Raw genomic sequence first — 144179 nt, forward strand, 5'->3', positions numbered from 1 at the left:
GGCCCCATTGAGGCCCCACAACGCGGGCCCCACAACGTGGGCCCCACAACGTGGGCCCCACAACGTGGGCCCCATAATGTGGGCCCCCGGTTGATTCAATTTTAAACAAATGTTCAATGCGGGCCCACCAAACGGGTACAAATTCTCCCTTGCTCGGATTCTCACGAATAACCCTTCTCCGCACTTTAGCGGAAAAAAACAGAACATTGCAGAAATGACCAGAAAGATTTGAGAAAGCGTAGGGGACGAACACCGGAATACAAAACACTGAAAAATTGACAGCGAAACCCTAATTTCTTTTTTAATCAAAGCAGAGCAAAATGGGGTGTCTACACATGTCTCCTCAAGAAGATCTAGAACATATTTCATCTGTGAGAGAGAGAGACCTCTAGTAGAATATGCCACCTCAATGCCAAGAAAGTATCTAAGGCGACCCAAATCTTTGGTTGAAAACTCTTTCTGCAAGAAGGTTTTTAGCCTGTGTATCCCCTCTGAATCACTACCTGTGATAATGATGTCATCGACATATACTATCAATAGCACACAACCAGCAGTGGAATGAGAATTGAAGACGGAGTGATCAACTGCACATTGCTTCATGCCATATCGCATGATAGCATCACTGAATTGTCCAAACCAAGCTCTAGGAGACTGTTTGAGGCCGTATATAGACCTCCACAACCAACATACTGAGGAGGACATCTCCCCCTGAGCAACATACCCAGGAGGTTGCTCCATATACACCTCCTCAGTAAGCTCATGATGTAAGAAGGCGTTCTTCACATCTAGCTGATGCAGAGGCCAATCATGTGTAACGGCAAGAGATAGAAGTACTCGAACAGACGGAATCTTGGCGACGGATGAAAAAGTCTCTAAATAATCAACACCAAAGGTCTGAGTATATCCTTTGGCCACCAACCGTGCTTTAAAGCGTTCAATAGTAACGTCAGGTAGGTGTTTGACGGCATAAACCTAGCGGCAACCAACTGGGCGAGCCCCACGAGGGAGGGGAACTAACTCCCATGTTTGATTGGCCTGGAGGGCCTCCATCTCAAGATCCATGGCCGCACACCATCCCGAATGATCAAATGCAGCTGGTAAAGACTGTGGCAAAGAAACAGAGGACAAAGAGGAAATAAAACTCCGAAACATAGGGGTGAGAGAATCATATGAAACAACAGATGAAATAGGGTGAGCAGTACTGTGAGAACGAGTACGAGAAGCAATGGGAGAATCTGAAGTAGGAGTAGGGAGAATAGTTACCTGAGATGTGGATGGTGGGATCTCCGGCTGCAAGGGCGATGGCTCGGGCAGAGGACGATGAGCTGCAGACCTTGGCTAGCGATTCCCCCAAGAAATATGAGGAGCAAGAGGAGAAGGAGCCTCTATAATCTCAGGGGCCAGTAGAGAAGAGGAGGGGTCACAGACAGGAGTAATCTTAGGAACCGATACAGAGGAGAGAGGGGAGGCGCCGGAAGGGCTGGAAGAGGAAGAGAGATGGTGGAGTCATGCATCGGGGAAGGGGCCTCATCAGAAGAGACAAAGTAGGACTCGGACTCGAAGAATGTAACATCGGCAGACACAAATGACCAACGTAGACGAGGACTATAACTGTGATAACTTTTCTGGGTACGAGAGTACCCAAGAAAGATGCAGTGTTCAGCCCGAGGGTCCAGCTTATCAAAGCTAGGCCCAAGGTGGTGAACAATGCACACACACCAAAAAACCCGAGGGTGATAGGAAAGGGGTCAGAATCAGGGTATAACACAGCAAAGGGGGAAGAGCCACCAAAAATCGAGGACGGAAGCTGGTTGGAAAGGTGGCATGTAGTAAGAACGACATCACCCCAATAGCTCTTGGGAACATGCATCTGAATAAGAAAAGAGCGAGCCCCATCGAGTAAAGATCGCATCTTCCTTTTAGCCACACCATTCTGCTAAGAGGTGTGAGCACAGGAAGATTGGTGGAGAATACCCCGACTGGAAAGAAAGTCCTGAAACCCATGGGTGGTGGAGAAGTACTCTATAGCTTATCGGTGAGCAAACATTTGAGGGTACAAGCAAACTAGTTTGTAATCTCGGAATGAAAAGTAGAAAAAGCAGAGAAAACTTCAGATCGATCTTTAAGTAAATACAGCCAAGTCATGCGAGAATAGTCATCAATGAAAACAACAAAATATCTATATCCAAAAATAGAAGGAGTTCTCATGGGACCCCATACATCAGAGTGCACTAAAGCAAAAGGGTGCGATGCCCGACTAACAAGCCTAGAAGGAAAGGACACACTGAAAAGACTGAATAGGAACAGAAATAATAGAAGTGAGTCGTAAGCGCTCAATACATGGATGACCAAGACGGCAGTGCCACTGGTAGGCGTCAGCAGAGCTGTGTAAAATGGTACGGGGGGGACCTCCATCCAAATGATACAAGCCATCTACAGCACGTCCTCTACCAATCGTCCTCTCCGTCGCAAGATCTTGAAATAAGCAGTAAGATGGATAAAATGAGACATAACAGTTAAGAGATTTAGTGAGCTGACTGACTGAAAGTAAGTTAAAGGGAGACTAGGGAACACAACGCACAGAGGAAAGAGTAAGACCAGGATAGGGAGAGGTACTCCCAGTACCAGAAATGGGAGTAGTACGGCCATCAGTAAGAGTCATAGACTGAGATGAAAGAGGGCAAAAAGAACTGAGTGATGATAAAGTACCTGTCACATGGTTCGAGGCTCCTGAATTAATGATCCAAGAGCTCGAGCTACTGAGAAGAGAGGCAGGAGTGCTACCTGGCTATACAAAGCCATCACTGGGAGGGTGGGCGGCCAAGCGTAGGCGTTGTAGCTCATCATAGTCGGCCTGAGTGAAAGATGGGACAGCCGGACTGGATCCATAGGAAGATGCTCGAGGGTCAGAGTCGTCTAGAGTAGAAAGGTACGCTGATTGCCCAACATGAGATGGCTGTGTGGGACGACGCTCAGGATGTAGCACATAACAGGTCTCATCACGGTGGCCCTCGCGCCGGCAATGTGTACAATATGGACGAGGTCGACTACTATATCCTCAGCCACCAGAGAAATCCATACATATGGTACGTCCGCCACGGCGAGAGTCACGGCCACAGCCTCTGCCAAATGTCCCACCACCACGGGCAGACCAATCTCCTATGGCATACGCCGCGGTAGCAGGGCCATCAAAGACAATAGGGGTAAGAGAGACTCCTCATAGACACTGTTGAGCCCGCTGATAGACCTCCTCGAGGGAAGGCATAGTGCCAGAGCCATAAATCTGCTGGCGAAAAGATATAAAATCGGGGCCTAAGGTCTCGAGAAACTAAACAACTCAGAGCTGATCCCGCTGCCGAGCTGCGACGGCCAAGTCTGTCGTCAAGGGCATGAAAACGTCAAGCTGCTGACAGTGAGAGATGAACTGGCCATAGTATGTAGAAAGAAGGGTGTCACCACGCTGCAGATGCATCCACTCAGAATATGTGGCACAAATACGGGAGAGGTTACCCACTCCTGAAAACATAACCGCAGTATGATCCCAAATCCTCTTTGCAGTCGGAAGCTGCATCATAGTCTCGGAAAGCTGGGGGATCATACTCTGCCTGAGTAAACTACGGATATGAGCATCATCCATTTCCCACTGCTCATAGGTGGGATCCAAAGCCTCAGGAGGGTCACGATGAATGGTGTAGACCTTTCTTTTGGCAATAAGATAAACTTCTACCGCCACTTTCCAATGCATGTAATTGGAACCATCAAGCTTGACCGTGGTCAGCGAGAGAAAGGATGCATCACCCGATGAAGAGGAAATAGAGGGAGAAGAAGAAGAAGAGGCCGTACATGTGAGAGGGACACCCGTCAAAGGGGATTGCCCGAGAAAGGGATCTTCGATAGTAGGGGGTCCATAGAAGGAAGGAAGGCGAAATAGACACAACACACAACGTCAAAGCAAGAGAGAGGGGAAATGACAATGTGGCGAGAGAGTGTGTCGCGGCTCCGACGAGCTTGAAGAGAAGAGAAAAAAAGACATAGTAGAACCTCTAGTGCATAAACGGATAAGATGAAAAATCGGAGCCGCGAACGAAGAAGAAAGAGAGGGAGGAAGAAATTTAGACCATAGAGAGAAAGAGGGGTAGAAACTTAGGGTTGGTAGGTTAGATTGGTAGTTTATGAAGGGGAAACTTAGGATGGGAGATTAGTTGGGAAAGAAATGGAGGGGAAAGGGTGGTGGAGTGTGGCGGAGGGTTTCGCGGCAAGAGGGACGAGAGAGGGGCGAGGGACAGGTTGGGTTGGGTTGGGTGGGGCGTGAGGGAGAGAGGGGCGAGGGATAAGTTGGGTTGGGAGTGGGAGAGGGACGAGGGTTTGAGGGAGAGGGGCAGGTGGTAGAGAGTGGTTGGGGTGAGGAAGAAGGAGAATTGAGATGAAATTCCAAGGGTGGTCCTGAATTGGCAACAAATGAGGAGGGAAGAATTAGGTTTCTAACAAGTTTTAATTCTTTTGAAAACTCAAACCCAATTTTGGAAATTAAGAGATCAACAATAAAATTCAAGCACACAAGTTAAATCGAGCAAGAGTAAGAGAGATTGCACCCGAATTTAAAGTGGTTCGGTCCTCCAACCGCGAGGCCTACTCCACTCCACCAACCAAATCCGTTGATGGCTTCACTATGTGATCTTCTTAACTTCGGCGAAGATCGGTGCCGATTACAAATTCCGATTACCTTTAACCTTGGTGGCAATCTTCACCACGGAGAGTGGGCTACGCTTCTCCGAACACTCGCCCAATACAAGTTCTTTGAGTAAGAAAGAAAGAACAAAAAATCCCTCACAAGGGTTTACAAAATATAGAAGATGTACAAATTTAGCCTATGATCCAAATCCTAATCTTTAGAGGATAAGAGGCATAATCAAGTTTGATTCACTCTTTGGATGTTCAAATGAAGTTTAAGAGTGTTAGGATTGATTCTCTTGAAGTTTAGAATGCCCATATATATAGGAAAACCAAAATATGACCGTTCAGTGGCATTGTGGTAATTCGTGGAAAATTCCCAACGGCTAAAAATCCGACCGTTATAGTGTTCTCGGAGTTCCGAGAATATTTCTCGGAGTTCCGAGAATTTCTCTCGGAGTTCCGAGAATATTTCTCGGAGTTCCGAGAATTTCTCTCGGAGTTCCGAGAATTTCTCTCGGAGTTCCGGGAATACACACAGAAGATGAAAACTGTCTACTGGACCATTTCTCGGAGCTCAGAGGAATCTCTCGGAGTTCCGAGCTCGGAGCTCCGAGAATTCTCTCGGAGTTCCGAGAAGCCTATGTTGAGCAGATTTTCACTTCTTGTTTTTAGGCTTCCAACTTTACACCAAGATGGGATTGCTATGAGGGTTCCAAGGTGTTGGAACACCACAAGGACAATCTTTTATATATTTAGGGTGTGTGTTTATTTACTTAATTATGCCTTTCAAAATCCTAAATTAGGATTGGATCTTAATACAATCTAATATAACTTTGATCTTCCATGGATTCTTCAAGTCTTCATTTGCCTTGGACTTCGATGTCTTTGGCCTTCATGATGTGATCCAATGAGATTTTCTTGGCCTCAATCCAAGCAATGTTGTCTTAGCACCAATGTGATCTACAACTTAGACAATCAAACACATTAGTGATCATAAATCACTTGTGTATTGGAATCATCAAAATAAGATGGGAATGCCAAGGTGGAAACCATTGGGCTTACAGGAGAAGATGGGCTTCTCCAATGGTCCCTAAGGCACAAAACCCCTAGGGATGAGATTGTTTGGGAATTCCCTTACAAGTACAGCCTTTAATTAAAATGTGTCCTTACCACCAAACTCCATTCAGGATTGGTCTTAACTAGAGCTAATGTTTCACGCTCAATTTTATAGGACTAAACCTGAGGTTACTATGGCTGATTTGGCCAGAATTAAACAAATGCCTCAAGAGAGAGCAGAGGATTTTATCGCCCGATTCAAAAGGGGCAAGGAGTAAATGCTTTGTCCAACTCCCTGAAAGGGAATTTGTTAGCATGGCTAGAAGTGACCTAGCTTTCGAACTTAGAAAAAAGTTCGAGGATGGAGATTTCACTGATCTCTTCCAGTTATTATCTTGTGTGTCAAACTATGAGAAGCTGCTTAAAGAGGAAGGAACAGAGGAGGAGTTCTTCCATGGGAACGTATTATAGAGACCCAAATGTGGAAGTACACATGGGAGAATTAGAACAGACCGAGTCTGATTCTGATGTCGAAGATTACGACATAAATATGGCCGAATTAATAGTAGGCAGACCTTACATTTGTAGGGCATTGGCAAGACCTGACCCTAATAATAGACCGAATACCACTAACAATAATGTGATGAGATTCAAAAATACGGTCAGAAGAAATCAACCTGAAAAACAGTATGCCTTCGATATTACGAAGGCCGATCAAATATTTGATCAACTGTTAAAAGATAAGCAACTTAAATTACCTGAAGGCCATAAGTTACCTTTGGCCAACGAGTTGTAAGGAAAGAGATACTGCAAGTGGCACAAGCATGGTCACATAACACTAATAATTGTGTTGTATTTTGTAATGTCTTGCAGGATGCCATAGAAAAGGAACGGCTAAAATTCCAAGAAAAGAAAAAGGCTGTAATGCCTGTAGATCAAGATCCTTTCCCAAAAATGACCAATATCAATATCGTCAATCCTGACATGTCAAAGCTGTCAAAGAGGTTCAAGTTGGTGCTGGACGATGCCCCAGAAAGGAGGCCAAGTGTTCACGACCGAATTGAGGCACCACGAGTCAGAGACCGATTGCAGCCTCCAAGGAACTTCTCCCATTTATTCCCAAGACCCAAGGGAAAGGCTAAAGTTGAATCTGACCAGTTATGTGTCAGATGTAAAGGAGAATTGGGACTGACTGAGTTAAAGCATACCAGGATCATACCTAAAGCTTTTTATCCTAGGAGTTTTCCTTACAGGGAGAAGCATCGAATGAGGACGTTTGGTACGATTTTATGGCCAGACCGACGTCAGGAGGAAGCATCATCATCAAACTCCAGGCCAAAAACATTCAAAGTACCCAAAACACCTGTTGAACAGTGGTTTGAGCACTCTTATCAACCTCCTGAATTCTATGACTTGCCACCATATTTGATGACCAAGACACAGAGGAGGAAGTGGCAAAGGTTCAACCAATTCAAGAGGAAGACTGCCAATGAAGACCATTTTCCAGTCTCATCTCATCCTAATCAATGGATAAGGAGGGTTGAACGACCTATAGAAGCAGGAGAGAAAGGGAAAGTTGTGGAACACGTGAAATCGACTTCAGAAAAGTTCAAGTTGCAGTTGAAGTCAGAGATCAAATTCTCAGCTCTTAAGAATTGTAAAAGTGCAGAATAGAAAGCAGCTGATTCAGTCAGCCAAGAGTATCAGAGCACGGTCAAGAGTAAGGCCGAGTCTGTTCCAGTGAAGCCTAAATCTGAGGTTAGTGTGGTTAAGTAGCAAACGGTCCAAAATGTAATAAAGACCGATTGTAAGACAGAAGCTGCAAAGCCTACAGCCAGAAGAGATGATGATGATTTAGACTATGAGGATAGTGAAGGTGATTACGAAATGGAGGAAGTTGAATTCTTCAAGTTTGGATCATTGCCTTCAAAGGTCTCCACAAATTATCTCTTACCGTTAATTTTCGGTCCTAGAGATGATCAGCCTGCTGGTATGGAAGATGATATTGAAGAACAAAGTCTTCCAGTTGTTGAGATAGTAGCCCAAGTCCATCAGACAGAGGCCGAATCATCAAGTAATCAGGTCCAAGTGGAGTTGTTTCAAGAGATTGTTGACAGCGGTCCAAGTTCAGAGATGACATGGAGTCTTGTGGACCGAATCACTTTTAAGAAGCCACCTCTGGAGATGACTCAGCACCTTCAACCCCTTTATATCAAAGCTATTTTGGATGGAGTTCCAGTAACGAGAGTCCTAATAGATAATGGGGTTGCGGTCAACATTTTGCCAACCAGGATGCTAAAGAAGTTGGCAAAATCTGAGAAGGAATTAATTCCTTCTGATATTCTAGTGACCATTTTTGATGGGGCTGTTACCTATGCAAAAGGGGTCATACCTGTAGATCTGACCATAGGGAATAAGAAATATGTCATGGCTTTCTTTGTGGTGGACGGCCGCACAACATACAATGCTCTACTTGGACGTGATTGGATCCATTCAAATAGGGTCTTACCTTCATCTCTCCATCAGTTCTTAGTCATGTGGAATGATAAGAACGGAGTTGAAATGGTAGTTGCTGATAACAGGCCGTTTACAGTGAATGCTAATGCGGCCGAGGCTCAGTTGTATGATGAACAATATGGGCCAGTCAGATTCATCGGTACAGATGAAGAAGGTAGGCCAACAGAAATATCGGCCTTACTACAAGACGGTGGGTCAGTACAGAGAAGCCTGGAAGCAATAGTTGAGGCCTTGAGACCATTAGTAGTTCATATTGATGGTCGTTGACTGATTCCTCCAAAGAGGAAAGAATGACCGCAATTACGGTCTTAATGAGAAAGTTGTTCATCTACTCACAGAAAAAAAGGCATTACTTAAAAATCGTCTGAACATTAATGCGGCTAATTGTATCTTTGAGGATGATGAAGATCGACCTCCAGTCGTAGCAAGGGAGTTCAAAGTATTACCTCCCATTTCATCTAATATTGACCGAATGACCGATGTCCAGGATCCACTGTTGGAAATCAACCTTGGCAGCGAAGAAGATAAACGGCCTACGTTTATCAGTGAGCTCTTGGACGCTGAAATGCAAGCAAATCTTGTTGCAATGTTACGTGAGTACAAAAACTGTTTTGTATGGGATTATGAGGAGATGCCCGGTCTAGCGAGGGAGTTAGTCGAACATAGGTTGCCGATTAAAGGAGAATTTCGGCCCTATAAACAAGCACCAAGGAGGATGGCAGATGACATCATGCCTAAGATCAAAGAGGAGATAGAGCGATTGCTTCAAGCTAAGTTCATCAGAATAGCCAGGTATGTAGAATGGCTCTCAAATATAGTTCCTGTAGTTAAAAAGAAAGGTAAATTACGTATATGCATAGACTTTAGGAATTTGAACTTAGCAACTCCCAAGGATGAATACCCTATGCCAGTGGCCGATATGTTAGTTGATGCGGCCTCGGGTCATCAAATATTATCTTTTATGGATGGATATTCCGGTTATAATCAGATATATATATATATATATATATATATAGAGAGAGAGAGAGAGAGAGAGAGAAAGAGAGAGAGACGTATTAAATCCCAAGGCTTTACAAGCAAAAAACTACCTTTTTTACAAGTATTTTGGTGGGGGGCAAAAGTTATGACACATGGGAAGACAAAGGAGACACAATGGAGAGACAATGCACTTAGTCTCACAGAAGTTTTGGCTTTGAATCAAAACATGCAACCATACACCACAAGTAGATGATGTGGCACTTCAAAACAGGTCAAAACACATACTAAACCCCAGAAATTGTGCAACCAAACAGATACTTAGGGAGTTGGTTTCTTTAGGTTTTAGAGGCATTTTTAGAAGTTACTAAGACTATTCTACCAAGTTTTAGACAGATACTGTACTCTTGTTCCTATTACAAATTGGGTTGTTTAATTTAACAATTAGGATTGTTTTTGAGATTAATTAGGCCAAGGTGAAGGGTTGAGATTGCATACAAATAATCCTAAGGTATTTTTTACTGTTCTACGTTGTACGTGGAGAGTTTGATAATAGTTCATGTTCCATTTCTTCTTTATTGTGCTGTTACCACATCACAAAATGTGATCGTTGGGATCTGATCTTCAATTTTTAATTACCTATAGTTTGTCTATGAAATTTATGTGGGTGTAAAGCTGCCAATCAATTCCATTCTACCTCATTTTTTATAGTTCAGAGGTAGATTCCTACCAGCAACATAAAATTCAAACAAGTGGGTTTCTTGAGTGCATTACTAAGGACTGATTTGCATAAGCAATTTAGCATCCATCTAAATCATAAGAAAGGAAACAGCTTCAAAGAGAAATCAGTCTTTTATTTTGGAAATCCCATCTTATTGAGATGTTTAAAGAAAATAAAATTGGTGAATGACGCCTTGTTCAAAAGATGATACAACATTAAGTCTTCTTCCCAAAATTAGAAAAAATATTTTAATTTTTTCTCAAATGATGCAAGGTCATTTCAGAAAATCAAGGAATAATGAAGGCAACCTGAGACTTACATTTTGTCAAAATAAACCCAAATATAATTAGCACAATTATCTTTTGTGCATGTTCCATCTCTTCCACCAATAAGTGGACCGTGTTGCTCAAAATGGAAACTACTGAGAAAATCATCTTTACAAATACATTGATAACAGATATAACTCGTAGTCATTTTCTGATTTGCAAGTGCATGAGTAGAGAGAAGACAGGAGCACCTTTATGGTATAACACAATAAGAAATGCAAAATAAAAAGAAGTAATAATATATATATATGCGTACATATATATATAGAATCATTGTATATCATACATCAGTAAGGTCTGCATATCGGGTTCTAGAATCATTGTATTTGACACCTGGGTCTGGGTCTATCAGATTACAGGTATTCATAGCCAAGTTGAGTAGGGTGCAAAAAAAAATCAGGAAGCATTCTCTCAAGAGATAATTTTCAATATGGGTCATTTTCGAGGAATATGCAGAGCGAATAAGAGCTCTTGTTCTATTCAAATCAGTTATGAAAGTTTGACAAACTAATAAGGTTGATATCTAAGTGCATCTAAGATACATACCAAATCTACCAAATATACTAGTTCAATGTTTTCATGGAAGATTTTTTCTTGTGTTATGGATCAATCATGGGGTCGATCATTTCAAGTTATCAACCTGGAGAAGAAATTTCTTGTTGTCCAAATCATTCTTTATAAAAACTACTTAAAAAGTTAGATCTCAGTCGTTCAAGATTGAAACAAACTCATCCAGACTGAGTTTTCTTATTTGAAAATGTGCAGAATTTTTCTGATCTATATTTCAAGCAAAAATGAGAAGTTACTAAGGAAATCATACCCTTCGATCAACTCCATTAGTTGTGGCTGGAGCTCTGTGTCCCTTAATACCTCAATTCTTTTTGATATGGAGTCAATTCTGTGAATTGAAACTTTAATTCTTGAGTGAAGATCCTTGACAACAGCACGAGTTTTGTCAATCTTGTAACTATGTTCTCCCTTCGAATCTTGGTGCCTTAGTAGTTTACACTTCATGTCATATTCCCTTCTGATTATCCCACTTGCCTGAAATTCAAAGATGGAGAGTCGCAAACAGTGTTAAAATTTCGAAGCAAACGGCTACATAATGATTCTCAACCAATAAGAACTTCACGAGAAACAGAAATTTTATGGTACTCAGTCCAAATTGCAATTTTATACTCTTAGAAAACAGTGATACTTTCACCAACTTGGCTAAAAGAAGATACTTTATTGAGCTTAATTGAGTGTATTAGCATATTGGATATTATAATCCCTTGATCAAGAAGACACTTTATCAGATGCACAATGGTTTTCTTTTTATTTATTTTTCTTTGTCACGTGACATTAATATGTAAAACTTGTATCAGAAACAATTATCTGGTACAATATGAGCAGATACTAGACTGAGTAACTCTCCAAACATAATAATGAAATGAATATCTGCTAAATAAGTCAACAGAAACTGGATGTAACCTTTTTTTTCTGAAGAAAGCCAACAAAAAATAATGATAATTACCTTAACTTCATCGTAAAGCTTTCTTTCCCATGCATAGAGTCGATCTAAAGTTGAGGCAAGACTGCCTGAATTCATGCAGAAACTGTCGAAAAGGTTATCGCTGCTGTCGGCAACGCCATCTTTCGTAGTCGAACCAAGAGGATTTCGGGATGATGAAGAACGTGATGACGCTGACCTATGCCAGGTTAAGTACCTTATCGCATTTGTAGTAGGCTCTGTGCAGACATTAAAATAATTAGATGTTTAACGGGAAGACCAAATCCTTGAAATACAGAAAAATCTAGGGAGATTGGACAAAAACATGTGCCAATATCAGATACACATGCAGCCATGATTTTAAAGTTTGGCAAAAATACCGAAATTTAAAACCGAAACCGAAATTTTCACCCAAACTGAAATTGCAATTCATGCATGAAGCAACCCCAGAAAATCCAATATGCAAAAATGCATGTATAGTTAATTCATAATCTTGAACGATGCATTACAAACATGTTAAATTCATTTTCATTAAGAATAAAATTTATATCCAGATAAATAGATAAACATTAAACAAACTGTACATAACAAAATGAACACGAAGCACACATTAAAATTTTGTCCCAAGTGTGTTGCCGTGTGTTTGACACATATTTCTGACACACATAGGTAACCTTACGTGATGTATATGTGTACAGCTTATTTAATTGCTGAGATATGACATTTTAAAACAATCAATGAACTCATGCAAATATTTCTGAGTATGTGGAGGGAATTGGACCAGCTTTGAAATGGTAAACACCATGCGGGAGGTGATTTCAATGTCATGTGGCTCGTGCATGAGAAGAATGTTTTAGTGAAGATCACCCCAATTATGGTGTATTTCTCTGATTTGTTGATTGGAATCTCTTGGTGGATCAGCTGCTCAGTTCACTTGGTCCAATCACCACGTCCCCTCTACCTCGACTAGGCTATAAAGGGTATCGGTGTGCAACAACTGGTTAGCAATGTTGCCAAGGTATGATGCGGTGCGCCTTACCCATGGTTTTAAATTTCGGCCAAAACGAAACGAAATGGCTGAAATATTTCGATTTCGGCTACCACCGAAAAGAAATCTACTTGATTCGGAAAATTACAAGATTTCGCCCGCACGAAATTTCGAGTTTTAGTCCTAAATTTCAGGATTTCGCCTGAAGATTCAATATTTTGTTAATCTTTAGGTCAAAATATGCCAAACATGCAACTTTTCATACAAAAAAAGCGAACAATCAAAATGTCGACATTTCGATAGAAACCCTGACAAAAATCAACTCCATGCACAGAAAGGAGGAGAACAACGAGATTCCTTTAAAATATTTCTAAAAATGACAAAAATAAAAAGAAAAACCCGGGTAAAGAATCTTACCTGGATTTTGGCCATGATTTCATACCGAAATGTTTCCATAATTTTATAATATTTCGGTCGAAATTTCGTACCGAAATCGAAATATTTCCATTTCACTGGTGATCGAAACCAAAATCCAAACCGAAATTTAAAGCCTTGGCCTTAGCTATGCTTATCTTTGATCACGGCGCTATTATGCTCGAGCCTGTGATGGGGTCATGGGGCTCTATTCCTTTCAAATTTGAGCCGTAATGGCTGAATGAGCCAAACATAGTTGAGAAGATCAAAGAATTGTGATCCACTGCTCCTTCCTCTTGGAGAGGAGACAAGCACATTTCTCAAAAGCTGCTTTTTCTTCTTGAAGACAAAGAAGCCATAGTAGTAGGAAAAGTTGAAGAGGATACAGGAGAGGATGGCAGAGATACTTGTGGTGATTGCTAGCCTAGACAAGAAGAGTCTCAATCTCTATAAGAGGAGAGGGGGTCCAGTCTAAAGAGGAGTTTAAAAGTTCTACTACAAAGAGAAAAATACATGTCATTAGTGAGCTAGAACCAAGAGACTCAAGGAAAATGACAAGGCAACCGCCTTCTTCCATGGGATCACTAATGCTAGAAGGGCAAAACCACATCAAGAACCTCATGGTGGAAGGGCTATTCTTATTTTTTCCTTATGTTCTCATCTTTTTCTTTTTTCTTTTGTTCTGAATTTAAGATTTTAACTTGTTAAAAATTTTGTAATCTTTTCCAACGGAATAACAAAATGGGTGTAACACCAAAATGTTCTACTCGAAGTAAAATAGAATGCCCATTGGAACAGATTTTTTTTTATTTTTATAGATGTTATGCCCATTGGAACAGAATTGACAAATATGATGCAAGCGTGTAGAGGAGACTACCTATATCACTCTTATGATGAGAGTTAAATCACTCCATCCAAGATTTGCATGGTGTCATGGCAAGAGCCTTAGTTGTAATCTTGTAAAGCTATCGACTCTGTTCATTGGTATGAAATCTCTCACGGAGTCATCCTATCATTTTTTGGGATGATCATCATAAAGGATGCTTTGTTGCTTCTATCAAATGCCATGCCGCTATTGAACTTGGAGAAGACAGCGACCACATCCTCACAGATGAAATTCCAACACTCTTGGTAGAATGCCATGAAAAAAAAACCATCAGGACCGGGCCCTATCTCTTCTGGTACAGAAAACAGCCCTTCCCACCCCCTCCACAGAAAAATGCAGCACCAAACTGTTGGCACTCTCCTCGCCAATAGAATTCAAAGGAAGACAATCCAGCTTTGGCGTAAAATCACCATCCACTGAGTAAATGCTATGAAGTGGTCTCTAGGCAATGGATCAATCTGGTGGAAGTACAAACCATTGACTAAATGCTAGAAGGACAAACCACATCAAGAACCTCATGCTGCGTTCCCTCAAAGATTTAGATGCGTAACATCAAGCTTGATCTTAAATGCTATGAAGTGGTCTATGGGCAATGGATGAATCTTTCTAATGAGCGGTGATGTGTGTTCAGGTTGAGTCATCGATTGTTAAGGTTGTCTGGGTTTTTTATTATAGGGTTTCATATCTTCCACCTCTCTTGGCCTTCCACTTTGTGTGGGGAGACTTTTAAAGCTATAAAGGGATTAGTAAAGCTCTGTGGGGCTCAGTTATTGAGAGGTTCAAGTGTATGCTATTTGGCTTGGAAAAAGGTATATTATGCCCTGGTAGGATTGCCTTGATTAAATCGACATTGGCAAATATGTTGATTTACTTTATGCATTTGTTTATAAGTATTGATAGATTGTAAAGACTCTGAAGGGACGTAATGTGGAAGAACAATAGGGAAGATGGAGAAGATTACATTTGGTTGAATGGGTGCCTAGGAGATATGGACAAAGCCCTGCTTATTAAATGGCTACGGCGATGTGATGCAAATGTTGACATTTTGTGCAAAGATGTTATTGCTAGAAAATATGGAGTGAAATGGGGGAGAGGGATACTGATTTACTCGGCTAGCTTTAGTACTTGTGGCCATGGTTTTAAATTTCGGTTTCGGGGAAACGAAAGTTACATGAAGTCGTTTCTTTACAAGATTTCGGCCGAAATTTTGTTTTTAGCCTTGTTTACAAAATTTCCACCTAAATTTTAAATAGATCCACCGAAATTTAAAAAATGTCCACCGAAATGTTATAATTCCCATCGAAATTTATGAAATATTCACCGAAATAGCCAAAATTTCCACAGAAATCGCCGAAATTTATAACGAAAGTTTAGACATTTCGGTAGAAATTTAAAAAAAAAACGAAATCATAATCATATTTTTACATGATTTCGGCTGAAATTTCAGCCCGAAACCGAAACGTTTCGGTTTCGGTGGTGACCGAAACGTTTCGGTTTCGGTGGTGACCGAAACGTTTCGGTTTCGGTGGTGACCGAAACCGAAATTTAAAACCTTGCATGTGGCTTGAGTTCTGGAAAGACATCTTCCGCATGGTTGATGAGTTTTCGAAAGGTATCTATTGTTGGCGAGCGGCGGTCTTCCAACCACTTTGGTCGACTGTATGCATGCGCAGGCGTGCAAGAACCATAAGCGATTCAATGAGTTCAGCCAATTTCGACCCAAAGTACCAAGCCAACAGTGTGATCACTCACATCCAAGGTTCTTCGGCCATTGGTTTGATCACTTGTCCAAATCAATTGATTACGTAGGTCCAATTATCCCCCCTATGGGCCTCCTCTAGAGTACGGCTGCCGAAACAACCGTTTTAACAAAAGGATTGGATAGGAGGAGCACAACGAGTGTACGGTCACCTGCTACGAGCCTATTAGGTGGAGCTAAAAACTATAGCATTGCATTAAATGATAAAGTGATGAACAAGATACGGCCACCTTGGAAGTCGAAAAGTAAATGACAAGCACGGAAAGTAAATGACCGGAAAATAAAATCCCCGGGCTGTCGAAGGGTACAGTTAAAAAAGATAAAAGTAAAACAATAGTTTGTATGACGAGGAGCTTGGAACCCATAGAAGGTTCTGTTATTTATAGGCATTTCTTGGGGAGTCTTAATGTCTTTCGTTCCTGTCCTTTTGTACTTCGTGCATAGACTCTTGAGGATGGTTCCGTGCAACATGCGACGCTACCCGCTCCCGATGGCTTACATGGTGGGCCCCCATTCAGAAGCTTCTCCTACTTTGTCCTTTTGGTTTACTTGCCCACATCTCGCCATGGCGTACTTCCCTTAATCTTCGGATCGTCCCTACACGTGGCACGACCAAGTCCTTCAAATCGTCATTGATCATTGCCATCTCTTTGGTACCTCACAATTCCAATTTTTCATCATCTTCTTCTCCGGCAGTATCAGCCGTATTTTCCTATTTCCATCTTCTTTTTAATCGCCCGATGACCATGATACACAAATGCATCAACAATACCAGAAACTGTGAAGACACCAGAAAACATCACACCAAATATTACAGTGGAAAAAATTATCATTAACGGTTGCCATTTTTTCCATTTATTTTTCTTTTTTTAGGTGTTCTCTAGCACAGTAGACTAAATTTAATTTACTGAGGGCAAGTTCCTAGTCCAACGGACCACTAGCCGTTCATTTCCATCTCTCTCACAAATATCTCCGATAGTTTCAAAATATACCGTCTTTATCGCGACATTTAGATAAAACGATAAAATCCAGAAATAATCCTGAGAATTTAAAAAAATAACCCCAAAATAATTCCGAGAATTTAAAAATATAACGATATTTTCTTTTTCATCATAAAATATCATGATAATATCAGGATAAATCCTAATATTTTTACAATACTTTTTATTTTTTCTTAAATTTTATATAGTTATATATTTTTTAAATAATTTTATTTTTATCATTTTCCCGATATAAACCCTAAAAAATAAAAAAAATTAATATATCCTGAGATTTCGCATACCGAGAAAATCCCGAGAATGATATTTGTGACATAGATTCCCACTATGGTCCTTCATTTCATAGGGCCAGTCACAAATGTCTTAGGATTTTCTCAGCAAGGGTGTATCATCTCGGGATATTTTAATTTAATTTAATTTTATTTTCTGTTTGGGTTTAGATCGGGAAAATTCGAAGAATAAATATTTCAAATATATAAAAAAAATTGGGAAAAACAGTTTGTGAGCTCGAGCTCATATAGCTTATATGAGCTCGAGTGCCACAAACACATGGGTCCCACATTTTTTGGGGTGATCCAAAGCATTCATTTTGAAGGCCTTTAAATAGATAGGGTGTGTACCAAAAATCAGGTCCATATGATCATCCTAACCCATCCTTTAGGGTGTGTACCAAAAATCAGGTCCATAGGATCATCCTAACCCATCCAAAAGTTGAGGGAAAAATGGACATTGTTTGTCAATAAATCTGACCATTTTTTCCCTCCACTTTTGGAGGGGTTAGGATCATCCATAGGATCTGATTTTTTGTGGACACCCTATCTAGGTAAGGGCCTTTCAAATGAATGGTTTGGATCACCACAAAAATGTGGGCCCACCCTGTTTTGGCACTCGCACGCACAAACAATGTTCCCAGAAATTTTAAGAACAAAATTAGGATAAAATCGTGAATTTATCATGACATTTTTGCGATAAAAATAATATAATATGAAGATATCTTGCTGAATTTTCAAAATCTCAGGAAAAATTTGAGATTGTTCTTTTATCAAAAAATTGCAAAATATTGCGATATTTTCGAACATGCTGGAGATACTTGTGACTCTGTGAATATCACCTGCAAAATTGAATTTTAAGAACAGCCAATTCACCTAAAGACCATCAAAGTAACCAGAAAAATTATATTGTTCTAACTGACTTTGGGTGTGCAATTTTAGACAAAAGAAAGAATGAGATTAAATGTGAACTTGAAATGTACTTAAGAACACACTCCAAATCCAAGCACGCTAACCAGTTTCATGGCCATAGTAAATAAAATGGTTTATATTGTTAAAAACGGGAGAACAGATCTTTAAAATGGATCATCTCAAAAATGGAAGAACAAGAAGAAAGGTCACAAAAATGGCCATTTATAAAAATATAATCAACGCTCTAATTTGTTATTATATGTCTCATAAAAAAGAAAAAGGGTGCATGAAAGGAATTTTTAAATGGGCCCTCGTAAGAAAAGTGATGAAAAGGCATGTTCATACAAATTGACATGAAAACACATCTATAGAAGTACACCAAGGTTATGTTTTTGTGTAACTTCTAAATATTTTATCAGCATTTTAAACTTGCATATCATATAACAATATATTTTATGTTTTGCAAGGGTATTATCTTGGATACCTTAAGTGTGCATCTCCATTGAACACAATTGTAAGTAGGGCAAGAGGAAATGCATTGTAATGCACATTGACAGTTAGAAACCAAAGTAACAAAGAATCTTTTAACAGAGATCTTCCTATATAATTCTTATTTTCTAATCCTGGCAATCTTTTCTCAGAATATGGATTTAATAAATTATGGTAATATTGAACAGAGCGATCAAATGAGCCAGCCTGTAGACTTTTGAAAGGCAATTCTCACCCTTGATCACATATAAAAAAATTCTAGATTGCAAAGTCCCTTGCTCCAGCAAGGTGCGATTCTGTTGCTCCCTCCCTAGGTCGATGGAAACCCTAGGGAGGGAGGCTCTCTCTCTCTCTCTCTCTCTCTCTCTCTCTCTCTCTCTCTCTCTCTCTCTCTCTCTCTCTCTCTCTCCTTTTTATCATTTTTTTCTCCCCTCTCTCGCGATGGTCTCTCTCTCTCTCCTTTCCTGATCTCTCTCTCTCCCCCTATCTCCTTTTCTTTCATTTTTCTGATCTCTCCCTGATCTCCCTCTTTCTGCTCTTTCTGATCTCCCCCATTTCTATCTCTCTGGTCTCTCTTTCTCTTAGATCTATCTCTCCTACTTTCTGATCTCTCCCTCTCTCTGCCTTGATGGGCAAGGGAGGTGTTGGTGACGGGATGATGCCCGGAGTTGGGCAGATCTCGCAGTAGATGCAGCAATGGTGGCTGGAGGTGCGGAATGGCCGGATCTGGTTCCAAGTGGGCCGGATTTAATGGGGAAAGGATCGAAACTGGGAAGGTTGGATGGAGATGGTGGGTTGATGAGTCGTCGGAAGTGGTGGACATGGCAAGAGTATGAAAAAGGGTGGACGGATTAGGGGGGGGGGGAGGAGGTTGGATGTGGAGGTGATGGTGGTGGCGGTGGAGAAAAAGTATGATGAAGGATGCAAACGGCGGTATTGAGTGACGACCGGTTATTCCAAACCCTTCTCTCCCTTGTGAAACGCGGAAGGCACGTGGGATGTAGGAAATGGTGCGGCGGATGACAGGGAAAGGGCTTTTGGAAGCCGTGGGTCCACGTATCTGGGGGCCGTGTTGAGTGGCGGAGGCGATGGGTAGCCGGAGATAGCATTGGGGTTGCCGTCTGGAGATTGGGGGTAAAGATGGGTTTGATCGAGATGCAAGGTTGGGGCTAGAAGGGCTAGGGTGTTAGGTTAGGATAGGTGTTTAGAGTTGCAGGTAGTCAGCTAGAGTGGTGGGCGGTGGCTGGAGAGGCTGGAGAGGTAGTAGTTGAGGAAGGAGGTAAGACTAGGGATAGGTGGAAGGTAGGGTAGGGTTAGGGATTTAGAGTTTAGTGGAAGTGAAGAGGAAGATTGTTAGGGTGAACAATGGTGGTCTTTAGGGTTAGGTGGAAGGAAGGGTAGGGTTAGGGATTTAGGTTCTGGTGGAGGTGAAGAGGAAGGAGTTAGAGTGAACAATGATGGTCTTTAGGGTTAGACTAGGGGTTTTGGCTTGGTGGTTTAATGGGGATCCCCCGGGACGAGTGGTGGCGCAAGGTGGAGGCCGCCGAAGATCGGATTCGATGGGTTGGCTATTGTGCATGGTTAGGGGCTCACAATAGCTTCAGGCCTTTGGGCGGGATTTTTGAAAATCGAATTCGGCAGCTAGAAAGTGGTGAAGAAGTCTGTGTGACGTGGTAGGTCACAACTATGACTTGATGGGGCCCACAAATATGGCACTTTTTGTTGGATTCGATTCAATTGAGGCCATTGGGCAATGTAAAGGAAAGGAAGGGGGAATGCTGAAAGCACCCTCGGCTGCGGTAGTAGATGAAGAATTCGAAAGGGAAGTGAAATAGCTATTCAACATGGTGGCAACGCATGGAAGTGTAGACCTCACTCTAGCGGTTGACCCAGAAGATCACTTCTTTTGGTATTTACTGGCCTAGGAGTATGCTCCTAGCCACCCTTAATTGATTCTATGTAATGCAAGTAGGGACCCTTGGTCCCCAATGTAATATTCTTAGTATCAATGAAATTGTCAATTTTCAAAAAAAATTCCCACCCTTGATCCACACAGACCCTAAGAAATGGTTTGAAGAAATATAAGTAAGCTAAAGCTAAGCTGTTCTAACAGTTAATATGATATTTGAATTTACAAGTCGTTTAATTCACTCACCTTAATTGGAGAGAAATCATAAAATAAGAAAATTCCAGGAAGGGGGCGAGGATACCCATCCGCAACTCTGAAGTGCTCAGTCACTGAAAACTGCATGATGAATGTCTTTGGAGTTATGTTCAGATATATCGTCTAAAAGGTGACAGAGGCTTTAGAAGCATAGTTCTTTACCTGGTTTGACTAGATCTTGCGCCCTATGATGTCAGTGTAGATCGTAGGGACAACCTGAACAAATGCAAAGCAGTCCCAGTTACAATACCATACGTGGCGGAGCGTAAACTGAGAGAGAGAGAGAGAGAGAGAGAGAGAGAGAGAGAGGATGGTAGATATGTGAGATTTCTCAAATCAATTATAATAAAAATGGCAATGCACTTAGTTTAGGTCTTTAGCCACATTGATATATTCCAAGTGTTCGATACACGTGCAAATGCCAACATGGATGGAATGGCTCAAAGAATATATAGACACTCACACGAAGAGAGAGAGAGAGAGAGAGAGAGAGAGAGCCTTGCTAATTTTTACATTTCCTTGTTTTGGATTTTTTAACTCAAATATGATAGTTTAGCATTTTAAGATGCTTATATGGATGTTCAAATATTGGGCACCTTGAAGTGACCCTGCCTACCACCACATATCAGTACCTGACACTGACATATGCTTCCATGTCCACATTACACATGTTATCACTGGAACCTATTTTTAATGAGAATTACTTGAGGCAGGAATTGATATCACATGTCTGTATCACACTAGCAGATGCATCCACATTCATGTTACAAAAGTTGTTTGCGGTATGAACTTAAATGTATGAAACACTTGGTTTGGTTGTGGACCAGTAACTGGTGGACAAAGCTCATTTGAGTATGTATCAAAGTGATCCATGCCTTACAGTATTTCTCTTTAGCGGAGCGGATTAAATTGCAAAATACTCACCTTGATAAAGTACTGGTACATTCCAGATAATGTTTGCTGTGTCCATTGCACACTGCCATTTTTTTTTTCAAAGCCAAAGCAAATATTAGCATAATAAACTTATTAAGTCAAAATCTATCAGCACAACTTAACTGTTCAGCTGAATTGAGTATGCTCTGACGATCTTACCCGTCAAGTGGGTTGACAACACCTGGGAACTCTTCTCCAAAGGATACTTTGTTTATTTTGTGGCTTATCTGGTTTTATGAGAAGAAATAGAAGATTAGATAGATCCTGTAGTGTGCCATATAAAGTTGCGTACACATTTGGAAGCATTTGCCAAATATTTCACCAAGTTTACAAAGAGAAATTTAAAGAACATGTTTCTCCATTTAGAGCTACCAAATGGGTCAGTTATAGAGGACTACTGCCATGTTAAAACTTTCTGGTTGAAATGCAAATAAAACAGCGATAGAGAACCAGTACAGTACTCACATTACTTTCTGTTTGAAATGCTAGTAAATCGTTCAAATGAATGTTCCCAGGAGCAAAACGAACACTGCCAGCCACTTTATTGACTTCCAAGAATCCGTGGATGTTGCATCCCTCACCTTCTTCATCTTTTATCTTTTGAATAAAGCCCTCTCTCTTGCACTGAAACAGAAATGGTCATCAATACCAAATCCCAAAATCGTCGATGCCCAAACTCCCAGTGTATAAAGCTTCAAAAAATGAATTAGAGTGAGGAAACACACTTTTATTCATTTTTTTCTGGGATGAGAAAGAAACAGTATACCCATCATAAAAAGAGAAAGAAACAGTAAATTTAATGGTTAGCATAGTGAAAACTTCCTTCAAATTTTAGGCCGGTGCTTCAGCAGTTCTACATGAAGAATGCCTTTCTACATGTAGATTTATAAGAAGTGTAAATGAATGTTCCTTCGCAGTTCCCTCTTCAGTTTGCTTGTGAAAGGGTGTGTAGGCTAAAAAAGGCATCATATTGGTTGAAACAGTCTCTCAAGGCATTATTTCAGAGATTCACTATGGTCATGCTTAAATGTGGACGAAATTGCTGTGATGGGTGATGATACGTACGAAATGGGAAAATTAAAGCTTACATGCCAAGTGAGTTAAAAAAAAATACTATGTGCCCTCAAGTATTTTCTGGGCATCGAGATTGCTAGGTCTAAACAAGGCATCTTCATCTCACAAAGTATGTTTTGGACATAATCAAGGAGACAAGAATGCTAGGGTGTGAACCCATTGACACTCCTATTGAAGTAAATCACAAGCTGGGGAAAGATAAAGATGGCACTACACTTTATGTGGGACAATATTAGTGGCTTGTTGGGAGGGTAATCTACTTGTCTCACACGCAGCCAGACATTGCATATGTACATGCATGCCCCTCACCTCCCACATGGAAGCTGTTTATAGGATCCTCTGGCCATATGAAAATAGAATCATATATATAGATTTTGATTGGGCTGGCTCCATTAATGATAGAAGGTCAACATCAAGTTACAACACTCTTGTATGAGGTAACCTTGTAACATAAAGAAGCAAAAAACAGTCAGTAGTTGCTCAGTTAAATGCAGAGGCGATATTTAAGGCTAGGACAAATGGTGTATATGAGCTATTATGGATAAAGATTATCATCCAGGAGCTAGGGCTCGACCATCAAGGTCTGATGAAATTTTATCGTGACAACAAGGCATCCATCAACATTGCACATTCTCTAACCAACATGACAGGCCGAAGCATATTGAGAAACCAAGCTCGAGCCTTATTTGCACCTCTTTTGAGGACATGAGATCGACTTGCAGACATCTTGACAAAGGGTGTCACTAGTTAGGTTTTTTCCTCTATTCCATGCAAGATGGACATGCGTGATATCTTCACACTAGCTTGAGGGGGAGTGTTGCGCATTATTTTATATCTAGCTGATGTTGTGTTTACCTGACCCTAATAGGGGTATTAAAATATTTTTTCTCTCTTCATATTAATTTAAGTGGGATTTGGAAGTTAGGCTCTCTAACTCTTATCATTCTTTCCCTATTTTCTCTTCTCCACCTTTGTTATTCTCTCTTTTCCATTTTCTTGCATCAAATCCTTCTATCACAAATCAACTCGTTGGACGACAAGGGAGATACAAGGATACCAACACGGCATTGGGGAAGCAACCAGATGTTCTTGGAATAGGTGTCAATGGAAAAATACCCCCATTCCCATCAATTAACCTGACTAGGGAGGGGCTTGATTGGAGAATATTTGTAAATAAAACATGGCTCTCATGAAAATATTTCAATAACCAAATTCATTCCTAGTTTCTAGTTATTTCATGAGACTCTCTTATAGTAGTATTAAAAGGGGCTTGATTGACTATAGAACGTAGTGGTGCAGCTTGTGTCCCATATATTTTGTCCTGCACATTGATTGACACTGCTTAAAGTGCACATACATTGTGTATGTGGAAGAGTGCACCAATACGAAAAAAAGTAGCCCTTGGACTAATCGCATGTGGATGCAAGTTGGTGTTTAGCTGTATGTTCCTTCATTTGAGATTGGAAGATTACTGATTAAATACAAATTATACAATGAACCAATTGTTTAAAGTGTCAGCATATTTTTCCTCACCTCTTGACCGTTCCTTCATCAGAATTTCTAATAATTATTTTCTTCACAGTAGTGATACCTTGTGCTATACTTTTGGCACAATCATAATTATGTTGAGTTTTTTGTGCTTTAGATCTCTAATCACTAATAAAACACTGGGTTAAATCTTGAAACCTAGAATGTGTATTCAGTATTAGGTTATTGGTTTTTCATTCCCCATTTTGAAAAGCCGCAATTCAATCCCAAGTATGATAAGAAAATCCTATCATGGTTAAATACAGTCACAGAATGTATTCTCTTAGAAATAGAAACACATGCTTCGTCATTCAATACATGAGGCTGCACCCTGTAATTTTAGCTATTGTAAGTATGATGCGGGTGTCCATGATCAAGTTCAGTAATAATAAGGCAAAAAAGAAAACAGATGCCGGAACTACAATATACCAACACAATAAATGTATCAGTTACCTACAACCTCTTCACATAAAAAAATTCTAAAAGAATGGTTTTTGTAGACCTGGTCAATCAAATCAGGATTTGTCATCCCCCATCCCTTTTCTCGATAAGCTTCGCTCACTTCTTTACATGAATTACAACACTCATCATCTGACTGTAATGGAAAAACAATCCATCATTAATATGGCTTGGATAAGTGGCAGAGGCATTGGTTGCTGATATCTTGAAAGAGGGAGCAATAATTGAAAGAGAGTAATACGATGCACAATACAAGGCCAATAACCAAAACTCTTGAAAACCTTGAAAGGAATGTCTTTTCATGAAATCAGTTTGAAGTCAGATAATAATCAAATTAGTTCACTGCCGTATCTAGTTTTTTTTTTCTCTTTAAGTTTTGTTAGTTAGATTTTTGAGATCACAAACTGCAGATGAATGTCTCACAATATGCAAAAGAAATATACCATGAAGTCAATATCAAATTTCCAGAAAAGATGAGACGAGGAAACAATGTATGTATATCCATGGTTTTAAATTTCAGCTGAAATTTTAGATTTCCGCCGGGACCGAAATTTAAAACCGAAACCGAAATTGTCTTATGTAACCATAATTCTATATACATACATATAATATATATGTCTATACATATAATATATATGTCTATACATATATATATATATATATATATATATATATATATATATATATAGAGAGAGAGAGAGAGAGAGAGAGAGAACTGAGAGAACATTTCCTACACACTTGTGTAGGTAAGTTACCTACACACTAGCTTAAAATACAGTGGGGGCCCACATTGTTTGGGTGATCCAAACAATTCATTTGAATGGTCCTCACATAGATAGGGTGTCCACAAAAAATCAGATCCATAGGATCATCCCAACCCTACGATTTGTGGAGGTAAAATGGACGTGTATAAACCTTCACAAATTAGTCCATTTTTTGCCTCCATAGTTTGAATGGTTTACCTCCACAAATCGTAGGGTTGGGATGATCCTATGGATCTGATTTTTTGTGGACACCCTATCTATGTGAGGACCATTCAAATGAATTGTTTGGATCACCCAAACAATGTGGGCCCCCACTGTATTTTAAGCTAGTGTGTAGGTAACTTACCTACACAAGTGTGTAGGAAATGTTCTCTCATATATATATATATATATATATATATATATGCACTCCATCTCTCTCTCTCCCTATCTCAACTTTTCTCCTTCTTCATCGTCAACTAGTTAGGAGACTAAAGAAAAGGTCCTTACATTCTCATCCACTTTTTCTTTCCTCCGACTTTCTCTTTCTTTCCTTAGAGACTTCAAAAATAAATAAAGGTTATTGTTCACGTGAACAGCACTGAAGGAACAGTACCGCGTGAATAGGAAGCACCGCATGAACTGTACTACTGCACTGCTCACGTGAACAATAACCTTTTTTTCCTGGGGTTGTTGGAGGGCACTAAATAGTGTCTATTGTCGCTAGTAGTCGTCGTCTTGATGTCGTAAGCCTCCACTGCCACTGTTTTGATGCTGTAATTCTTCGATTTGTCTGGATGCTCTTCGTTTGGTCCTAGAAATTTGCATATAGGGATGGTATGGTGCGTTGATCACTTTTAAATGATGTTTTGTTAGAGTTTATATGATTCGGAGACTCTAGCCTATCATCATCTCTTTTTCTTTGGATTAGTTCTATGAAGTGACTCTAGTGATTATTTTCTTGTGTTGGTTACCCGTAGTTGTGATTGGTAACTCGCGATTATTTGAGAAAAGTGAGTTTATGGCTGCTCAGTTGGTTCGAGTGATTCAGAGGTCTATGAGAGTTGAGGGTTCGAGTGAGCCTTCCGTTAAGCGCTCAGCCCTAGATGCTCAGTCAGGTAGTGATCGTAGTGGTTGTGACGGTCGATCTACCCATGGTAGAGGTCTTCGCGGTCGTGGAGGTGGCCGTGATTCAAGGAGAGGTCATAGTACTGGTGGTCTTGGAACCCACTTTTGCACTCACTGTTGTATGGAGTGCTAGAGGGCGAGCCTTGGCGCAATGATAAGGTTGCTCCATTGTGACCTGGTTGTCAAGGGTTCGAGTCACGGAAACAGCCTCTCTGCAAAGCAAGGGTAAGGCTACGCACATCTAGCCCTCCGCAGACCCTGCAATGGCGGGAGCCTCGTGCGCTGGGCCACCCTTTTTGTGGTATGGAGGGTCACTCAGTTGATTATTGCTATGATTTGCATCCGAAGTTACGGCCTCCTAGATATGCTAGTCATGGTTCAATTGCTGCACTGAGAGCTTCATACTTACATCATCCGGACTGAGCAAGGTGATTGCTTAGTAGTTTTTTGGGCTGAGTATGGTGAGTGTTTGAGATCTAAGGATAACAACAAGCAACCAATTGCCACCTTAGCACAACATGATAGCAATTCCTCTTGTTTTCTTTCTGCTACAGGATCATGGCTCATTGATTCGGGAGCATCACCATATGACCGATAAATCTGATATATTTTCTTCTTTTCAATCATCTTCTTTACCGAGTCATAGCGTTACCTTGGCTGATAGGACTACTTCTGTCTCGGGAGTAGGTGTAACTTCTCCTTACTCAGGCCTTTCATTATCCTCTTTTCTTTGCGTTTCTAAATTTCCCTTTAATTTACTTCCCGTTAGTCAGTTAACTAAACATTTGAATTGTTCTGTTTCTATCTTCCCTTATTGTGTTTTCTAAGATCTAAAGAACTGCAGGAAGACGGGTTCGGGTCCTGAGGTGGATGGCCTTCATTAACTCGATCAGACGAGGGAGAGTGCAGCTTTTCAGAGCTCGGTTGATTCTTTTCAGTGGCACTACCGTTTGAGCTACCCTTCAGCTAACAAGCTTCGGAAGTCAGTCTTAGTGTCAAGTCCAGTTAGTTCTTTTCAGTGTGTCTTGAGAATTGAGAAAACATCATAGGGTGTCCTTAGACCATAATAAAGGACTAGCTTTGGTTTCTTTAGGCCATAATAAAGGACTAGCTTCGGTGTCCTTAGATCATAGGGTGTCCTTAGACCTTTAACAGAGAGCAGGAATGAGACTTATAGCTTTGGTTGCCGAGGAGTCATAGTTTCTACTGTTAGATAGTTAAGTAGCCTAAATGACCAAAATTCAGCTGACTTACACTTTAAATGAACATGTTAACTTACCAACTTCTCCAAAAGCTTAAGCTGATGGAGAAAGGCGTTATTTATCTTTTATAATTTAACACTCCCCCGCACGTGTGGCTCACTTGGCAAACACGTGGCACATGTGGTCCCACTTTGGGCTGACCATCGCATGTGTATTTTTGCTATCCGGGAGGTTTGAACTTTAGACATGTGGCTCTAATACCATGTTAACTAACCAACTTCTCCGATGGTAGGCCCAAAGTGGGACCACATGTGCCACGTGTTTGCCAAGTGGGCCACACGTGCGGGGGAGTGTTAAAGTATAAAAGATAAATACTGCCTTTCTCCAACAGCTTAAGCTTTTGGAGAAGTTGGTAAGTTAACGGAACAAAATTCAGCTGTAGGATGTTTGCCAAATTCTCATGGAAAACTACCCCAAAAACAGAGCTCCATAGGAGCCTGTGATTGCTCGATCAAAATTGAACTTGAGCTAAAATAAATATAATATATAAATCTAGGCTCCTAATTTTGCAGCATAATGTCAAAATTAGATAACTCAAAAAGAGGTTTGAGGAGAACAAACAAGCATCCTAACAAGATTTGTGACCATGAATATCCTCCGAGGGTGGATTAACTGATACAACTATCCTCCGAGTGTGACCATGAATATCCTCTGAGTGCGGATGACCTGATACACTACACACGATATCTAAGGACTATGATGCAAATCTTTTCATTTAGGTAACGCAGAGTACAAAGTAATGCAAATCTTCAAGTCCAATGATAACCAAAGCATTGTCCACCATTTATCTATTTCTTTTTTATATTTTGCTAAAGTCGTACATAAAGGAAATGTCAGAAGGAAAATGAATAATCTTGTAGAGTACACATATTGTGATGTCAAGAAAGGGATATCCTTCATTGAAGGTAATGTGCATACCACTTCTGCACCATAGCAAGAACCACAGTAAGTCTCATTGTGATCAAGCCTTCCACCATGCCTCTGTAAAGGTCTTTCAATCTGAAAAAACAACATAGACAAGCACAATTAAGCAAATCTAAAAACATAACCAGTTCTACTGTCAGATGTGGGAAGTTAAATACAATCTGAAGTAGAATATTCATCAGCCAATAGCATTTAACTTCTACTCATTTGATGATTGATTACCGTCTCAGTAGAAAATTCAAGAGGATGTGCAGAAATAGAAAAATACTACAACAGGACTTGAGTCTAGACAACGAAGCTGTTCTTGAGACAGTTTCCTTGGAAAGACAATATAGCTCTGAGTCTAGACAACGAAGCTGTTCTTGAGACAGTTTCCTAGGAAAGACAAAGCAGCTCCTCATTTTCCTCTCAATAAATTTAGTGGAAAGACCTCAAAATCTTGCGTAAGTCCAAGATCTCGTCTAACTTATCTGTATATATCCCAGGGAAGGATTGTCAATACTAGCCAATTTAATGGCATGCACGGGGCCTTCCTTCTTCCAGAACGATCGAAACTGAGAAAGAATCTATGAAGCGAATAAGCCTTTGCAAGAAGCACACTCTTTGGTTATTCAAATTTTGCATGCCAAATGAAACAAAAAAGCTATTATCAGCCTGCCCAAACTATCCCCCTTTACTCTGAAAGACATTAAAGAACTTATAAAATCTGTTTTACACCCGTTTTACACAGAAACAGAACGTTAATGTATCGACGCTCTCTTTCTCTGTTTTTTAATGTATCAAGGGAATGACATATTTTGAGAGGCCTTCTCTTTGGAGACACTCAAGCTACAATGAAGGTACGTTTCTTTTTTGTTTTGCCTTTTCTTCTTCCTTATCTACCTTTTCTAAAGTGCTATAAAAAGAAAATGCTTGTGCCTCTGGTAGGTAATCTTTGCCTTCCACTCTTTTCATCTTCTACATACTGCCTTTTTTTTTACAGATATCAATGCTGAGATTCTACTTAAAACTTTAAAAGTAGAAAAAAAATTTTGTGCCTATTTTACGTCCAAAGAAACAGAGCAAAAGTCAAAGAAAACACAAGAGAGAGAACCAGATGGGATAAAAACAAGCAAAGAACAAAAAGGAAAAGGAAGAAAAAGCCTCTAGATTCCATCAGTTACAAAAGAGGAAATATTGTGTAAATAGTCAAAGCAGCCCTATCAACAGGTTACCTAGCTTAAGAATCTGCCAGATGATTAATTCTTCTTTGTGATATCAATGAAATGCAGATTAAGTTCCAACTCTCATTAAGAACCTGTTAGATGAAAGCAACTAGTATCCCAGGGCTGATGTAGCAATATGTCTTGCACTTGTTATACATAGTTTCCAAGTCCAAGTTTTAAAGCATTGCAATGAACAATGTCTACACCATAAAATACTAATGATTGGTCAAGGTGTAGGTTTATATTCAAGAAGGGGGTTCGCTCACTTAAATCCAGTTAAGAGACATCAATCGGCTTCCAAATTAATAGAAAATGAAGTTTTTGAGAACGTAAAGGTCTATGACCTAATGAAGGTGCAGGTTTTTATTCAAAAAGTTTTCATTCACTTGTTGATTTTGAAGGGGTCTTGCTTGAGTATGTCGGAGGCCCAGGGCAGTGTATTAGACTCTATCCGCACCTCCATGGGGGCATTTTGATGATGAGTAAACACTCTTACACACTAGGTAATCCTACTTAAGTTATGTTTAAAGTTGGGTGCTAAGTAACTAGACATAGTTTATCTTGCTAAGAAAGAAAGATTAAGAAAGTGAAGAGAAGAAGAGGAGAAGAGGAGCAGAAAAACTAGAATAGGCAAAATTCGTAAGCATAAAAGCAGGAGTCAATCGCATCTCGCAACCTTTTTCTTGTATTTTATTCGATAATGAACAATAAATATTACACAACTGCCAACATTGTTTTGAAAATCTTACAATTTATTATTCAAATCAAATCTTATGGATTACGATTTGAATCTCATGATTGAATCTTAATTTGTAATAGGGAAAATTACATTTACACCCCCTCTAGCTTCTGACCCATCCACTTCTACCCCTATAGTTTAAAATGTGACAACTACACCACCTGTAGTTTCAATTTGTGTAAGGTAGACCCCCTCAATTGACGGTTCGTCCACAGATTGAAGGGTTAGGATGATCCGATGGAGCTGATTTTTTGGGCACACCCTATCTATGTCAGGGCCCATCAAATGAACGCTTTGGATCATCCAAACAATGTGGGCCCATACCCGAATCCAAACACTACCAAAAACACAGTGGGCCCACATTGTTTGGATGATCCAAAGCGTTCATTTGATGGGCCCTGACATAGATAGGGTGTGCCCAAAAAATCAGCTCCATCGGATCATCCTAACCCTTCAATCTGTGGACGAACCGTCAACTGAGGGGTTCTACCTTACACAAATTGAAACTATAGGGGGTGTAGTTGTCACAAGTGTTACCGAATAGCCACAAGTGTTACCGAATATATGCAACTGCCAAAAATAGTTCGCCACTCATCTAAAAACTCCCAATGTATATTTCATAGTTTTCAGCAACTATTTCATCTTTGAAATTATTTTAAATTAGCTGGATATCCTTTATTGCCAATTTGGCTGAATTGTCTCTGAAAGATACGTTGCCAAAAGAAACGTATCTTTTGGGCTCGTTATTAGCTCAAAATCAATGCTTAAATCCCAAGTGGGTCCCACGGTATTAGCTCAAAATACATCCCTCCTTTTGGTAGCCCCTATTTCCATGTTGACCTTCTCATCTTAATAACAGCACTCCTTACCTTTTTCTATTAGATGGATGATGCAAAGCATCCCATGGTATTCTCATTCGTGTACACCTTTTTTGCCCAAGTTTTTCAACGGTTCAGATCATGGTGGCTGGTTTTTTTATTGCCACTTGTAGCATAGGCATGTGCATGTCATCCAACCCATCCAAACATAGCAGGTCCTTTTTCTTGCCTTGTATGTTCGGTCATTGTCTTTTGCTACTATTTCCATGCATGTTGACGTCATCAAATCCATGCAGACCTTGTGATTTCTATGTTAGTGCATGGATTGAGTGCTCGTAAAAAGTGACTCGCACCCATGATGGGCCCCAATGTAACTTGGTCCAAATTTATATGGTATAAGCCTTTATGTATTTCTAGAGAGTGCTATACTAGTCACGCCACATGATGATCTAAACCGTCCAAGTGATGGCACAACATAAATGGGTTGCCCTACAAAACATCATTCTCATGGGCTGATCTTAACCGCTCATTTGAATGCCATAATATAAATCAATTGTACTCCTCCATAGGGTGATCCAAAATGTCCACTTGGTGCGCCACACTGTTAATTGATCGAATTGCCATCTTAGAGTTTCATCTCTTAGAACTAAATTTTCCATAAGGAAAATTCCTTGAAAAACGATGGAAAGTTCTTCCCTTTTTGGTCTTCTTAGCTCCATTTTACGTGGAATTCATGAATAACCCTGAAACACCAAAAGACACCCAAAATACCTTAGTAGCACCGCTTTAATTATGAAAAATGCATGATTCCTACCACTATAATTCACATATAAATGTGTTCATCAGATTCCCCCATACGTAGGCTTTGCTTGTCCTCGAGCAAATAAAAAGAAAAATAGGACAAGCAAATAAAAAGAAAAATAAAGAGAAATAAAAAGAAAATACAATCCTAACTCACTTTCGTCGGAATCACGATTGCACTTAGCACGTGCAACAAGCCTTTGAACCCCTAGGTTACCCTAGTGGACGAGTTGTGTCTCGTGAGCGTTTGCAATGAATGAACACACAAAATTCTAAAAACAAACTTTTCTTTCCAAATCACACTATAGAATAAAGCCAAAATTTTCTAATCATTTTGCTTTGATAAATTGCTCAAAATAGAAGAACAAGAATACCCCCATACTTAAACTTTGCATCCTATCCCAAGTTGGAAAAATTAGAAAAATATTAATCAAGGAATCCTCTTTTGAATTTGTCCTACTCTTCTCCCTTAGATTTGATTCTAATGTAATCATACCATAAAAGAAATTTGAATTCGAAACTTCGTAGAAAATTTGCAAATTTATATGGCCCACCATACTTTCCACTTTTTCCATACTTTCTAAGAATAGAACTCACTTTTGTAATCCTCTACTGCTTTTGGCGTGAATGACATGCAGGGCATGCACCAGACACCCAGGCTACTAAGCAGTGTCCGACTAATCTTTGATTTGCATATGTCATAGACATTGATGCATATGAGATCAAGCTTTACCTTTGATTATGTGCAATGCTTTGATTTATTAAGCTTTCTAATTGACTCATGTATGGAGTTTTCAGTCAGCTGCTCTCAAGCCAGTTGGCTTTAAGGAACTAGGCATAAAAACCCTTCAGACTTAATAGCTCAAGTCAAAAAGGCTACAAATCAAAACTATAATCAAGAAGCAAACTTTCTAAAAATAATTCTTTCTTTCTTTTGTTTCAACATTTCTTTCCGTTTTAACCATACCATATAAAAAGCAAGTTTCTATTTCTTTTTCTTATTCAAATCATTTTAAAAGAAAGATTCCAAAAGAAAACAAAACTAAGAAAGGAAAGTATTCTTTCTAATTTTCGGATTCCAAAATTAAAATATCAACTAAATTTCTTTCGTAAAATAGGAAAACAACTTTCTTTTTAAGAATACCAAGTTCTTTCTAATTTGAAAAATTACCAAAAACAAAACGACAAGAAAATTTCTAACTTTAACTTATAGAAAAGACTAGAAAAGAAAGTTTCAAAAGCTACCAATTTATATGGTCCACCACACTTTCCAGATCCGGGAGAAATATGAAAAGACCTTTCTCTTCCGCGATCCAACATAAAGATAAAATGAGTGTTCAAAGAACTCTCTTGCAAAAGAGTAAATAAAGGTTTCTCTCTTCCGGGAGAATCATTTACAAAAGAGTATAAAACCAAAAATCACCAGAGTCAAAAGACATCCAAAATACCTTAGTAGCACCGCTTTAATTATGAAAAATGCTTGATTCCTACCACTATAATTCACACATAAATGTGTTCATGAGATTCCCCCATACTTAGGCTTTGCTTCTCCTCGAGCAAATAAAAAGAAAAATAAAGAAAAATAAAAACAAAATAAAATCCTAACTCACTTCGTAGGAATCACGATTGCACTTAGCACGTGCAACAAGCCTTTGAACCCCTAGGTTACCCTAATGAACGAGTTGTGTCTCGTGAGCATTTGCAGTGAATAAACACACAAAATTCTAAAAACAAACTTTTCTTTCCAAATCACACTATAGAATAAAGCCAAAAATTTCTAATCATTTTGCTTTGATAAATTGCTCAAAGTAGAAGAACAAGAATACCCCCATACTTAAACTTTGCATCCTATCCCAAGTTGGAAAAATTAGAAAAATATTAATCAAGGAATCCTCTTTTGAATTTGTCCTACTCTTCTCCCTTAGATTTGATTCTAATGTAATCATACCATAAAAGAAATTTGAATTCGAAACTTCGTAGAAAATTTGCAAATTTATATGGCCCACCATACTTTTCACTTTCTCCATACTTTCTAAGAATAGAACTCACTTTTGTAATCCTCTACTGCTTTTGGCGTGAATGACATGCAGGGCATGCACCAGACACCCAGGCTATTAAGCAGTGTCCGACTAATCTTTGATTTGCATATGTCATAGACATTGATGCATATGAGTTCAAGCTTTACCTTTGATTATGTGCAATGCTTTGATTTATTAAGCTTTCTAATTGACTCATGTATGGAGTTTTCAGTCAGCTACTCTCAAGCCAGTTGGCTTTAAGGAACTAGGCATAAAAACCCTTCAGACTTAATAGCTCAAGTCAAAAAGGCTACAAATCAAAACTATAATCAAGAAGCAAACATTCTAAAAATAATTCTTTCTTTCTTTTGTTTCAACCTTTCTTTCCTTTTTAACCATACCATATAAAAAGTAAGTTTCTATTTCTTTTTCTTATTCAAATCCTTTTAAAAGAAAGATTCCAAAAGAAAACAAAACTAAGAAAGGAAAGTATTCTTTCTAATTTTCGAATTCCAAAATTAAATATCAACTAAATTTCTTTCGTAAAATAGGAAAACAACTTTCTTTTTAAGAATACCAAGTTCTTTCTAATTTGAAAAATTATCAAAAACAAAACGACAAGAAAATTTCTAACTTTAACTTATCGAAAAGACTAGAAAAGAAAGTTTCCAAAAGCTACCAATTTATATGGTCCACCACACTTTCCAGATCCGGGAAAAATATGAAAAGACCTTTCTCTTCCGCGATCCAAGATAAAGATGAAATGAGTCTTGTGGACCCCGATCCGGAGAGGACGAGTGCGGCGAGGGACGCGAGGTCCCCACAGCAATCCTCTAAGATCTCCACAATGTGAAGGAGAGCTCTGCCAAGGAACTCTCGAAACGGATGCCACCCTCACAGCATAGCACGAGTGGCGATACAAAACGAATGAGATACATCCTGATCAGGAGCCAGGGCTCGAAACCGAGATGTACCTAAAAAGAACTCAGAGTCGCCATCCATGGATAGGCCATGGAACCCTAAAATCAAATCCTCTGTGCAATGGATAACCAGAAATATATATGGGTTCGTGCCTGGTTACGAATGGGGAAGGTCTGAGAGCACCCCCAATTCGCCCGAGTGCAAGCACTTGGTCTCTTATGCCATTTTCATTAATTCCAAAGAAGTTTGAGTAAAAATCATGTGAAATGGGAACAATCCTCAGGAATCGTCTACCTAAGCATGCATTTCCTGAGAATGGAGAAATAAACACGTAAAATGAAATGAAAAATGTGTCACCTAAGCAAAGCTAGGTTATGAGTGACATGCCTAATGGGTGTCTAAGTTTCTGGTGGACACGCACATGCAAGCTACAACCAAAGGTATAGTATCAGTACAAGAAAGTAAGAAAACATATCAAAACATGAGACACAAATCTATGCTATGTATGACGGGACAAGACAAGTCCTAACTCTAATGCAGGACTGGACTCGGACCAGAATGGCCATCCATCCTAGCTGCGCTACGTATCCCGGCCTCGGGAAGAATCGGAGCCCACGTAGTTCGATGCCCTATTCAAAATTATGATGCCTAAGACACCTAGACCTCTATCCTAGACTCGATCTAAAAGACCGGACTAGTTATTAAAGCTTCTTGAACTATTATTTAAATTCCAATGAATGGTGGATTTTAGGACATCCTATATGCCCTAACTAAATGTAGATTGATTAGCCTTAAGCTAATGCAGGTGGTTCCTACAATCCTATGTGTAACTAGGCCGTGCAACCTAATGAAAACCACGGGATGACTATATGCCTAGTCTAGCCATCGGTTCGACTAAATGTCTAACCGATCGACTCGAGGCCTCCTAACTCTAGGGACACTCACACGACAGGACATACCATATCAATACAAATCAAGACAAACTCCTAACTCTAGAACACAACCTAAACAGCTAGGACATACTCCTAACTCTAGAGGAAGATCTTTTTGAAAATGGTTTGAATATTTTTGTAACTTTGAAAGATTTAAAATTTTTATTTTTAGAGGTTTGGCTGGACTTGGGATGTGGATCCCAAGCTGCACTACGTACCTCGTGGAAGAGGATCAAGCCAACGTAGTTCGAAACGAACTCTCAAACTACGCTTATAAAAGAAAACACTCAACACTTTAGATTTTTTAAGGTTTTTGATGTTTTCAAATGTTTTTTGAGTTTTAAATTTCTAATTTTTTTTGGATTTTAAAGCTTTTCCAATGCTCAGGACCTTAAAATATTTTTAATCTTAAAGGGAACACGCTAGTAATACCACAAACTAGGGCAAAGCCCTAAAGCAAAAGGGGAAACCCCGAATAAGCAATTAGCGTCTCAAAGAGACAAACCACAACAAGAAAGATAGCGTCCCAAGAAGAGAGAAAACGATCCAAGATCCCAAGCAAGCAAAGCTCTAATAAGACTGAGTTAGCCTCTAATCAAAAGCGAAGTAATCAACAACTCTAAAGGAGAAACTCCGAACTAACAACACTAAAGAGGGGAACAAATGAGTCAGAGACTCTCTAATACTACAACTTAGAGGAGGAATGAGTCAAAGACTCCCAAATAACACCAACGGAAGAACCAACGAGTCAAAGACTCCCTGGTAATATCACAAAAGAACAAATGAGTCAAAGACTCTCTAATGATACCAACTAAGAAAACGAAGTGAGTCAAAGACTCTCGAAAAGAAATGGAAACACGAGTCAAAGACTCCAACAATACCAACTAAAAGATAAATGAGTCAAAGACTCTCTAAAAGAAAAGAAACATGAGTCAAAGACTCCACTAACACCAACTAAAGGATAAATGAGTCAAAGACTCTCTAAAAGAGATGAAAACACGAGTCAAAGACTCCACTAACACCAACTAAAGGATATATGAGTCAAAGATTCTCTAAAGGAAAAGAAAACACGAGTCAAAGACTCCACTGACAACAGCTAAAGACAGATGAGTCAAAAGACTCTCTAAAAGATATGGAAACGCGATCGAATCATATAATAGAAGATTGAAAATCTGTGATCAAGATGAGATGAGATAGCATAAGATTGCTTTCAACGGATGGATCATGAATGACTAATCCTATGAGATCTTTGGAAATGAATGGGATTTACATCCTAACCCCAAAGGAAAAGTTTTTTAATCTTCACACATTTTATCAGTGTTACCTGAAGGCATCAACCCTAACCCTAATCTAGCGGAGTGGAGAGAGGATCTCGACTCATGACTTTGTTTGTGTACCTAGGACCGATCGTAGCCATTGGAAGATTGACTACGGCCTAATCTAGACACAAATGGGTAGGATATCCTAAACTAGGCTCACACACGTGATGCACATGTGTTCGTATACTACATGCATGTGTGGGTTAATCTAGGGGTAAGGCCAAGAGTTCCCTTAGCGCGAATCCATGTTCGATATACTGTACCAGTGTCCGGCGTATCAGTACGTGAACAAGAGATCCGTTTACGTACCATAAAGGTACTAGGCTAAGGGTGGAATGCTTCTCTAGCACAGAGGCACCAGGTGATGAAATCCCAGTCAACCATGCTAGATAACACTCCGGGTTCCTAAAATAGGACGTGTGTGCATGTGAGATGCAGGGGTTTAGATGCAAGTGATGTAAGTGTGTGCAATAAGTTCGCGCAATCTATGATGCCTTCAGGTTTTGTTAGATTAAGTTTGAGTAAATGTGATTTTATCAATGGATTTTATCAATTTTAATTTCGAATTTCGAATGTTGAAAATCACTTGGTAGTAATTAATTTCGAATTTTCAATGGATTGTATCAATTTTAAGCATATGAATGATTTTACAAGTGAAATTATTGCAAACGAATTCGAAATGAGTTGAAATTTCTACAGCAGCAAGATGGGAATGTATGTAGCTTAATAGATGAGTTTTGCAGATTTTTACATTAAATTCATATTTAATCTTGATTTAACAATTAAATGACCAGATTGCCAAATTAACACAGAAACTACAAGAAATAGACATATAAATTCTATGAAATTTCTACAGAAATAAGATATCAATAAAATGAGCATGCGGTGAGAATTTCATAAATTATAAAGACTATTTACTACCGATTTCGGATTTTACAATTTTCAGACCAGATTAAGAATTAACACTACATCCCATATGAAAACAGATCCAAATCACTCGAAAATTTTACAGTAACAAGAAATATGGAAGATAAGACTACTGTAAAAATTTTAAGAATTTTAAGGGTGATTTGATGTCAGTAACAAGTCTCACAAAATCTGATAATTTTCAAAGAAAGAATTAAATAATATACCAAATAAACTCCAAAAATCCTTAAAAATTCATGGTAAAATGAATCAGTACCATATTAATTTCCCACGAAATTGCATTAAATTTGGAATCTGTTTGGTATATAATTTAATTTTTCTTCGTCAAAAGATGTTTTTTTGAAGAGTTTTCTATTTTTAAAACACAATTTGCGGAAAAAATCAGAAAAATTCGGAAAAATACAGAAATATTTTGAGAAAAATGCACCTACCTGTGGTGAAGATCTTGCCGCCGCCGATCCGATCCGCCGTCTTTCGCTTTCTCTTAGAGGGAAGGATTGGGAGGTGATTGGGAGAGATAATGGAAGAAGAATATAGGGAAAGGGATTTGAGGGAGTGATTGGAAGAGATAATGGAAGAGAAAGAGATAATGGAAGGTAAATCTCCTTTTTTTTCTCCTCCTTTTTTATGGATGGGAAGGAAGATATATATATATAGGGAGAGAAAGAGAGAGAGAGAGATGTGTTGGTGGAGAGCTCATCATGTTGTCCCTCTTAGTGGAGAATCCATCATCATTCTTCTTAGTGGAGGGCCCATCATGTTTCTTAGTGGAGAATCCATCATCATTCTTCTTAGTGGAGGGCCCATCATGTTTCTTAGTGGAGAATCCATCATCATTCTTCTTAGTGGAGGGCCCATCATGTTTCTTAGTGGAGAATCCATCATCATTCTTCTTAGTGGAGGGCCCATCATGTTTCTTAGTGGAGAATCCATCATCATTCTTCTTAGTGGAGGGCCCATCATGTTTCTTAGTGGAGAATCCATCATCATTCTTCTTAGTGGAGGGCCCATCATGTTTCTTAGTGGAGAATCCATCATCATTCTTCTTAGTGGAGGGCCCATCATGTTTCTTTAGTGGAGAATCCATCATTATTGTTCTTCATAAGAGGCCTCACAAGAGGCCCTACTGAGGCCCCACAATGTGGGCCCCACAACGCGGGCCCCACAACGTGGGCCCCACAATGTGGGCCCTCGGTTGATTCGAATTTTAAACAAATGTTCAATGCGGGCCCACCAAACGGGTCCAAATTCTCCCTCGCTTGGATTCTTATGAATAATCTCTCTCAACCTCTCACGGAAAAATGCGAAACATGGCGGAAATGATCGGATGGGGTTTCTCCCAAGCATAGCGAACTTGGGTCCGGTCAAAATGGGGTGTCTACAGATGCCCCTCTTTGGCAGAGCGTGTGTAACACGCGAATGGCAAAGCTGAACAGACGACACATTTTGACTGACCCGAAACCAAAACAAAGTAAATTTTTGGGTTTTCAGTTTTAAAACGATATTCACAAAGATAAAACTCTACTAACAATAGGGAGATAGTCTCTCACCGACTCTTAACTCGGCAACTAAGACATCTCAAAGAGATAGTCTCTCCCTAATACTCATGACTCGACTAATTAATAAAAAACGAACGAACGATTACAAAAACACAAACATTTTTTCTTTTTCTTTTTTTTTATATATCAGGCTAAGCCAAAGTACACATAACAATTGCTCAAAGAGCACAAACCAAACAAACAAACCAATCACTTCAATTACTCAAAGAGCTTTCATTTTTTTTTTTTTTTTAGAAACCACGTTGCAATTTGTCTAAGATAAGCACAAACTCAAACACTTAAAGAGTTTTTCCTTTTTAGAAACCTGCAAAAATAGGCCAAAGACCAATGTATTGAAACTCGTCCAAAACAAGTTCAAAACCAAACACTCAAAGAGTTTTTCCTTTTTAGAAACCTGCAAAAATAGGCCAAAGACCAATGTATTGAAACTCGTCCAAAACAAGTTCAAAACCAAACACTCAAAGAGTTTTTCCTTTTTAGAAACCTGCAAAAATAGGCCAAAGACCAATGTATTGAAACTCGTCCAAAACAAGTTCAAAACCAAACAGTCAAAGAGTTTTTTTTCTTTTTAGAAACCTACAAAAATAGGCCAAAGACCAATGTATTGAAACTCGTCCAAAACAAGTTCAAAACCAAACACTCAAAGAGTTTTTTTTTTTTTTTTTTTTTTTAAATCATGCCGATCAGTCAAAGACTCGACCAATTATTAGGGTAATCGAATATTCAAGCTAAACTCAAACTTCTAATACCCGAGGCGAGACTAAGTCTCAAGCCCAGCGATAGTTATACAGATCATTGCTGAAAATAAATCTGTGTAACTATCCGAGTAACTCTGACTCCTCTCTTTCAAGGTAGCGAATCACTCCGGATCATGCGGTTCTGCTAAACAGTTCCACGTAAATCCAAATTCGTAGGTCCTGCTAAACAGTCCCCTACAAACCTCTTCGCAGATACACATGACTCCTAACACGTTAGGAAGCTGCACATTGCGGGACGATGATTAGGCAAGTCACCACTTGACATTACACTACTAATCATCTGGGTACTAAGTACCAGAGGCGAGACTAAGTCTCAAGCCTAGCGATAGTTATACAGATCATTACTGAAAATAAATCTGTTTAACTATCCGAGTAACTCTGACTCCTCTCTTTCAAAGTAGCGAATCACTCTGGATCACGCGGTTCTGCTAAACAGTTCCACATAAACCCAAATTCGTAGGTCCTGCTAAACAGTCCCCTACAAACCTCTTCGCAGATACACATGACTCCTAACTCGTTAAGAAGCTGCACATTGCGGAACGATGATTAGGTAAGTCACTACTTGACATTACACTACTAATCATCGGGGTACTAAATACCCGGGAGAAGGAAGAAAAGACCAATCCGTGTAACACAGGATCGGAAATATTTTCCTTATTAAAACATTTCAAAAAGACCAAACCGTGTAACACAGGTTCGATAATTTCCATCTCTATTAAAATCTTTCAAAAGGACCAAACCGTGTAACACAGGTTCGGTAATTTCTATCTCTGTTAAAAACTTTCAAAACGACCAAACTGTGTAACACAGGTTCGGTAATTTCAAACTCTGTTAAAATCTTTTAAAAAGACCAAACCGCGTAACGCAAGTTCGGTAATTTCAAACTCTGTTAAAATCTTTCAAAAGGAATGAAGAATTTACCATCTTTGATCAATTTCACTAATGGGCCAGTCATCTCTTACCAAGAATAACTAGGAGCGCATGATCTTTGCTGAAAGCAAAACTCAAATAGATTGATGAGATTTTCAGGTGCTGACTCTCTTTAACAGGTGAGAAGCATTCTGATGAGGTTTGAAGGATGCAGGAGTAGATTTTATACTCCGCTGGGAATTAAAGTTTCTGAAACTGACTCCAAAAGAAACAATTGGATCAAGGAATTCAACTCAAAGAGTATGTTCAAGCTTCTCTGGTTTCTATTTGCTAAGAATAGATATCCCAGTTACCATTGTGTAATATCTTTTATGACGCAAGTCATAAAAGATGCCCCTAGTATGATGTGCTTCCATGACAAAGTCTTAAGAAGGCAGAACCAAGGTAAGTAGAAAAAATTTGAGTTTGCATGGATTCTTTCTTTGGTATAGTGGTAAAACCATCTCCACAAAGGCTGAATGTAAGAATTCTTCATTTTGCTCAGTGCTTGAGGCTTTGATGTTTCAGACAGGTCTGAATAAAAAATCTCTTGCCCTTTTTTGATTCTTAAACCAGGATCCACTCTAAATTTTCCTTTACATTTCAGAAGGTGTACACCCATTCGCTCTAGTGCCAAACACTTTTGATTCTAAAAGAAAACAATGATAAACAAGGAACAGACTCCTGAAGACTCTTTCAAAGAAGACTTACAATATTCAAATGATTTGACTAAATTTTGATTCACTCTTAAATCAAATGTATCATTTTTTAATGGTAAGGTCAGCCACTCTTAGAGCACTCTCAAAAACTATGTCAAGATGACCTAATTTCCTCCATCGGGATCTCCGTCATGGTTGTTACCACCTTCGGATTGTTCGGTTTCAATGCCCCTAGTTTAAAAAGGTGTCAAAATAAGTCTCGCTGACACTACTCGGATTCCAGGATTCTGCCCTGTGCAGAGGTGGCTTCTCCGTCTCCCTGATTTCTCTCTTCAAAAGAAGTCATAACTTTTGCTTTCCAAGCTTTCAGTCTGAAAGACCACTTATCTCAACTTTTGCTTGTACTCAAACTTGGGAATTCTACGTAACTGAGGAACTCCTTCTGCTTCTATTCAACTCAACTGTTCATGGGAAATCTTTGCCCTTGACTAGATTACCTCTTCAAGTTTTCAATCCAGCAGACCACTACCCTGACTTTTTGCATAAGCTAACTCTTTTGGCTGTTAACTTAGCAAATGTATATCTCTAGGCCGCCCTTTCGGGTTTTCAACCTAGTGGGTCTTCAGACTCTCATTCTTTTCTTTCTGTTTTTCTTTTCATTCGCCTCGAACCTTTGCTTGTTTCACCAGAAGGACTTTCTAGGTGGGCTTGGGTTCGAAAGGGTTGAATACCTAAGGTTCTAAAGATTTGAACCGAATCTGGTCTAGCCAGACTACCTACATACCCCAAAGATGGAGGATCAGATCCGCGTAGTTCGCTTTGGGATTTTTCAAAGAATGGTTTAGCATTTAGCTTCAAAATTTTCAAAGGGGATTTTATCCCAAGGTTTGACCGAACTTGAATTAATCAAGTTGCCTACGTACCCCTGAAGAGGTGGGGATCAGGTCCGACGTAGTTCGGGTGCATAAATGCCCCGGGTTTATAATGTGTTTGAAAATAAGTTGTTTTAATTTTGCTTTTGGCCCAAAGGGTTTACAAATGGATTTTAAAACATTAGGATTTTGGCTATAAAAGCTCAAACGATCAAGGATGGCCTCCTGATGTATTTGATGTACAAGCCCTTTTGTTTAAGGTTCAAAGCCTTTGAAATTTTTTTTTTTTTTTTTTGAGGAGTCTGGTGGTTTTCTGGCAAAACTTCAACCACTGTGCTCCACTCCCGTCTCAAAGATCTTGAATTTATGCTCAAGATTCCACAACTCTGTCTGAAAATCTTCTCTCAATATCTCATCAGCTCCACAGGATGCCTGACGCTTATCTCTTTAAAATTTTATTCCTCAACTGGATGTCTAAAGCAGATGAAGTCTTGCTTTGATCAACGACAGGGCATTCCCCTGGTTTATCCTTTATAGGATCAAGCAAAACTACCTCAAACCCCTCTAAACAGGTTTATCAATTCTTTGCGCTCCTTAGGAGATAAAGTTTTTCCAATCCATCCATCCCGAGTTTCGGATTTCGATACCACTATCAATGGATTTGATTTCTTCTTTAAGTGGCTATGCTCGACGCTCTTCCTCTCGTTCGACCATCTTTCAGATCTCGAGGTGAATTTCGTCTGCATTCTCATCCGAGAAGGGGGTCTTTAGTTGTTTAAACATTAGATCTAAGAGTGAATCATAGAGTATCAAAGATACGAAATCAACAATTTTATTGAATTGAAGACTGTAAGTACATTGATGATTTTTGACACACCTCGAAGGGCTCTTCATCAGTCCTGATAGAAAACAGAACATTGACTCTATATAAGAAAGACTGACAGACATGACACTCTCTCTTCTTCTTTTTTCTTTTAACATCTACATAACTGAACCTTTTCAACTTAGAGAGAAGAAAGCTGATGTACACTCAATGAAAGACAAATCTAAAGATACAGGACACTTCTTCAAAGGTAGTGAACTAACACTGAAAGCTTATAGGTGATACACCTTTCCTCATGATAATGATAACTATAAAGTTCAATCCCGGAGTAGAAATCCCAGAAAAAGCAACTCCACAAGGTCTAGGTTAAATGGGGCAACAAAAGGCTTATGTTGACAATGTGGGTAAAACAATAGACTGCCTGGATCAAGTATGATTAGAAATAGTCAGTCTTTAGAAAAAATGGTCTTTCGCTAAACATAGACTCTTGACTTGGAAGCACACACACTAGATCAATAGTCATGGGATAAAGATTCTGAACAAATAGAGAAAAGAGTAATCTTGAAATACACCAAAGGGTATTTTATTCTAAAAATCAAAGAAATACTGTCTATGAAGGTCAAAGCGAAATAGACAGTGATATTATGACCTACATCAACAGGGTTTCAATGAATTCTCAATCCACACCTTGAAGTCTCATTTGAGTATAACTGCTCTTCTTTTTGGGAATGAAAGAGTCAGGAACGATAAACATCCATAATCAAAATAAATTTCGATCTCAGCAATGATCATGCACTCAAAGAATACAGGTAAGATCAAACTTTCCCATTAATGATTTCGATATGATCCAAGGGTAAAAGATATATGATAGGTAAACATGGATCAATGAAAAATCAATGGCTCAGATAATAGACCATGGCCATAAGAATGACAAAAGTAGGGTCAAAGACCAGATCTAAAATCTGAATGATGGATATCAACAACTGTACGATCAATATGAGATGAAATGGTAGATCATGGTCATAAGGACAGCAAACGAGCTATCGGCCAGATCTCAAGACAAAACGGGTAAGGATCTAATCCTACTGAATGATGTATACATGAGAATCAAAACAAGGCAGACTGACTCCAAAGGATAGCAATCATGCTCAACATGTGTTGCGAAAAATTCGGCAGCACAACGGCTATACGAGGAGGTCAAGGTCCAGACTAAGTAAACTGACTCTAAAGAGTAGCCGTCATGCTCAAAATGTTCTGGATAAAATCCGGCAGCATAACGACTATACAAGGGATCACCCTAGCTCAATCGAAAGGTATGAATAACGGTTACAAGAGAAGCGTGATCAACAGATGGACTAACCAAAGGTGAGAATATACAACAATGGGTCAAACCCTATAATCAACAGATCAAGGGCTAAACTCGGCCAAGGTAATGACGGTCAAAATCCACTGACTAGATCTAGATCTAAATTCGGAATGGATATAACCGACTGAAAGGAATAAGGAATCTCTGACTAAGAGGAGAACCATAATATACATAATCAGTATATATAAGTAAATACACATACACACAAATCCTAACCAGGGGCACCAGCCCTAATTCTAATCTAACGGAGTCAAGGAAGTCTCGACTCAAGACAGACTGGTGAGTGTACTAGGACAGTGTTGTAGCAATGTAAAAATGAGCTACCCTAGTCTACAAATGGGGCAAAGCTCCTCTAGGCTCCACATGTGTAAGCAACAGATGTTCGACCCTATATGAATGCAATATACACACGGGTACTCCCTAGTTGGGCTTCACTAGGTCAGTAAGTATATATATAATATATATAAAACAAAGTAGGGCTCCGGACTCAATCTAATGGGTACTATGCGTATGAAACATACTTAATATGCTGCAGCGCTGGCGCATAGCTTGGAAATAGATTCAACAGTACCATCAGGATGTAATAACATCCCAGTCAGGCACGCATTGAATCTATCCCATGGAGCCAATAATGAAAAACAATGAAAAATAATAAAAAAAAAAAAAAAAAATAAAATAAAATATGACAATGCATGATGTGCAGTGTGTGAATCCTTTGTTTTAATTACGCACCTACCTGGTGCCCCTGGATTCTAACGATAGAGTTCCCATTTAAAATGATTTTAGCTCAAATTTCTCCAAAGTTAGCAAAAATGGCATTTTTATAGAGTTAGGCAATGTTTCAAGAACTCCCCAGCAGAGTCGCCAGCCTGTGGACCCCGATCCGGAGAGGACGAGTGCGGCGAGGGACGCGAGGTCCCCACAGCAATCCTCTAAGATCTCCACAATGTGAAGGAGAGCTCTGCCAAGGAACTCTCGAAACGGATGCCACCCTCACAGCATAGCACGAGTGGCGATACAAAACGAATGAGATACATCCTGATCAGGAGCCAGGGCTCGAAACCGAGATGTACCTAAAAAGAACTCAGAGTCGCCATCCATGGATAGGCCATGGAACCCTAAAATCAAATCCTCTGTGCAATGGATAACCAGAAATATATATGGGTTCGTGCCTGGTTACGAATGGGGAAGGTCTGAGAGCACCCCCAATTCGCCCGAGTGCAAGCACTTGGTCTCTTATGCCATTTTCATTAATTCCAAAGAAGTTTGAGTAAAAATCATGTGAAATGGGAACAATCCTCAGGAATCGTCTACCTAAGCATGCATTTCCTGAGAATGGAGAAATAAACACGTAAAATGAAATGAAAAATGTGTCACCTAAGCAAAGCTAGGTTATGAGTGACATGCCTAATGGGTGTCTAAGTTTCTGGTGGACACGCACATGCAAGCTACAACCAAAGGTATAGTATCAGTACAAGAAAGTAAGAAAACATATCAAAACATGAGACACAAATCTATGCTATGTATGACGGGACAAGACAAGTCCTAACTCTAATGCAGGACTGGACTCGGACCAGAATGGCCATCCATCCTAGCTGCGCTACGTATCCCGGCCTCGGGAAGAATCGGAGCCCACGTAGTTCGATGCCCTATTCAAAATTATGATGCCTAAGACACCTAGACCTCTATCCTAGACTCGATCTAAAAGACCGGACTAGTTATTAAAGCTTCTTGAACTATTATTTAAATTCCAATGAATGGTGGATTTTAGGACATCCTATATGCCCTAACTAAATGTAGATTGATTAGCCTTAAGCTAATGCAGGTGGTTCCTACAATCCTATGTGTAACTAGGCCGTGCAACCTAATGAAAACCACGGGATGACTATATGCCTAGTCTAGCCATCGGTTCGACTAAATGTCTAACCGATCGACTCGAGGCCTCCTAACTCTAGGGACACTCACACGACAGGACATACCATATCAATACAAATCAAGACAAACTCCTAACTCTAGAACACAACCTAAACAGCTAGGACATACTCCTAACTCTAGAGGAAGATCTTTTTGAAAATGGTTTGAATATTTTTGTAACTTTGAAAGATTTAAAATTTTTATTTTTAGAGGTTTGGCTGGACTTGGGATGTGGATCCCAAGCTGCACTACGTACCTCGTGGAAGAGGATCAAGCCAACGTAGTTCGAAACGAACTCTCAAACTACGCTTATAAAAGAAAACACTCAACACTTTAGATTTTTTAAGGTTTTTGATGTTTTCAAATGTTTTTTGAGTTTTAAATTTCTAATTTTTTTTGGATTTTAAAGCTTTTCCAATGCTCAGGACCTTAAAATATTTTTAATCTTAAAGGGAACACGCTAGTAATACCACAAACTAGGGCAAAGCCCTAAAGCAAAAGGGGAAACCCCGAATAAGCAATTAGCGTCTCAAAGAGACAAACCACAACAAGAAAGATAGCGTCCCAAGAAGAGAGAAAACGATCCAAGATCCCAAGCAAGCAAAGCTCTAATAAGACTGAGTTAGCCTCTAATCAAAAGCGAAGTAATCAACAACTCTAAAGGAGAAACTCCGAACTAACAACACTAAAGAGGGGAACAAATGAGTCAGAGACTCTCTAATACTACAACTTAGAGGAGGAATGAGTCAAAGACTCCCAAATAACACCAACGGAAGAACCAACGAGTCAAAGACTCCCTGGTAATATCACAAAAGAACAAATGAGTCAAAGACTCTCTAATGATACCAACTAAGAAAACGAAGTGAGTCAAAGACTCTCGAAAAGAAATGGAAACACGAGTCAAAGACTCCAACAATACCAACTAAAAGATAAATGAGTCAAAGACTCTCTAAAAGAAAAGAAACATGAGTCAAAGACTCCACTAACACCAACTAAAGGATAAATGAGTCAAAGACTCTCTAAAAGAGATGAAAACACGAGTCAAAGACTCCACTAACACCAACTAAAGGATATATGAGTCAAAGATTCTCTAAAGGAAAAGAAAACACGAGTCAAAGACTCCACTGACAACAGCTAAAGACAGATGAGTCAAAAGACTCTCTAAAAGATATGGAAACGCGATCGAATCATATAATAGAAGATTGAAAATCTGTGATCAAGATGAGATGAGATAGCATAAGATTGCTTTCAACGGATGGATCATGAATGACTAATCCTATGAGATCTTTGGAAATGAATGGGATTTACATCCTAACCCCAAAGGAAAAGTTTTTTAATCTTCACACATTTTATCAGTGTTACCTGAAGGCATCAACCCTAACCCTAATCTAGCGGAGTGGAGAGAGGATCTCGACTCATGACTTTGTTTGTGTACCTAGGACCGATCGTAGCCATTGGAAGATTGACTACGGCCTAATCTAGACACAAATGGGTAGGATATCCTAAACTAGGCTCACACACGTGATGCACATGTGTTCGTATACTACATGCATGTGTGGGTTAATCTAGGGGTAAGGCCAAGAGTTCCCTTAGCGCGAATCCATGTTCGATATACTGTACCAGTGTCCGGCGTATCAGTACGTGAACAAGAGATCCGTTTACGTACCATAAAGGTACTAGGCTAAGGGTGGAATGCTTCTCTAGCACAGAGGCACCAGGTGATGAAATCCCAGTCAACCATGCTAGATAACACTCCGGGTTCCTAAAATAGGACGTGTGTGCATGTGAGATGCAGGGGTTTAGATGCAAGTGATGTAAGTGTGTGCAATAAGTTCGCGCAATCTATGATGCCTTCAGGTTTTGTTAGATTAAGTTTGAGTAAATGTGATTTTATCAATGGATTTTATCAATTTTAATTTCGAATTTCGAATGTTGAAAATCACTTGGTAGTAATTAATTTCGAATTTTCAATGGATTGTATCAATTTTAAGCATATGAATGATTTTACAAGTGAAATTATTGCAAACGAATTCGAAATGAGTTGAAATTTCTACAGCAGCAAGATGGGAATGTATGTAGCTTAATAGATGAGTTTTGCAGATTTTTACATTAAATTCATATTTAATCTTGATTTAACAATTAAATGACCAGATTGCCAAATTAACACAGAAACTACAAGAAATAGACATATAAATTCTATGAAATTTCTACAGAAATAAGATATCAATAAAATGAGCATGCGGTGAGAATTTCATAAATTATAAAGACTATTTACTACCGATTTCGGATTTTACAATTTTCAGACCAGATTAAGAATTAACACTACATCCCATATGAAAACAGATCCAAATCACTCGAAAATTTTACAGTAACAAGAAATATGGAAGATAAGACTACTGTAAAAATTTTAAGAATTTTAAGGGTGATTTGATGTCAGTAACAAGTCTCACAAAATCTGATAATTTTCAAAGAAAGAATTAAATAATATACCAAATAAACTCCAAAAATCCTTAAAAATTCATGGTAAAATGAATCAGTACCATATTAATTTCCCACGAAATTGCATTAAATTTGGAATCTGTTTGGTATATAATTTAATTTTTCTTCGTCAAAAGATGTTTTTTTGAAGAGTTTTCTATTTTTAAAACACAATTTGCGGAAAAAATCAGAAAAATTCGGAAAAATACAGAAATATTTTGAGAAAAATGCACCTACCTGTGGTGAAGATCTTGCCGCCGCCGATCCGATCCGCCGTCTTTCGCTTTCTCTTAGAGGGAAGGATTGGGAGGTGATTGGGAGAGATAATGGAAGAAGAATATAGGGAAAGGGATTTGAGGGAGTGATTGGAAGAGATAATGGAAGAGAAAGAGATAATGGAAGGTAAATCTCCTTTTTTTTCTCCTCCTTTTTTATGGATGGGAAGGAAGATATATATATATAGGGAGAGAAAGAGAGAGAGAGAGATGTGTTGGTGGAGAGCTCATCATGTTGTCCCTCTTAGTGGAGAATCCATCATCATTCTTCTTAGTGGAGGGCCCATCATGTTTCTTAGTGGAGAATCCATCATCATTCTTCTTAGTGGAGGGCCCATCATGTTTCTTAGTGGAGAATCCATCATCATTCTTCTTAGTGGAGGGCCCATCATGTTTCTTAGTGGAGAATCCATCATCATTCTTCTTAGTGGAGGGCCCATCATGTTTCTTAGTGGAGAATCCATCATCATTCTTCTTAGTGGAGGGCCCATCATGTTTCTTAGTGGAGAATCCATCATCATTCTTCTTAGTGGAGGGCCCATCATGTTTCTTAGTGGAGAATCCATCATCATTCTTCTTAGTGGAGGGCCCATCATGTTTCTTTAGTGGAGAATCCATCATTATTGTTCTTCATAAGAGGCCTCACAAGAGGCCCTACTGAGGCCCCACAATGTGGGCCCCACAACGCGGGCCCCACAACGTGGGCCCCACAATGTGGGCCCTCGGTTGATTCGAATTTTAAACAAATGTTCAATGCGGGCCCACCAAACGGGTCCAAATTCTCCCTCGCTTGGATTCTTATGAATAATCTCTCTCAACCTCTCACGGAAAAATGCGAAACATGGCGGAAATGATCGGATGGGGTTTCTCCCAAGCATAGCGAACTTGGGTCCGGTCAAAATGGGGTGTCTACAAGTCTTCAAAGAACTCTCTTGCAAAAGAGTAAATAAAGGTTTCTCTCTTCCGGGAGAATCATTTACAAAAGAGTACAACACCAAAATCACCAGAGTCAAAAGACACCCAAAATACCTTAGTAGCACCGCTTTAATTATGAAAAATGCATGATTCCTACCACTATAATTCACACATAAATGTGTTCATGAGATTCCCCCATACTAAGGCTTTGCTTGTCCTCGAGCAAATAAAAAGAAAAATAAAGAAAAATAAAAACAAAATAAAATCATAACTCACTTTCGTAGGAATCACGATTGCAATTAGCACGTGCAAAAAGCCTTTGAACCCCTAGGTTACCCTAGTGGACGAGTTGTGTCTCGTGAACGTTTGCAGTGAATAAACACACAAAATTCTAAAAACAAACTTTTCTTTCCAAATCACACTATAGAATAAAGCCAAAATTTTCTAATCATTTTGCTTTGATAAATTGCTCAAAATAGAAGAACAAGAAAACCCCCATACTTAAACTTTGCATCCTATCCCAAGTTGGAAAAATTAGAAAAATATTTTAATCAAGGAATCCTCTTTTGAATTTGTCCTACTCTTCTCCCTTAGATTTGATTCTAATGTAATCATACCATAAAAGAAATTTGAATTCGAAACTTCGTAGAAAATTTGCAAATTTATTTGACCCACCAGACTTTCCACTTTTTCCATACTTTCTAAGAATAGAACTCACTTTTGTAACGCATTTCCCCAACAGCTTAAGCTTTTGGAGAAGTTGGTAAGTTAACAGACTCAAAAATACGTTTAATTTGAGTATAATAATCGGTTTGGCACTCACAATCGGTTGTCAAAATCTTAAACTAACAGGACCTAATAAGAAAATCAAGTTCCACCTTATTATATGCCTTTTAATTTTTATATCCGAAAGAGTAAGATGCTAATTGCTTTGAGTTAGAAAAATAAATTCCACCCACAAGTTAATCTGCCCTTTATCCATGGTTTTAAATTTCTACTAAAACCGACATGAAACGACCGAAATATTTATGTGTCCATTTCCTCACCGAAACGCATAATAAAACCAAAAGCGAAAGCATATTAGTGGTATAATATATTTGTATGTGTTACATAATTATATTTATATGAATTGCACATGAATATTATGCCTACATATTTATATGAATTACATGTGAAATGTGGCAAGTAAGGCTGCGTACATCTAGCCCTCCCCAGACCCTGCAATGGCAGGAGACTCGTGCACTGGGCCGCCCTTTACATGTGAAATGTGGCAAGTACTGAATTATCGGACATGCACCACAGTGCATGTCACCAGGTGTCGATTTTTTATTTTTATTTTTTGAATGGTACGATTTTGTTAAACCATTATGGATGGTTATCTTGCTCATGTGATGGTTTGTAAGTGTGTACCTGTGTATATTTCCATATGTTTCTGTGATTTTACAAGATCTCCACCGAAATTTAAACCGAAACTGAAATGCTTCAGTTTCTGTGGTGACTGAAACCAAGCTGAAACTGAAATTTAAAAACCTTGCTTTTATCAACCTCTTTTATTTGAGGGAAAAGAGGGAAAGCACAAAGAGGGAAAGGTATTAACTTCTTTTATCAACCTCTTTTATCAACCAAGCCGAAACAAAAAGGTATCCAGCAGAAGTTGAAAAGGGGGAAGCACAAAGTTGAGGTATAAGGAATGACAGCAACGAAAATAGCATTAGTCAAATAGGAACCATTACGGTATTCAGACCATCCTTCAACCCCCACAGGTATGTGGATAGGGGCATCATAGTCACCTTAAAGTACCCTGATGTACATGGCATACCATGTTAACAGATACATTGCTTGAATGGGTAAGTTAATAAAACTTGCCATCATGACGTGGGAACATTAATTTTTGAAAGAATGTAGAAACATTAATAATCCTCATGACAGTTACACATCAGATACGTCACAATGATTACACATTTTCCTCTTTAAAATGACTAACCACAGGACATCTAACAAGATATAATGCACAATATAAGCCCAACAGGAAAAATATTAGTCGCTGATGCTCCTGAGATCTGAGTAGACAACAATGCAATTAAATACAATTACACCTTGAAGAATTGAACAAAAATAACATTAATTATAAAAGAACAGAGCCTAGTCATAAATTGAATGGAAATTAATGAAAGTTAAAAAAGAAAAGGCCGTACTCATAAACTAACTCATCAATAAAATCTTAGCATATGCATATCAGAATATCAAAACTAGGGAAAGTTGTGAACCTTGGGAGAACCAATTCCATCCACTCTTGACTCGATTACAATACCAAGGTGATCTATTCTTTTCTTTATAATATCATGTCTCTGCAAGAAAACAGACAACATAGATGGATATGTTCAAAATCCTTAGAAGCTGTGAGTTCTGAATACCAGGAAAATTTTAAAAAGATTACAATTCGATTCTTCTGCCAGAAAAATTTTGAGTTGAATGTAAACAGTGACACACAAAAATGAAACCAACATCAGTAGTCGATCAAAGAAGTATTAAGTCGTACTATATTATAGTGCTGCTCCCCGCTGATATCCATTGCATCAACACTAAGAACTGAACATGGAAGCACTGGAAAAGTCACATCAAACTGCAAAGCCATCAAAAAGTAAATGTATAGAAGATGAGTTTCAGAATATCCAACGAAACAAAAGAAAAATGAATTGCCCTTATAAGATTTTAATGAGTAGTTCTTGATAGAGAGAATTTATTTTAAATTATCAAACCCAAGAGGAACAATAGGTATTAATCCCTTACAGAGACGGTGTAGAAAAGATTGAAGACGACAAGTAGAGAACGAATATTCCGAGGAACAGCAATAGGAAGGAGTCAAATTATGTCTTTAATTTTCTACAGAGGGTCAAGTGACCACATAAGGAATTTACATAAAAGAACAGAAGAAGCTCTAGTTTGTGTAATAAACACATTATAACATCCAGCTCAAGCTAATATGTTCTCATAAAACATAAAAATCTTGCTAACTAAATCTGACATCAATCTCTAGTAAAAAAAATTTTTAGTAGAGATTATATTAAAGGAAGAAAAAGGGGGAGTACTCCACACCCGAGATGGTCTATAAAAAGTGAAAACAACAACAAAAACTACAATTAACATCAAATAAAAAACAATCCTTACAGATGAAGAAAATAAAAACTCTCCAAAGATGCCCTCCCAACACCCGCCAGGACTAGTCTGTTTGCATCACTATTGGCTGATCCCTTGATCTTGTAGACATGAAATGTGAAACCTGCCACTCTATCCTGAATCTCGTCGATCATACGGGCAAATATCCATGGGAAAGGATGGCTGAAGTCCATCCACCTTATAACATTGTGCGAATCTCCCTATCCCATCAGCATAACTAGGACACTAGTGTCGGAGATCTTGAAGCCCTGTAAAACTGCTCTCAACTCTGCCTCATTAGAATCCATGATTCCAAGGGGCCAGAGAAGTGATGCGATTCGGCTCCTCTGCCCGCCACATAAAGAGGTTTTTCATTTATTTAACTTTTTATTTTATTTAGGACTTTATATTTCAGCATATTATTAATCTAAAGCCTAGATGTAGGGGATGTCTACATCATTTAGGGCTTACGCCACTCACACACCACCTCACCACTGCCGCTTACTTTGCCTTGACCATGATTTCCATCTTGACCTTTAGCCTACTTTTGAGGTATCAAATCTAGTCCATTTGTCTTGATTTTAGTGTCATTAGAAAAGTTTTTCTATTGACTATCTAACGAGCCCAAGATCACACAATTTGGACGTGATTTGAGAATTTTATGGACGATATACAAGCGTAGTACATGTTTATGACGGGACTTCTATTTTAGCGTAGTTTTATTATTAAGTAGGGGCAATTTGGACATTGTGCCATAACTTAAGTTATATCCAATTGGTCTATAAGGTGGGACCACTCACTTAAGATAACATAATCCATTAGCCTTTAGAAGAGGGCATACTTTTTCTCAATTATAACCTATTTAAAGAGGCCAAAGTGGACGAACATTCAATTTTTGAAGAACAATCGTGAGCCCTTCCTTCCCTTGTGTGTTTAACGCGAATGGAAAAAAAATCCTTCCCCAATCCACCTCTTCTACCTTTTAGTTTCCCCCTACTCTTTCTTCTTCCCTTCTTTGTTATCTCTATTCTCCCCATGTCCTTCTTTCCTTTTCCTCCTCTCATTTTCTCTCTTTCCCGTCATTCTTTCTTTCATTCTGACATTTCTGCCCTCTTTGCAGTCACGTGGACAGATCGCAGTCTTCGACTTCATCTAGCCCTTCGATTCACCTCTTCTTTACTCCCTTTCTTTTCACCCTGTTATCTTCTACATTGGAGAGAAAGGAGAGAAGAAGAGAAGAGATGGAAGAAAGGGGAAAGATTGTATAAGAGAGATAGTCCCCCTCTCACACCAAAATCATTTATATATAAGAGATATGTTACAATGGCAAGAATACCCTTAATGAGGGTAAACATGTCCAACACTCCCCCTCACGTTGGAATATATGCATATATTATACATTCCTAGCTTGTTACAAACATCCTTTAAATTAGCAGGCCCTAATGGTTTGGTGAACACATCTGGTATGCTGATCGAGTAAACACGGTGCATATTCCGTCTCTTTGAACTCTTTGACGAATGAAGTAACAGTCCACACTTCAGTATGTTTGATTCATTCATGGAAGACTGGATTTGTAGCGATATGAATTGCAATCACAATACAATTGTGTTGGACCTGAAGATGAAAGACCAATCAATGATAGGAAGGAATGTAACCAAATTAGTTCTCCACTCGTATAAGACATAGCTCGGTATTCTGCATCTGCACTGGATTTAGATACAATATATTGCTTCTTACTTCTCCAAGGCACCAAATTTCCTCTGACAAATGTACAGTATCCAGGCGTGGACCTCCTACCTACTGGAGACCCTGCCCAATCTGCATCAATAAACCCCTCTACCCACTCATGACCATTTTCTTGAAACACAAGCCTTTCCATGGTGTACCCTTCAAGTACTTGACGATCTGAATCATTGCTGCTCAATGAGAGATGTGAGGAGAACTCATAAATTGACTAACCATTCATAAGGCAAATGAGATACCAGGACAAGTGACTCTCAAATAAATCAACTTTCCAACCAACCTCCCGTATCGACTAGGATCATCCAATAGGCCTCCTCGATCTGGAAGGAGTTTTACATTCGGATCCATAAGCGTAGAAGATGGTTTTATCCCCATAGAACTTGTCTCCTCTAATATATCCAATGCATACTCTTTGTGACAAAGAAAGTCCATAACGAGAGTGCTCTACCTCGATTCCAAGGAAGTACCTGAGAAGACCCAAGTCTTTAATGGAAAACTCTCCCTGGAGGAAAGTCTTTAATCTCTGTATGCTGCCTTTGTCATTTTTCGTGATAACAATATCATCCATGTATACTATCAGAAAGATATATCCAGTAGTGGAGTGGTAGCTAAAAACAGAATGATCAATACATTGTTCATGCCGAACCGCGAGACTACATCACTGAACCTTCCAAACCATGCCCTCGGAGATTACTTCAGCCCATAAATTGCTTTCCGGACCCGTTTGGGTTTTTCAACCCTAGCCGAACGCTTTTGGGTTTTCAACCAGCAATACAAGAGATCAGTAATCCTCAAAAGAGAGACTCATGCGACACCGAATCTCTGAAAAATGTGACTCAAAACCTCTCTGGCTAGCGAGTAGGAAAATGTGATCCACCGACTCCCCATCCTCCATACAAAGGGCATAACGGCTGATAATGAGCTTATGATTTCACAGGTGATCAACTGTCAAGATCCTTTTCTTGGACGGCAGACCACCCAAACACGCAGAATCTAGGAGGGGCAATAATGCGCCAAACTCTAGCCGGGTGCAAAGGGCTAGAAACAATCTGATTGTAGAAAGACTAAACACCGGAAACCTCCAACAAACACAAGATCCAAACCCTTTTATCCTTGTGGATCTTCTTTCCATAGCAGGAATTCAAGAGGTCAAAAAAGCTAGCCACCAAATCAATCTCTCTGTCAAAGAAATTCACCTGAAATTGAGCTTCCACGAGATACGACCCTCCCTCTGCTCAAAGCAATATCTTTATCAGAGGCCACAACAAAGAGATCCGGAAACAACAACACCAACAACGAGCCATGACACCACTTATCATGCTAGAGTTTGATTTTGTCCCCTTTCCACAGTTTGTACATGATCCCTTCGTCGAGACCTATATTTTTGCCTCCAAATATCCCTCCACAGTGTCAAACCACTACTTCTGAAGCGGTTATCAGAAAACCAATTGTCAGGGCATGCTCCATACTTTCGATGACCTTGGTCCACAATTGGTGTCACTCTTTACCAAACCTCAAGTCATTTTCGAAAGAGAACTTTGTTAACCCATATTTCAACCTCCAAAAACCTAAACCGCCGGTCTTGATCAATTTGCACACCTCCCAACTGACAAGGTGGATCTTCCCAACCCGTCAAAGTTGCCCCAAAGGAAATTCCTCTGAACCTACTCCATACGATTGATCACACTCATCTTACATCTAAAAAAAGATAGATCATTGTGGACACGGACACGGACACAGCAAACCCCCGGAATTTAGAAACGGGGACACAGCTAAAATAGAAAGTATATATAATCATAATTTGTCGATATGGATACGTGTGTTGAGTTTCGACACGAATATGAATTGTCTGACATGGCAACATCTAAAAATCTTGAAATGGTGACACATAAATACACAAAATTATTGATTATTACACAAATATGTGTCCACACGTCCACATTAACTCTAACATTCCTAGCAATATATTTAAAAGTGTCCAAAGGAGTGTCGACACAGCTGGACACGCGTGTCCTGTTGGACACGACAGGACAAGTGTGTCAGAAATAAATTCAAAGTGTCGGCTAAATCATAGGATAGATGATTAGAATATTTGCAAGAACAGCCTTGATGAGAGTGATTACGCCCCCCAATGACATGAGATTCCTCTTCCAAGATGCAAGTCTTTCTCCGCCCTTTACACTATCGGGTCTCGCACACTTCCTCAGTCTTCTCTCAAATAGCACAAGACCAAGATGGGTTGTAGGAAATTGATCTACTGAGCAACCCAGTAACAAGACCAATCTCTCTCATCATCCGACATGTGAATACAAAGCATCCTTGATTTATGAAAGTTGGATCCTCGCCCTGTCAACACTTCGTAGCAACGGAGAATATCATTTAGCATCGTTGCTTTACCATCATCAGCCTCACTGAGAATAAGTGTGTCACCTGCAAACAAAAATGAGAAACAACCATCCCTTGATGCCAAATCTTAAAACCCTCAATGAGACTGGATCTTCTACCTTTATTGATCATTCTGCTAATGGCTTCCGCTAAAATCAAGAAAAAAAATGGCTAGAGAGAGTCTTCCTACCTCAGAACTCGGGTAGATTAGAATAAACAGTTGGGAGAATTGTTCCCCAATATAGAAAACCATGCTGAAGACACACACCTCCATCACCCAAGATCTGCATCTCTAGTAACAAAATTCATAAAATTATAGGGTACATGATCTTGAGTGAAAATATTGATCAACTAATTCACCATCCTCTACATTTTATCACACATAGTGATGATCAATCTCAATGTTTTCTGTATGAAATCTGACAAATTGGACCCCGCACATAATTTGATTGCACTTTGATTATCACAATGTAGAACACAAAACGTGATTGGAGTCGTAAGATACAATTCTGGCATTAGATGTCCAAGCCATGACAGTTCAATGGTTGCAAAACTCATTGACCTATATTCATCCTTAGGGCTTGACAAAATCAATTTTTTTGATTCTTGCAGCTCCAAGAAAGAAGGAATGATTCATCAGGACACAATAGCCTCGGACAGATCTACTATCAGGTGGACCTACCTAATCAACATCTAAGCAAGCAAAAACCTTTAAATGATCATCTCTTTGAATCTGATAACATAATCCACAAGGTTGGCAAGATGCATTTGGTAGAGGGTAGATGTTCTTCTCTAGGATCATGCCCAAAGTTATCGGAAATGCCCCCCTGAAGGTGGGAAGTGCGCTACCAAGGAAAACTATGTATATTAAGTTGCTAATTGTTCTGTGTATTACCTACCTCACAAAAACTTACATCATCTACTCCTTCATTTACAGTTGTTTCTTTTTCTCTGTCATAGTCTTTCCATTTTTTTCTTGACCAGTTGAACAAATAACAACACAATGATGCATACCAGAAACAACTCAGTAACTCCTTAAGAATAATTTTGATTTAATATCTGAAAGAATTTTTAACTTCTCTTGAGGATGTGAATAGTTCCCCTTTAGCAAGTTCAAGTGACCATTAAGTATTGGTTTTATTGGTTTTATTGTAATTTGGAATTGCCATCTTGCTAGGGTTATTCTTCACTTAAGAACCTGTTTGAACTGCATGAATTTTCTGGAAAGTTTGGAAAGGGCAATTTTGTTAAGCTAGCCCTTTCATTTATTAGAATTTTAGCTGGGGGCAACACTTTACTGGTAAGATTTGTTTAGCCCTCTCCATCACTTCCCTTTGCACTTGCCCGCCGCTTCCCCAACTCTTCATGCTTCCCGCCTTCCCAAAAGCATTTACTTACCGCTTTCGCTTCCCGCACTGACAACTATGATCGTGCCAAAATTTGCAGAATTGATTCACAACAAGTGGTGGGTCAGGTCGATTGTGTAGAGCTTCCGCTTACTTTTGTACTGGAGTTTTTGCCTTATAGACAGAAGATAGTATATTGGAAGAAAAAAAGTGCAATACAACCTAAGCCAAGACTCAACTAGGGCATGCCAAACAAACTGCTAGGAAGTAGAACCCAAAATTTTCAATGGCCGGCCTTCATTTCAAGTAAGCCTGTGATTAAAAAGGGCAAGCATATTGATTGGTTTATAATTATTCATGTTGAACTGTTTTATAAATCAGATGCGTATTGTTGGCAACTCGAAACCATTCCTTCTGATTTGACAAAATATGCAAGAGAACAATCATTCATTTCAAAGACACATTTCGAAATTCTCCTAAAAAATAGCTCATAATCATTGAACAAGCCTTTCTGCAATTTGCAAGATGTCTAGTCCTCATTAGACTGCTGAACAGACTAGAACACAAGTACACAACATGCATCTGCTAGCCTCGAGTGAATAAACAAGCAACAGTACACTCTTAGAAACATATCTGACTAGAAGCGGAGTAAAAGCATGGATGCTAACATTGATACGGAGGGTTTCTCCTCTTGAGCTATCAACTGTCAACTTAGTCTCAGTAACTGCATTAAGATATAGGCCTGCAATGATAAAAGAAATATCCAGTTAAACAGAATTCATTTTTTAAATCCTGCTGTAATTTAAATTTATGACTCATGGATTGAAATTTCGGCTTCGGTTTGGCCGAAAATGAAATTTGGGTGGCAATTTAGGTTTCGGTGAAAATCTAATTCGGTTTCGGTTTTAGATTTTGGTCCCGACCGAAATCCGAGATTTCAGACGAAATTTCGGTATTTCAGCCGAAATTTAAATCCATTTATGAGCAATTAAAAACTATAATTCAAAAAGTTTAGAAACAAAATAGCAGATAACTATCAAGATTGGATATTTGAAAACAAGAAAAGTGACAAAAAACACATTATAACTATCAAGATTGAATGTTTGAAAAGTGACAAACAACACGTTACAACTAGCGGTGAGAAACAAAACAACTCCAACTCTCCATAATCAATAAGAACCCCAAAGTCCTAAAATTTGGTTTGTACCCCATTCATGTACACAAGCACACATACCAACAGAAATGTTCTTACAATTAGATCGATCCAGGATGGTACATGGTAACTAGGTTGGTATAAATCTCATTTTTAAAAGTATTTAAATAAATAAAATCAGCACAAGGACAATAAAAATTTGAAAAGGGGTTGACTTCAAAACAGAAAAAGAAAAATGAGCCGAGGCATATGTGCATGTGAAAGGAACAGGAACTCCCCTGCTAACACAAGAATGTCTGACACATTAAGAACCCAAACTCCTCATCTTCCATGAGCAGGGTATAGAAGGCATAGTATAAATCTCATTTTTAAAAATATTTAAATAAATAAAATCAGTACAAGGACAGTAAAAATTTGAAAAGGGGTTGACTTTAAAAAAGAAAAAGAAAAATGAGCCGAGGCATATGTGCATGTGAAAGGAACACGAACTCCCCTGCTAACACAAGAATGTCTGACACATTAAGAACCCAAACTCTTCATCTTCCATGAGCAGGGTATAGAAGGAATAGAGATATAGTCAATCAGAATAAGGGAATCTGAAAGGCTGAAGCCACCCAGGTTGCAAAACAACTCCAACTTACATAAACATTACAGGTATACATCATCCATTCATAAGAAACAATATGCCGATATATTTTCTATCTCTTTTTCAATGTCCCGCCTCGGTTGCTAAACGCATCGAACAAATTCAGAGACGCTTCCTGTGGGGCGGATCAGGGTCTTCCAAGGGGGACTCCCTGATTAAATGGAGTATGGTCTGCTTGCCTACTAAAAATAGAGGTTTGGGTATCAGGAGGGTTCAGAGTTTTCACCAGGCCCTTATGGGCAAGTGGCTGTGGAGATTTGGCGAAGAACAATCCTCTTTGTGGGTCCGGGTCATTGGAAGTAAGTATGGTTCAGATCATGGGCATTGGGACTCTGTTGATAATTTTAAACTCAAAGGTCTCACGGTTTGGAGGGACATCTTGAAGTTGAAGTCGTTATTTGCTCCTGGCGTCCGATTCAGAGTATATAGGGGGGATCGGATTCGGTTCTGGCAGGATCCTTGGTATTCGGACGATCCTCTTCAAGTGATGTTTCCTAACTTATTCATCGTTTCATCTCAGAAAGAGGCCTGGGTATCGGAATGTTTTGCAAGGGAACATGGGAAGGTGGCTTGGTCTCCTAAGTTTCGCAGAGACTTCTTTGTTAGGGAGTTAAACTCTTACAGCGCCCTCCTCTCCTTATTGGATTCTTGCTTCATCAAGTCTTCGGGCGTAGATCGTCGGATTTGGATTTGGAATCCTTCGGGGATATTTTTCAGTCAAATCTTTTTATAACCATCTGATCCCTTCTTTAGTGGAGCATGTGTCCTCCTCGGTTTGGAGACAATCTTGCCCTCCGAGAGTTGCTTTCTTTGGGTGGTCGGTTAGCTGGGGCCGCATTCAAACTATGGATTTTTTGAGGAAACGAGGAATGTGGTTGGTAGATCACTGTCCTCTATGTTTATCCGCTGGGGAATCCATTGACCACCTTTTCATACACTGTAAGGTTGCTCGCCATATTTGGGGTCTTATTTTTTCTCGTTTTGGAATCAGTTGGGTCCCCTCCAACTCTATGGCTGAATTCATTCAGAGTTGGGCCTGGACTCCTTGGAAAAGGAAAGGCAGAACGCTGTGGAAGATGTGTCTCCTGGCCTCATGGTGGTTCTTGTGGAAAGAGAGGAATGCTCGTATCTTTGAAGGGAAGGCTAGATCTCCCTATTGGATTTATATTCAGTTGATAGCTGCGGTCATATCCTGGGCTCGAAGCCTTCCTCTGTTTCGTTTTGTTTCAGCTTTCGACCTCTGGGAAGGATGGTCAATCATATGCTTGGAATCGGCTACCAAAGTGAAAATCCTCCCCTCCTGGATTCCTCCTCCTCCGGGGTCCCTGAAACTTAACTTTGACGGATCGTCTATCGGCAATCCAGGAATGGCAGGAGTAGGGGGGTTATGTAGAAACCACAAAGGGGAAGTCCTCTGGGCCTACTCGGGGCCTATCGGAGTGGCAGACTCAAACGAGGCAGAGGTCCGAGCCGTTCATAGCGGGCTTCTCTCAATGCCTCGTCTAGAGTGCGACAAAATTATCGTCGAAGGGGATTCCTTAAATGTTATTCGCTGGCTTTCGGGTAACGCTTCTCCCCCTTGGCGATTTTTGCCTCTCTTAGAGGAAATAGAGGACAGAGCTAAGGGCTCCTCAATAGTTTTTCGCCATGTCAGGAGATCAGCCAATGCGGAAGCAGACACCCTTGCCAAGAAAGGAGTCTTTCGGGCCGCGTTTGAGTGCTTTGACTATCTACCTCCTTGAATTATTGTACTGCTATCTTTGTATTATCTTTGTTCCTTCAGGACCACCTCGGTTCTGTTTTTACACATATATATATATATATATATATATATATATATATATATATATATATATATATATATATATATATTCTGTTGCCCTTTTCAAAAAAAAGAAACAAGGTTGAGTATAACCAAAGTCCTGATCTTTTATTTTGTACCCAACTGAAACACGCAAGGATACTTACCAGCCAAGGCATATGTGCATGTCAAAGGAGCAGGAACTCCATGGCTAACAAAGTAAGTGACACATTAAAAACCTAAACTCTTCATCTTCTATGAGACGAGTACAGAAACGCATACAGTATTCTCGATTAGAACATGGGATCTGAAGTCACCAAGGTGGTAGCAAATCCACTTAATGCCCCGATAAAATCCACCTAATGCCCCAATAATTGAGCCCCGTAAATTTTTTCTCCTATGCAAATGGTTTTAGATAATTAAAATGAGTAACTATGAATTCTGCATTCGAGAGGAGCCTATCAAGATGATAGTCTCAAGGAAAAGGACAGTGTGCCTGTAAACCATTTGCTGATTTCCTCTCTAGCTGACAATGAACCCGCCACGAGGAAAATCTTGCCAAGGATACATAAATCAATATTTATAGGTATAACGAAAGGGAGCAGTGAACTCATTGATACAGAACATATTGCATATGGGAAGAGTTATAAATATGCCCATCACAAAACAAAAATAAACAAGACAGCATGCTGAGGTGCAAGAATCTAAGTGGGCTCTCTAGGGCTAAGAAATCCTGAATCACTTATTCATGTATCAACACTGGTTTGTCCCAAACAAAGAGCATGGACCTTCATCCAAAAAATGATTGATGATAATCCAAGGTCATGGCATGAGGTGTTGTCTGAAGCCTTATGGGCTTATAGAACATCCCAGAAGACGGCAACAGGTATGAGACCATTCAGTTTAACATACGGTCATGATGTTGTTTTACCAATGGAAGTAACAGTCAAGTCATTGAGGGTGGCCTATCAAAACAACCTAACTGGCTTTAGACCGTTTAGTTATGCATAAGAAAAAGGTAATGCGGTCTTACAATAAAAAGGTAAAGCCAAAGAATTTTGAGGAAGGTGAGTTAGTTTGGAAACTCATTTTACCTATTGGAGTGAACGATCCTAAATATGGTAAATGGTCTCCCAATTAGGGAGGATCGTTTGTTATACATAGGATTTTGAAAGGTGGTGCTTATCATTTGAAAGGAATGAACGGCCGATTACATCCAAGATCGATTAACGGTCGTTATCTTAAGCCCTACTATCCTACTATGTGGGATATGCGAGGAGAATGATAAGTGCATAATTAGACTGATATTATTACGGTCATACAATCATGGCATAAAGTCCTCAACTAAAGAGTCTGATGAGGTAACTGAAAGGACATACCAACAGGTTTGAAAAAATGGTTGATTTTGAGCAAGTGTCAGACCGTAACCTTAAGACCTTTTTTACCACTGGTCAAATCAGTCGATAAGGGCAATAAACACACCCCTCAGCATTAGCATCATGTAGAGCTGTGTGGGGGGGCATTGTTGATGCCCTGATTTTACCACGGACACTTCTAGTTCAAATGAAGATCGATTTGTTAGTGTCTGTTTATATCTCAAGACCGAATGATTTGCAGTTAAAAGAAGTTATTATATTTGAAATTTGAACCGAATGATCTGCAGTTAAAAGAAGTTATTATATTTGAAATTTGAATTTATAATGGTTGTAACCGACTTTGTAACTTCTTTGTTGTCTGTAATTATAAATACTCATTTGAGAGCATTAATAAAGGTCCTAGACCATTTGCAGAAAATGCAATACGCTTTTTAATTTCATCTATCAATTATTGTACTTCGTAGGAGTAGTTCTAATTGTTAATTTCACTTTCATCAATCAATTTCCACCATTTGACCAATCTGAACACTTAGTGTGAGGATTTAGAACCGGGAAGAGAATTTCTTCCTCCAATCGCCTGAGCAGATTGATTTGATTGGGGTCATTTGATCCCTGGCACGCTTGCACATTTTTTTGCCATAAACACATGGTATACGCTTTTCTGAATAATACTTGCTACGCAACAATTTTCTGTTTTGCGATTTTTTTTAAGTACCATCTTATTTTTGCAGGAAGCTATGTTGGAGATTGCAATGGATTGTTAAACACAATCATTGTGCTTTTGTTTTCTCAACTCCACTTAATTTTGCTTGGCTAAATGAAGCGACAGAAAACGCATTTTTGAAGATTTTCAAAACATAATTTGCCCTTGTTGATGTCTCATATCAAATTTAAGAATTGGGTTTCTTGGGTAAGATCTCTGTAGAATCTTGGCCTTTGTCTTGGCACGTACTTGAGAAGCAGCTGCAGCTTGCAGCAGATGAATCCTGTTGCTGCCCTATAGAAAGAGAATGCAATGCTTCTAAAGATTTTGCTATGAATGGCAAAGTACAGCACAACACAAGTCCTCCAAATTTTTAAGAGATCCCATTCAATTATGCTTCATTTTCAGGTAGGGAGAAAAGCTCTCAATGTTTTCTCATGGCTATTGATTTAATCTTTTCTCTAAGGTATTTGAATGGCAGAGTTGGTGGTAATCCCGAATTCATAACTTATTTAATTATGCTTCTCTTACTGATTGACATATATGTTTGATAGTTCATGGGTTTAAGGGAAATTTGAATATAAAATAGAGTTCCGAATGCAGATTTTAAAAAGTGGTCACTTGCATAAATGGGCTTTGATTGTTTTCTTTTCTTCGTTAACTTCATTACATTCTTTTTGCTATCACAGTAGTTACTCAACATTTTTTTTTTTTGCTATTTTTTGACACCATCATGTTTTTTTTCTGATATAAGGATTGCTAAATTTTCTTTTTGTCAGTTTTTGAATGTTGTCTAAATATATGCACACTTTTTAACATTTTAGCCAAATTCCTAATGCATATTGCAGTTATAGTATGTTCACCATGATTGAATTGGTCTGCACGTTTTGCAAAAGAACTGGGAAGGAAAATTTGACCCTAAATTAGTGGTATCTTTATCCCTTTCAAAGAAACTGACAAATGTTCAAAATTAGCAATATATTTCTAGAAGTTTTTTAGAAAAACAATCCAGAAATTAATGAAAATTTTGAAAAAAGAAATAGGTGGCAATTTATGTTGCTAGAAATTTTTTAGAAAAACAATCCAGAAAATTAATGAAAATTTGAAAAAGGAAGTTGGTGGCAATTTGTGTTGCTATTTTGGTGTCAGTGTTCAAGTGTTGTTAGTTGTTACCCTTTTCTTTTTCTTTTTCGATCCATCCCCTTTATTTATAGTTTTTTTTTTAAGTCAAACTATGCCAAAGGTGGCAATAACATTTTCCTTTTGGATTTTTGTCCTTTTTATGAAGATTGAATGGTACTCGTAGTTCTTTATGACTTTTAAATAGAAGATCAGTTTGCTAACAGATGAACCTCTATCTTCATATTGAACTTGGTCTCCTTCCTGGTTGTCCATTCCTAGTCTATCATAAGAGGGGGAGGAAGCATTAGAAAATAGGGGTCCAATGGAATCACATTCTTTTGGATATTCAATAGAAGTGTTATATCATGTTAGGGCCTCCCTTGATAGCACAAATGACCCCCAGTCTACGATACGCATGACTATGGTTTTAAATTTCTACCAATACTGACACAAAATGACCGGAATGTTTCCATTTCCATCCCCAATGAAACCTTACTGAAACCAGACTAACTTGCATTTCATATAATATATCATATCTGTTACATAATTATATTCTATGATTTGTGGACACGGACATAAGTGTCGATTGTCAACACAAACAAGGAGTGCCAGACACAACAAAATCCCAAATTTCAGAACTGAGAACAGTGCTAAAATAGAAAGCATATACAATCATGATTTGTGGACATAGATTCATGTGTCGAGTTTCGACACGAATACGACTTGTCTAACTTGGCATTCCAAAAATATCTCAATGGTATATGGTAATTGAACGAATCGAGCGAAAACTCGCTACATGGAAGAGGGAGTACCTATCCTTCGAAGGCCGTATCACACTAATCAAAGCTGCCTTATCCAATATACATGTATATTACATGTCCTTGTTCAAAATCCCTGCTTCTGTAGCACAGCGAATTGAGAAGCTTCAAAGGAACTTCTTATGGGATGGGAGGGAGGAATCCAAAAGGAGCAAACATTTATTGAAATGGGAGAAGGTCTGCAAAGCCAAACGTAATGGCGGTATCGTAATCGGAAATGTATGGATCCGTGACAAGGCTCTCTTGAGGAAATGGAGCTGGATGTTCGGGGTTGAGAAGGAAGCATTATGGCATAACCTAATAAGGGATAAATATGGGTGTGGATGGGGCGAATGGGAATGCAACATTCCCCTGTCGGGAAGGGGATCTGCGGTGTGGCGTTCTATATCCAGTGTCCAGACCCTTATGGCTCCAAATATTCGATTCAAAGTGGGCAGAGGTACCACTGTGCGATTTTGGAGGGATTTGTGGGCGGGTGACTCACGGCTACTGGACGCATTCCGTGCATTATATCGATTAGCTGTAGATCCTTGTGCAAAAATAGGGGACTACCTAGTCATAGGTGTCGGCCACGGAAATCTTTTATGGGATCTTCGTCTCCGAAGGGACCTAAAAGACAAAGAAATAGGACTATTTGCATCTCTGCTCCAACTGTTGTCAAAATACTACTTATCCCCAAACATGGAAGATAGCTGGATATGGGCCCCTGATCCTCTAGGAGGTTTTTTTGTCCGATCTTTCTTTCGGCACCTGACCGAAGACCAGAATCGTGTGTCCAGGTTGATGAATATTTGGGGCTCCAATGCTCCTCCAAGAATTTCCGCATTCGCTTGGACTATCGGACACAGGTGCATCAATACCTATGACCAATTGAAGCGAAAGGGTTTTTCTTTGCCAAATTGGTGCATCTTTTGCTACGCTGAGGAAGAGGCACTGGATCACCTATTTGTTCAGTGCCAATTTGCGCATGAGGTGTGGATGGCCATGTCCAAAGCCTTTGGAATATCTTGAGTACTACGCAACTTTATCTCTACCATAATACAAAATTGGGCAGGAGCTTTCAACGGATGCATTGGGGAAGAGATGTGGAAAGCCTTTCCGCTGGCGGTCATATGGCATCTTTGAGAGAGCGAAACTGTCAAATTTTTCGGAACAAAAGAAGGATGTGGCATGACAAGATTTTGGAGATCCGCATCTCTCCTCTCTTGGGCTCATTATAGAGATGGCCTCCCATACCCTGTCGGTACTGCTCTCCGCAATTGGAACATCGTCATATCGGAAAGACGGCGATCAAGTAGCATTACCCCGACCTGGATCCCACTTCCAAAAGGCTGGTACAAGCTAAACTTCGACGGAAGCTCCCTTAGGAATCCAGGTAGAGCCTGTATCGGGGGGACTAATCAGGGACTCCGAGAGTCGGACTATCATGTCGTTCTCTGGATCAGCTGGAGAGTGCGACGCCAATGAGGCCGAAGCAAAGGCTCTCCTATTTGGTCTTCAATGGTATGCTAAAAATAACCTGGGACCTCTCTTAGTTGAAGGGGACTCTTCCAATGTGATTAGCTGGGCCCAAAATAGATCATCGGGCCCGTGGAGACTATATCCTACTCTGGAGGCTATCCACAACCTTATTCGACTTATCTGTTAAAGTATAAGAGATAAATAACGCCTTTCTCCAACAGCTTAAGCCTTTGGAGAAGTTGGTAAGTTAACAAGGTATCAGAGCGAAGGTCTCGCGTTCAAACCTCCCGGATAGCAAAAATCCACATGTGATGGTTGGCCCAAAGTGGGACCACATGTGCCATGTATTTGCCAAGTGGGCCACACGTGTAGGGGAGTGTTAAAGTATACGAGATAAATAACGCCTTTCTCCAACAGCTTAAGCCTTTGGAGAAGTTGGTAAGTTAGCATTATCAATCCTCAGATTGGTCACAGAAGGACGGGGAACACTCGTGCTGATGTTTTGGCAAAGGAAGGGGTCGTCGCCTCTCCGACATGTATTTTAAGATCGGATATAGGCAGTTCTTAGCCTTTGGGCTCGAAATGTATTGTGGGATTTTGTAATACCAGTGGGACATCTTGTCCCCGTTTTTTTTTTTTTTTTGGAATAAAATTATCGTTACCATTCCAAAAAAAAAAAAAAAACGTTTCTAACTTGGCAACTCCTAAAAATCCATAAATGGTGACACACCTATATAAGTACATAACTGATTACTATCATAATTTGCAACAATATAAATGTGGTATTTATTTAACAAACTGATAAGTCTTAAGATTATTCAATTATAATCTAAAGCATAATGGACAGCCAACACATGTCAATAGGTGCTCATTAAAACATTATGGACGGATGTCTTGCTTACGTTGTGGTTTCCAATTGTTTGTTTGTATTTATTCTAGCATTTCATGAAGTTTTATCGTAAAATCCTGTCATTTGCATATGCTTCCAAATGTTTCCATGGTTTTAGAGGATTTCCTCCAAATTTCTAACCTGGAACATTCCCATTTCCGTAGCTACCAAAACCAAAATGTAAAACCTTGCACATGATGTATACAATGATTCAGACCTTGATCCTGTTAACCACCACATGGATGAACCTGGCTATTAGAGTACTGCTTCTTTGCTCACTAGATGTTGATTATAGGTTTTGGGTGAAGGTAAATGTGCTGAAACCTGCCAAAAACTGTGTGCCCCTCGTAAAGAAAGGTGGCAAATTTATTACACATTCGTATTCAACAATTTATTTAATTGTAAATTGATAGTTGATTGGAGAACTAGGATGATAGAGGCTTCAGCTCTGTGTTTTTTGTTTTTTTACTTTGGTACTCTAGAGGCTTCAGCTCAATGTGTTTGACTCTTTGGCAACTCAACTTCACGAATGTTACGTGGGAAGTATGGTTGTCATGGAATTTGCAAAAATGTATTCTTAACTATTTGTTAGTCTTGGGTTCTATTTGGCTAATCAACATATGCATGTAGCATTTGTACAATGGGCCAATAGTGTGTCACAATGTTATAAAGGGGAATGATATCCCCTCCGCACCCCCCACACTCTCGTGACGGATAAAATCCCCCCCCCCCCCTTTAACGTTATTCGTTAAGTTAAAGGCAAATAAAAACATTAAAGGGGGTGAATTTATCCTCAACCAGTGAACCATTCTCACAGAAACCGTTGTGTGGGGGGGTGCGTGGGTGGGTATTGGAATATCATTTCCCATTATAAATAGTTGTTTGATGAATCTAATGCTTCCTTTTTTTGTACAAATGAGGCCGGGAGCTGATATTGGCACTGCCTGAATTCACTTGGACAGCCCTATATAGTGTATATAATAATAGAAAAAACACCTTGTTTGTGAATTGGAAGAAGAATTTGGATTGTTGTTTTAGTTTAGAAGAACCATGTGGTTCATGGTTTTTTTTATTTTGGGGAACCAATCTGGTCCACTACTTATTGTAGTTAATGGTGATCACCGCAATCGATGATCTAGTAGAGCACTACTAAAGATTATGATCGGACAGTGATCTATTCATTGCCTCTTGTTCGGTATGATCCTCAGCCTTTGATTAATATCTTGAAAAGTAGCCATTGAAAAAATAATTTTTAAAGATAATAAAGCAAGGTTTTGTTTAAAAAGATATACGCTCAGATAAATAGGAATGAGTTTTGAAATTTTGTTGATCTGGGACTAGATTAGTGGACCTGATAAGTATCATGCAAAGGTGGAAAGTTCCGAATTATGTGGATACCTGGAAAGTATACTTTTAAAAATAGCAATTTTCTCTACTTATACTTTTAAAAGATTGGAGTGCCACTATTGAAACAAGGGCGTGCAGATATCATACTTTACATCATTAATCGGATGGTTAGGATTGTCCGGCGGCTCCCTGGCCCCCACCAAATCAAGGGACACATGTAATGAGGATTGTAAGTTAAGAGAGTTGCATTTCTCCATCGAGCAAAGAATAGGGTTTTTCTTTTCAACTAGTTGCAGTCCCGTGTGATGCACGGGGCGCAGAAAAATTAGTATTCTAAAAAACTATCTATAACCCTCTCTCTATATATAGAATTGCAATTTTGTTTTTTAATTTCGTGTGTATCTATTCATAGAAGTCCAATAGGCATTACTCTCCATAAATATAACGTGTATCTAATCTATACACGCAACTTCTATGTATCGTCTCTTTTAAGAGAGAGAAAAATATACATGCCAGTTCTGTGTATAGACCCTTAATTTTAGGCAATATTTCCATTCCTTGATTTTAGCCTTTTTTTTTCAAATCCAAAATAAGAAGCGTATTTTACTATTTTAGGAGATTTAATGTGTGGAGAGATATTATTTTAATCAATCCTTGATTTTTGGCGATTTTTTCATTCCTTGATTTTAGGCGTTTTAAATTCCGGGTGCCACATCCCCTTAACAGGTTTTTAAATTTCGTTATTAAGGTTACGTGTGAAACGGTGTGCCACATCCCCTTAATGCGTTTAAATTTCGGAATGCAGTGGGGGTGACACATGGCGCAGCCTCAGCTTCCCACATTCAGCTTTACTTATATATATAGATAGATATCTCTCAACTACAAAGGCATTAGGTTTTACATTCCCATTTCATTCTCTCGATCTCCATCATGCATCCAATTGAAAGAGGAGGTCAATTGAAAAAAAAGACAAATAACCCGGATCAGTTCTAGTCTTCCTACATTATGAACTCGTAAGTTCAATCTTTACTACTACTTTTTTGTTCTTTTGGGCGCCAATGTCTCGTTATCTTTGCAGAAAAATTCTCCATCTTAGTACTAAAGATTCAAGAACCCATGACTATTTTCAAAACCAATGTCTGAAATCCATTTCCCACAACTCAAACACCATGATTCAACAATCTTTTACAGTATCCTATCTCATAAACTCATGTGGGCTATCGGAAGAAACCAGACTCGGCACTCACTTTCTTCCAAAACCATGGATTCACCCAATCCAACATCACAAATCTCAGTCCTATCTTATCAAAATGTTGTTGTCTCTTTTACTTTGGTATTCTTATGTTTGGCATCCTCTGCCCCCAAAGAGGGGCATCTGTAGAAACCCCATTTTTCTAAGTTCAAACTAATGGTGGTTTGGCGCGATGATGGTCCTAATGATGAATCCATGTCTGGAGGGATAATACGTATCCTTGTGATATTGTATCTTAAGAATGATAACCGGGAAGTTTCAGCACTCCCCGAATGGTAGAATTATGGTTTATTGTAGGCACAAAAAGTGGAAGAATTTCGGGCTCAAAACCTTTTGATCCCTAAAATATCATCCAAACTCATTACAAATTTGAACGAAACAAGTTTGTTACTCTTAGCCAATCCGGACAAAACACTAAAGCCCAAATTTGAGGTTTTCAGTAGTTTGGGCTTTTCGAGCCTCGACCTTGCAAAGCTCTTCACTTCATACCCACACCTGTTAAAAAGGAACTTAAATAACCAAATTATTCCTTCCTTCAATTTCATCAAAAATCTTCTTCGTACCAATGGCAACATCATCTTTGTTGTTAGACACAAACCACATATTCTTCAATGCAATCTAGAGGAAGTAATGGAACCCAACGTTGCAGTCTTCCCAAAATCACGGTGTTCAATTCTATGATTTCGAAACTGATCTCAAACCATGCCAGAACGATGAAGCTAGATAATAGTCTGTTTAGGGAAATTGTTGCTATGGTTAAGGAGATGGATTTCAATCCTCTTAAAGCGAACTTTATCATAGCGGTCAGTGTAATGTCAGGGATAAGCAAATTAAACTGGGAAGGAAAAGTGGGGGTTTTAAGGAGCTTAGGTTGGTCTGAAGATGAGATTTTTTTAGCTTTCAAAATGCATCCGGCATATATGAATGATATCAGAGCAGAAGATTCGGAGAGGGATGGATTTCTTTGTTAGCAAAATGAACTGTGAGTCCTCAGACATATCCAAATATCCTAATATTCTCTCGCTTTGTTTGGAAAAGAGGATTATTCCAAGATGTTTGGTTTTGCAAGTTCTGATGTCAAAGGGTCTGATTAAGACGGATTTGTATCTTGCCAGGGTGTTGAGAGTGAATGAGAAGAAATTCTTGGAGAAATTTTTGATCAAGAATCTAGAGAGAGTTCCTAAACTTTTAAGGGTATACCAAAGCAAGATGGAGTTGTTTGGTTGGTGATTGGGGTTCTCATAACGGTGATTCAAACTCTTCTCCATGGTAATTGAATGACAGAGTTGGAGGTAATCCTGAATTCTTAACTTGTTTAATGGGTTTGATAGTTAATGGGCTAAAGGGAACTCCGAAGACAAGAAAGAGATCCAAATGCTGTTTTTAAAAAGTGGTCACCTGCATATATGTGGCTTTGATTGATTTCATGTCTTAATCAACATAGTTACATTCTTTTTGCTATCACAATTGTTACTCTTTTTTATTTTCTGACACCATCCTGTATTGCTATTCTGACGTGAGGATTGCTGTTTTTTATTTTCATCGGTCTTGGAATGTAATCTAAATATATGCATACTATATTTACCATATCAGCTAAATGTTTAATGCATATTGCGGATATAGTTCACCATGGTTGTACTGGTCTGCCCTTTGTGCAAAAGAACTGTGAAGTTAAATTTGACACTAAATTAGTGGTATGTTGATCATTTTCATAGAAACTGTTAATTGCTAAAAAATAATCCATATATTTCGAGATTTTCTTAAAAAAACAATCCAGAAAATTAATGGAAAATGAAAAAAGGGAAGTGGATGCAATTTGTGTTGCTATTTTGGTTTCGGTGTTTGGTATTTCCACCCATTTATTTTGGTGCTTTCCATCTAACTCAACTCATCTAAGCCTTTGTCCCAAACTTGTTGGGACCCGGGTAGAACTTGGCCTCAAAAGCTACCCGTTAAGGGGAGGGTGGCCGAATCCTTTTAAGCCCATCCACATCCACCCACTTATCCGATGTGGGATTAATTGCTTTCACTTGGAACCCGCCAACAATCTCCCCCTCCACGTGGAAGCACTGTGGACAATCTCACCCCTCCACTCGAAGGCAACGTGAGAACTATGAGATCTTCCCCGACGGATTTTTCCAACCTCGGAGGCATACCGGGGTTACCGAGATTCTTTCCCGATGGGTTTTTTCGTCCTCAGAGGCACGCTGGGGTTACAACGCCCTAGCTCCGATACCACTTGTTGGGACCCGGGTAGAACTCGCCCCCAAAAGCTAGCCGTTAAGGGGAGGGTACCCGAATCCTTTTAAGCCCATCCACATCCACTCACTTATCCAATGTGGGATTAATTGCTTTCACGTGGAACCCCCCAACAATTTGGAACAAAGGCTTAGTTGAGTTGAGTTGGATGGAAAGCACCATCTCCTTTATTTAATTTTTTCTCGTCTTCTTTATTTAGAGTTCTTAAGTCATCCAATGCTAATATAGGTGGGTGGAAACAACATTTCAGGGTCCCCATTGATTGGACAAATGGCCATAGGGTCACATGGTGTGTATGATGAACCAGACCTTGATCTATTTAACCAACATGTTGATGAAATGGCATTAGTTAGACATTACTAGCTGTCAGAATACTGCATCTTTGCTCATTGAATGTTGTCTATAGTTTTTGTTTGATGGTAAATGTGTGAAACCTGTCAAGAAGTGGGTGTCCCTAGTAGAAAAAGGGAGCAAATTTATCATACATTTTTACTGGACAATATTTTTAGGGCAGTGATAAATCGACCCCCCAAAATGATAAATCGACTCCCCATGTGTCAATCTCTCCTCTAACCCAGAGGAGAGAGAAAGAGACATGGGGAGTCGATTTATCACTCCCCTTTTGTATTATAAATCGATAGTTGATTGGGTAACTAAGATGTGTTGAAATGGTAGTGTATAATAGCCACCACTTTGTTGTATTTCTTTTGCTTTCTTGTTTCTTTCTTGGGGTGGTTTCCATTTGGTATTTAAGTGGGGTATGTTGTAAATACATAAAGGCAAGAAAGGGTCTAAAAGAAGAGTTAGAGAACTTGTGAGGCTTTGAGAAGAAGGGTTAGAGAGGTCGTGTGTCACTAGCTCTACAATGCAAGTAGTATTTGTACACGATCGAAACTTTTATCTTGTGGACTACACAGAAACCACAAGGGATCGGACAATCTCGGCCATTCTACCATACAAAAAAATCTACATTTATAACATGTTTTGATGGCCAATTGCTGTTCAACATTTTGATAGTCTAGGACTTATGCATTTAATGCGTGATTTCTTTTTCAGCTGTAAAAGTTTATAGTTATAAACGGAGTACTAAACGGTGAACCTACAAGACACTGTTTCGCTAATTATGTATGTAACTAGGAATTTGCTAGGGACCATCACAGAAGGCATTTCTCGGAACGGCTGTTGCACGCTCTCAGGCAACAGCCGTTCAGAGAATTGCCTTACTGCGATGGTCCCTAGCAAATCATAGGAGAAATGGCACCTTTTGCATGATACAAGATAAATTTGGAATTTTTTTCTATGGAATATTTTTTCCATAGGTAATATTATTTTTCATAAATTTATTTTCCCTAGATACAAAGCCTCTCTCGGGGCTTGTTTTGTTGCATGGCGATAAAGAAAATAAAAGAACAGAAAAAGACAAGAGAGAGAGAGAGAGAGAGAGAGAGAGAGAGAGAGAGAGAGGGAGGGAGAGAGAGAGGTGGTGTCATGTTGTCTGAAATGAAGAAAAGCTAAAAAGAAACAGGGCAGGGGCTGTGGGAGAGAGTGCCGTCTTCAAAGAGTGGGACCATTTGTTCAATACAAATGATCAAACTATTTATCTGTTAGTCCTTGCTGTGGATGGACCATATATTAAAAACCATTTTCATAACCATCAATCTGTAGGTGTTAAATACACATACATTGTGACTATGCAATCATCTCTATTCACAGCCACAAATTCTATGGTTAGGATTGTCCGATCGAAATAGTTTCTTTGTACATGGCCTATATATATATATATATATATATATATATATATATATATATATATGAGGAAAGTGTTTCTACTCGGCCGAGTAGAAAAGCTTATCTACTCCTCCCTTTAAAAAGTACAGTGGGCCCACACATTGTGGATGATCCAAAGCATTCATTTGATAGGTCTTATCATAGATATGCGTCCATTTTGTTTCTACAAGGCCCAACAAAACGAAGGGCTAGGATGACCCTTTGGTGCTGATTTTTTGGGCACACCCTATCTATGATAAGACCTATCAAATGAATGCTTTGGATCATCCACAATGTGTGGGCCCACTGTACTTTTTAAAGGGAGGAGTAGATAAGCTTTTCTACTCGGCCGAGTAGAAACACTTTCCTCATATATATAGCAGGGCGTAACTGATAAACGGTTTGGATCATTGAAAAATTGTGCCCCGTACTTTCATTCATGCACTCATATTTTCCTTGAAAAAAATATAAACATGCAAGATAGAAACATACCCACTACCCAGGCATGGCAATTAGATTAGTGGAAAGATTTAAGTGCCGTTACTGAAACAAGGGAGTGGAGACATTTCTCCTGTTGCAACTCGCATGCGTAACAGCTACAAGAATTGGGTTTCCAATCTTTCTCAACGACTGGAATTAGGGTTTTACTCTCCCTTCTCTCATTCTCAATCTTGAGCAAGGATCCAACACAACGAGGGGATGATTGAATAAAATACCTAAAACCCAGATCAAATCGAACCTGTAAGTTATATCATTACCAACCCCTTTCTTCTTATTGGTGTCAATGTTTCGTTATTTCTAAAACAAAACTTCTCCATTTTAGTACTAAAGATTCAAGAACACATGACTATTTTCTTCAAAACCCATGTCTTAAATCCATCTCCCACACCTCAAATACCACGATTAAACAATCTTTTACAGTATCATACCTCATTAACTCATGTGGGTTGTCTGAAGCAGCAGCTCTTTCAGCTGCTACAAAAATCAAATTGAAGACCACAAAGAAAGCAGACTCAGCACTCACATTCTTCCAAAACCATGGATTCACCAAATCCCACATCACACATCTCATCACTAAGTGCCCATCGTTACTCTTAGCCAATCCAGACAAAAACCCTAAAGCCCAAATTTGAGTTTTTCACTAGTTTGGGCTTTTCGAGCATCGACCTTGCAGAGCTCCTCACCTTAGATCCAATCTTGTTAAAAAGGAGCTTAAATAACCATATTATCCCTTCCTTAAATTTCCTCAAAAGTCTTCTTTATACGAACGAGAACATCATCTCTGTTCTTAGACGCTCACTACATATTCTTCAATACAATCTAGAGAAAATAATGGTACCCAAAGTTGCAGTCCTGCAAAATCACGGTGTTCCCAATTCCATGATTTCGAAACTGATCTCAGGCCAAGCCAGAACAATGATGGTAAATAGTAGTCGGTTTTGTGAAATTGTTGCTATGGTTAAGGAGATGGGTTTCAATCCAGATAAAGTTAAATTTATCGAAGCAGTCCGTGTAATGTCAGGGATGACCAAATTGAACTGGGAAGAAAAATTGGAGGTTTATCGGAACTTAGGTTGGTATGAAGCTGAGATGTTTTCAGCTTTCAAAATGTTTCCAAACTATATGGTCCTATCAGAGAAGAAGATTAGGAGATGGATGGATTTCTTTGTTAAAAAAATGAATTGTAAGCCCTCGTACATATCCAAATATCCTAATATTCTAGTGCTTAGTTTGGAGAAGAGGCTTATTCCAAGATGTTCGGTTTTGCAAGTTTTGATTTCAAAGGGTCTGATTAAGAAGGATTTGTGCCTTGCTGGGGTGTTGATACCGAATGAGAAGGAATTCTTGAAGAGATTTGTGATCAAGAATCTAGATAGATTTCCTAAACTTCTGAACGTATACCAATGCAGGAGTTGTTGGAGTAGAGATCAGGTGTGAAGAATGGGGTGGGATTCAGAAATTCTTAAATGTTTTCAAATGTTGGCAAGACATATATTTTTCTGAATATTACCAGCAATTTTGTGTTAGGCCATTTGTTTTGAGTACCATTAATTTTGGTGGTAATGCTTATTTTGTTTGAGCTTATTGTGGTGGAGGCTATGTTGGAGATTTCGGTTGATTGTTGATTCGTCATTCAGCTTACGTGGTCTGACTCCACTTAATTTTTTTGGCTACATGTAGCAACAGAAACACATTTTAGAAGACTTAACAAAACATATTTTTGCATGTGTTGATGTCTTACATCAATTTAAACCATTCGTCTGTAGGAAAAGGACTACACAACAGGAGGCCTGCAAAATGTTAAGGGAACCCAATAAATTATGCTTCATTCTCATGTAGGTAGTAAAGCTGATGCAGGGCCAATATGGCAGCCACGTCATGCCTAAGTGGTTTTGGTGGAGTTCCAAGGTGCATTCCCGCATTAAAGCTTCTGACCGGTTTTCAACCAAGTTTTTGGGCTATTAAATGGAAGAATCATGGAAAATGGTAAACTGAAAAGTTGAAGGTCTCTTTGAGATCTTTCCGACAAGTATTTATGCTGGAAAATTGGCACAATGGTTAGAAAGTTATGGCAGTTTTAGTGGACTGTGTCTGTAGGTTCTGAAAACAGTCAAAATTAGTGAGTTCCAATGCAATTAATGTTATGTAAGTCCCTAAGTTAACTAGTGGAGAAGGTTGAACGAATTTTCTATGGTTTTCTTTTATTTAAAGGGTTAGAATCCATCTTTATGGGGGATTTCTTATGTTGAAAAACTTATGTAATTGATGGAATATCAATTGGGTTGAGCATTGCTCCCATAAAAAAAGAATCAAATGTCTTGATGAGCAGTTGCAAAAAAAAATAAAATAATTCTCTTCTAGAGTAAAAAGAAACTTTGATACTTCCCAACTCACAAGCTTTAGACATTAAAGCAGACACAAATTTTAATATAGAAAATAATCTTAAACTACTCAAGGTTGGATGGCCAAGCTAACTATGCCAAAATGAGATAAAAATGAATGGAGGTAAACACCACCAACAAGACTGTGATCCAGAGTAAAGCCATCCACCAATCATCTTCTTTATCTAGGAGTCCTAAAATGCATGAAACAGATGATAAAAAAGGATTTTGAACATTGAAGAAATTTAGTTAACTTCTTCTTTTTTTTTTGAAGAAATTTACTCTTTTTTTTTTTTGAAATTTAGTTAAGCTACCTACCGACAACAAACTAACGGGGACATACGCACATGAAGAACAATGGATGATAAAAGGGAAGACTAGGACACATTGTGCCTAAAAAATGCAGAGAGATAGATAATCAGTGAGATTCTTGTTCCCCACTGCAATATGGATATATTCTCAAATAAAGTTTAGATGCTCTCTCTCCCTCTCTCTCTCTCTCTCTCTCTCACACACACACACACACACACCACAAAGTATTTAACAGCACCACATTTTCAATTGTTGTTCCATGCTGTTTTACAACCAGCGCATGAGGGATATATTGCCCTATTACTTAGAAAGTTTTTTTCAGGTCTGATTACCAAGTTGGGTTGATGATTGTACCTCCGTAGACGGCCATTTGCACTGCCAATAAGTCCATAATGCCTTATTCAGTGAATAAAATCTTAAGAGCTCTACAATGCAAGTACTATTTGTACACCGATTGAGACTTTTATCTTGTGGAATACACAGAAATCACAAGGGATCGGACAATCTCGGCCATTCTACCATACAAAAAATTCTACATTTATAACATGTTTTGATGGCCAATTCTTGTTCAACACTTTGTTAGTGTAGGACTCACGCATTTAATAAATACGTGTTTTAAACATTTTACAGAAAAAATGGATTTCTTTTTTGGCTGTAAAAGTTTTAAACTGAGTATTAAACTGTGAACCTACAAAACACTTTTAAAAAACACTGTTTTGCTATGTATGTAACTAGGGATTTGCTAGAGACTACTATCACAGAAGGCATTTCTCGGAACGGCGGTTTCCTGCTCTCATGCAACAGCAGTTCCGAGAATTGCCTTACTGCGATGGTCCCTAGCAAATCCTATGTAACTAATAGTAGAAATAACACCTTTTGCATGATACAAGATAAATTGGAATTTTTTTCTATGGAATATTTTTTCCATAGATAATATTATCTTTCATAAATTTATTTTCCCTAGATACAAAGCCTCTCTCGGGGTTTTGTTTTGTTGCATACCCGAGGAACTGCATGGCGATAGAGAAAATAAAAGAAAAGAAAAAATAAAATAAAAGAAAGAAAGAGAAAAGCAGTGTTATGTTGTCTGAAATAAAGAAAAACTAAAAGAGGGCGTAATGGAGTGTGGATAAAGGGGGACCATTTGTTCAATACAAATGATCTAAACTATTTATCTGTTAGGCCTTTTGCTGTTGATGGACCATATATTAAAAACCATTTTCATGGATAATTCTAACCATCCAATTTGTAGGTGTTAAATACAAATTGAGACAATTGAGAGGCAATCATCTCTATTGACAGCCACAAATTGGAAGGTTAGGATCGTGGTTTTAAATTTCGACCGAAATCCGAAATTTCGGACTCGGATTTCGGATTTCGGTGGAGACCGACACCGAATTCACCCAAAACCGAAACGGTCATTTATTTCGGCCGAAATTTCGGTTTTTCGGAAATTTTCCTCAAAAAATATGTTTTTTTTAATATTAATTTAAAATTTTGACATAAATTTCGTAGATTTCGGCCGAAATTTAATATTGAATAAAATATTAATTTCGGGTTTTGTACCAGATTTTGACTGAAATTTCAAAATTTCAAGGTCTGAAACCGGTACTGAAATCGAAATTTTAAACCTTCGTTAAGATTGTCCGATCAGAGCAGTTTTTTTGTACATGGGCCATATAGAGCAGGGCCTAACTGATAAACGGTTTGGATCATTGAAAAATTGGGCCCCATAGTTTCATGCACCCATATTTTCCTTGAAAAAAATGTAGACATGCAAGAATACAGGTTAGTAGCATACCCAGGGCGGGCCAGGCATGTCAATTAGATGAGTGAAAAGATTGAAGGGACGTTACTGAAAGAAGGGAGTGGAGATATCAATTTCCGTATCGCTATGGATGATTATAGATTACATAGACGGCTAAGATTGTTCGATGGCCAATAGATTTGACACATTTAGATGAGGCTGGTAAGGGTACAGACTCGACATTTCTCCGGTTGCAACTCGCATGCATAACAGCTACAAGAATAGGGTTTTGCTTTTCAATTCCAAAAGCCAGGAATTAGGGTTTTACTTTCCCATCTTTCATTCTCAATCTTGAGCAAGGATCCAACAGAACGAGGGGATGATTGAATAAAATACCTAAAGCCCAGATCAAATCAAACCTTCCTATCCTATATTCTCGAACCTGTAAGTTATATCATTACTAACCCCTTTGTTCTTAATGTTTCGTTATTTGTGCACAAAACTTCTTCATTTCAGTACTAAAGATTCAAGAACACATGTCTATTTTCTTCAAAACCCATGTCTTAAATCCATCTCCCACACCTCAAATACCACGATTAAACAATCTGTTACAGTATCCTACCTCATTAACTCATGTGGGTTGTCTGAAGCCGCAGCTCTTTCAGCTGCCACAAAAATCCTATTAAAAACTACAAAGAAAGCAGACTCAGCACTCACATTCTTCCAAAACCATGGATTCACCAAATCCCACATCACACTTCTTATTGCTAAGTGCCCATCATTACTCGTAGCCAATCCAGACAAAGTCCTAAAGCCCAAATTTGAGTTTTTCACTAGTTTGGGCTTTTCGAGCGCCGACCTTGCAAAGCTCCTCACCTTAGATCCATTCCTGCCAAAGAGGAGCTTAAATAACCATATTATCCCTTCCTTCAATCTCCTTAAAAGTCTTATTCATACGAACGAGAACATCATCTTTGTTCTTAGACGCTCACTACATATTCTTCAATACAATCTAGTGAAAATAATGGCACCCAACGTTCTAGTCCTGCAAAATCATGGTGTTCCCAATTCCATGATTTCAAAACTGATCTCAAGCCATGCCAAAACAATGATAGTAAATGGTAGCCGGTTTAGTGAAATTGTTGCTATGGTTAAGGAGATGGGTTTTAATCCAGATAAAGCGAACTTTATCGAAGCAGTCCGTGTAATGGTAGGGATCAGCAAATTGAACTGGGAAAGAAAACGGGATGTTTATAGGAGCTTAGGTTGGTCTGAAGCTGAGATTTTTTCAGCTTTCAAATTGTACCCGTCCTATATGGTCATATCAGTGAAGAAGATCAGAGAGGGATGGATTTCTTTGTTAACAAAATGAATTGTAAGTTCTCGTACATATCCAAATATCCTAATATTCTCGCGCTTAGTTTGGAGAAGAGGATTGTCCCAAGATGTTTGGTTTTGCAAGTTCTGATTTCAAAGGGTCTGATTAAGAAGGATCTGTGTCTTGCTACGGTGTTGAAACTGACTGAGAAGGAATTCTTGGAGAAATTTGTGATCAAGAATCTGGACAGATATCCTGAACTTTTGAGGGTATACCAATGGAAGATGGAGTTGTTGGATTAGAGTTTGGGTGTGAAGAATAGGGTGGGATTCAGAAATTGTTAAATGTTTTCAAAATGTTGCCAAGACATACATTTTTTTGAATAATACCAACAATTTTGTATTATTCCATTTATTTTGTAAGTACCATTAATTTTGGTGGTAATGCTTATTTTGTTTGAGCTTATTTGTGCTGGAAGCTGTGTTGGCGATTGCAGTTGACTGTTGATCAGTCATTCAGCTTGTGTGGTCTGGACTCCACTTAATTTCACTTGCCTGGCTAAATGTAGCAATAGAAACCCATTTTGGAAGACTTTCAAAATATATTTTGATATGACTGGCAAAGCACAACACGACATGAAGCCTGCAAAATTTCAGGGGATTCCGTTCAATCAAGCTCCATTGTCGTGTAGGGAGAAAAGCTCTGTGTGTTTCTCATGGCTAGTGATTTAAACTCTTCTCTTACCGATTGACAGAGTTGGAGGTAATTCTGAATTCTTAACTTGTTTAATGATGTTTCTCTTACTGATTGAAATATACCATCTGTTTGATAGTTAATGGGTTAAAGGGAACTCCAAAGACAAGAAAGAGCTCTGTATCCTGTTTTTAAAAAGCGGTCACCTGCATCATATATGTCGTTTGATTGATTTCATGTCTTCATCAACTTCATTACATTCTTTTTGCTATCACAGTAGTCAGTTTTTTTTTTACACCTTTACTGCTATTCTAACATGAGGATTGCTGAATTTTAGTTAGTCAGTTTTCTTTTTTTTTTTTTTTTTTGACACCCTCCTGTATTGCCATTCTGACATGAGGATTGTTGATTTTTTTTTTTTTTATCATGTCTTAGAACGTTGCCTATATATGTGCATACTATATATACCATATCAGCCAATTGTCTGATGCATATTGCGAATATAGTATGTTCACCATTCTTGTACTGGTCTGCCCATTCTACAAAAGAATTTTTAATGTTAAATTTGGCCCTAAATTAGTGGTATCTTGATCACTTTCATAGAAATTAACAAGTGTTCAAAGTTAGCGATATATTTCTAGAATTGTTTTAGAAACAAATCCAGAAAATTAATGAAAAAAAGAAAGTGGATTGCAATTTGTGTTGCTATTTTGGTTTCAGTGTTAGTTATTGCCACCCTTTTATTTTGGTTCTTTCCATGTATCTCCTTTATTTAATTTTTCTCGTCTTCTGTATTTAGAGTTCTTTTATTAATTCATCCAGTACCAAAATACGTGGGTGGCAATAACATTTCCCTTTGGATTTTCATCATTTGTAGGAAAATTAATTGGTTCTCCTAGTTGTTTATGACTTTTAAATAGAGGATCAACTTGCTAACAGCTGAAACAACTCTACCTCCATATTAAACATGGTCTCCTTTCCTGGCTGTTTAATCCTAAATCTATCATAAGAGGGGGGGAAGCATTACAAAACCGGGGTCAAGGCTCGCCTTCTATAGGAGAAATTTGATAAGTGGATGTAGAACAGAAATGATACGTAAGAAGATGCTTCAAGGCGCATAAACGCTTTCCTTAAGACGATATTCGCCCCCACCAGTAGTGTGCACAGGGGACCACGAGCTCGCCTCCAAGATACAATGAAGCCTAGTTCCTAACCGATTGCTTGACGACATTCTGCACTAAACAGAACCAAGCTCGAATCACCCTTGGATTTTTCAAGTATTTGAGACGCAAGTGTCCGTTTCTGCAATAAGACAGAACACTTGAAAAGATTTCTAAAATAGTAAAAACAAGACTTTGGAGGAGAATAAAAGAGTGTAAGAGATTGAAAATTGTTTCTGGAATCAACAGTTTGGGTTTGCCAAAAAGGATTTTTGAATTCTGTCTGTAATGGGCGTTTTCTGCTGTTTTTATAGAGTCTCTGGTGACTCTTCTGTATGAAATGCACCCCTACATTGCACCTTTCCATAGCGGGTTTATTTCTGACCGTTAGATCGCGTCCCACTACGGTCTTGATATGTTTGCTTGTGTAAAAACCCCTCCAACCCCGTAACCGCTAGATCAACCATCCATGGTGAATATTGCACCCTTTGGGCTCTTGACCGTTGGGTAGATGGGACATAATCCAACGGTCCTCATCACACCCGATCAGACACTAGCAATCCGATGCCTCTCTTCGCACCCGCTCCAAAACTAGCCATTGGGGTGCACTAGGCCCGCTGGGCCCGAACTCAAGTCCCAACTCGACCGAACCAATCAGTCTATTCACTTGACTGATCCAACTCGATTTGGATCCAACGGCTCGGAACAAATCTGAAAAAATTTAAGGCTCCAATTGCTCCTTGCGAATTGCGAAGTGCAAATTGCGATTAAAAAAGCGCCAATAAAGCACCACTAGCGCCCTATAGCCCATTGCCCACACGGCGCGTGCGTGCGCGGACGGTGCGTTGCACCATTTCGTGGTTCCACCCATGGCTAAGACCCAATGTGCAATGAAACGTTAAAGAGAAGAGTGGAAAGCTATATACAACTCTTTCATTCTTCACTTCCCATGTGGGACTATCTTTTTCCCATCACTTCTACACTCTCTACAAAAAAAGCAAGTTTTTCCAAAGAAAAGTTTTTCTTTTCCAAAACAGCTTTAGAAAACATTTTCCAAAACTCTATTTTGACACAAAATAATGATTTTGAAAATCAAAATCTAACAATCCCCCACCATTTTCAAAACCTAACAAAAGTCAGGGTCAGAACAAAGGTGGGTCTTCTGACCCCATTAATTACAAAGTTATTCTCCCTTTTGTTTTTTAAATAACTTTTTGGTTAGGTCTTTTGCGTTTTATCATGCTGTTTTATGGCCATATCTGTCTTTTGGGGAAAAGTCCTCGGTGAATAATGAAGAATTTTTTTGAAGGTTTTTGGGATTGGAAGGTTCTGGATAATGGATTCTGAGTTGAAGGGGTGTCTGTTCTCTGCTTCTAGTATAGAGAGAGTTTTTTAGTAGGTTTGATGTTTCTTTTAGTAGTTTCAGTGCGATGGTGTTTAGTGGTATCTTTCAGTAATTCTGGGGTCTGGAGTTCATTTTAATTAGGAGGTTGGATGTTGTCAGTATGTTTTCCTCATCACAAGTTCTGAAGATGTGCTTTTGAAGTACTCTAGGTAGAATCAAACGAATTAGTCCCTCGATGGCTTGAGAGAGAGACCTTGGTCTTTCGCTTGCGGAGGCACTTCTGCTTGGTGGCTTCTTTATCTTCTGATGGGATGTGAAGGAGGTCTGTAGCATTTTCTGACGGCGCGTTGTCTTTATTGTTTTTCTGTCTCAATGGTTCAGATTGGGTTTCAGTGTCTTCCAGGTGGGGAGAATGATAGAGTCCCTTAATGGCTTGAGAGACCACGATCTTTCTCCTAGCGAGGCATTTTTCCTGGAAGTTTTTTAGCGGTTGTTTATGCTGGAGATTTAGGTCTTTATGTGGAGGAGTGTTTTGGTTGGTGTTAGAAATTGTTAGTAGTGAAGTTTAATGAAGATGGGGAGTTGAAGTGGGCAAGATGATGTTTGATTCTATCCTGATCTTTTCTATTTTTCTTTTTATTCATGGTTTAGAAATATGCTTCAGGCCATGCTTTATTGATACTATGTAATACTAGTTGGGACCTCTGGTCCCCAATGTACCTTTCACAGTATCAATGAAAATTTCTGTCAAATTTCAAAAAAAAAAAAAAAAAAACGATCCAAAACCTAATCCCACTGGAATTAATCATAACGAGCTTGAGATCCCGTATAGGGCAGAGAGGAACGAAATAGGGGGAGTGGGCGACAGTCACGGATTGGCAATAGTAATGCAAACGAAGGAAGAAGTTTGCCCGCTTGCTTGGCAAAGTCCGGAAGAAGATATTGTATACTTCTTCGTCAATCATGTTATGTCAACAAGTAAGATTCTGGGATTAGCCTTTGCCGGATTAGAGGAAAGCTTAAGGGAGTTATTTAGACAAGCAGAGCTAAGGGAACTCAGTTTAAGAGATCCATTGGTTTTGTTGAACTTGGATGCAACTAAGAAATTGTTAAGAGAACTCACAAAGGCTGCAATCAGGGATGAACTATGGAGGGGCAGGGCAAAAACAGCTAAAGAAAAACTATACTCTATTATAGGGGATTCAAAAATGAAAAAAAGATTTTCAGACAATTAGAAAGATTAAAAAATGATACAAAGGATTAAATAAAGGATAAAATGATCCCAATAGAATAGCAAATGACAAATACCTATAAGTAGGAACGTGGACACATTACCATGGCTTTTATCTGCAAATGTTGAAAAAAAAAATCCTTCCTGTGCAAAGGCCGAAAAGAATGCTGTCTCTGGGCATTGCTTCAGAATTGCACAAGAAAACAGGAACTCTTCAGCATTAATAACTTGTAGTGAATGGTAGATGGGAGAAAACAGGTACTCTTAAGCATTAATAACTCTTCCTGTGCTGCTAAAAATGTTCTCCTCCTTAAGAAGGAAGAGCTAAATAGAAGTATCCAGCCAGGGGAAATGATTCCATAAAAGCAAAGAGGGTACAGAATTTGAGCCTCTATGTTGCTTTCTCTTCAACATTTAAGCAAAGGAACACTTGATTATCTACCAATTCCTACATGTAAGCAAGGAGGAATGATATACATGTAAAACATTTTTAACTACAGTACAGAAAGCGAAATGCAGTAAGGCACCATTCAAATTCCAAAGCAGTACACACACACACACTCCCGCCCACACACACACACACACACACATAAAGTTTCCATGGTCTTGCCCCTTGAGTTGTTATAATTAGGATCCTTACGAACCATTTGAATCACAATAGAGTTGAAAGGAACTGTTGAATATTCCATCACATCTACATTTACATGTTGCAGGACTTCTTCCTCGGCCCATGTTTTGTTCAATTCTGTATCAACATCCAAATTCTGAAGTAATAAATAAAAACTTGTTTTCTAGGAAACTTGCACTGTTACTAGACCTTGGAATCTTTTCTATGGAATTTTTTTTATTACATAGGGTATCTCCACCCCATTTTATGGTGGGGACTAATCCCTATGGCTGCACGCAATCACCCATAAACCACGTGCATCAGGTGACTCCGAAGGGGACTCAAACTGGCATCTATGGGAAGCAAACCCACGACGCAAGCCGACGTGCCAACCCCGTCCAGGTTTTTTTCTATGGAACATTTATTTCATGGAAAATATAAGTTTTCATAATTTTCTTTTCCCTAGCCCTGTTTGGATTGCATGAATGTTCTGGAAATGTTTGGAAACGAAAAATATTCTTAAATTTCCTACTTTTTTACACACAAAAAAATGATAAGTTGAACCAACCCTATTCAATTTTTACTTAGTGGTATATTCAATTTATGAAAATATCCCTCTAAAAATATCATTTCCCTCTAAATAGTGGGGGAATAAAATTCCCAAGAAAATTTTCCATCTGAAATGTTTTTCTTGCAATCCAAACAGGGCTTGTGAATAAAGTGGGACCAATTGTTCGATCCAAACTATTTATCTGTTAGGCCTTCCTATCGATGGATCATATATACAAAAACCCTTTTTAATCGGACAATTTAACCATCCAATTTGTGGCCGTAAAATGCACATTGATAGAACAAAGAAGCAAGCATATTCACGGTCACAAATTGGAAGGTTAGGATGGTCCGATGGGAGTATTTTTTTAGCAGGGCCCATCTATAGCAGGGCCAAACTGCTAAATGGTTTGGATCATTGAAAACTTGGGCCCCACTTGTATTTTCATTCATCCACTCATATTTTTCCTCTAAAAAATAGGGAAATGATTCTGGGCTCAAGTGTTTTGATAAACATGCGTTCCACTTGTTTGTCGTGTAGTATTTAAAGGATGTCAGAGGATATTACGGTTCTCAAAAAGCTCTTAAAACCCTTTAAATACTACACAACAAACAAGTGGAGCCCATGTTTATCAAAACACTTGAGTGCTGAAATCATTTCCCAAAAAATATAAGCATGCTATAAAGGGATTTGCTAGCGTCTACCGCAGATTGTCTGTTGCATGCCAGGGCTGCCACATAGGGTCACTTTTCAGAAGATTTTGTCTTCATTCATGAGGTGGCTGCTATGACATGCAACATGCCATCCGCGAAATGCCTTTTGCAATAGACTAGCAAATCCCTGCCATAAAAACCCAGGCGGAAGTGTAGAGATTGCAGTGCCATTAGTGAAACAAGGGAGTGCAGATGTCAGTTTCCTTCGAGCCCAATAGCTGTAATGACTAGGGTTGCAACTTGGGTCGGGTTTTACCCAACCCAAAAATAACATGGGTTGGGTTTAGAAATCATGGGTCTTGGGCTGGGTAGGGTCGAAACCTGAAACCTAGCCCGACTCTTATAGGTGCACTATAGTTTTCTTAAATATCTTGTATCACATGATAAATTATTTTCCTCTATATGGATATAATTGTTTCATTGAGGTGATCATATTTGTGATGTGCAAGAATAGTTTCCTTCTTAGATTTATGCACAATGACATAAATTTAGAGATTTTGGATGTGAGGATTTGTTGTTTTATACGAAATTTGTCACTAACCTAGGCTAAATAGTAAGAACCCAAACCGACCCGACCCCGAAAATCATCTTGGGTAGGGTCGGGTCTATGAATCTCAGGTTTTCCCATAGAAAACTAGACCCGACCGGACGCGACCCGAGATAATTTCTCGGGTAGGGTAGGGTTCCGGAAAACCCGACCCGAGTTGCAACCCTAGTAATGACCATGGATCATAGATCATTGTCTTGATCGGACACGTAAGATTGTCTGATGGCATGAGTTTCTGACAATCTCTAGTTCCGTGGCACCCACCCAACAAATCAAGGGTTGCTATCAAATTAGATTTGACATATGTAGATGAGGCTCGCAGAGGTAACAAGTACAAGAACAGGGTCTTGCTTTCCAATCTTTCTCAACGACTAGAATTAGGGTTTTACTTTCCCATCTCTCATTCTCTCGATCTTGAGCGAGGATCCAATTGAACGAGGAGATGATTGAATAAAAGACCAAGGACCCAGATCAAATTCTAATCTTCCTACATTCACGAACCTGTAAGTTATATCATTATTAGCCCCTTTGTTCTTATTGGCGTCAATGTTTCGTTATCTCTTCAGAAATCTTCTCCATTTCAATACTAAATATTCAAGAACACATGACTATTTTCTTCAAAACCCATGTCTTAAATCTGTCTCCCACATCTCAAACACTACGATTAAACAATCTTTTACAGTATCATACCTCATTAACTCATTTGGGTTGTCTGAAGCAGCAGCTCTTTCAGCTGCCACAAAAATCCGATTAAAAACCACAAAGAAAGCAGACTCAGCACTCACATTCTTCCAAAACAATGGATTCACCAAATCCCACATCGTAGTTCTCATCACCATGGTTTTAAATTTCGGTCTCGGTGGAAACCGAAACGAAATTCACTGTGAGTCAGAAAAGTACCAAACTTCGCCGAAACGTTTCGTTTCGGTAAAATTTCGGTGAAATTTCGGAAATTTCGGTGAAGTTTCGAAAATTTCGGTGAAACGTTTCGGAAATTTCGGTGAAACGTTTCGGTGAAGTACAAAATTTCGGTGAAATTTCGGAAATTTCGGTGAAACGTTTCGGAAATTTCCAAAATTTCACCGAAATTTCGGTGAAATTTTTACAAGATTTCGTCCGAAATTTCGTACCGAAACCGAAACGTTTCGGTTTCGGTGATGACCGAAACCAAAACCGAAACCGAGATTTAAACCTTGCTCATCACCAAGTGCCCATCATTACTTGTAGCCAATCCAGACAAAATCCTAAAGCCCAAATTTGAGTATTTCTATAGTTCAGGCTTTTCGAGCGTCGACCTTGCAAAGCTCCTCACTTCAGAGCCAATCCTGTTAAAAAGGAGCTTAAATAACCATATTATCCCTTCCTTCAATTTCCTCAAAAGTCTTTTTTATACGAACGAAAACATCATCTTTGTTCTTAGACGCTCACTACATATCCTTCAATACAATCTAGAGAAAATAATGGCACCCAACATTGCAGTCCTGCAAAATCACGGTGTTCCCAATCCCATGATTTTGAAACTGATCTCAGGCCAAGCCATATCATTTATATTAAAGAGTAGTCGGTTTAGTGAAATGGTTCCTATGGTTAAGGGGATGGGTTTCAATCCGGTTAAAGCAAACTTTATTCAAGCAGTCCGTGTAATGTCAGGGATGAGCAAATTGAACTGGGAAGGAAAATTGGAGGTTTATAGGAGCTTAGGTTGGTCTGAAGCTGCGATGTTTTCAGCTTTCAAATTGTATCCAAACTATATGGTCATATCAGAGAAGAAGATTAGGAGAGGGATGGATTTCTTTGTTAACAAAATGAATTGTAACCCCTCGTACATATCCAAATATCCTAATATTCTCGCGCTTAGTTTGAAGAAGAGGATTATCCCAAGATGTTTGGTTTTGCAAGTTCTGATTTCTAAGGGTCTGATTAAGAAGGATTTGTGTCTTGCTACGGTGTTGAAACTGAATGAGAAGGAATTCTTGGAGAAATTTGTGATCAAGAATCTGGACAGATTTCCTGAACTTTTGAGGGTATACCAAGGCAAGATGGAGTTGTTGGGTTAGAGATTGGGTCTGAAGAATGGGGTGGGAATCAGAAATTGTCAATTGTTTTCAAAAATGTTGGCAAGGTATACATTTTTCTGAATAGTACTTTCTACTCAACAATTTTTTGTTATGCCATTTATAATACATTTTTCTGAATTATAATCGCTACTCAACAATTTTGTGTTGTGCCATTTGTTTGTAAGTGCTGTTAATTTTTGTCGCAATACTTATTTTGTCTGAGCTTATTTGTAAATCTTTTCTCAATTTTTTTATCTTCCATAATCAACCTTTGTTTCGTCTTTCTTCTCATTCCCCATTCCAAATCGCCTGAGTCATGACATTTCTTTATTTGTTGCTACTCGTGCTTCCTATCTATCTAATTTCAAATGGCGACGTGCTCCAAAGCTAAATCCACAATGCCCAAGTCTTCCTGTTTAAAATCTCGTCTAATGTGTGCGATTCAAAATTTTCAGGGAAGATAATTCTCCAAGCATTCACATAGGTATTTTCCCTTGCTCCCATCTCTGTCTTATATTATTGGTCCCTGGTGTTCTCTGAATCTCAAAGAACACAAAGCGACCAATCTTTTTGAACAGGCAAAATTCATGTTAGAGGACGTCAATGTAGATATCACGTATTGGTCCAATGGAAAACCCATGAGATCCTGGCCAGATGTGGATTTAGCCTGGAAAGAATGGGTAAAAAGAGTAGATGCGAATCGAGCTGGTTTCTAGAGGGAAATAGGCATCTACGATGCTATCCACCTATCTACGATATATGTTCCCTTGAACAAACCACTACTCTCTGCAGCTTTGCTTTTTTGGTCTCTTTCTACAAAAAAAATTTCTCCTAAAAGTTGGACCCATGGGACCTACCTTATTGACATTGTAGACCTCATGGGTCTCCTTCCCGATGGGGAAGAATTCTTTGCTGCATTCGAAACACCTGATGATACCCTAGGTATTGCAATCGATACGAAAGCGATTTATTCTCGGTTCTTTTCAAAACATAATAGAAGAGAAGGTTCCGTAACCGATCAGGGGCACCTTGCTTTTCTGGTAACTTGGGTCTCCGGGTATTTAATCTGTGCACGTTCCTGTAAAATTATCAAATCAAAGATCCCAACAAATCGGTAAGGACCTTCCTTATTTTGCCATGTTAAATCTAGAATACCTTATTTTCCGATCATGGCAGGGTAAAACTTCTACAGTTCATTCCAGAACCCAAGGTTCCCTCAAAGCAAAGGCTAAAGAGTTCTGCAAAGGATTCTTCGACTTCGGCCCCTGTGGTTACTCCAGTTTTGTCAGACAGACAGTGACTTCTCATTCACCGCATTTCACAGCTAAAAGATCTCCAGTAGGCCAAACTTCGACTCCCGAAGGAGGCCTATCTAAGTCAAAAGGAAAAAGTCCACTTGAGGAAACAATGACCTCCATCAATCTTTTTCCTTCCCAAATTACCTTCACGATCAACTGATCTAGGAGTGCAATGGCCAATTATCACCAGCTTATCCAGACTGGAGGTTCCCTCTCTGCAAAATCTGCTAGGCTGATTCCCGACGAAATTGGGCAGGATCCAATCGATAGAGTGAATGAAAAGATAAAAAAGAGTATGTTCGTTGGGCTTCAAACAAATTGCTAATATTGAGATAGAATATTTCATGGCTGACATCGAGATTTTAGCGACTATTAGAGATGTTGAACTGTTGGAGGCTTCTAAGCTTCAAGCATTCAGGGACTGTTTCAACTGATGGACATCTGAATTCGTTGCTAGTCGATGCGACTTGGAACGTGCCAACACTCACTTTTCAAACATGCGAAGGCTCGAAGAATCATTGGCGAAAAAGGAGCACGTACTCGAACATGCCAACACTCCTTCTAGCTCTATGATTTACTGATTCTTGGCCTTGATTAACCAGCATCACATCTCTACGACTTTGTATTTGTTTGTGAGGACTTTTCTTGAAGCTAGATTGTCTTGTGAACAAGACCTCAAAGGTGACATTAATCGTTAGATATTACTGTGCAGCTGAAGTCTAGGTATTATGTGGTTTAACATGATTTGGAATTAATGAATATATGTAGATCGGCAGACTTCCAATTGAATTCAAGTCATAAGACCTATACCTCTTATTTAACTTTTGGAATTGCCTTCTCAAAATAATGTGAAAACTCTTAGCTCTGCATATTGTGATAGTTTCTTGAAGCTTGAGTTAGTGAAAGAAAAAATTAAAAAAACATCCTTGCCTTGATTGCCAAGTGGCTTGAATTTAAATTATTTTGAATTGAAGTCCATGTAACTCTTGATGTGCTGGCTAAGCAAGGTGTTAATTTACCAGCAACTCGCATAATGTATGACGCATCTATGGGGAGGGTGGCATGATATAAAACCCTTCCCTTTTTGTTCTTCTCTGGGTTGATCCTAAATAACCGGTTTTTTGTAATTTGGGGATGGCTCGTCCCCTTCCATTATAAAGACGTGGTTATGTGGAATGAAATTTCTGTTACCTTTCCATTACAAACTCCATGTAACTCTTGAAATTTCTGTTACCATTATAAAGCCCTTGTAACTCTTGTGTTGAAATTCTAATCGGCCATTAGATCTAGGTCCAGAGAAGAATGATATGTATCAAGCAATGTTCACACCATGCACATTGAAAGCCGCTTTGAGAAATTTAATATTTCCTGAAAATAAGCTTTGCGTCAAGAGAAATGGATATGTTCGATTGGACTGAGCCCATTTTAGCAAGAAGTTTCTTTCCGATTTTGAGAATGGAATTTCTCTATAGTCTCTGCAGTTTGTTCTAGTTCAGGTGTTTGCATTTAGAAGAAGTATCCTTGAGCCATTCACGGTTTTATGGTAGTTTTTGCTGCTACCCAAATTTGAAGTCCTGAGTTTTCTTTCTTCGAATATGGATCCTTGCTGTTATTAGTAGGACATAAAGAAATTTCTCAGTGAAGAACCTAGACTCCTAAGTTTTTCATCTCACTGATAGAAAGCACTACGGAACCTTGAGGTCAAAACCGCACTTTCAGCCATTTATACATTTCCTCACCCCGACAACCTTTTATTTATGTTTCTCACCATTTTCCCCTGTATCATAAGGGAGGCTTGGGATCACTATTCTCCTGCAAAAGAGATATGTATTAGTTTTCCTGCTCGCTTGGGATTTGTATTCTCATGCTTGCTCAGGATGAACTTCGTATACTTTAGAAAATGAATCTTGCTGTATTAGTTAGGATCTGATTTGTTGTAGTTTAAAGTTTATAATGGATGGAATCTTTCATTGTGTTGGAGTCCATCTATGTTAAGTTTTGTTTTTACACTTGTATCCTTTGGTGTTCCTGAATTTAGTATCCAATTATTCATAAAAGAATTAAGTGCGTGAAGTACCAATAACTCAAAGTCATGTCTTCTGGCACTGATATTATTGGGTTTGTTTTCAATAATTGAAGAAGGAGCTGGATCTAGGTGTTGCTGCTTTCCTGATTTGTATTTTTGCCACTCGCTACCATCGCAAGATCGAACGCATCCCTCTCTGAAATTTGTCTGGTTGGCATCTACTGAGTTACTCGAGTTCAAAATTAAGTGCAAGGTAAACATTCAACTAAGTGACTCTGCAATTGCAAAGTAAAAGGAGAATAACTCCTGTTCATCAAATATGGTTGATCCTTTAAGGTTTCATCACTTGGTTTCCTTTTCTAAAGAAAAGTTATGCTCTCCCTTATCCAAGAGATTTCTACAATTTCTAACAGAGCTCTTGATTTCTGCATTCAGGAGAGGTATTTGGGGACCTTGGGATTGGTTGGCTGGCCATGAATGCTTTCTTCAAGAGTTGAAATTGTTAGTACTATCTTTTTTATGCATAGGGGCCAAGCTTTTGTACCATTCTTGTCCATGGATATCTGTTGTGTCAAATTTTACAGAAAAAGCCGTGTCTTTTTAGGGAGATGGTAAATTCGCACCCCCTGTAGGATGATTTGCACCGTTTAACGTGAACTGACGTAAAAAAGCATCAAAAAGCGTTAAAAAGCGTTAGACTTTAACGCTTTTTTATGTCAATTCAGGTTAAAGGGGTGCGAACCATCCTACGGTGGGTGTGAATTTATCATCACTCCTCTTTTTATCATCTCTTGTCAGTATCTCTTTTTATGATCCTTCATATTTTGTTGGTCAATATTTATTTTTATTATTATTATTATTGCTGCTGCTGCTGCTGCTGCACTCATTGCAAAATTACATATGCAGTCATATACAATGTATGGAAGAAGGCTTTTTCATTAGACAACTGTGTTGCTTGTCTTGGTACCCTGTCTTTTGGAGTTTCATATTAAGCCAATCTTGTGATTAACATGCAACTCATATATCCTTTGCCAAGTCATTAATCTTATCAAATTCTCCCTTGTGAATTACAAGCTTTAAGAATTGTAATGAGTTTGATGAATCTTTGAGAGTAACTTTTGCGTTTTAACAATTTATTCATGGAAAATGATGTGTTTAGGCAAGTATATGCTTTTATGTATTGGGAAAAACTATATATAACCCATTACTCTACATGTGGGGCCCATTGGTCATTGCCAATCACAACTCATTTGCTTCTTTTTCCGCGCCAAACAACATGCATCCGAACAAGAGGAGTATCTTTTTAGGAAAGAGCTTTCTATTCCGACGAAATCGATTTCCACAGAAAGAAAAGGAAACGAAAAGGAAAGCCTCTCTAGGGTGGAAAGACCTTTCTTATAAAACCAAAGAGGCCCTCATGGAAAATGTGCCTTTTCTTTGCATGGAAAATATTAGTTTGTATCCACATTCCCGGTCTTGAATAGCTCCACTTCTTTATTGGGAGGATCTTAAGGCTGTGTTTGGGTTGCAGGAATTTTTTGGAAAAATTATGAATAGAAAAATACTTATGAAATTTCCACCTTATTTACACACTAGAAAAGTTAATTTGAACCAACCTTGTTCAGTTTTTACTTGTAGGAAACTTCGATTTATGATAACATCCCTCAAAAATAATCATAAGCATATCATCTGCTTCGAAATCATGGGAAGAAAATTTTCCAAGAAATTTTTTTCATCCAAAATATTTTCTTGGAATCCGAAGAGGGCCTAATGAAGTTTGGATAAAGGGGGATTATTTGTTCAATACAAATGATCCAAACTATTTATTTGTTAGGCCTTGCTATGTATGGACCGTATGTTAAAAACCATCTTCATTTATAATTCTAACTATCCAATTTGTGGCTGTTAAAATACACATTGAGACAATAGAGAGGCAACAATCTCTATTGACACCACAAATTGGAAGGTTAGGATTGTCAGATGGGATTTAGTTTTTTGTACATTGAGAAGTGGAAAAAATACAGTTACACCTCCTCAACTTTCTAACACGGTCCACAATAACCCTGTAGTTTCAAGCTCATCAACTACAACCCCTGACTTTTCAATGTGTATAAGGTAGACCCCCTCAGTAGACGGTCCGTCCACAAATCGAAGGGTTAGGATGTTTCTGTGGAGCTGATTTTTTGGGCACACCCTATCTATGTCAGTGCCCATCAAATGAATGCTTTGGATCAACCAAACAATTTGGGTCCATTGTGTTTTTGGTCGGCGGACTAGAGAAGGTTATACAAATTAGCATTGATAGTGTTTCAAAAGAGGGGTATACGTTATACAAATTGAAAAGTCAGGGGGTGTAGTTAATGAGTTAAAACTACTGGATTATTGTGGAATGTAAAGTTGAGGGGGTGTAACTGTATTTTTCCCTAGAAAAATTGGATTCTCCAAACCATCTCTATAGCAGGGCCTAACTGATAAACGATTTGGACTATGGATCATTGAAATTTTGGGCCCCATTCTTTCATTCATCCGCTCATATTTTCCTTGGCAAATTAGAGAAGTGGAAAGATTGAAGTGTCTTTACTGAAACAAGGGGGTGAAGATATCAATTTCATTCTAGCACAATAGGTGCAATCGACCATTATAGATTACATCACTTTCGTACTTCTAAAATAGGGCTTTGCTTTTCCAATCGTTCTCAATGTTAGGAGTTAGGGTTTGGCTCTACCATCTCTCATTCTTTCGATCTTGAACGAGGAGATGATTGAATAAAAAACCAAGAACCCAATTCAAGTTCTCATCTTCCTACGTTCTCGAACCCTGTAAGTTGTTACTTTACTAACTCCTTTGTCCTTTTTGGTGCCAATGTTTCGTTATCTCTGCAGAAAACTTCTCCATTTCAGTAGCAAAGATTCAAGAACCCATGACTATTTTCTTCAAAATCAATGTCTGAAATCCATCTCCCACATCTCAAACACTAATATTCAACAATCTTTTACCGTATCCTACCTCATCAACTCATGTGGGCTGTCCAAAGCAGCAGCTCTTTCAGCTGCCACAAAAATCCGATTAAAAACCACAAAGAAAGCAGACTCAGCACTCATATTCTTCCAAAACCATGGATTCACCAAATCCCACATCATAAATCTCATCACTAAGTGCCCATCATTACTCTTAGCCAATCCAGACAAAACCCTAAAACCCAAATTTGAGCTTTTCACTAGTTTGGGCTTTTCAAGCATCGACCTTGCAGAGCTACTCATCTTATATCCAACCCTATTAAAAAGGAGCTTAAATGACCGTATTATCCCTTCCGTTAATTTCCTCAAAAGTCGTGAGTTCGACAGAGATGGGTGGCACGTCAAGTGCTTCAGAAAATGGCTGGCCGGGAGTGGTGAGTTTGACAGAGATGGTTAGCACGTCAAGGGCGTTGGAAGATAGCTGGCCTGGAGTGGTTGGCGAGAAGGCTGAGCTCCATATACGGAGCATTGCTCCATAGACCCACACCAGTGGCCAAAACAAGGCGGCTACGGGTATTTCACCGCTTGTGAGAATGACAATGACTGAAAAGACGCGTAACATGGCTTGATAGACCCACACCAGCAAGCCCTCCGCCTGTGTAGTAGAAATTCTCCAGCCAAGTATAGCAAAGGCAGGAAGAACACAAGGGATGTATGAAACAATGGATATCCATACTCCTGATTCTCCATACAGAAGAATCGACAACAAAGAAGATATAGATAGAACAAGTATCATGAGGAGCCAGATCAGTTAAATGGTTACTTTATAAAAACTTGGTAAGTACAGTTATTGACAATCTCATGGCCCTTCTTCCAGCATTTTTTTGCCTGTTCTTTGCACTGAAAATGTTTGGTTTTTCGAGTCTTTGTTCACTCTAGATATTCTGTGAAGCGTCATTGTCTATAGTTTCGTTGTGGTCTCATCCTATGTGTTATGTGAATTTATTCATGATAAAACTATCCGAGGTAGGGGTGCAACTCGGGTCGGGTTGGATCGGTTTGAGACCAAACCTAACACAACCCAAAATTAAATCGGGTTGTCTTTTCCCAGTCCTAACCCAACCCAAACTAATCTGAGCCAAAATCGGGTTGAACCCAAGTTGCACCCCTAGAATTTCATGGAATGCAACCAGCTAGAGATTATCTATAAAATGGCATTGCAAAAGAAACGGGAAAAATAAATACCTTGTTTTCATTGTGTTTTTCTATTTTGTGAGCGTTCCAAGTAATTTTACAAAGGATCTTTAATTACCGTGGGGGCAACATATATAGCTGAAATAGATAGATCGACTTCATCTCTTTTCTTTTCTTTTTGAAAGCTAGATCGATCTCTTGTACAAAAAAATGTGGATCAAGATGATCTTTTCTTACAAAAGAAAGTGGTAAGTTTTCAATGGATTTTTTTTTAAGTGTTTCCATATAATTTTACAAATGACCGTTACTTTTGTTTGAAACAGACAACAAACAGGCAGGAAATAGCAAGACTGACTTCACATCTTCTACAACAGAGGGAGAGAGAGAGAATGGATTTGAATATGTTGATCCAACTGATCTTCTCTCTTACCATCAACTTCACTGCAAACTTATCTTCGCTTATGGAAAAGTTCAAATCTACGGAGAATAGGCCACTGAAAACTCTCGTATATGCTTTGGTCTTAATCTTCTTGTTTGTGGTTACTGCCGTCTGCTCTTATAAAGCAACTCATTTAACTGATCGCTGGTTCCTCATGATACTTCTTCTATCTATATCTTATTTGTTGTCGATTCTTCTGTATGGAGAATCAGGAGTATGGATATCCATTGTTTCATACATCCCTTGCGTTCTTCCTGCCTTTGCTATTCTTGGCTGGAGAATTTCTACTACACAGGCGGAGGGCTTGCTGGTGTGGGTCTATCAAGCCATGTTACGCGTCTTTTCTGTCATTCTCACAAGCGGTGCCATACCCGTAGTCGCCTTGTTCTGGCCACTGGTGTGGGTCTATGGAGCAATGCTGCGTATATGGAGCTCAGCCTTCTCGCCAACAACTCCCGGCCAGCAATCTTCCAGCGCCCTTGACGTGCTAACCAACTCTGTCGAATTTACCACTCCCGGCCAGCCATCTTCCGAAGCCCTTGACGTGCCAAACATCTTTGTCGAACTCACCACTCCCGGCCAGCCATCTTCCGACGCCCTTGACGTTTAAAGGGATCGAGTAGTCACTGCTACAAGCAAATTATGTAGATCTTTGCTGTTACTTGGGCTGTCAGTTTTTCCTTGTTATGTTTTTAATAAGTTTCTATGTACTTAATCTTGACTGTTAGACGCTCAACATATATTCTTCAATACAATGTAGAAAAAGTAATGGCACCCAAAATTGCAGTCTTGCAAAATCACGGTGTTCCCAATTCCATGATTTCGAAACTAATCTCAACCCAACCCAGAACAGTGATACGAAATGATAGTCGGATTCGTGAAATGGTTGCTATGGTTAAGGAGATGGGTTTCAATCCGGTTAAAGCAAACTTTATTCAAGCAGTCTGTGTAATGTCAGGGATGAGCAAATTGAACTGGGAAGGAAAATTGGAGGTTTATAGGAGCTTAGGTTGGTCTGAAGCTGCGATGTTTTCAGCTTTCAAATTGTATCCAAACTATATGGTCATATTAGAGAAGAAGATTAGGAGAGGGATGGATTTCTTTGTTAACAAAATGAATTGTAAGCCCTCAGTCATTTCCAAATATCCTAACATTCTCGCGCTTAGTTTGGAGAAGAGGATTGTCCCAAGATGTTCGGTTTTGCAAGTTTTGATGTCAAAGGGTCTGATTAAGAAGGATTTGTGTCTTGCTCCGGTGTTGAAACTGAATGAGAAAGAATTCTTGGAGAAATTTGTGATCAAGAATCTGGACAGATTTAAAAAAAAAAAAGAATCTGACTGATTTCCTGAACTTTTGAGGGCATACAATGGCAAGTTGGAGCTGTTGGATTAGAGTTTGGGTGTGAAGAATTGGGTGGGATTCATACCATTCAAAAAAAAAAAAAAAAGAAGGAATTGGGCGGGATTCAGAAATTGTTAGATGTTTTCAAAACTTTCAAAACATATTTTGATATGAATGGCAAAGCACAACGCGACACGAGGCCTGCAAAATTTCGAAGGATTCCATTCAATCAAGCTTCATTGTGATGTGGGGAGAAAAGCTCTGATGGGTTTCTTATGGCTAGTGATTTAAACTATTCTCTTACTGATTGACAGAGTTGGATGTAATTCTGAATTCTTAACTTGTTTAACGATACTTCTCTTACTGATTGACATTTACCATCTGTTTGATAGTTAATGGGTTGAAGGGAACTCTTTCTTATTCTTTTTTTTTGAAAATAGGTTGAAGGGAACTCTGAACTCTGAAGACAAGAAAGAGCTCTGAATGGAGTTTTTAAAAGTAGTCACCTGCATATATGTCGTTTGATTGCTATAAACAATAGTCTGTTTTTTACGCCATCCTTTATTGCTGTTCTGATGAGAGGACTGCTGAATTTTAGTTACTCAGTTTTCTTTTCTTTTTTTGGTACCATCTTGTATTGCTATTGCTGTATTTTTTAATCATGTCTTAGAATGTAGTCTAAATATATGCATCCTATCTCACCATATCGGCCAAATGTCTCATGCATATTGTGGATATAGTATGTTTACCATGCTTGTACTGGTCTGCACATTCTACAAAAGAACTGTAACCAATACACCAAATGCCAGATAGCTGCTAAGAGCACAAGCCAGAAAACACATTATGTGCATCTGCCACACCTTCGTCACTCCAAATACCCGGATTCGTTATAGTTCCTCCTGTGAGACTCTAATGACTTCACCAACCACTTCGGCCTAATCATCCCACTTCTTTCCTCAATCCCTGTGAGACTCTAACGACTTCACCAACCACTTCGGCCTAATCATCCAACTTCTTTCCTCAATCCCAATAAAGGATATCGATTTCCGATAACCACTTTCACCCGATCCAATTCACCTCTATCGAGCCAGCGAACTAGTAGATCATCTTTGTTAAATTTGGCCCTGGCATCTTGATTACTTTCATAGAAATTGGTTAGTGTTCAAAGTTAGCCATATATTTCTAGAATAAAAATCCAGAAAAAATAATGAAACAAAAAAGAAAGTGGATGGCAATTTGTGTTGCTATTTTGGTTTTGGTGCTTTCCATCCATCTCCTTTATTTAATATTTTTCTCATCTTATGTATTTAGAGTTCTTTAATTGAGTCATACAGTGCCTAACTAGGTAGGTGGCGGTAATATTTCCCTTTTGGATTTTGATCATTTTTAGGAAAATTAATTGGTTCTCTTAGTTGCTTATGAATTTTTAAATAGAGGATCAGCTTGTTAACAGTTGAAACTCTACTTGCATATTAAACATGTTCTTCTTGGCTCTTCCTTCCTAAATTCTCATAAGAGGGGAGGAAGCATTACAAAATAGGGGTCCAATGGAATGACATTCTTTTTGATGTTCAATAGAAGTGTTATATTATGTTAGGGGCCCCATTGATTGGACAAATGGCCTCACAGTCCCATGACATGTAGGATGATCCAGACCTTGATCCCTAACCACCATGTGGATGAAATTGCATTACTTGGATGTTGCTAGCTTTCAGAATACTGCATTTTTGCTCTTTAGATGTTAACTATGGTTTTTGGGTGAGGGTAAATGTGGGTGTCCCTAGTAAACATGGGGTTAACATGATCTGATCTGCTTAAGTTTGGGCTATGACTTGTCAGATAATGGTCAACCATTTTGATCAGCCCTGTAAGACCCACATGTTTTGGAGAGATGGTTAAGAGGGTGAATCACCCTTTCAGTTTCTTGAGCAAGCCATGGTACCATAATCAAGAATGATGCATTTCCCTGTTCCATATGATGTTGGAGAAACTGAGGCTGATTTCATCATATAGACCTTCTTTATGTGGGATTTAGGGATGGAATGGAATTCCCGAATCTTTGATCATAGAAAATCAAGTTCTCGATCGCCTCATGGGCCTTGCAACACAAATTTAACATTTTTAAGTGGTTAATCTCTTGACAATATCACCAACTGTTGGGAACGATTCTTAACGACTCTTAATTACCCATTTATAATGTGTAAATCATATTTTACTTTTCTTAATGTTCAATAGTGAAGCAATCATTGAACCTGAAAATGGTGTTAAGATGCTATGAAGCTATAACTTTTCTTAATCCCCATCCCCTCCCCTTCCCCGCCCCGCATCCTTCAGGGACAATCACTTTACTTTGTTAAATGTTAGGTTTAAAACTAAAGATTTGCTAGGGACAATCACTTCAGGCATGTTGCGGCTTGGCTATTGCATGTGAGAGTAGCCACACAACCCACATAGGCTAAGATTTTGTCTTATTCATTTTATTAACCTGGGGACAAAGGTGGTTGCTCTCAGATTAATTTAATTGATCAATAGTCCCTAGCAGATCCCTAATTCCCAATCCCACTTGCCAAAAAGTACTGTACGTGCCACACCATAGGAAGATCCAAACCATCCATTTGATGGGCACACCATACTACCATAGGCATAGGATGATCCAAACCTTCCACTTGATCGGCACATTGTAGGATGATCCAAACTGTCCATTTGATGGGCCGCAACATAAATAGGTTGTAGCCCAAAAATCATTTCCATAGGATAATCCCAACCCTCTGATCTATAGAGGAATTGCATATTATGGTACCTTCTATAGATCGGAGGGTTGCGATCATCCTATGGAAATGATTTTTGGGCCGCAATCTATTTACGTTGTGGCCCATCAAATGGACAGTTTGGATGATATATGGTGTGGCCTGTAAAGTACTTTTAAATTGTAGCCTATCAAATGGACGGTTTGGATCATCCTATGGTGTAGCCCATACATTACTTTTTGAAAAATAATGGACTATACGATTGTACACCATATAAAATCTCATCACTCATCAGAGAGATGTTGCCTTTATTTGGGGGAGAGAGATTTTCAAAGAATTTAATGTTGCCTTATAGTGATGGTTCGATGGAGAGATTTTAGGAATTTCTAAGGGTAATATACTAATATAATGAGAGACAATGCCCAATGGATTATAGGTAAAAGCAAACATACAAAGCTATTTCAGGGACAAAACTGTACTAATAGAAATTATGAAAATTTTGGAGGAATCTTGTAGATATGTTTTGATCCAAGGGGTTTCTAGTAGTTTTCCCAAAAAAAAAAAAAAACACTTAAAAAAATACAAGAAAAAAATGGCATTAATGAGGTGCGGGGAGGGGCGGGGCCAACTTCATCCCCTTCTCCGCACCGGGGAATTTTTTAAATCCCCTTCCCCTTCCCCACTCAAATCGGGAATTCCCTTCCCAAGCGGGGCGGGGCGGGGCAGGGCGGATCTTCGCTTTTCCCGGGTGAAATTGCCCGCCCTACTCCTGAATCACAAGTTCACAACTAGTGTGACCTTTAACAAAGTCTTCACTACATCCACTGCCCACAAAATTCGTCCTGTCAAACTCTTCACCAACATTGATAATTGGGCTCAAAATTAAACACAATTTGGGTCCTATAATTAGTAGAGAAATGATAGAATGAAGGGCCCCCTTGTAAAAATCATCTTTCAGGGCGCCCCTATTGGTTAATATATGCAAAGTTTGGCGCTGGAAAAAAAAAGTGGAAACCATGTTGACTTTGTTGAAATCAACCAATAAGGGCGCCCTTGAAGCTGATTTTTGCAAGGGCACCCTTCATTCTATCATTCCTTCTATCATTCCTCTAATTAGTATTGGACTAAAATAATTCTCAAAATCCAATATGATCAGGGCCTTAAAGAGCTCCTGTGCTCATAGGACCAATCTCAGCCATTCAACTATTAAAAATATCTACGGTTATAACATGTTTGGATGGCCAATTCTTCTTAAACATTTTGTTAGTCCATCGGTCCGACTTTATCAATCATTATATTCATCTAGCATACGTACAATGGGCCAATAATTCTGCGATGAAGCTCGTGCTTTCTAGTCTTAAAATGGTGTAGAGAGTTGATATTGGCACCCCCTGAATTCATTTTGGACCCCTATGTAGGTGTAACTAACAATAGAAAACACCTTGTTGACAGAGTTGAAAGAAGATAAACCAGTCTTTTGAGCAGGATATAGCCTGATATTGCTAATATGGTAACGATTTGGGTTGCTATTATGGTTTAGAAGAACCATGTGGTTCATGGGTTTTCTTTTATTTTATTTTTTGAGGAACCAGTCTCTGACCCCACTTTACATATTGCTGTTAATGGTGATCGCCGACTGAAAATCATGATCAGACACTGATCTATTCATTGCTTCTTGTTAGATCATGTTCTGATAATCCTCAGCCTTTGATTACTGCCTTGATAAAAAGGTATTGAAAAAAAAAAGAGATGATTTTTCACCTCCCGCCCCTGGTAGGATTATGCGCCTCCTTTAATGTGATTTGACATAAAAAAACATTAAAGTCTGCCGGGGGGCAATCATCTCCCAAAAAAATATTTAGGTAAGAGTAATGCTAGACTGAAGGGAGCTCTTGGAAAAATCAAGTGAAAGGCGTACCCCCATTGAATTAATCCCCATCATTCCCTCTAAAACATGAAGGGAGCCCATGGAGAGAAAAATCAAGTGAAAGGCGTCCCCCATTGAATTAATCCCCACTGAACGTGCTTAGCTTGACTGGCCAGCCAATTTATGCATGCTTTTGATGCCGCTGGCCTTTTTTATAACACCCGCGGGGTGCCTTTGGGACGGGACCTTGAATCGATATATCGAACAAATAAACACCTTGCCTGTACTCTACTCATAGGAATAGGACTACTTCTATCTTCTTCTTAGAGTCGTTCCGTTCGGTCCCTCTAACGATGTAGTTGAAGCATCAGTTTGAGATGAAGCCCTTAATTTTAAACATTTTCAATAACAAAGCAGAGTTTTTTTGAGCCTAGGAAACTTTATAAAGAAGCTTTGCTAACTATGGGCATGCATGATATAAAAACCCTGGCATGGCAAATTAGGTATGAGCAAAGATAGGGGTGCCATTAATGAATTAAGGGTGTGCAGATATCAATTTATTTGGAGCCCACTAGTTGTGTTGAGTCTGCTGACTATGGATGATCATAGATCACATCAGAATCGGACGGTTAAGATTGTCTGATGGCCATGAATTTGATTTGACACAATGGAGATGAGGCCGGGTAGAACAGGGTTCCAACTCGCTAACAAGAACAGGGTTTTGCTTTCCAATTTTTCTCAACGACAGGAATTAGGGTTTTACTTTCCCATCTCTTATTCTCTCAATCTCTAAGCAAGGAGCTGATTGAATGACCAAGAACAGAGCTCAAATTCTAATATTCCTACCTTCTCGACCCTGTAAGTTATATCATTACTAACCCCTTTTCTTCTTATTAGGATCAATGTTTCGTTGTCTTTGCAGAAAATTTCTCCATTTAAGTAGTAAAGATTCTAGATCCCATTACTATTTTCTTCAAAACCCATGTTTGAAATCCATCTCCCACATCTCAAACACTACGATTCAACAATCTTTTACAGTATCCTACCTCATTAACTCGTGTGGGCTCTCTGAAGCAGCAGCTCTTTCAACTGCCACCAAAATCCAATTAAAAACCTCAAAGAAAGCAGACTCAGCACTCACATTCTTCCAAAACCATGGATTCACCGAATCCCACATCACACTTCTCATCACCAAATGCCCATCATTACTCCTAGCCGATACAGACAAAATCCTAAAGCCCAAATTTGAGTTTTTCAATAGTTTGGGGAGCATTGACCTTGCCAAGCTCTTCACTTCAGACCCAACCCTGTTAAAAAGGAGCTTAAATAACCAAATTATCCCTTCCTTTAATTTCCTCAAAAGTTTTCTTCATACCAATGAGAACATCATCTTTGCTATAAGACGCTCAACACCTATTCTTCAATACAATGTAGAAAAAGTAATGGCACCCAACGTTGCAGTCTTGCAAAATCACGGAGTTCCCAATTACATAATTTCCAAACTGATATCAAAGCAACCCAGAACGATAATGTTAAATAATAGTCGGTTTAGTGAAATTGTTGCTATGGTTAAGGAGATGGGTTTTAATCCAGTTAAAGGGAACTTTATCACAGCGGTCCGTGTAATGTCAGGCATGAGTAAATTGAACTGGGAAAGAAAATTGGGGGTTTATAGGAGCTTAGGTTGGTCTGAAGATGAGATTTTTTCAGCTTTCAAAATGTATCCAACATATATGATCCTATCAGAGAAGAAGATTAGGAGAGGGATGGATTTCTTTGTTAAGGAAATGAATTATAAGCCCTCGAGCATATCCAAATATGCTGATATTCTCGCGCTTAGTTTGGAGAAACGGATTGTTCCAAGATGTTCGGTTTTGCAAGTTCTGATGTCAAAGGGTCTGATTGGGAAGGATTTGTGTCTTTCCCCTGTGTTGAGACCGAATGAGAAGAAATTCTTGGAGAAATTTGTGATCAAGAATCTACAGAGAATTCCTGAACTTTTGAGGGTATACCAAGGCAAGATGGAGTTCTTGGGTTAGAGATTGGGTCTGAAGAATGGGGTAGGATTCAGAAGTTTTTAAATTTTTTCAAAATGTTGGCAAGTTATTCATTTTTCTGAATGGTCATTTCTTCAACAATTTTGTGTTGTGCCATTTGTTTTTAAGTATCATTAAGTTTTGTCGCTATACTTATTTTGTTTGAGCTTATTTGTGCTGGAAGCTGTGTTGGAGCTTGCAGTGGATGGTTGATCACAGTCATTGTGCGTGTGTGGTTTTAACTCTGGAGTCTGGACTGACATAAATTTTATTTGGCTATGTAGTGGCAGAAACCCATTTTGGAAGGGTTTCATAACGTATTTTTCCTGTGTTGATGTGTCATATCAATACAAACCATTCTTATGCAGGCAAAGGACTACACGACATGAGAGCAGCAAATGTTTAAGAGATACCATTCAATCAAGATTCATTCTCATGTAGGGAGAAAAGCTCTGATAGGTTTTTTTGGGGCTCGTGATTTAAGCTTTCCTTTAGAGTAATTGAATGACAGAGTTGGAGGTAATCCCAAATTTTTAACTTGTTTAATGATGCTTCGCATAGTATATTTAACATGTCAGCCTAATGACTCTTTTTTTGAAAGGTATGTCAGCCTAATGACTGGTGTGGATATATTATGATCACCATTCTTGTACAGGTCTACATGTTTTGCAGAAGAACTGTGAAGGATATTTTGGCCCCAAATCAGTGGTATTTTGATCACTTGCAACGACATTGACAAGTGTGCAAAATTAACCACATATATCTCTATAGAGAAAACGGTTTCTACACACTAGTGTAGATAAGTTATCTACACACTAGCTTAAAATACAGTGAGGGGCCACATTGTTTGGGTGACCCAAAGCATTCATTTGATGGGCCCTCAGATAGATAGGGTGTGCCCAAAAAATCAGCTTCATAGGATCATCCTAACCCTTCGAACCGTGGAGGCAAAAAATGGACAGATTTGTGTAGGTACACGTCCATTTTACCTCCACAAATCATAGGGTTGGGACGATCCTATGGAGATGAATTTTTGTGGACACCCTATCTATGTGAGGGCCAATTAAATGAATGGTTTGGATCACCCAAACAATATGGCATCCACTGTATTTTAAGCTAGTGTGTAGATAACTTATCTACACTTGTGTGTAGAAACCGTTTTCTCATCTCTATAATTTTTCTAAAAAAATCCATAAAAATAATGAAATTTGGAACCTTGTTCTCCATACTTTGTAGCACAAGTACTTTATTGTAGAAAAGGAAGCGGTTAGAAATTTGTGTTATTATTTTGGTTTCAGGGTTGGGTATTGTTACCCATATATTTTGGTTCTTTCCAGTATCAAAATAGATGGGTGCCAATACCATTTCCCTTTCGGGGTTTCATCATTTTCAGGAAATTTGATTGTTTCTCTGAGTTATTTTGTTACTTTTAAATAGATGATCAGTTTGCTAACAGCTTAATCTCTATCGGCATATTGAACTTGGTTTCCTTTTCTAGTTGTGCATTCCTTAGGAGGAGGAAGCATTACAAAACTGGGGTCTAATGGTCTGGACCCAACAAATAAAATTGCCCGATTAGAAGGTAACTTTGGCTTCTATAAGCCTATGGATCTGCCCCGTTGATACCCGTACTACAATATACACCTCTTCTTGTAAACTTTGCACCCTTCCCTACGTATTGTCAAATTGCTAGTTCATCTCATCTATCCTAACCATCCAATCCAAGGGCAACCTCTTTGATGGGCCATAATTCCAAAATTGCATTGGTTAGATAATTTTACCCATTGCTGAATCACATTCTTTTGAAAGGTCAACAGAAGTGTTAAATCATGTTAGCCCATTGATTGGACGAATGTACTCTCAATCTACCATACACACGGCTGTCTATGATGATGCAAGCCTTAATTTAGTTAACCACCATGTGTATGAAATTGCTTTCATTAGATGATCCTAGATGTCAGAATAGTTCATCTTTGCTAATTGGATGTTGACTATAATTTTTGGTGATGGTACAATTTGCTGAAACCCACAAAAAGTGATGTCCAAAGGGGGCAAAATTATCACACGTGTAGTCAAACATTTTTCTAAATATAAATTGTTAGTTAGTTGGACAACTAAGATGGCTATGGCTCACCAGATGGTGGCCAACCATTTTGATCATTCTATAGGTGCTACATGTACTATAGAGTTGGATAGGAGGGCCAGTTACGGATTTCAATTGCTCGAGCAAGCCCTGGTAGTACCATAGTCAAGAAATGATGTATTTTGCTTTTGCTTGGAGTTGGAGAAATGGGGTGAAGCCATGGGTTTTCCGAACCCGGGGAGCAGGCTATATCTGATCAATGGGAAAAAACAAAAGAAAATATTTGAGGAACCCAAACTTCAGAGCAGTTGGAATCCTCTCTAATGCATTAAACCTGTAAGTTCTATCAACACCCTCTTAGATTCATTTCTGTTCAATGTTCTTTGTCTATGCAAAATGCTTCTCTAAAGCAGCATTATGTATTCAAGAAACCCATGTCTATTTCCTTCAAAACCCATATCTCAAACCTCTCTCCCACATCTCAAACTCAACAAACCAACTGTCTTTACAGTTTCTTGCCTCCTAACCTGATCTGAGATGTCAGACGTTGCATCTCTTTGAGCTGCCCAGTAAATCTGCCTTGAAACCTCAGAAAAACCAGATTGCCCTCACATTTTTAAAGAGCCACAAATTTACTGAATTACATGTCAGAGAACTCTTTGCCAAGTGCCCACAATTTTTCTTTTCCCTTTTTTTTTTTGCAGATAAGCTTGAAACTGTTACAGAAGGGAAAAGCTGATATAACAACAGGATATACTGCCCAGGGAAGAGGAGAAACAGAGAAAAGAAGGAAGAACTTAGAATAGAAGAAAAGAAGGAGAAACATAGGCCAGGGAGGGAGGGACTCCTTCTTGGCAGACCAGTCAGCAATCGGATTGCTCTATGTAGATATGGAATATCCTCCGAAAAAGGATAGATCGAAGCCCAATTCTATTAACAATGGCAATGGTCTTCTGAGGGATTTTAAGCTTGTTCCCAACAACATTCACATCAGAAGCATTCACATCAGAAGCATTCACATCTGAGGGACTCCTTGATGATCTTCTGGACCCCCTTGATTAACTCCTCTCTGAAAAATAAAAAAAATATTAAAAAAAAGCAGATGCACACTAAATCCATATTGAAGAGTGAGGAAACTTCTCCATGACAAGAATAAGGCCTTTGAGAATATCTTGCAGATCTGCCACTGAATTGAATATGGTGCCAACCCAAAAAGAAATTTGGGGTAAGAGTTGGGAAGAAGGCCGCCGCCGCCGCGTCTCTATTTGAATTTGGAGGCCCTGTCTACATTGAGTCAGAGTTACTTCTCTGGAGGACGAAGCCATCGGACTTACTATCTTTGGCCTTTACGAAGGCGTTGTATTCCATTTTTTGTCTTGATGAACTTGCTGAATTTAAAATCCTTTTGCCCAGAAATCCTGATGTGAAAAGGAGTAGCTTGATCCACCTGAGTTTAACCCCTTTGATAATTTTATATCTTGAAATTTTGGCTCCATGGAATCTAGCAATATTTTCTGCACTCCCACTTGACCAAGATGACCAAGGATCGAAAACATGGTCGTCGTCCAGCTGTACCAAAAAGACATTTACGGAGCTCATTTAGGAAATATTCATGAGAAGATTCTAAAGAGATTTGAGGAACATTAAACCAGCTACCTAAGAAAGCCCAAATGACTTTAGATGTAGTCCAGGGTGGTAGAACTTGTTTCTCACATTCCTTGGCTCTGTTACAAAAGTAACTTCTTGAGGCTTAATATGAATTGTCTAGATTTAACTCAGAATTCTGTTGGAGTTATTTGAAGGAATATTCTCCAGCAGAAAAAGAAAATTTTTGTAGGGATAAATTTATTCGGAAGAAGCTATACCTCTAGATTCTGGCAAAGGAAGCTTTCAGGTAGGGGTGCAAGTTTGGCCCTGTCAGCCCTGAGCCGCCCTGAGGGCTGGATTTTTCAACCCTGAGGGCGGGCCAGGGTTCATTTTTTTAGACTATGACTCAGGTCGGGTCGGGGTCTTGGTTAATGCCTCGGGTACCTTGACCCGGCCCGACCCTAAGTTTTCTATTATAGAATTGAACCATCTGTGCATGTTTCTTTTGCTAATGTTTTCTATTATTATCTTGGATTGATGTTTCTTTAGATTATTATTATTAATTGTCTCTGTTGCCCGTCATGTTGTTGAATTCATATTGTCTTATTTTGTTCCCTTTCTCTGTTTATTGATCATTTTGTTCTATATGATAAGTGATTGCTTTATTTTTGGCACTCTTAACAGGTATTTGCACTAGGGTCAATTAGGGCCGGGCCGGGCCGGCCCTGCCCAATCAGGGCGGGCTAGGGCCAGCACTGAGCCCTGTAGGGTGGGCAATGGGTTGAGGTTTTTCGGCCCTGACTCAGGGTCAAGGCGGATCAGGGCCGAGATAATGGGATCCAGGGTTGGGCTAGAGTTTTGAAAAACCCGACCCTGTTGCAGCCCTACTTTCAGGCCTTGCAATGCCCGTTGCTGTGAGAGAACTAAAGTATGATCATTCCAAGGAGGTTATCTCTGGTCAAGAATGAAAGATTAGTTCTGTTGTTGAAGGGACTAATCAAGAATGTTGAATATTGCTTGGATGTTCTAATCACTTTCATGGAGAAGTTATCTGAATTAGGAGTTGGGTCTGAAGAATTTGGGAGGATTCAGAAAACTGTATAATTTTAATATCAAAATGCTGGAAAGATGTGCATTTTCATGTATTATTTGCTCTTGCACAATTTATTATCTGATTTGAAGATTTCTTTCAAGCCCAAACTCACATCGGTTAAAATAAGGGAAAAATAGATCGACTCCCTCAACTATATGACATTTTCACTTCTAACCCTATAGTTTTGAAGTCACCAACGACACCCCTTGAACTTTCTGACAGATTTAAGTAGACCCCCTCCGCTGACGGTCTGTCACTTTAACCTGACAGAATGACTTAGATTAACCTGGGGTTAATATTTTGAGGACAAAAATACCCTCCTCATTGGTTTTAAGCCATTTGTAAAGGAATTAGGGTTACACCATTTCATTCCAAGCTTTTTTCTTCCTAGTTGACAATTGCTCCTCGTCAATGGCATCAAGTGACGCTTATTTAAGACACCCCCCACCACAGACAACGAACCCCACTCCATGTATACATCAAACCCTACATTTCAAGAAAAAAACATTGATAAAGACAAAAAAAAGCCTCAAAATATTAGGGTTTATATGTAAAGCATGAGGATGATGCGAATGAAGACAAATAAAACCCCTACATCAAGGGTTTGTGATGATAAATAAACGAGGTTTTGAATCAAACCCTAATTTTCAGTTTTCAAGTATGAAAACCCTAATTTTTAGTTGGGGAGGATGAGGACATTATAGTCATTACCTGCTCTTCGTCCATTCCGTCACATTAAAAAAAACCCAACGAAACCTTAGCGGGTACTTTGAAATTATAGGGTTAGAAGTGATAATGTCGGGGGGTCTATCTGTATTTTTCCCTTAAAATAAAGGGCGGCGATAAATTCATCCCCTTTATGATAATATCTTTCTAAAATAAACATAATCATATAATTTCCCTCTACATTATGGAAATAAACTTTTTCCATCAGAAATATTTGTCGTAGAATTCCAACAGGGCAGAGTGTGGATAAAAGGGGACTATTTGTTCAATATAAATGATCCAAACTGTTCATCTGTTAGGCCTTGCCATGGATGGACCATATATTAAAAACCACTTTCATCCCACAATTCTAACCGTCCAATTTGTGGCTGTTAAATGCACGTTGAGAAAACAAAGAGGCAACCAATTCTATTCATGGTAACAAATTGTAAAGGGTTGGATCATCCAATGGCAGTAGTTTTTTTGTACATGGCCCATCTATAGCAGGCACTAACTGCTAAATGGTTTGGATCCTAGAAAAATTGGCCTCCACTTGTACTTTCATTCATCCAATCATATTCTTTCTTGAAAAAAAATATTGGGAAAAATATACTTAGACCCTGTGGTTTCTGACACATTCCACTTAACCCCTAATGTTTAAAAAGTTACAAGTAGACCCCTTCAGTTCATGGTTCGTCCACATATTGAAGGATTAGGATGAGAGTTGATTTTTTAGGCACACCCTATCTATGTCAGGGCCCATGAAATGAACGCTTTGGATCATACAAACAATGTGGCCCACTGTGTTTTTGGTAGTGTTTGGATTCGGGTATGGGCCCACATTGTTTGGATGATCGAAAGCGTTCGTTTGATGGGCCCTGACATAGATAGGGTGTGCCCAAAAAATCAGCTCCATCAGATCATCCTAGCCCTTCAATCTGTGGACGAACCGTCAGCTGAGGGGGCCTACCTTATACAAATTGAAACCACGAGGGTCTACTTGTAACTTTTTAAACATTAGGGATTAAGTCGAATGTGTCGGAAACCACAGGGGTCTAAGTGTATTTTTCCCAAAAATATAAGGATGATCATAGATAACTTGTAGTGCCATTAGTGAAACAAGGGAGTGCAGATATCAATTTCCTTCCAATTACTGTAATAACTAAGGAAAAATTGTCAACTGGTGACAGAAAAATGCAAAAATAGTGAATGGGTGACACCCTTTTGAAAGTTTGTGAACGGAGGTCGAAACACCTTTTTCTGACATGGCCTTTTACCGAAATACCCCTCATGGCAAAAAGAACACGTTATACTAGATTTTTCTCTCTGTTACTTTTCACCAACCAAAGTTTACCGCCAACCTCTGTTACTTTTCTCCATTAACGCCTGAAACCCACGAAGTGTAAGTGAAGATTAGTAGCAGAAGACTTCTTAGGATTAGAGCTTCCATTAATGCGTTTGAACCCTGTCTTTAGTGTGTGATAATAACCATGTCTGTATTGTATGTGATAACCCTATCTTTATTGTGATTGATAACCCTATCTTATAACCCTTTTAAAATGGTGAATTAGGGCTTGTGCTTCTATTATCTCTGAAACTGTTCTTATAGAGTTGGTACCATACTAATAAAGTTGGTATTAGTGTTTGATGACCCGAATATAGATGGTTTATGTAAACCCTTTTGTACATGAATCACAATTTTTTGCACTTGATAATCCCTTATTTGTTGTTGGTAAGTCCCATATATTTTACCTGATAAACTTGTTTTGACACTAGATACACCTCGGAGAGGCTTGGTAACCCCCCTTCTATGTACTTGGTAATCCCTTTAGAAACTTGAAAACCCCCTTGTGTAGAGAGTTGAAAACTCCTAATTTGCAACTTGATTATCCTTTACAGAAGCCTTCGTACGGACTTGAATCCCCCATTAGGTAGCTGATAATCTCTTAGAACACCTTGTGGACTGACTTTCAAACCCCCATTGAGGTAGCAAAACCCCCTTTAGAGTCCATAACCCCACTTATGAACTTGGTAACCCATTGTGTACACTTGAATACCTCTCAAGAAGATATGAAGATCCCCTTTTAGCAACAACTCTGTTTAGAACCCCTATTTAGGATTTTATAAAAATGTCTGAAACAATGGTTTCTCTTCTTTTACACTATGATGGAGATTTGACGGATGATGTTTCTTGGAAATACGTCGGAGGGAAGAAGACATTGTTATCTGTCAGCCGCGGAATCAATTTCGACGAATTTCAAGCTGCAATCCAAAGAAGGATTGGTGTTATAGAAAGGCAGGTTTTACTATCGATAAAATGTCGATATGTTGTGGATTCATATATAGTCACTTTAACAGACGTCGATGATGATGATGTCCTCCAAACAATGTTAAGGATGTTTGACAGATACATGTTCAATTCGGTGATGATATACATAACTAAGAGCATAAATGACAAATGTATTAATTCCTTAAATTCGTCAATGCTTCCCCCAAACAAACTCTGCACTAGGAGACCCTCTCTTAATCGTAGCATTCCTTCTACTTCAATTCCGTCCAAAAAACGTCTTCGTTTTGAAGTGGACTTGCAAAAAGACTACGAAAGTGAATTTGATGGGAGATATGTAAGTGAAGAAATCAGAGGTGCTCCAGCAGAACCTGTCATAAGGTATTGTAGTTCTTTGGCAATGTTTGAATACTTCCATATTTCAATTTATAATTCATATGGATCCAACTTGATTATATATTGCCGAACTATGCAGGTCTGAAATTGACTTAAATGAAACATTGGCAAGTGATTTGTATGGCAACCATGTTAGTGGAGGCATTGATGACTTCCAAAATGTGGGAGATCTTGAAGTGGACTTCAGTAATGTTAGTGAAGACGGTTTCTGTGTGAGGGGTTTAGATTTAGAAGAAGAAAGAAATGATGATGATGATGAGGAGGAGGATGATGATGATGACGATTATGAAAATATCGGTGTTAGTCCATGCGCTCAGCCTTTCAGTGCGGATTCTCCTATCAGAGGGGGTTCTCCTATCAGAGAGGGATCTCAACCGGTTCCGACTAACAGTAGTCGGCCAATGAAAGCAGATGGGATGTTTGTTGGGGCCCATGATGTAGATACTAATAATCTTCAGTTTGAGCAGTTAACGGTTGGGGCAATATTTTCTAATATGCAACACTTCAAAAAGGTTGTCAAAGAGTACGCTATTCGGCAGAGGTTTATATTCGTGAGGTCAAAGTCAACACCGAAGAAGTATGCCGTTCGATGCAAGGTAGAGGGTTGCAAATGGCGTATAACGGGTACTAATCATATGACCTGTGCGTTAGTGAAGTCGTTTGTCCCCGACCATACGTGTAGAACTAAATTAAGGGGCAATGATCACCCTATTGTCACAGCAGCTTGGGTTGCTCAGACATGTTTACGCTTATTTGCTTGCCCAGATGATGTGAGGACAAGGATCATACGAGAATATATCAAGATGCATTGGGGTATAATTATAAGCTATTGGAAGGCGTACAACGCGATGAACATCATACTTGAGATTAAGTGTGGGAATGTGGAGGACTCTTATCGAATATTGCCTGCACTTACAGTTCTGATGATGAGAAGAAATCCCGGCAGCTATATGCGTGTTTTCAGAGCCAGAGATTTACGACCTAGGGGAGATGATAGATTTGTTCGCTTATTTTGGACATTTGGTCCTAGCATACGGTCTTTTCATCGAACACTCAGGCCTATAATTTTGGTTGATGGGACACATCTGCGAGGGAAGTATCTAGGAATCTTATTGATTGCAATCGGGGTCGATGGTAACAACGGTTTATATCCATTAGCATTTGGGGTTGTTGAGACGGAGAACGAAGATAGTTGGAGGTGGTTTTTTATGTTGCTGAGGCAGTACGTATTGGCAGCGGAGATGAACATATTCACCATATGCTCTGATCGACAGAAGGGGTTGTTGCAGGCAGTGCCTAATATATTTACCAACCTCCATTTTTTTGGGTTATTAACCTTCGAATGTGGGTTATCAACCCAGAAAGAGGGTTACCAACCATTTTTTCAGCCGAGTAAAGCTGCTGGAATTGGAACTTAAGGTTACCAACCTCCCTTTTTTTGGGTTATTAACCTTCGAATGTGGGTTATCAACCCAGAAAGAGGGTCACCAACCATTTTTCCAGCCGAGTAAAGCTGCTGGAAGTGAAACTTAAGGTTACCAACCTCCCTTTTTTTGGGTTATTAACCTTCGAATGTGGGTTATCAACCCAGAAAAAGGGTCACCAACCATTTTTCCGGGGGAGTAAAGCTGCTGGACTTCTAAATTAAGGTTACCAACCTCCCTTTTTTTGGGTGATTGACCTTGGAATGTGGGTTACCAACCCAGAAAAATGGTCACCAACCCATTTCCAGGGGAGTAAAGCTGCTGGAATTGAAAATGTCTAAAACCTGTTTAAACACAAACACACTTCATATTATGTTTAAATTTATAACTTCCCTACTCATTCAGAAACACAAACACACATGTCTAAAACCTGTTTAAATTTACAAGTTCCAATATTCAAATTGAAACACAAACACAAATACACTTCCATAAAACCTGCTTACATTTACAACTTCTCCACATTCATAAACAAGTTCACAATTCCATAAGACCTGCTTACATTTACAACTTCTCCACATTCATAAACAAGTTCTCCACCCATTCACAAACACAAACACACTTCCATTAAACCTATTTCAATTTACAAGTTCTCCACCCATTCACAAACAAAAACACAGACCATAACAACTTCCCTTGCCATTTAACAAATCCCATGCCAATCTCCATTAAAAAATAAAGTTTGATCATCAGAAAAAATAAACATCCACCAACATTAGAAGGTGTTCCTATATAAGTGTGCAGTCCCCAAACTCTCCTCGTAAAAATCTCTCACAGAGTTGTAGCCGAAATTCAGGAATGTCTGTCGGCCCAAAGTTTAGCGGTTGACCATGGTAGAGATGCTCAATCGCTTTTAGGACAAAAGCGCCGCAATCAACCCTGTATAAAAGCATGCATTGAATGGAGTTACTTTTAAGCTAACTACGAATGAGATAGGAATACTAACAAAAATTCGAAAGTTTTAAGTTTGAACCCACCCATTGTTCTGCTTTCGGAAGCCATCCATCTGTGAATATGGAAAGTCATCGATGTTGCAACCCCGGCCCTTCAAATATTCCTTCATTAATGCTACCTGAATTTAAGACAAGGAATGAATATTGAGTGTTATACATATGGAAGTAACATTAAATGTTACGGAAGATGTTAATTTACTTACAGTGGGAGATGCTCGCTCCTGAAATGAGTCCCCTTCCATTGAGTTGAACTCGACCATCTTTTTATTCACCATATCAACAAGCACAAGAGCCCAATGAAAGTCTTGACAGCATGGGATTAAAAGCATCCCAATATCTTCTGACGGGATATGGTCAAGTGTACGATGCAATAGCTCGTTCGCCAACCGATCGGTGTCCAACTTATTTTTGTCATCCATTGAATCATGCCCTGAAGTCTTATATCCCTGTACAATGAAATGAATTTTGTGGGAACACTAGATCATGGATAAGTTGTAAAGTAACATGTATAGCTACAAAAAAGCCTCTTACATGTACTGACGAAGGAATATATACAATCCGTCCAATCAAGGCATTGCTGGAGGCGCACAAATACTTCCCATATACATCCAACACCTACAACTCAAAAAAATTTCTTAATTACCTCAACAATGGGTACTGAAGACAACACTTAATTTAAAAAATGACACTTACTTGGCCACTGAGGACTCCTTTCAGGTTCCACAACGTTTCGAGATCCTCGGCCAAGACTTTTACCCCGTCAACGGTCATGAGAATACGACTGCAAAAATATACAAAGGTTAGAGGAAGCAAGTATCTAACTTTGAATAATGGTTAATTGAAAACAAGTGTACTTGCCTTTGTTCTTGTTTTTTCAACTTCTCAATGAGATCAGTTCGCCTCCGTGTTACTTTCTTCGTTGCCCTCTCACTTTTTTTCTTTGTCACTGGGGGTACTGTATAGGGGTTACTCTTGGCGTAGCTTGGTTTCCTATCCCTTCTCTGATTTTTCACTCTCCTCTCAATGCTCCCTAATTTTTCCGTCCTCTTCCTCTTCTCTTTACCCTCAGGGCTATCGAGAATGGTAACAACATCTGACGCTCCTGTTACAACTGCTTCATTTACGAAGCCAACATCTTCAGCCTGACTCATCACATTTATGACCTCCATATCTTCCTCGTCTCTTCTTTTTTCCCCATCTTTTCTCAATTCTTCCTTCTCCATTTCAGCTTCGTCTCCCTCCTGTCTTCTCATCGCTTCCCACTCCTTCTGTATAATTTCCCTCTCAGCTGCAATCTGTATTCGTAAATTCTCCTTCTCCGCCTCCATCTCCACCCTGACTCTTCTTAACCTCTCCTTCTCCTCTTCATTCTGTCCCCTCTCTCTTTTTACATTGTCCCATGCCTCTCCTATCTTCTCCCACTCTCTTTTTATCCTCCTATCCTCACTGGCCTCCTCAGCACCCTCCTGACCACCCTCCTCAACTACAGTATCCCTTCCTTCAAACGCAGGTGTTCCGATCAATGCTGGGACAGTAGGTGACTGCCCTAATGGTTCTCCCTGCCCAATGATTCCTTCTTCCTCGGCTTCCTAATATACAAATAAGGGATACAACACACAAAATTTGTAAACATTACCAACTTAAATAAAACATAATATAAAAAGAGGTCCATTGCGATACCTGCTCAGGAATGTACCGCAGTTCGTCCTCTCGTGGCATCAATGTCACCACTACCTAACGATTTGAGAAAGTTGTTAGATCAGAAAATATTACAGACTATCTAAAATGGTATCTAGTAGATAGGGTCTCACCTCAGATTTGTCTATCTTCCCATGCTCAATCATATAGTACTTATTCGCTTCATTTCCTTTTGACTTCCACTTCAGAATACGTGGACAGGCATCTGGATTTTTTGGTATCCACAACTTCGTGTGCTCGAAAAGCCACACCTGCACACACAAGACAGACTTTGTTAATATTTTATTAATAGGAAGATAAATAAAAAGGCAAACTATTGCAGAGGCCATGATACCTGCAATGTGAGGGAGCAACCTCCAAGATATTTTCCCCCTGCGACGGATGCGTTTAAATACTCGAGTAACCAATTGTATACTGCTTCCCCCCAGTTATAGTCGCACATCTTCTCTAAATCATCGATATAGGGCCAAAACAGCTGGTCGGCCCGATGTGCAGCCTGAGTGAATAACACAGTAGCGAATAGGTGTAGCACGACATATTTCACACAAGTCTCTATGGAGGGTTGGTCCTCTAGACCAACTAAGGCCTTGATTTGCACAGAAAGGTCAGATGCCAGAACAGATCCTCTACGAAATGGCCACCCAGGCAGTAAAGGAGTGGGTTTACTCTTGTCCGTCCACGGAACCCTCGCCAAATTAATTTTTTCCCCTCTAAGGGGAAGGCCTAAAGCCAATGCAACATCGCTAGCCCTAAATGGAACTGCGATACCTCCTAGCATGAATGTCTTCGTCGTCGGATCCCACTTACTGTGTAGTGCTCTAATTAGAGGCTTATGCATGACAGCCTCTTCTAGTGGATTCTGTTCTAGGCGGATGAAATCCTTGAAAGGGGTCTTGCCTATAGCATCATAGTGGGACTGCCGGAACTGTGTACTCCGCATCTCCTTAATAAAACACGATGGAGAACATCGTGCAGGGACATATGGATCCTGTAAAACAACATACATAATCAGAGCGTCAACTTTTATCAAGTAACTTAGATTAAAACTGTAAAGATCAAATACACTTACATGTTTCGCCTTCACTTCACTCTTCTGACCTTTCACGTTGCTTTTCATCTTCTCACTTTTCACATCGCTTTTCATCTTCTGACCTTTAACTTTGGTTTTCATCTTTTGACCTTTCACTTCAACTATCTTCTTCTCACCTCTATTTTTCATTTTTGCCTTCTCACCTTTCAATTTCATTTTCCCCTTACTACCTTTCATTTTAATCTCCTCATTCTTTAAACCCATTGCGGGCTTCCTATTACACTTTCGACTCCGGCTCTCATTTGCCTATTAACACAATTAGAGAATAAAAGAGCATTCTATTGACTAACAATCTAAAACGAGAACAAAAAAGACTACACTTACACGCGTCTTCATTGTAGACTTTGCCTTCTCCCAATCCAACTATATAACTGTCACAAAAAAGAACATAATTAATTGTAATGTAAGTTCATGTTTCTTAAAATGGGGTTCGCAACTCAAATATGTGATTCTCAAGCGTAGAAACCATACCAAAAATTACTATATGAACAATGATCCAAAAGAGGATTGGCAACAATCTGAAAATAGGGATTATCAACCTCCCTTGAGGGGGTTTTCAACAGTGGAGAAGGGGGATTATCAACCTCAACAGGGAGTTCTCAACACTACAAATATTAATTATCAACCTCAACCGGGATTCACAACACTGGAAATGGGTATTATAAACTCCTTGAGGGGGTTTTCAACACTAGAGAAGGGGGATTATCAACCTCAATAGAGAGTTTTAACACTGGAGTAGGGGATTATCAACCTCAATAGGGGGTTCTCAACACAGGAAATGGGGATTATCAACCTCCCTTGAGGGGGTTTTCAACATTGTAGAAGGGGGATTATCAACCTCAGGAGGGGGTTCTCAACACTGGACAATGAGGATTATCAACCTCAACAGGGGGTTCTCAACAGAAGAGAAGGGGGATTATCAACCACAGGGGGTTCTCAACACACGAGAATGGGGATTATCAACCTCAACAGGGGGTTCCCAACACTGGCAATAAGGATTATCAACCTCAACAGAGGGTTCCCAACACTGGCAATAGGGATTATCAACCTCCCTTCAGGGGTTTTCAACATTGGAGAAGGGGGGTTATCAACCTCAATAGGGGGTTTTTAACAGTGGAGAAGGGGGATTATCAATGTACCTAGAAAGGATTCTCAACACTGAAAGTGGGAGATTATCAGCCTGAAAAGGGGTTCCCAACACTGCAAATGGGACATTATGAACTACCTAGAGGGGGTTCTCAACACTGGCAATGGGGGATTATCAACATCCTAGAGAGGGTTACTAACACTGAAAATGAGGGGATTCTCAACACTGGCAATGAGGGATTATCAATCTACCTGGAGGGGGTCCTCAACACTTAAATTGAGGGATTATGAACCTCAAAAGGGGGTCCCAACACTGGATATAAAGCATCCCAACACTGGAAAAGGGGGGTCCCAACAGTGGAAATGGGTTCTCAACACTGAAAAAGGGATATTATGAATCTCAAAAGGGGATTCTCAACACCGAGAATGAGAGATTATCAAAAGGGGGTTCTCCACAGTCAAAATCAAACAAAATAGGGAACAAAAAAAAAATTTAAACCCTAGACGTGTAAAAACTTCCAAATACTGACAATGAAACAATACACCACAAAGGTAACTTAATAGAACAAAAAAAAAAGTAAAAAAATATGAAATACGACACCCTAACATACCTGCACGATGGGGATGGGGGAAAAATGAAGCCCACGCCGAAAAAATGAATCCCTCGCCGGAAAAAATGAATCCCTGGCCGGAAAAATGAAGCCCTCGCCGGAGAAAAATGAAGCCCTCGCCGGAATACACTTGATAATGGAGGAGAGAGGTTCGGAATAATGCAGGAAACCGTCCCACTCCAGAGAAAAATGAGAGATCTTCACGCCGGTCACACCTCACGCCGGAGAAGATGGGTTTCAGGTGGTTCAAATGAAAATTGAGTAAAAGTAAAACAAAAAACCCTCTGTATAGTAAAAAACGAAGAGAAAAAAAGCCTCTCTACAGTTAAAAAAAAAAAGCCTCTGTACATTGGGTTTTTCGTTCTCAAGGGTATTTACGTAAAAGGCCATGTCAGAAAACGTATTTCGACCTCCGTTCACAAACTTTCAAAAGGGTGTCACCCATTCACTATTTTCGTATTTTTCTGTCACCAGTTCACAATTTTTCCAATAACTAATAACCATAGAAGATCATAGATAAATTCACTATCAGAAGGCTAAGATTGTCCGATGACTATTTTCCAAGTCAGTACTAAAGATTCAAGAACCCATGACTATTTTCTTCAAAACCCATGTCTTAAATCCATCTCCCACATCTCAAACACTACGATTCAACAATCTTTTACAGTATCTTACCTCATTAACTCATGTGGGTTTTCGGAACAAGCAGCTGTTTCAGCTGCCAGAAAAATCCGATTAAAAACCACAAAGAAAGCAGACTCAGCACTCACATTCTTCCAAAACCATGGATTCACTAAATCCCACATCACAGATCTAGTCACCAAGTGCCCATCATTACTCGTAGTCGATCCAGACAAAATGCTAAAGCCCAAATTTGAGTTTTTCACTAGTTTGGGCTTCTCGAGCGTCGACCTTCGAAAGCTTTTCATTAAACACCCTCGCATGTTAAGAAGGAGCTTAAATGAAGAAATTATCCCTTGCATTAATTTCCTCAGAAGACTTCTTCATACAAATGAGAACATCATCTTTGTTATTAGACACTCATCACGTATTTTTGAATACAATCTAGAAAAAGTAATGACACCCAACATTGCAGTCTTGAAAAATCACGGTGTTCCCAATTCCATGATCTTGAAACTGATCTCAAACCATCCCACGACGATGATGCTAAATAATAGTCGGATTAGTGAAATCGTTGCTATGGTTAAGGAGATGGGTTTCGATCCCATTAAAGCGACCTTTATCACAGCTGTCCGTGTAATGTCAGGGATGAGCAAATTGAACTGGGAAGGAAAATTGGAGCTTTACAGGAGCTTGGGTTGGTCTGAAGCTGAGATTTTTTCAGCTTTCAAAACTTATCCAACACATATGATAGTATCGGAGAAGAAGATTAGGAGAGGGATGGATTTCTTTGTTAACGAAATGAATTGTAAGCCCTCAAGTATATCCAAATATGCTGATATTTTATCGCTTAGTTTTGAGAAGAGGATTGTGCCAAGATGTTCGGTTTTGCAAGTTCTAATGTCAAAGGGTCTGATCAATAAGGATTTGTGTCTTTCTCGGCCGTTGAGAGTGAATGAGAAGGACTTCTTGGAGAAATTTGTGATCAAGTATCTACATAGAGTTCCTGATCTTTTGAGGGTATACCAAGGCAAGATGGAGTTGTTGGGTTAAAGTTTGGCTCTGAAAAATGGGGTGGGATTCAGAAATTGTTAAATTTATTCTACATGTTGTTAAGGTATACATTTTTCTGAATAGTACTTTCTACTCATCAATTTTGTGTTATGCCATTTGTAATACATTTTTCTGGATAATGCTTGATAGTCAACAATTTTGTGATGTGCCAGTTGCTTTTATGTACCATTATTTTTTGTCACAATACTTATTTTGTTTGAGCTTAATTGTGCCGGAAGCTGTGTTGGAGATTGCAGTGGATGGTTCATCACAGTCAATGAGCTTGTGTGGTCTAGACTCAACTTAAATTTTGCTTGGCTAAATGAAGCGATAGAAACCCATTTTAGAAGACTTTCATAACACAGTGTCCCTGTGTTGATGCTTGATATCAATATACCATTCTTATTTAGGCAAAGGAGTACACAACATGAGGCCTGCAAAATTTTATGGGATCCCATTCAATCAAGCTTCATTCTCATGTAGGGAGAAAAGCTATGATGGGTTTCTCATAAATTAAGGAGGCTATGGTGAAGTCCACTCTGGGGGCTGATTCGACTGAGCATTCATCGTCCCTCAAAAGGGATAAAATGGAGAGAATGGGGTCTGAAATGGGCATCGCGTACAAAGAAAATGAGGCGGCGACTTGGACTATCATAGACGATATTGACAAGCGCGAGGTATCTGTCAAAACTGACAAGAAGAAACCAAAGAAGGGTTCAAGGGAGGTTCGGGGTTTACTGTAAACCACGAGTATCTGGGGGCAAAACTCATTGAAGCTGATGAAGATAGGTATATGGAATATAAGGGGGTTGGGGGCGGATAAGAAAATTTTGGCGGTCAAGGATTTCATTCAGAGCAGAAACCTCGACTTGGTGGCAATCGTGGAATCGAAAACCATGGGAGTTACAGAGGTGTTAATCAATAAAATTTGGGGCAGAAATAATAGGGAGTGGGTTGCGAAGGAGGCGGTCGGTTCGGCGGGAGGTATAATTATTATCTGGAGGAGTAACTCTTTTAATTTGATGGGGGCTACAATTCATCAATTTGCTATCTCTGTTCTCTTCGATTCTGTTCATTGGAACGAGAGATGGATGCTCACCATTGTATACGGGCCAGCAAAGGCAAGGGATCGAAGTGCTTTATGGCCGGAATTGATGATGATTAGGGATAACTGGCAGGGTCCGTGGATCGTAGGGGGGGATTTCAATACCATCAGGTTCCCATCCGAAAAGAATAGACCGGGGAGGATAACCACCAGTATGCGACATTTATCTAATTTCATTCAGGACGGACAATTGATAGATTTACCCTTGGAAGGCTCTAGATACACTTGGTCGAATAATCAAGAATCTCTGGTGAAGAGTAGAATTGATCGCATCCTCGTATCGAAGGAGTGGGAAGAGGTCTTTACTAAAATCTTCCAGCGGGCTCTTCCAAAACCCACCTCGGACCACAACCCTCTTCTATTGGAAATCTCAAATTACTCGGGGGGCCCAAGACCTTTCAGATTTGATGTGGACTTATGCGAAATCCCGGGGTTCGATGACAAAATTAGTGGGTGGTGGAAGGAGTTAGAGGCGGATGGTTGGGAGGGATATAAGTTTTGTAAAAACTGAAAGGGCTAAAGATGAAGATTCGGGAATGGCAGAAAGTTGAAGATGAGAGGAGTAAAAATAGAAAAGAGGAGATACTGCAATCCTTACAATCTATGGAAACCAATGAGGACACCAATCCACTAAACCCATCGGAGAAGGAGGACCGAATTCGATTGAAGGAAGATATGAGGAAATCATACGGAGGGAGGAGATTAGGTGGCGGCAGAAATCTCGTGCAACATGTCTGCGGGAAGGTGATCATAACTCTAAATTCTTCCATAGAATGGCAAATGTTCGTAAAAGGATTAATGCCATTAATTGCTTGAAAATGGGGGATAATTTGGTTGAAGATGGAGAAGAAATCAAGAATCTCATCATCTCCTACTCCACCAAACTGTACTGCAAGGAGTACGTCTGGCGTCCTAAAGTGGTGGGGCTGAATTTCAGGTCTATATCGAAAATACAGGCTGCTGATCTGGAAAGGGCTTTGAATGTTGAAAAAGTCGAAGCTGCGATTTTGTCTATGTCAAAGGACAAAGCACCCGGCCCCGACGGATTCCCCATTGCTTTCTTTCAGAATTACTGGAGCATCATTAAGGAGGATGTCATGGCTGTGCTACATGAATTCCACAATCGAGGTACCTTTAATTGGGAAGCTAACACAACTTTCATCACATTGATCCCTAAGAAATGTGGTGTCCTTGGTCTCAAGGATTTCAGACCTATTAGCCTTACCCATAGTATCTCCAAAATTATTTCCAAAGTACTTGCCAGATGTTTGAAACCGGTTATGGGAGACCTGATATCGAAGTACCAAGGAGCATTTGTAGAGCGAAGACAGATTCTTGACGGCGTACTCATCGCCAATGAAGTCATCGATTCAGTTAAGCGGGGCGGGAAAGGCAGGCTGTTGCTAAAGATCAACATTGAGAAAGCCTACGATCACGTCGATTGGGATTTTCTGAGTTTCATAATGCGAAAAATGGGATTCGGGGAAAAATGGTGTGGATGGATCCGAGCGTCAATATCTACAACATCTTTCTCTATTCTGTTGAACGGATCAGCAGAAGGTTTTTTCAAGCGCAGCAAAGGATTGAGACAAGGTGATCCGCTATCACCTTATCTTTTTATCATGGTTGTGGAAACTCTAGGTCAAATGATAAAAAGAGCGGAGGAAAAGCAATTCATAAAGGGACTGAAGGCTAGTAACAATTCAGAAACCATCACTCACCTTCAGTTCGCAGACGTTAGACTGGTCTTGATCGAGGAAGATGAGGAAGCGGTTCGAAACATAAAAAGATTATTCAGATGGTTCGAAACTGTATCGGGACTTAAAATCAATTTTGGCAAAAACGTAGTGGCTGGAATCTATATTGACGAGGAAAGAATTGATCGATATGCTCAAATTATAGGATGTAGCTCTGGAAACCTCCCCATATGATACCTGGGACTTCCGCTGGGTTTTGGAATTCCGTCAATTGCTCAATGGGATCCAGTGTTGGAAAGGATGGAGAGAAAACTTGCCACATGGAAGAAGAAATATATTTCTTTTGGGGGTAGAATCACCTTGTTAAAGGCGGCGTTAGCTAATATGCCCGTATACTTCATGTCACTATTCCGTATTCCTTCGAAAATTGCACAAAAAATTGAGAAGCTGCAGCGTGACTTTCTGTGGGAAAGAAACGAAAGTTCTAAAAGACTGAAACACCTGATTAGTTGGAAGAAGGTCACTCAGTTGAAGAAACATGGGGGTCTTGGCATTGAAAAAATAAAGCTCCGCAACAAATCACTCTTGGGATCGTGGCTTTGGAGATATGGAGAGAATAGAAATTCTTTATGGCATGCTGTTATCAGGGACAAATATGGTAGAAATTTGGGCGAGTGGTCTGTCAAGAAACCTGGTGTAGGAAAGGGATCCGGTGCTTGGAAATCAATTGCATCATCTTCGACGGATTTTGAAGCTCTGACTCGATTTCGAGTTGGAAACGGAGAGGATATTCGTTTTTGGTTAGACTTATGGGTAGGAGATAAAACTCTGAAAGAGGCTTTTCCAAAACTGTTTTCACTAGCTACAATGAGGGACTCTCTGGTGTCTCAAAATATGAGGAACACCGAAGGAAGACGCTTCTCTTGGGACATCAGGCTACGCAGAGATCTGAAAGATGATGAAATTGGCGATCTGGCCGAGCTCCTTATGCTGCTTGAAGTCCAATATTGCAGAGATGTACCTGACGAGCGTGTATGGGTCACTGAAGAACATGGTGAGTTTTCCATCCGATCTTTTATCTCTGCTTTAAACGATGGAGGGAAGAAAGCTTCTAGTCGAGCCTGCATTTGGAAGTCAAAAGCACCCCCAAGGGTCACTGCCTTTGCTTGGACTGTTGTCCACAAGAAAATAAATACATGGGATCAGTTAAAAAGGAGAAGTATTCAAATGGCCAGCAGGTGTGTACTGTGCAACAATGCTGAAGAATCGATCGATCATTTATTACTTCACTGCCCATTTTCTTTTCGCTTGTGGAATGGGCTGATAAAATCGTTTGGAGTTAAATGGGTGTTCCAAAAATCTATCGGCAGGGTGCTAACTGGTTGGACGGGCGGAGATTTTGGGGAAGTGGGTCAGCTGTTCTGGAAACTGATTCCATTCGCAACAATATGGTCCATTTGGAGAGAGAGAAATGAATGCACCTTCGAAAATAAAATCAGGTCTGTGGACAGGATCATTATTGAGGTCAAAGTCCTCCTTATAGCATGGGCAAGAAGCATTAGAGGAGTCTCTTATGGAACTAGTTCGATACTAAAGCACTGGAATGCAATCATTTTCGAACGGAAGTTCTCAGAAAAGATAACACCAAAATGGGAACCTCCGGTGGAAGGATGGCTAAAACTGAATTTTGATGGAAGTGCTATGGGTAACCTGGGGCTGGCCGGCATTGGAGGCATTATCAGGGACGACAAAGGCAGAACAATCATATCGTACTCGGGGCCACTTGGTAAGACAGATGCAAATGAAGCGGAAATTAGAGCACTCCTATTTGGCATTAAATGGTACGCCTCCAATCTATCAGAGACCCTGGTAGTCGAGGGGGATTCAACTAATGCAATTGCGTGGGCCATCGGCAAATCTAAAGGACCATGGAGACTACAGAACTATATCTCTGAAGTACAGATTGTCCGGCCTTTGATCGTTCATAGGAGGAGAACGGCGAATCTGATGGCAGACGAATTGGCTAAACAGGGTGTTACTTTGGATTCAATGTGCATCATTATCCCGTGAAATGTAATGGGGTGGGGGGCTGGGTAGGAATTACATTCTGAATTAATTGTTATAGGTACTGGGCTGATCGGTCTCTGTATTGTAGGGGGCATCCTGTCTCCTCTTTCTCTTTTTAATCAAAGTTGATACCTTTCAAAAAAAAATAAAAAATGACGGGTTTCTCATGGCTAGTGATTTAAACTTTTCTTTAGAGTAATTGAATGACAGAGTTGGAGGTAATCCCAAATTCTTTACTTGTTTAATGGTGCTTCTCTTACAGATTGAGATGATATACTATCTGTTTGATTGTTCATGGGTTACAGGGAACTGTGAAGACAGAGAGCTCTGAATGCAGTTTTTAAAAGGTGGTCACCTGCTTATTCGTGGTTTGTTTGATTCCATGTCTTCAACTTAATTATATTCTCTTTGCTATCACAGTAGTTACTCAATTTTTTTGAGACCATCTTGTATTGCTATTCTGACATGGGGATTGCTCAAGTTTCTTTTCAGCAATCTTGGAATCTAGTTTAAATATTAGCATACTAAATTCAATATGTCAGCCTGATGGCCGGTGCGGATATGTTATGTTCACCGTGCTTGTACTGGTCTGCATGTTTCGCAAAAGAATTGTGAAGAAAATTTTGGCCCCAAATCAGTGGTATTCTGATCATTTTCAAAGACATTGACAGATGTTCAAAATTAACCATAAATGTTTCTAAAGTTTTTTGAAAAAATGCATAAAAATAATGAGAAAATGAAAATACATAATAACCTTGTTTTCCATACGAAGTGACACACAAGTACTTTATTGTAGTAAAGGAAGTGGATGGCAATTTGTGTTGCTATTTTGGTTTTAGGGTTGGTATTGTCACCTCACCCATTTATTCTGGTGTTTTCCAGTCATCTCCTTTCTTTAATTTTTTTTCTAATCTTCTTTATTTTGTGTTCTTTTATTAAGTCAGTATTTCAAAATGCAGATGTTGGTTAAAACACGGTCGAAGAAAATCCTAATCAACTCGGCACGACGCAGTTGAATACCCAGTTTGCACGGCTGGGTACTCGGGTGACGCAATCATAACTCGTGAGAGTCAAAGGAGTTTTTATTGACTCTATAGAGCCAAACGCGGAACGCGATGGCAAAATGTGAAATGTGGCCAAGGGAAAAGGGAGTCGACTTAGGGGAGTCTACGCTGAGGCGGGGGAGTTTTAAAACTATGATTAAGTCATCCAATGCCAAAATAGGTGGTTTGCAATACCAACTGAGATGATCTGATCAGCTTATGCTTGGGGCTATGACTTGTCAGATGGTCAACCATTTTGATCATCAGATGGTCAACCATTTTGGTCATCCTATAGGTGGCTACATGTATTTTAGAGATGGTTAGGAGGGCCAGTCACGGCTTTCAATTTCTCGACTAAGCCATGGTGCCATAGTCAAGGAATGATGTATTTTGCTATTGGAGTTGGAAAAATAGGGTGCAGCCATTGTTTTCAAAATCCGGGGAGCAGGCTATAGCTGAACAATCGGGGAAAAAAATAACAAAAGGAAATATTTGAGGAACCCAAACATCTGATCAGTTGGAATCCTCTCTAATGCATTAAACCTTTAAGTTCTATCAACATCCTCTTAGATTCCTTTCTTTACAATGTTCTTTGTCTATGCAAAAAGCTTCTCTAAACCAGCATTATGTATTCAATAAAGCCATGTCTATTTCCTTCAATACCTATTTCAGGAGAGGGGTTTTCAGAGCCGCCGGGGGGGGGGGGGGGGTGGTGTTCCCTTTGAAGTGACCCCTTATTGGCAAACCATTCACCAATCGGTTGCTCTCTGTAGATATGAAATATCATTCAAAAAACGGATAGATAGAAGGCCGGCAATTATATCAACAATGGCAATGGTCTTATGAGGAATTTTAAGGTTGTTCTCAACAGCGTTCACGGCAGATGGAGAACCACACTCAATTTATATTGAAGAGTGAGGTAACTTTTCCACGAAAAGAATGAGCCTTTCAGAATATTTTGCTTATCTGCGACCGAATTGGAGATGGTGCCAAGCATATAGCAGAACCCGAAAAGAAATTTAGGGTAAGAGTTAGAAAGAAGGCCACCACGTCTTTGTTTGATTTCGCAGACACAGCCTACGTTGAGTTGGACTACTTCTCTGGATGACGAAGCCATCAGACTGCCAATCCTTGGGATTTACTAGGGGGTTAGGACCAAGGTTTTAAATTTCGGTTTCGATACCGGTTTCGGACCCCACCAAAAACGAAATTTCGACCGAAATGTGGGCTGAAATCCGGCGAAACAAGAAAAATAGTATTTTATTTGAAATAAAATTTCGGCTGAAATATTAAAATAATTAAAAAAAACAGGTTTTTTGGGTGAAATTTCGACCGAAATTCCGAAATCTCGACCGAAATTCCGAAATCTCGGCTGAAATAAAATACTATTTCGGGTAAGTGTGATTTCAGTGTTGTTCTCCACCGAAATCCAAAATTTCGGATTTCGGTCGAAATTTAAAACCATGGTTAGGACCCATTTTTTGTCTTGATGAAATTGCTGAATTTGAAATCCTTTCCTAGAAATCCTTGTCAAAGGAGCTTGGCCCACCCGAGTTTAACCATTTTGTTAAGGGATTTGCTAGCGTCCATCGCAAAAGGCATTTCGCGGATGGTCTATTGCATGTGAGAGTAGCCACACAGGCTCACTTTTTCAGAGGCTCTGTCTTCATTAATGAGGTGGAATCCAGCACTATTTCCTGCAGTCCCACTTGACCAAGAATAGAAACAGTGGATAAAAAATATGGTCGTCTTCCCAGCTGTACCAAAAGGACATTTACAAATCTAGTTAGGGCCTGTTTGGATGCCAAGAAGAATTTTATTTGAATTTCTGACATTTGCAGCCCTTTTTGCACTGTAATTTGGATCGGATCAAATTCTTGGATTTCTAATTCGGCAGCTGACAGTGAAAAAAAATCAGATTTCTAAGTTTGCTGTGGAAATAAGAAATTGGAAATCCCCAATGTGGCAATTTCCTTCACCCTCTTTGCTCTCCCCTCCACTAGGAAGTATCCCCTTAGCTCTCTCTCTCTCTCTCTCAACATGAGCTGCCGGATCTATTCATTTTGCACTCAAAACTCAATTCCAAATCCAAATACAGAGTATGAGGTATCCAAACGGGTCCTTATGGAATATTCTGGAGATGATTCTAAAGAGATTTGAAAAACATTTAACCAATTATCCAAGAAAGTCCGAATGACCTAAGATGCAGTTCAGGGTGTAAGAACTTCTTTCTCACATTCCTTGGCTCTGTTACATAAGTAATCTCTTGTGGCTTAAAATGAATTGTCTGGATTTCAGTCAGATATTTGTTGGAGTTCTTTGAAGGAATTTTCTCCGGCATAAAAAGGAAATTCTTGTAGATTCTCTGAAAAGAAGCCTCCACACATTGTCATGCCAGTTGAAATGAGGTTTTCATTAGAATAGTTGGAAGAAAGAGCGGTAACGTTCCATGATTGCAGTCAAGCTATCCATGATATAACTAAGTGTTTCGGAAGATAGAGATTCTTCAGGAAAAAGTTTTGCAACTGGGCAATCTAACTGCCATTTGTCATACCAAAGTTCAGTTTCAAAATTGATTATTATGCATAATTAGGTATTAGAAATAAAGTATGATCATTCCAATGAGACTATCTCTGGTCAAGAAAAAATGCTTGGTTTTCAACCTTCAGGTCGGAGGTTCAATCCCAGCTTACTTATCAAAAAAAGAAAAAGAAAAAAAGAAGAACGAAAGAAAGAAGGCTTGGTTCTGATGTCGAATGGACTAATAAAAAAGATTGTCGAATTTTGCTTGGGTGTTCTAATTTCCGGAGGAATTTGCAGAGAGGTTATTTCTGTTGGGTATATCATATAACCCATGTATGTTCTAATATAAGCCCAATAGGTAATGGACCAGGTGTAGTGGGCCCATTTGGGCTGGAGCCCATTAACCTCTTCTAACCCTAGTGTATCTCTATATATAGGGGCTGGAGGCAACAAACTTGGTATTCCAAACTAGATACCTTGGGTGTAATGCTTTAAGCATCCTGCTTAAACCCTAATAACCCTAACAATCTTAAAGCATTATAACGTTTAGGGTTTCTCTATTATTTTTTCGGAAAACATCGAAGCATCACTGTTTGGGCATGGGATTAATCCCTTAGACAAGCGTTAGGCGTCGGATCTTCTCTCTGAAGGAGCCGTCTCTACCTTGAAGAAGGGAAAGGAGATACTCTATATTTTTGGGCATGTGATTATTGTCTTTCTGCAAAACAGAGAAGGATTACTCGACCAAATCTGTGGCGTGGGCTCGTCTCCCTCAACTAGCCGCGTGGGTTCTTTCTGCAAATTTGTTGGGTTTTCTTCTTTGTCGGATTTACAGAGGTTGTTTTGACGGCCACTCCTCAAACCGAAATTGTCTGTGATTGTTGGCTAAAAACGAGTGACCATCCATTGCTTATACCCTAATTAAACCCATCCTTGGATCGATTGAATCAAGGGTGCAGCAAGGGATCTCCGTCTTCTTCAATCTGTTTCTCTGCAATCGAAGGTCTGCATTACAAACCCTCGTTCTCTTTTGAAGTGGGTTTTATCTGTTGAAGTGGGTTTGGATTAAAAACGCTGCTGAAACCCCATACGATCTGCTGTTCGATTGTTTTTGGGCGGATTTCTCAACCGATTCAAGTGGGTTTTTGGGCAGAATAAGGGTTCTTCATCAACCAGATTTTCTCTCCCCATTTGCCAATTTTGCTTTATTGGTTTCAAGGTGCACTAGATACGGCAACCAAAACCCATCTTGCAGACTTTTTTTTCCTTTGCCTAAACCCATCTTGTTGACCCTAATTTTGGGTCCAAACCCATCTGCAATTTTTCACGTGGGTTCCAGTTAATGGTAAAAAGGACCATCAAGTTGTCTGTGCCCATCTTGAGTAGACCAAGATTTTGATATTCTTGCAGAGGAGGCCAAGAAGCCATTAGAGTTGCAGCCTCGCAGAATTTTTTTTTGTTTTGGGTGTGGGTGGGCAAATCAGTCACTCGTTGCCGAATTCTTGTTGGGCGAATTTTTGGTCGTCATATTCCATTGGCTGCCACTCTTATTGGAATTTGGTTCTGCGATTCGCCAATCAGGTGCACTCTTTCTAATTTTTAATTTCATCTGAAATATCCAATGGAAAAAATTTCTATGCCTTTTGAGATGGTCAAACTTCACTCTTTTGGTGGATCTGAGTTTAACTCATGGAAGCGAAAGACTCAATTCAGTCTCAAATATATGAATTGTTTTTACACTGTTTTGAGTACCTTTGCTGAGACGGATGAAGAAGTTGATGAATCTCAATGGCTTAGAGATGAGGATTTCTGCAAAGACTACCTGTTGAATTGTCTTTCAGATCGTCTTGCAGAAACCTATAGTAAATTTAACACTGCTAAAGCAATATGGGACAACTTAGATGCTCACTTTAAGAAGGAAGAAGAATTGTCCAAGACCCATCTTGTGGACAAATTCATGGATTTCAAGTTTCAAGAAGACAAGGAAATCACTCCTCAAGTTACTGATCTAGAGAATTTGAGATCTAAGTTGAATAATGAAAAAATAGCTGTCTGTGATTCGTTTCTTGTGGGTGCAATTATATATAAATTACCATCTGCATGGCATTCTTTCAAAACCGAGATGTATCGGAAAAAGGTGCAAGTGGGACTGGATGATCTCAAACGATTCATTCGAATCGAAGATGAGAATCGAGCTAGGAATAACTTGGAGATGGTTAGACAGCAACAGTCTGCTGCTAACGCGGTAACATATCCCAAGAAATTTCCTCGGAAATCCAAGTCACCTAAAAGTGAACATCCCAAGTTGGAGGCCAAAAAGACTATCTTTCAGAAAAAGAAGGGCAAGTGCCACAACTGTGGGAAATGGGGTCACTTTGCTGCAGAATGTAAACAACCTAAGAAGGCTAAATCTGACACACCACAAAAGGAAGCTCATATGATGGTGGGCAGTGCTGCGCCTAAGAGTTTTATTGCCATGTTAGGCAATGGTAAGGCCAGTACTTCTTCAGACTGGTGGTTAGATACAGGAGCCACCTGCCATGTTTGCAACTCAAAGAAACTTCTTACGGATGCCGTTGGCGTGAAAGAGACCGTTACAGTGGCTAGTGGAGCTGAGGCACAGGTGACTCACACTGGAACTGCGAACCTGGTCCTTTCTTCAGGTAAAATACTCACTTTAAAAAATGTTAAAGTAGTTCCTGCTATTCAAAAGAATTTAATTTCTATTAGTCTTTTAGACAATGCTGGCATGTGTTCATCTTTTTTGGGTGGTAGAGTAACTTTAACTGTTAACTCTTATTATTTTGGCTGTGCTTTCTTAATCGATGGTATGTATAGACTGAGTTTAGCAAATGAAACCGTTAGTCAGGTTAGTTCCACTTTGATTGATCCTAAGTTGTTACACACTAGATTGGGACATGTGAACTATAGGAAAATGGTAACACTTGCTAAAACTTATAATATACCTTTAGATACATCGATTAGATTTGACAGGTGTGAAGTGTGTGCACAAACCAAGATCACTAGAAAACCTTTTCGTTCAGTTTCTAGGAGCACACAACTTCTTGAGTTAATACATTCTGACCTCTGTGACTTTAAAAGTTTCACTACTCGAGGTGGTCGGAAGTATTTAATCACATTTATAGACGATTTTTCTAGATATTGTCATATTTATCTCCTAAAATCGAAAGATGAAGCTTTTGATAAATTTAAAATTTTCAAGAATCGTGTTGAAAATCAATTGAACTTGAAAATTAAGCGATTTAGGAGTGATAGAGGAGGAGAATACACTTTGACAGAGTTCAAGGAATTCTGTGCCTCTCAGGGCATAATACTTGAAACTACTGCTCCTTACTCACCTCAATCTAATGGCATAGCTGAACGTAAGAACCGGACGTTAACTGAAATGTTAAACTCTATGTTATTGACAGCTGGCATGCCTACTAGCTATTGGGGAGAAGCAGTTTTAACTGCAAATCACATCCTGAATAGAGTACACCACTCTAAGTTGACCACTACTCCTTATGAGTTATGGCATAAACATCCTTGTAGATATGACACTCTGAAGACTTGGGGTTGTATTGCTTATGTGAGGATACAAGACCCTAGGAGACCTAAGGTAGGACCTAGAACAAACACTTGTGTTTATCTAGGTGGTGCAGAAGATAGTGCTGCTGATCGGTTTTTGGATCTATCTACCAATTTGGTTATAGAATCTAGAGATGCAGTATTCTTTGAGAATAAATTTCTCAGAGATCATGGTTTGAACCTACCTGGCGATACTGAGATGGTTACAGAATCGCATGTAGAGTTTGAACAGAATACTTCTGACACCTGTCCTACACTGATTTCTACATCAGAACCTTTAAGGGTTTCTACAAGAGATAGAGTACCCAAGAACTTTGGTGAGGACTTTGTGACCTACCATGTCGAGAATGATCCATCAACCTATAAGGAAGCGATGAGATCTAGGGACTCTTTGTTGTGGGCAGAAGCCATTGATGATGAAATGAGCTCTCTGCTACAAAATCAAACTTGGCAACTAGTCGATTTGCCAAAAGGGGCTAAGACTGTGGGCTGTAAGTGGATTTTGAAGAAGAAACTTAATCCTGACGGATCCATAGCTCGGTATAAAGCACGTTTAGTAGCTAAGGGCTATACTCAAGTCAGTGGGATAGACTACTTTGATGTTTACTCACCGGTCTGTCATTTGGCAACGATAAGAATTCTTCTTGCTTTGGCTTCTATTGAGAAGTATGTTGTGCATCAAATGGATGTAAAAACGGCTTTCCTTAATGGAGACCTCACAGAGGAAATCTACATGAACCAACCTGAAGGGTTTGTCATGGAAGGTTTCGAGAACAGAGTTTGTAAGTTACACAAATCTTTGTATGGTCTTAAACAAGCACCTAAATTGTGGCATCAAAAATTTGACAAGGTAGTAAAGAGCTTTGGTTTTCAGACCAGTTATTCAGATAAATGCCTTTACTATCGTTCTGTGTCGAATAAGGTTGCGATTATTTGTTTGTATGTAGACGATATGTTGATTTTTGGTTCCGATCTCTCTGTAGTGAGTGACGTGAAAACCACTTTGGCTCAAGAATTCGACATGAAAGATCTTGGTGTGGTTGACACCATTCTTGGTATGAAAGTAAGTTTTGAAAGGCAAGGGATTACTCTTAGCCAAGCCCATTATATTGAAAAACTACTTTCTACATGGGGATACAGTGAGTGTAAACCGATTGAGACACCATTTGATTATACCAAGAAGCTGATCTCTAATGGAGGAGACAGTGTGAATCAGTTAGATTATTCTAAACTGATTGGTAGTCTCATGTATGCTATGAGTTGCACTAGACCAGACATAGCCTTTACAGTTGGCATGCTGAGTCGTTTCACTAGTAATCCTGGCCATGAGCACTGGGATGCCCTTATGAGGCTGATGAGATACCTTAAGGGTACTCAAGGATATGCTCTATGTTATACTGGCCATCCTCCTATCCTGGAAGGGTATTCTGATGCATCATGGGGATCAGAATTAGGAGACAGTAAATCTACCAGTGGTTATGTTTTTACACTGGGTGGAGCCGCTGTTGCATGGAAGTCAAAGAGACAGACTTGTATTGCTCTGTCATCTATGGAATCGGAACTTTATGCTTTAGCTTCTACAGGAGATGAAGCAGAGTGGATAAGAGATCTGATCATGGACATTCCATTGACCCATTTAAAGATTAACTCTTTAAGTTTGTTCTGTGATAATCAAGCTACAATTACGATTGTGAAAAACTCACTCTTTAACGGTAAGAGGAGACATGTCAGGCTGAAACATGCCACGCTGAATTATCTTCTAGAACAAGGTATTATCACTTTGGTTGATGTGAGATCGAAGGATAATATGGCCGATGCTCTTACGAAGGGACTGAACAAAGATCGAATATTCAAAACTGTGGGGGAGATGGGGTTAAAGACTGTGTAGACGTGTCTTAACCTACATTCATATTATTTTGAATTTTTCGAATCTCCCTATCTTGGCCAAGATAAGCACTTGATATGTTTCAATGATGTTTACAGTTATCTTTATGTCATTCCACATTTGATGACATGTCCTTCTTGGGAAAGGTTGTTTCATTCCAAACTTGATGATACAGCTTAACTCAATTTGGATATGATGCCTGTAACATTCCAAATGGAAACATGGAATGGTTCTTTGTAAAGAAACTGTTTAGGTCTGGTTCTTGATTGAAACTTGACATTGATGCTTATTGATATTGATATTTATTTTTCAGCCATTATGAAATTGTACTAAGTTCTTCTGGTAGAACTAGATACTTTTAGTAAAATACACAAATGATTGGATTCATTTTTTAATGAAATTCATATTTGATAATTTACAGGAATTGGCGAAAATGGAGGAGATTGCCTCAATTTGGATCTTGATGAGGATGACTTACTTGATGAGTGAATCCTTATAGTGCAGTGGAACTATTATTTTCTTTTCCGTTGATTAAATAGTTCACCTACATATAAAACTGCTTATGTTTGAGTTTAGATTATTTCTAAAACTCTTGGTTATTCTTTTAAGTATTTTTGTTTTCAGTTGGATTACAAATCTTTATTGATATGGTGATATGGATGATTCAATAATTTTGTTTGGACGTCACATTATCTATCTATTGGATTGTGCTATATGTAGAACATAGGAGGAGATTGTTGGGTATATCATATAACCCATGTATGTTCTAATATAAGCCCAATAGGTAATGGACCAGGTGTAGTGGGCCCATTTGGGCTGGAGCCCATTAACCTCTTCTAACCCTAGTGTATCTCTATATATAGGGGCTGGAGGCAACAAACTTGGTATTCCAAACTAGATACCTTGGGTGTAATGCTTTAAGCATCCTGCTTAAACCCTAATAACCCTAACAATTTCTCCCGTGCCCAGAGATGACTCATGAAATACTGAGTAGAGCTGGGCAATATTCTAGTTGTCTGAGTAGGTTGATGGGTCTGAAGTATTTTGTGAGGATTCTATAATGTTCATATCAAAATACTGGAAAAATGTATATTTTCATGTTTGGTACTTGCTATTGAACAATTTATTTTCTGATATGAAGATTTCTTACAAGGTAATAATAATCCTTGGAGTGTCACAAACTTCTAAGTTCAACTAAAAACATTCTCTGATATGAAGATTTCTTACAAGGTAATAATAAACCTTGAATTGTCACAAACTTCTAAGTTCAACTAAAAACTCCCTACAAATAGCCCTGATTCATTTTTCTTTTCCCTTCGAAATGAAAGTCTATGCTAACGATCACTCTTGCCCAAAGGGGAAGCACATTTGAAAATCGGCGACAGAGAATAGGGTGGCAGTAATATATTTCTCCACTGATTTTAAAATTGATGAGCTTCTCACTACTTGTACCAATGGGACTAGGTGAGTGGCTCAAAATATATGGGTCCCATCATTTCCACCAATGGGAATGCAAGTACACTATTCAACCAATAATCTTAAGGTTGTGAGATTTCTGGTTAAAAGTAGTTTTTATATGGGGTCGGTGCGTAGGGGCAAGTATGTTTAGAAAAATACAATGGGACAGATATGATTCGATGATCCTAACCATCTAACCATCTGATATGTAGAGAGATGACATATTATAGAAACCCCTATAGTTAGGAGATCGGAGGGTTGGGATCATCCTATGGATTATAGGACAATCCTAAACATCTAACCATCTGATCTGTACGGACTCTTGGACGAGTACTTCCCGGTTGCTTGAAACTTCCTTTTTCGGTGCGTATAGAAGATGCGGCCGATTTCATTGCTGCTGTGAGATGCAGATCAGAGCCATGGGCACTCTAAGAGAGCTTCTTTCCTCCGCGGGCGCCTTGCTGGATCATTCCCACGCCATTTTGGTGAGAGAAACCAGTTAAAAGTTGGGGCAAGCGAGAGATAGGAGAATTTTTTATTAGTTGCTACAGTCCGGTAAAAAAACCAGTTAAAGGAGGTAGAGGGTGTCCCTGGGACTGAAAAGAGGCGAATATATCAGCTCCCAAAGTATATGATAAAAAGCTACTTGTCAATATCGGAAGCTACTTATCGACTTTTGGTTCTTATTTTTGGTAAAAGATTCATCATAAATTGGCATTAGAGTGTCAATTGTAAATTTGTTATACATCATTTGGTACTCTTAGAAGGCCCTCTGATCTTGATAGTGAGGATATTCAAGAAAACAAGAATCTTGATGAAGTTCGGGATATGATTCGATAACAAGCAAAGAAGGCATATGTGTCCTGAATATGTTCAGCTTGTCTATCTCTTGTGAGATAGGGCCCAAGCCCTTCTAGATCCTTGTCCTTGGATTTGGTTTTGGGGGTAACAAATTTTGGATTAAGCTCTCTTTTTCCTTTGAAAGATGGGGGTGCGGGAATTTTTCGGTCATCGACGGGAGAGTCCCCATGGTGCTCCCACTAGGAAGTGCTATTGCCAAGGGAACTTGTAGTTGTGGATACAGAATAGAGAGCCTGGAAGATGTGTATCTTGACATCATCTCGGCTGGTTATTTTGTCTCTGAAGCTCTCCAATCGTTGGAGATTCAAAGATATTGTTGTAGGAAAAGTCTTATTCTTCTAGGTAATGGAAAAACTTTAAACCCTTCCCCTCGGTTCTCCCCAAGGAGTTTCCACGAGTTTGCCTTCGGATCAAGTAGTGAAGGGGAGACCTTGTTCCTTACAGGAGAAATCTATTTGATCGCAGAAGAGAATCAGGAAGATGGCTGAGGGATTAAGAACAAATCCAACCCCAAATCATTCCCTGGGTGGCGAATGGAAGTGTACGGAATGTGGATGCTATAACTTTGATAGCGTAGCTGCTGCGGAAAATGCTCGCTAATGAGAGAGGAAGGAATAGCAGGAGGAGAGATCAATCATGGATGGAGGGGGAAGGGTGTGGAGGGGGACAGCCCAGAATTGGGACTTATTGGGCGATATCCAGAAATTATCATACCTGGAAAAGAGGTAGAAGAACGTAAGAAGGTTCTTAAAAAATGTTTAGTGGGAAGTATGAAAGGATCTTCATGGAAGCTTGAAGAGGTTTGGCATTGGGCGAGGAAAGCATGGCATATCCCTCAACTATCGAAACCATATGTTATCAACTCATCGGAGATCCTATTTTGCTTCGAATCAGAGAAGCACGCAAGTTGGTCCTCAGGCAAGGTGGAGACACAATGAGAGGTTATATAGCGTCTCTACAAACATGGAACCTAGCTCTTCACAATGGAGCAAAAATGATCTACCTAAGATTCTACGACATTCCCCTCCACATGTGGACTCTATCTACAATAGAAGCCTTAGACAATATCTTTGGGGAGGTTCTTCAAGTTCAATTGTCAGGGAATCATGATAATTGCTTAGAATGTACCTCTGCTAAGGTTCTTACCTTAGATTGGAAATGTGTGCTACCATTTATTAAGTTGAAGGTGGAGAATAAAAGCTAATTAATTCGTGTTAGAAGTATGCCTCTTGTAGAAGTCATTAATGGAGGACATGAGTATGAAAATGATGAGAGTCACTAGGGGGTCGATCTTAACACAGGTGGAAGGGTAATGCTTAATCGTGGCATTCGGTACCGGAGGAGAGGGCTGCCATTGATGAGGTCATCAAAGGAAAAGAACTTCTCCCTCAGGTGGAGGACAAAGGACTGTTGGACCCCAATTTCAAATTTGAATTAGGTTATCACGAGGTTGAATCCTTATTGGCCGGTTTGCTAAGAACACGGCAGCCTGTTGCAAAAGAAGGTTGGCTATTTCAGATGACCCAGCATAGGGCATTAAATGACTCTACACATGGCACTGCAAGAAGGGGTACCCAAAGAAGAGGGGAGACGAAACAAGGTAGAAAAATCGACAGTACTCCTCTCTGTGTTCCGAGGCAAGATAAGGCTATCAACAATTCCCCCGCCATTGTAAAGGATGACCATCATATGGAATTATGGATCTTCGAAAAGGGTGCCACAGATCTCTTGCTTCGCGTCCCACTCTTGGAAGACGTGGCAAATACATAAAGAAGTATACAAAATGGTTTCATACTAACTTTGCCTCCAACATGCATTGCGGTTATGGAATCGAGAATAATAATAATTACTCAAAGCACTCAGAAGTCGGTCCATTCCTATATAAAAAGAGGGAGAGTAAGCGTTATAGCAGATATGAAATAGAATAGAAAAAAAGGAAATTTGTTTGCACCCTTCTTGATCTTTTAGAAAACTTTAATATGGATGGGGATTCCAATTCCTATGGTGAAGGAAAGAGGTTTGATTACAAAGGTAAAAGGAAGCTTTTGAGGGAGGAAGGATTAGGGGTGGAGGAAAAGAAGTCCTTCAAAAGACATGGTCAGGGTAAAAGGAGGATGCAACATCAATCAGCCTCGAGAGGGGAAGTAGCGCAAGCTTTTTTAGAACTTCAGTGGAAGAAACTCCAAGAAGAAGCCAAAGGAAAGGAAAAGGGGTAGAAGCCCTCACTGGCAAGAAATCTCTTGAGGCAATCTGTGTTCTACATTTTGAGCTTCCTCACTTCAAGAAAGCTTTGGCGGAAGAGAAGAAAGATTTGGATGAGGGGTTGGAATTGGAAGAGGATTGGGAGGATGAGGCCAGTGAAGGGTTATCACGAGAGACCAGCCAGTCTAGAGATTCTATGGATGTAGATCTCAGTGGAAAGATTAAAGGGTGTCCTGAAAGTGCTGAGCATGCCTCTGTGTCAAAAATGGGTAGGGCTTTGGGAATTGGATTTGAAGAAAATGTAGAGAAGATGAAGGAAATGCCCCTTGATATAGAGAAACGAGATGCGGTTGAAAAAGGGAAGATGCCGGGCAGGGGTAATAGGTAAATTGTTTCTGGAAGGTTCTTGGGAGTTGTCATGGAGGGGAAATTGTTATTGGAAGGGTTTGTAAGGAGGAAGTTGGAAAGTTTTTTTCTCTTCAGTTCTCGATTTCTTGATTTTAATTGACGGATTTGGGAGGTAGTGGGATTATCTGAGTGTGCTGAGGGATCTTGGTCCTTCGTTGCTCGAGGGATGTATCCCTCTGATAGTTTTCATCGTGCCATGGTAAATGAGTCTTTGGATTGACTCATGGATGGCTAGGTGTGGATAATGAAGTTACTTGGTGAAGTGATTAGTTAATTTAGATGGTATGTGAGCACCTCTCTAAAGGTTATAGTAGGTCTCTTAACTTTTTTTCTTGGCATTAGAACCTGCTTCTTTGGCTTTCATATTTTGTATTCAGGGGGACTCCTGGTCCCATCTGGTTGTAATGCATAGTATGAATATATCTGTCATTTTTCAAAAAAAAAAAAAACACAAACACAAACAAACAAACAAAGGAGGCATAGAAGCATGATCAAGAGATGCATGGAAGCATGATCAAGAGATGCAAGAGATGAGCTAACAATTTGTCTAACTTAATGCTACTTTGCTCAAATCCTATGTAAACAAGAAATACAATAGATTTACAGTACCTTGGAATACATAGAGATCAATACGGGAGGACTTGAACAGGAGGTAAAACCAAGGCATCAACCCCCACCCAACCAGTATCCCCTTACGACAGCAATTTCTGCCCATGAATTGTATTCTACAAGAAGGTAATCGATGGGAGCAAGGGATTAAGATAAAATTCCTGAATTTTGTGGCGAATTGAAGGTCAGAAAGTAATTTCATTGCTAACCAAATTGGATGAAGTTCTTAATTATAAGGACTTGCCAATGCATAAAAGGATGAGGCCTTGTGGCTTCGTGGTGACAATCGATGAAAATTCAAAATGATCAATTGTTTCAATCGGCGATTACTCCTTGTCAGGATGTGAAGACACTGATGGAAGAGGAACTCTTTGTTGGAGAAAATCAGTGTACTGGTTGAGAAGAAGATAAGAAGATGCTTCAAGGCGCATAAACGCTCTCATTAAGACGATATTCGCCCCCACCAGTAGTGTGCAAAGGGGACCACGAACTCGCCTCCAAGATACAATGAAGCCTGGTTCCAAACTGATTGCTTGACGACATTCTGCACTGAACGGAATCAAGCCCTGAACGACCTTTGAATTTTGCAAGTATTTGAGACACAAGTGTCTGTTTCTGCAGAAAACAGAACACTTGAACAAAAACAGTAAAACAGAAACTTTGTAGGGGATTAGAGAGAGAATTGTGCTCGAAATAACAATTTTGGGTATACCAAAGTAGAAATCCGAACTCTATCTAGAATGAGTATTTTCTACTGTTTTTATAGAGCTTCCCATTGGAAAACACCCTTTCTGGACAT

The 144179-nt window shown here is 39.3% G+C and overlaps 7 protein-coding genes, 2 long non-coding RNA genes and 1 pseudogene across 12 annotated transcripts; 8 read left to right on the forward strand and 2 right to left on the reverse strand.

Moving 5' to 3' along the window:
* Positions 1–20607: 20607 nt before the first annotated feature.
* On the reverse strand, positions 20608–66603 carry LOC143888861 (uncharacterized; annotated as a pseudogene). The gene is made up of 11 exons (XR_013254612.1): positions 66561–66603; positions 60198–60271; positions 53438–53521; positions 53166–53246; positions 28685–28765; positions 24677–24769; positions 22039–22197; positions 21733–21800; positions 21565–21616; positions 20803–20856; positions 20608–20721 (listed from the first exon to the last, which is right to left on the reverse strand). The product of XR_013254612.1 is annotated as an uncharacterized LOC143888861 (transcript).
* Positions 66604–77455: 10852 nt separating this feature from the next.
* LOC143888863 (uncharacterized) lies at positions 77456–78061 on the forward strand. The gene has a single exon (XM_077393252.1). It carries the CDS (start codon positions 77456–77458, stop codon positions 78059–78061), a length of 606 nt encoding a protein of 201 aa, XP_077249367.1.
* Positions 78062–81273: 3212 nt separating this feature from the next.
* LOC143888360 (uncharacterized) lies at positions 81274–82847 on the forward strand. Its single transcript, XM_077392751.1, is given in 2 exon segments — positions 81274–82438; positions 82441–82847. Coding segments are annotated over 2 exon segments (1140 nt in total). The 5' UTR covers positions 81274–81542; the 3' UTR covers positions 82685–82847.
* A 7841-nt stretch (positions 82848–90688) lies between these two features.
* Positions 90689–91285, forward strand: LOC143888864 (uncharacterized). Its single transcript, XM_077393253.1, has one exon. The coding sequence runs from the start codon at positions 90689–90691 to the stop codon at positions 91283–91285; it is 597 nt and encodes a 198-aa protein (XP_077249368.1).
* A 5945-nt stretch (positions 91286–97230) lies between these two features.
* LOC143888865 (uncharacterized) lies at positions 97231–101084 on the forward strand. The gene is made up of 4 exons (XM_077393254.1): positions 97231–98022; positions 98117–98153; positions 99084–99777; positions 99900–101084. The coding sequence occupies exons 1-4, from the start codon at positions 97472–97474 to the stop codon at positions 100538–100540; spliced, it is 1923 nt and encodes a 640-aa protein (XP_077249369.1). The 5' UTR covers positions 97231–97471; the 3' UTR covers positions 100541–101084.
* A 4570-nt stretch (positions 101085–105654) lies between these two features.
* Positions 105655–110766, forward strand: LOC143888362 (uncharacterized). Of its 2 annotated transcripts, XR_013254540.1 has the most exons (4): positions 105663–106012; positions 107559–107709; positions 108689–109609; positions 109978–110766. It is a non-coding gene; the product is annotated as an uncharacterized LOC143888362 (long non-coding RNA). The 2 variants fall into 2 exon arrangements; XR_013254539.1 differs by having other exon boundaries at positions 105655–106012; positions 107559–109609.
* LOC143888361 (transcription termination factor MTERF8, chloroplastic-like) lies at positions 106010–107292 on the forward strand. Its single transcript, XM_077392752.1, has one exon. The coding sequence runs from the start codon at positions 106057–106059 to the stop codon at positions 107191–107193; it is 1137 nt and encodes a 378-aa protein (XP_077248867.1). The 5' UTR covers positions 106010–106056; the 3' UTR covers positions 107194–107292.
* Positions 110767–117363: 6597 nt separating the features above from the next.
* On the reverse strand, positions 117364–118158 carry LOC143887458 (uncharacterized). 2 transcript variants are annotated; one of them, XR_013254191.1, is made up of 3 exons: positions 117979–118158; positions 117800–117894; positions 117364–117701 (listed from the first exon to the last, which is right to left on the reverse strand). It is a non-coding gene; the product is annotated as an uncharacterized LOC143887458 (long non-coding RNA). The 2 variants fall into 2 exon arrangements; XR_013254190.1 differs by having other exon boundaries at positions 117975–118158.
* Positions 118159–123337: 5179 nt separating this feature from the next.
* Positions 123338–123934, forward strand: LOC143888866 (uncharacterized). Its single transcript, XM_077393255.1, has one exon. The coding sequence runs from the start codon at positions 123338–123340 to the stop codon at positions 123932–123934; it is 597 nt and encodes a 198-aa protein (XP_077249370.1).
* A 524-nt stretch (positions 123935–124458) lies between these two features.
* Positions 124459–125550, forward strand: LOC143888867 (uncharacterized). The gene is made up of 2 exons (XM_077393256.1): positions 124459–124611; positions 124711–125550. Exons 1-2 carry the CDS (start codon positions 124459–124461, stop codon positions 125548–125550), a joined length of 993 nt encoding a protein of 330 aa, XP_077249371.1.
* Positions 125551–144179: the final 18629 nt, after the last annotated feature.

Source organism: Tasmannia lanceolata, unplaced genomic scaffold (genome assembly GCF_043159265.1).
Source record: "Tasmannia lanceolata isolate RefF3 unplaced genomic scaffold, GAP_Taslan_0.1 ptg000012l, whole genome shotgun sequence".
In the NCBI taxonomy this organism is placed as follows: domain Eukaryota; kingdom Viridiplantae; phylum Streptophyta; class Magnoliopsida; order Canellales; family Winteraceae; genus Tasmannia; species Tasmannia lanceolata.

Coding starts and splice junctions, on each gene's coding strand:
- LOC143888863 (XM_077393252.1), top strand. CDS start 77,456: ATGGTACCCAAAGTTGCAGTCCTGCAAAATCACGGTGTTCCCAATTCC.
- LOC143888864 (XM_077393253.1), top strand. CDS start 90,689: ATGGCACCCAACATTGCAGTCCTGCAAAATCACGGTGTTCCCAATCCC.
- LOC143888865 (XM_077393254.1), top strand. CDS start 97,472: ATGTTTCGTTATCTCTGCAGAAAACTTCTCCATTTCAGTAGCAAAGAT. Junction 98,154..99,083: donor CTACGGGTATTTCACCGCTT/GTGAGAATGACA, acceptor TGTTTGAAACAG/ACAACAAACAGGCAGGAAAT. Junction 99,778..99,899: donor TGTCGAACTCACCACTCCCG/GCCAGCCATCTT, acceptor GTTTTTAATAAG/TTTCTATGTACTTAATCTTG.
- LOC143888361 (XM_077392752.1), top strand. CDS start 106,057: ATGTTTCGTTGTCTTTGCAGAAAATTTCTCCATTTAAGTAGTAAAGAT.
- LOC143888866 (XM_077393255.1), top strand. CDS start 123,338: ATGACACCCAACATTGCAGTCTTGAAAAATCACGGTGTTCCCAATTCC.
- LOC143888867 (XM_077393256.1), top strand. CDS start 124,459: ATGGTGAAGTCCACTCTGGGGGCTGATTCGACTGAGCATTCATCGTCC. Junction 124,612..124,710: donor ACGATATTGACAAGCGCGAG/GTATCTGTCAAA, acceptor AACTCATTGAAG/CTGATGAAGATAGGTATATG.